Source organism: Perissodus microlepis, chromosome 9, assembly GCF_051167445.1.
Source record: "Perissodus microlepis isolate ML-2025 ecotype Zambia chromosome 9, ASM5116744v1, whole genome shotgun sequence".
Classification (NCBI taxonomy): Eukaryota; Metazoa; Chordata; class Actinopteri; order Cichliformes; family Cichlidae; genus Perissodus; species Perissodus microlepis.
The window spans coordinates 23,205,215-23,328,881 of NC_140469.1; the positions used below are offsets into that span (position 1 = coordinate 23,205,215).

The following is a 123,667-nucleotide window of genomic DNA, read 5'->3' on the forward strand; positions in this document are numbered from 1 at the left end:
ATCATAATGATTGTCTTTTGACTTTCTAAATTGATTGAAGTGGGTTTTATTGTTTTTAAAACTCTAAAATACTTCACTGAAAAACAATGACAACAATGTCAAATTGACCCCTTTACTAACTGACCTTTACTTGTCCCATGTAAACACAAACTGATCTATAAATACAGTCTGATTATTTATGGCAAATATTTTTAGTAATACTCATCTGGCTGTTTGCTTTTCTTCTGCTTTCAAAGAATTAAGAGACCTTAAGTTCAGATATTGAGACCAAAAGTTTTGCAATAACTTTAAACCTCTCTGAGGATTTGAAACACAATTTGTTGACTCACCAGTTAAGATGAACAAGTTCAATATGCTCAATATGCATTGACTTTTTTCTGCCAGGACAAGGTGTGATTGCAGTATGCAATGAGAAGCGCAACACTGTTGCAGGCACCTGTTTATTTGGCGGCAGCTGCAAACTGAAAGCTTGCTTTTGTTTTTGTAAATTGTTCAAAATGTCTCAGTTTGTGTTGTCTTAGTTTATTGTTTTCCTTGCGAGAGTTCGCTGCTGAAACAGTCCAAATTTCTGAAGGACTACAAAACTGAGACGTGTCTGGAGGAGGGTGGAAGGGTTCTGGGCTTCATTTCACAGGCGGAGGAAAGGGATCCCGCTGAAGCCTCTAACAGAGATCTGGGGGAGGAAACAAAGGCAACATTCAAGAGGATCCAGGCTGTAATGTCATGCTGGCACAGCACCCAGACTCCTGTTATGACCTCAAACACATCTTGTTTGGAGTCTGAGCAGCTCTGACTGTTAATAATCACAGACAGAGGGCTGCGTTTCATCTGCTCTGACACTAAAGACCTGCCTGGAAAAGGAGGCCAAAATATTTGTGTTTAAAAAAAGAAAACTACAGGAGAAAAATAGTCTTAGCACATCTTCATGGATTTGTTTGTTTCAATATTTTAACAAATTCATCATTTCAAGATTTTACTTCAGTTTTGGCTTCTTATCTGAGCAGATATTTTTCAGCCCTCTTTGAATTCTTTTAGTTCAGAGCGATCATGAGGCTTTCTGAGCACACTAGGCTTTTGTTTGCACAGAACAATGCTAATAAACAGTGCATTGTTTACCTGCTCTTGTGGTAAAATTCTGGCATTGTAGTGGCTTGTGGTCATTCTTGCTGTACCCAGGTGGTAGTTTGGGGAACCACACAAAGTGCTGCGTGGTCTCATTGTGTGGCAAATGGTAGAAGAGCTGTGAACACTTTGCATGCAATCTCGCTCAAATAGTTTAACTATTTGGCTGTTGTTGTTGTTGTTTTTACCAAAAAGAAGTATGAGGACGCATTAAAAGTATAAGTGATGCAATAAAGTACAAATGTTCTTCTTGGACTGAAGTAACTAACTTTTTAATCATCAGTGAGGTTTCAACTTTTCACCATTTCTTTGTGTTGTCTCCTCTTCTCTACCTGCTTATTGATGTCTTCCTAGTACCAATTTTTGCTCTGCTATGGACACATTTAAAATAAGTATCTAGAGAAAGTGTGGTAGGGCTTGACTTAAGCGGTCAAAGAAGTGCAGGAGACTGATGCTGTCCAGTGTAGCAAGTGATTTATTCACCATTTTGTGACCCAAACAATATTTACAAAGAAAAAAATAAGAAACTCAACTCCAAATTAACTCAGTTCAAATAAACATAACTGAACTTAAATCAACAGAAATTAAGGTCAAACTGCACACAGCTACACTGACCTGAACCTCTCTCTCGAAACACCTGAGTTCTTCTGCTTAAATAGTCCACTTAACCAAACAATTTCTCCTCTGGACTATTCCATTCAGTAGGTAGGTAAGATGAACATGATTATATTCAAACCTCTACTACTCCTCTTTACTGGCAACATAAACTCTGTGGTGTAATCAATACATATTACAACAATAAATCCATTTCTTCGCAAACCCTCTAAAATCAACTTTATTAAATTATAAGAGTTCTTCCCCTTCTGCACTTGGTCTCTTCCTGTGACCTCAGATGAACCCAGAAGGTATAAAGCAGGAAGTAAAACTACATTTCCTCCTTTTGTTTCTGGAAGACAGGTAGGTAAGGTAAGTTCTAAACAATACAAATTAACAGTTGAAATAAAGAACATGTTAACTTAACAAACTTGTAGGGATTGATTTAAACCAAGATGTTATATTATATAATATGTAAAAGTGCAAAACATAAACAAACCCAGGATAGTAGATGTTTGCCTACTGCAGATTATATGTGAAATATGGTTAAATCAAAACAAGAATGTTAACTAAGAATATAGACAAATGGTCTTCTCACCCACTTTGTCACAGAAAGGTTATGCAAAAGATGAAGATGATGTAGATGAGATGACGTTTAACCTCTCTGCTGATACTGGATGCCTTAAAGTTCATTGTGGACTCTTTGGTGCTACTGGTGTCCTGCAGAAGATCTGACAGCGACACCTTTCCCTGGAAGAAACTCGTTGCTCTGCATAAACCTGTCGTGACATTCCTTAAAGTGGATCAACACCACCACCTAGTGGTCACAGTACTAAGTACAGTTGAAATGTGATTTCCGACTTTTCTCCTTAGTGCTTTCCCTCAGTTTTCAGATGTAATGTGTAGAAAGAGCATTTTTCTTTTTTGATTTGTTTTCAATGCAAATGTTTTAGGACACTGGGCCAAAGTGCCAAAGATATGTCTAGTGTCAGCAAAAACTACTCTTATGTGACGTTAAAATGATTAAATTCCACAAGGTATTACATGCAGAAATATTCCATCGAATTGTCAAAATCTGTAAAGCCCACTGACTCTGCCAGCAGTCCTGTGAAAAACTAAGCCCTTCCTTACAACTTCCATAGGAATTAAGAGGGTAAGTAGCAGCCAGGTGCTGCTAACTATATGCACGTGATTAACTGATCATCAGCAAGTGCACGCACTTCTTTAAAAGCAAAGGTTTTGGCAGTTTCCTGGTCTGGAGCAGTCAGGTGTGTGTTAACACAATGCCACAATCTTACCAGCAGTTTATGACCCTGCAAATCCACTCCAAAGTCTGACCTAAGAGCTACATTTCTACAGGCCTCAGTTAGCACGTTCAATGTTTAAGTTGATGACAATACAATTAGAAAAAGTTGGACCTGGGCTACAAGTATTCCAGAGTTAAATGTGACATCATTTATCTGATAGCTAAAAGGTTGGCTGAAATTGGATCATGTAACAAGGTGAAGGTCCCAAGCACAGAAGCAAATGTACAACAGAACGGGTGAAAAAGACACGCAGCAAGGCATTGCAATGTCCCCGTCAAAGTCCAGACCTCAACCTTATTGAAATGCTGTCACAGGAACTCACATGAATGTCCACAATCTCAATGAACTGAAGCAATGTCATATAGAAGAGTGAGCTAAAATTCAACAATAACAAAGCAACAGACTGATAATGTCAGACAAAAAATATTAATTCAATTCATTTGTGCTCCTTTAAGCAGTTCTTTAAGTTACTGATACATGAACTATCCCAAATAAATGCCATTTCCATTTCAGTCTGCATCAGATTTAGGGGGGTTTAGTTATTTATTGTTTTGAAACTGAATCTGTATATTCTGTATTTGTTCCCTTGGGAGCAGCGCTCCGGTTCTGAAGCTGGGGAAAAGTCATTGTTGTTCTTCATATAACATTTGTTGTAAATAAAATTGATGTGAAATAGTACTATGTTTATCCTTTAGGGGAACTAAAAATATGCCCCTAATCTGACACATCAGCTGTGAAACTTATAGCAAGTGCTGCTTGAAATGAAGCAGTTCCTTTAGATGTTGTTTCTCAAAGTTACAGTTCCTTCCAGGGTGAGTACTGGCAACAGGGCTGGGGGATAAAAGAGATAGGGATGAAGCAGTTTATGTTATAGGCTGTGATCTGAACGTGAAGGTGTTTGCAAGCATCTACTCTTGTGAATGCATGACAACTAGAGCTGAAAGAATTTGCTGTCAGCTTTCACAAAAAATCTCTTATGTGTATATAGACAACTTGTTTTAGCTTCTTTTTCTTTACTTTTCTCCTGCTAATGGGCATAAATATAAGGAAATATAAGATGCAAACATGCCACATTCATTCACTGTTTCCGGACAGGTCAAATAAAACTTTACAATAAACAAAAAAAACAACAGAAACAACTATAAATAGTAACTTGATAAATACAAGAACAACGAGTCTGCTCCTTTATTGCCACTGCTAAGCTACGCCAATATTTAGTACCTTTACTGGTAGCACAGTTTGTCCAAATGTAGGGAACCCATAAGACACTGGTGGCACTGGTATCAATCTCCCTGTCAGTTTTGTGTTTAATTAATTTAAAGGTGGTGGGTCAAGTCCATGTAAAAGCTCTAAAACCACATGGCTGCACTTTAAATGATCATAACCCAAAATATTGTGTTTCTCATTATAAAATGAGAATGACTTGCTACTCAAAAAATTTAAAATAGTTCTCTTTGAAGGTGATCCTACTGAATTGGTGTTTCTTCTGTTAATGACCAGGCAGTGAAAAACAAATAACTATCCATCCACCTGCTTATCCTTTTCAGGATTGCGGGGGGCGCTGGAGCCTATCCCAGCTGTCATAGGGCGAGAGGCGGGGTACACCCTGGACAAGTTGCCCGTTTGTCGCAGGGCTAACACATAGAGCTAACACATAGAGACACAGACAACCATTCGCACTCACATTCACTCCCAACATTTTGGTTTAAATTATTGTCATTTTGTATAACAGTGTGTCAGAGTTTGGGGTAGGCTGGCGGGTGGGTTGCTTTATTTTCCTCGTAGGTGGCACTGGGATGTTCTGCCCTGGCTCCACCCATGCATAGGTCAATTACCCAGGCTTGTCCTCTCACACCTGTGCTTCCTGGATGTTTTCCATCCAGGAAGCACATTTAGGAGCTAGTGTGGCAATAGATCTCTGCCTGACCATACTATCCTCATGCGAGTAATTTTCTTGCCTTCTGTCTGCATGTTATCCTTGAGTAAAGAGAAGTAACCTATGTCTTTGTTCTCTAGCTTCGACCTGCACTCCAGTCTGAAAAGACCTGTTTGGCTTGGGAGGCCTGCACCTCAGAACATTAATGAAGCAGTGTGGGATCATACTGACAGAGAACAAAACAGAAGGTGCCAACATCCATAAAAGAGCTTTGAATGTGCTTCAAGAAGTCTGGAGAACTAGTACTTAATACTGCTTAAAGAAATACCAAGAAAGCTTTCCTAAGAGAGTTCAGACTATGTTGAAGAACAAAGGAGATCATACCAATATTGACTTGTTAGGTTGTTAGAAGAAACTCTGTTTTTACCTTATATACTGTATTTCTATGAGTTTTCAAATACTTCACTAAATTGTTGCACCTCTTTCTAGAAGAAATCTATAAAAAAGAAGAGTAGCTTAAGACAATGTTACTGCACATTATAGCACAAAGGAGATCATTAATACAAAGTACAAATAAAAGGGGCCCAAATAAGGAGCCTTGCGGGATTCCTGCAGAACATTTAAGGTAAGGAGGCTTGAGATTGCTAGTACATATACATTGCTTCCTATGGGCCAAATCTGATTTACATCACATTCTTCATAAAAATTGAAAAGTATTGTTGCATCACTTGAAATCACTTCGCTTCACATTTAAACCAAACAGGTAGTTAATGATGAGGGACATTTGTTGGCGTTTTAATGGGAAAATATTGACCGTAAGACAATACCACTCAAAACCTCATAAAGGCCCATTTCAGCTGGTTTACTTCAAATGTGAATCAATTGGTGGAAACGCACTCAATGGCACAAACCAGCAAGAAACTTTGCCAGTATGCTCATACTGACCCCAATTGCTCACACTCTTCTCTTTATGTTACTATGAACTGAACAGTGTTTACAATTTACATAAATGAATACTAAAAAGCAATAATATTGAGATATTTGGTGTTTGGTACTGATCATTTCCTACTGTTTTTGTCTATGACCTTTACCAGTGAGTGAATACAACATTACATCTGAACTGTGGACTGCCAGTTACACATCATATCACATGTCGCTTTCTCCATTTTTGTTAAAGTCACGATATCTGAACTTTTATCGGTTTTAAATGCACAATCTGAATCTAAATTCCTGTACCCTGAAGCACACATCATTTCGTGCTCTACCTTCTGCAAGGGACTCGATTTTACTCCCAGATAATAAATCAATAAACCTGTTTTGTAACCCAGACTGTCTCCTCCGCTGACGGGGGAAAAAGCCTTTTGTGAGAGCTGGAGTTATCCATTTAGCTCCCACTGTAGCAAAGCCCACTCAAAAAATAAGTTGTACTATCAGGCTGACTCACATCGCCTTTCAGGCCGTGACTGCAAATGTGCTCTTTGTCTCCTCGTGCAGAATTCCCCTAGGCTTCCCGTGAGTGGAGGTGTGCAATGTGGAGTGGCTGTATTGTCATGGATGCAGTGATTAAGTAGTCTCAGCGTGATTATGTAACTAATTCAGTACTACAGTAGTGTGGATTAAATCCCCTGACTGCTCTCATTTAGTCTGAAACATCTTTTGATTAAACACAGAGGAAATACAGCAGAAATAATAATTAAATGCTTCTGACTTTATTTTCTTTTCCTTGTTTTATTCATTGTTGATCCACAGCTGTAGCAGCAGCTATGTTAACTCTGTTTTTGTTGTTATGTGGGTCTTACAGAGCTTTAGAGCATCACAAGACCTGCCTTTATATGTGCAACAATGGCTACTGAACATTTTGTATTTCTACAGTCATATGGACTGTGGCTACAAGAGCCTCCACACCATTGGTAACACTTTATGTAACTTTATCCAAAAGTAGCTGAAGAGGTTGAGGTAAGCAGCAGTTTGTGGTATACATAGAGAAAAGCAATCACATAGCAATCACATAGCTTTTGAAAACCATGTTTTTAATTCCAACACATCTTGTGCCTCATAATCACACACAATTTTAATACCTTAAATCACGTCTCAAACTCAAGCCTTGAGGGCCAAATCTTTCCCTTTTCAGATTTCAGCCTGGCCTTTAGGTTCTCAATTAATTTTTGCCCATCCTGCTGTGGCTGTGGTTGAATTAAACAGAGGGAGTCCTCTCCACTGCAGCTGCAAGCTAACAAGCTAGCTAACATGAAATGGATCCAAAAAGAAAAGTTGATGGTTAAAGCCTCGATTATACTTTCCACATATGCGAGGTCTACTACGGTCCGCTCAGGTCCGTGCAGATGTCCTCATACCTGCCTGGTTTTTCTGACCACGTGGACTTGCTTGCAGACAACTTACATTGCATGTCATTGGTACAATAACTAACGCGTGTGTCCTAGGTGACAGACGTCCAGGTGCCTTTAAAGAAATATAACAGGACTGGCGAGATGTCTGTGTCCATGTCATCAATGCAATATATCAAGGTCTAAAGCCAGATTTCTTCAAGACAGAGCTTTAAACAAGGCCTAAGTATCTGCTTGCAATAATGTTTTGTGAAGATAATTATTTTAAAAGAGCTGGGAATTGAATCAATGTGTAGGGAAAGGAAGCTTTAGAAAGTGGCTAAACTATAAAAAGGTATGAAGTTACCACTGAATGTCCTGTTTGGAGTCGAATTTCAAAGTGATGAAGCCGTAAAGGCAAATTTCACCATAGCAGAGGAAATGATATGATGAGAGAGGGGAGGAACAGAAAAACTACCAAGCTTACTTGCAGTTTTTATGTATTTATTTGAGTGATTGTGAATTCTACGTTATTTATGTAAAAAGGGCCCTCTAAAATGGGTCTGCTGCTCCTGGTGACCCATGAAGATTCTGCAATCCTGAACATGTCTTTTATCCCATCAATAGTAGGAAATAACAAAAATAGCGCAGTGGTTGTCAGGTACACCTGTCAATGGAAAATCAGCCTTGATGAGCAAATCATAAGGAGGTCAAAAGATATCAAAGAATGGTAAACTCACTGGCTCTTCTAAGCTCCTGGAGCACTCGAAGCACTTCATTCATACAAGCACCTTTTTTTCCTCTATGTTCAAGTGCTGTTTTCTATCCAACATCCACACTCCGATGAACAGAGGTGAGTATCTTGCCCAAGGATACTTTGGCATGTAGACTGAAGCAGGCAGGGGTCAAATCACCAACCATCTGATTAGTAGATGCCCTGCTCTACCTCCTGAGCCACAGCCAGGAATCATTTTAGGCTCATGTGATGATCCGAGTTGTGATAAAAGGTTTGACATTTTCAGATTTCCAAGTTTACTACAGCAGTCTTAAGTTAAAGGATGGCTGGTGACAGCTGTAATTGTGACAAATTTAGGTGCAAGGTTAATTTGGTGTCCAGGACTCTGTGTTCCCTGCTAATCAATGGAGGAGTCTTAATCACGTAAATTTGCCTGTATAGTCAAAGAAAGGTTTAGTGGGAAGCATCTGCTGATGGAGAAGTCGCCTCAGGCACCATAGCATTCTGGTTCACAACTGGTTGAGGTCAAGGATATTCACACCAAACGGTGGTCTTATCTCACTACCTCAGGGTTCACATAATAAGTCAAATATCACACTTGTTTTGGTGATTTCTGACAGTGGTGCCAGCAGCTGTAATCCTGCATTCACCGTGCTTACTTTTAAGAGTTTTTAACTATTGGCCTGCATTCTTTACTCGTTCTTTAAAGTGTTTGATATTCACTTTGGCTACAACCTCCCACTGATGTTATGATTAGTGCTGTCAGCGTTAATCTCGTTAAAATGATGTTAACGCCATAACCGCATTAACGTGGCAAATCTCCGTTAGCGAGTTAGCACGGATCGCCCCGTGCATGGGGCTGCACGGGGTCTGCGTTAGCGCGGTTAGCTCTATCTAACGGAGATTTGGCGCGTTAATGCAGTTATGGCGTTAATGTCATTTTAACGAGATTAACACTGACAGCACTAGTTATGATACAAATCCATTTGAAGGCTGATGATTGGGGGTTGACGTCACTTTATCACGTAACCTATGTGGTGTCTAATTATATTTCATTTTGTTTTTTGGGGGGTTTATTTTGTGTCTTAGCAACATTTTACAAAAAAATACTATGAATTGCACTTTTTAAAATGATGATTTAATTTACTGAAGAAAAAAAAAATCTATCTGGCCCTGTGTGAAAAAATATTTTATGATGGCGTTGTACCAGCAAAGTAAAAGCAACTTTCGAAAAGGAAAAATAAGGGGAATAAATCTCTTTGTCTTGACCAATGTGGGCGGTGGTGGTAAAGCTACGTTTTGTTATATGTGCGTTTTTCTTTGTCTTACTATAGCCAATCATTGCAGAATGGCGCACATAGTCACATATTTCCTGCACGCATGAGTAAGAGTGAGTGACTAACAGTGTGTGAATGAGCTCACATTGGTCCCTGAGAGAGGCCGCCTCGTTCCCATCAATCAGTTGCCTGCATTCTACCTGGAGGCAGAAAACAGTGAAGACAAAGCGCACTTACCTTCTGGAAATTGCTGTAATTGAGTGATTAAGACTGATGACGTCAAATGAAAGCCTGAATGAGCGCTCATTCACAAACAAACGGTATGTGGGTGACTCACCAGCATCCTGGCCTTGGGCTTTGTGCATGGCATCTGCATTCGTGCGGCAGCAGCTCCTGGTGAAAGACAGCGCCATGATTTAGAGTCAAACAGGCAGCGTTTGCACCTTTTGTACAATCAGAACAGAATATTGGATGAGTGGACCCGTGTTTGTCCTTTCCACACCAAGGGCATGTTTCTGTTGCCTACACTTATGCATAAACCATGCCGGCGTTGTGATCGCTGCCATCATCGTGCTCATAATCACTGTGGGGATGAGCCGTGTAATAATAAAAAGCAATTTTACTGAGATGATTATCACGTAGCTCTTTAACTTTCATTACTGTACATCACTTACATCCAGGGTTCACTGTCATACAAACACAGGAAGAAGACTTTTTTGTTTTTATCCCTGCTGTCCACTCACCCCTCTGGCTGCTGGACTCTGTTTAACGTGCAGATTTCTCCTGACCTTTATAAATCAGATCACAACATCGCATCAACTTACAACTTAATATAATCACTACACTGGAATCAGATAACAGTATACTTAAGGGACAAAGGCAAAATGTAATTTTATTAATATTTTATAATTCCTGCTAACAGAGATTTTTTTTCCATAGAATTCAATAATTTCTTTTAAAAAAATGCCACAAAATCTTTTGTTTCTCTGCCAGATTTAAGAAGTTAAAGCTTAATATACTGCAATGTACTATAACAGGTTAAGATACATATTAAATCTATAAGATGGAACATTTCTTTGTTACAGCAATGAAAAATGTATTTAAACATAAGCCATTACAAACTATGTTAAATAAGAAGAATAGTGTATAGTTAATAAAATAAACCCATAACAACATAACAATATGAGTGCTTTTAGTGGCGATATCATCTGAATTTCAGGAGCGGGACCGCTCCTCCTTCACGCCCCCTCCGGCATCAGGCTATAAAAACCCTCCTTCTCCAATACCTGCTGTTCTCATTTTCATGCCCCCCCCTGCCCCCCCCTTTTTCTTTCCTCTCTTCTCCTGTCCTCTCCTCTCTTCCTTTCCTCCCTTTATTTCTCGTTAGTACATGGGGTCCTCCTGGCCCAAGAGCCGTCGCCAGTCGCCTTCAAGGCCTTCCCCAAACCGCAGCACTTTTCACACTCCTCATCCCTCATCGCCCATCGTTACCAAGGATGTAGTCCCTGCTAGTGAAATCAGATTTTTTGATAACTTTATTTGACAAATCAAGATGTTTGTGTGGACATATACTTTAACAATAGTTAGCTAGCTAACTAAAATTATTATTACACATTTATGCAAAGGTAGGACTTGATAAGGTAAGAATTTGATATATTTTTTTAATAATAGTTAACTTTTTTCCTTGAGTATTTCTTTTTTTTTACCCTGTTCATAAAGTCCATTCATTTGTGTGTGGTTCCCTGTTTAGCTATGGTTTCTTACTTCCTGTTTTATTTTGCTACTTACTTGTCTGTACTAATGATTGTCACTGTACTGCAGGGGTGTCGAACTCCAGGCCTCGAGGGCCGGTGTCCTGCAGGTTTGAGATCTCACCCTGGGTCACCACACATGAATCAAATGATTAGTTCATTACCAGGCCTCTGGAGAACTTCAATACATGTTGAAGAGGTGATTTAGCCATTTAAATCGGCTGTGATGGATCAACAACACATCTAAAACCTGCAGGACACCGGCCCTCGAGGCCTGGAGTTCGACACCTGTGCTGTACTGCCCGTATTGGCTTGTGCTGTGTTTGATTTGACTTCCCCTTCTCACATCATCTGATTAAAAACTCGAACTAATCATGTGATCAGTTTAATCTGTACCCAGGTGTTTCTACTTTCCTCATTACCTTGTCTGTCTTTTCAAGCGTCTGGTACCCCAGGTGCTGACAATCACGCATCTGGCCTGATTGATGCTTGATTAACAGCACCTGTGAGCATGGCCCTTGCTACAGCAGTTGTTGTGTGCTCCTGGCATGCCACATTTGACTTATGTGGATTGGGGACTTAGCACAGGGCAACTTCAAGCTGGTGTGCTGCAAATTCAAGTTGCAGCATTTTTTGGACCTATACTAGAGTCCTAGTATATAGAAGTAGTACAGTATAGATATTTATTTGCGCCTTTGAAGCTCAGGAACAGTTCAAACTGTTCTATGAATTTTGTTTCATAGAACATGGACGTCAGTTCACCTAAATATATTTTTTTTATTGTTCTGCCTCGAGACTGCCACATTTGAGCCCTTCTGGTACAAGTATAACAGTCCATACCTTTCCTATACCAGTAAGACAGCGGTTAATGAGGTTCGTTTGCCAAAGAGCTTTACGGGTTACGATTATACCGGCAACGTGATTTGTGGCCACACTGGCCACTCATGAACCAAAATACCTGCCTTCAGAGAAGAGTGCCCGGTTGTTTCAGGTGAAATTAAATACATCCAATCAACAAACAGAGTGAAAAGTGGGAAATGAATAACACACACATGAGCACACACACACACATAGGCCTACAGGACTCCAGCATAAAAATACAAACACTGTGTTCGCAGCTGGAGTGTGTCTGTCCAAATAACAGGAGCAAGAAGGGGAATTTCTCAGAGAAACAGCCTCCTCGGGGCTGAAGGCCTTCCCTAATTGGGAGAGAGGTGTCATCGACCCCCAGCAGTTAATCATGGCACTGTGAGGAGAGAACTGCAGACACGGAGGACTCATCGTTCCCCCCCCTCTGCAAGACATTGTGAGTGCTTGCACATTGTGCTGGGGAAACTCACAGCTCCTTGTTACGTCTGCCAGGACGATAGCTTACACAGGTTCAAATAATTGTCTCGAGTATGTGGGATAATTACTGTAAAGCTATTTTCTGCTGGGCCATGTCTCTCTACTTTCACTCAACTTGGATAAGCAGATATAATTTGGCTCATAAATGTCTAATAAACTCTAGATGTTGGGGAGGACTCCAGAGATTGACAGCATCTTGGGTTTCAGTAATAATAGCATTGATTGGCAATATTTATATTTATACTGTATATCATCCTGAACCAAAGCCATTATGTTAGGTTAGTCATCCGATTTCAGAGATGAGCCAGAACTGGTCTCATCCTGTCAGCTGGGAGAGATAAATTGCCTATTAGCCCTCTGGGTTTATGATAATTTTGTACAATCAATCATAGTGTATGAATAGGTGTCAAATAGAGGCTCATCTAACTGGAATAATAAAAGGTTGTATTCATACAGAGTGTCTATTTGTTTTCCCCTGAAATGTGTGCTTATGAGTTGTTCGCTTATACTTTTTTTTTTTTTTTTTTTAATCAGGGCAGCAAATCTTTCATTGGTTATTAGTGTGTAAAATTAGTACCTGGCCTTTTAAGTGTTTTTGGAGTGCGACTGGACGTTTTAGACTCCTCTCTCCTGTCATTTTTTTCTCTCTTAGACTGGTGACTGGTAGCAACACGTCACAACAAAAGAGGAAAATGTGACACGTAATTTGTGCTTTGCTAGCATGGTCGCAGTAGAGGTAATGAGATGAGTAAGCTATTTTGGAAGCTATTTTGACGAGTGAACAGACATACTGAGCCGGGACTTTCTGCTTTCAGGATTATCTGCAACTGAATTCATCCAGAAAGCAATCGTTCTCTGCTAGGGTGAATTGAGATGCTCTGCCAGCCATAAAACACACAAATAAAGATACAAACTTTGCTTAATTCACTGTAAATATGTCCAGCATGAGGTGATCCAGAGCTACACAGCTTTATGAAATTGATCACTTATTGCAAAATACTGTATAAGTTGTTTATATGGTGTAATTATAGAGTCATTATTCTTGGCATGCATGACAGACTACATGCTGTAGCATCCTGCTACCAGTCAGTCAGTGCTTGATGGCTTTATATTCAGAAAAAGGTGGCAGGCACTGTAAAAACGAAAACAAACAAACAAACAAAAAAAACAGTGTTTGCAGCAATTAAAATCCACTCCCTGTATATAAAAGATGTAAACATTTATGGGCCTGAAAGGTGAGGCGAATGTGAAAGTTAGACCTGCATTCGTTCTAGTGGCCAGCAGAGGGGTGTCTCATCTGGTTGAATATGAAAGTGTGATTGCTTTGATGACTACTTGAAAAGATCCATTTCCTCACTTGATTTATAAACTCAGGTTTTATGCCTGTCATATTTTATGCCTCTCTAATATTATTTTATGTTTATTTTGTAAATGATGGTCATTATTGGAAAATAATAGATGATAAATCAGAGTTTACTGTAGGAAAGGAGTAGACAATTCATTTTTCCAAGGTATCCCATTAAAAAACTGGTAGGCTTAATATTAACTTGAACAGTCCCAGTTTTTCCATGTGGCCCTTTGGGGAAATCAATCGCCCATACCCCTGCTTTGGGTCATGGCTAACTCGTGATTGATCATTTGCTATTGCATGGCAGTGTGGTGTCTTTTTATTTTAATTTCTCTGTTCTAATATCAGATATTTACTCTGTCACAATCTGCACTGGCACATTTTCAGCCCTAACAACCTACATGTAGGGAGTATTATGATGTAGTAGATTTCCTGTCAGTAGCAATCCCAGGCCAGCCTCTGTAACTTGTATCTACAATGGCAATTTTTAGTCTGGTTTGCCTCCGCTGACTGCCTACCTGTTGCCTATCATGCCTACTGAATGAATAAAGTCTGCTTTTATCCTTCAGCTCCCCATCTGCTGAGCCCACTTAGTAAAGAATTATTTCGCAAAGTGTCCAACCCACAGTCTGACATCCCTCCTCCACCTCCTTGTTGGTGTTTGTGTGGTTGGTTTGATTCTCTGGCTCAGGAGAGAACAAGCAGATTAGAAGATATCACGAGCTGCTCAGACCTCTGGCTTCTGTATTTTCTAACCTTTCCATGTCTCTCTTCTTCCTTTCAGGCACCTATAAGTTGATTTCAGGTGACGTGTGTCCACTCAGCCACTCACTGTATTCATTATTGACCTTAATGACTGATCTAACCCCTTAACATTCACCCTTCTTTTTACCCAAAAAGACTAAAAGCTTGGCGGCTTTTTGTTCGTTGGACTCTCACAGTAAAAATAATGTGCATCAGTGATTCAAAAAGTAACTTGTGTGGTCCTCAACACAGAAAATCTATAAAACTACAGAAATGGGCTCTAGTTAGCTGTGGTTGTGGTATCTTTGAAAAAGTTTGCACCATTTAAATGTTATAGTCTTGTGTACCAAAATCATTGGATTTTAAATCTGCTGATACTTTTCAAAACATAGCCACAGAATTTTCAATCACTGTAAATTTAAGGGTCACTTTGAATAAATTTTAGGTTCAATTTATCATTTTAGTTCAGTACTGAATAATAGGTGACTCCCTTATTTGTTATTTACTTCAGGTTGGTGAGCCCTATTAAAAAACAAACAAACCAAAGGACAACTTTGTGTCCACAGACGAATGGGGAAACACACAAAGAAACACAGGAACACGAACACTGGTACAAATACTGAGGGAAGACAGCATTTTTCATACATAATAATATAGAGGTTTTGGTAGATTTAGTTTGACACTATTAAAAACACATGGCTGGTTCACAAGTTGATTTTAAGGTGTGTTTTTTTTTTCTTTTTGGCTCAGTATAAATGCAAACACAGAGTATTCAGGAGTATTTCTCCATAAGTTTAACACATCATGCCAGGAATGAAACATGACAGAACTTAACTGATGAAGAAAATGAAAGAATCTGGTTACAGGACACAGTGTTACCCTCAAATCCAAAGTCTAAGAATTGTGTCACTGGTTTTATAATCATAAGCTATTTTGATGAGTGTAAAATAAAGCATTTTCAGAGGTACTGCCAACCTGCTCAGACATAATCTTTAAGAAAAGGTTTTACAAAAAAAAATTCTCCGTGTGTCAAATAAATGAACAATAAAAGAAAAATCAAGTTAAAAGGTCCTTTTCGGGTACATGTTTTTGGATGTATGCAGATGACATCAGTCCTCCAGAGATGTGTCATCATGTGTAAAGAGCTGATCTGTGAGCGTAATAGAGCAGAGTTACATTAGCTTCAGGGTTTTAATGCTCTTTGTTTCCACTTGTTTGCCTCAGCAGCAGTCACATCAGGGCATTTTTTTAAATAACTGAATGACCCATTCATTACATACACAAGTAATTCAATCGTGATTGTGCACCTGAATGCTGAATTGTCTGTTAAAGCGTCGATTATTTCCCAGTCCTCCTCCCTCTGGGTTTGGAGGTGGTAGTAGTGGTGTTGGCGGCAGCAGCAGAGGAGCGTAACAGGAACGCTCTGTGAGTCATGAGTGCTTACATGAACCAGGGCCTCCTCCAGTGATGAAACCACCATTGAAGCTTGTAACGCTGTGTGGGAGTCCAGACCAGAGGACAGAGGCTTGTGGGTGTGTACTACTGGCTGGGGTCTCCAGCTTATCAAACATCCAGCTGACTGCTGAAATAAATCAGACTCCACGTTAAATAAAACAAAACCAAAGTGTCAGAAAATCCAAAAAGCTCAGAGGTACATTTACCCACTGAAACTCAATAACAAGATTCAAATCCTATCTCAATTCAAAGGTCACTGACCACTCTTGTTAAGGACAATAATGGGGTTTTTTTTGCTCACTTTTGGTTCCATATTTGTATTCTTGGAGTTTATAGAGAAGCACTGCAAGATTTATGGCTGTAAATAATCTTTATTTATCTTATACTGGGTCTTGTTGCCGCCCTTAGTTCCTCTCCCTTAAGCCATCTTTATCCTAATTGGGTGCTCCACACAAACAGACGGTTTAAACAGCATGTGCTCACAGGATATCATCATACATACATGTCCAACAGTAAAAAAATGATTTAGAGCTGTATGAAGTATTATGGAGCGGTATTTCACTCATCTGCCTTCACACAGATGAACTCGAGTATCCTAATTTAGCCCTTAATCCACAGGGTTTAATTTCATGTTGGCCCACACTCAGAAGCTATAACAGCCTCAACTCTTCTAGGAAGGCTTTTACAAGATTTAGAAGTGTGTTCATAGGAATTTTCAACCATTTTTCCAGAAGTGCACTTGTGAGGTCAGACACTGATGTTGGATGAGGAGGCCTGGCTCACAATTTCCACCCTGATTCATTCCAAAGGTGTTCTGTTGGGTTGAGGTCAGGTCTTTGTGCAGGCCAATCAAGTTCTTCTAGACCCAACTCACAAATCCATTTCTATGTCCTGCTTTATGTACTGATCCACTGTACTCATCCCCAAACTGTTCCCACAAAGTTGGGAAACATGAAATTGTCTAAGATTTCTTGGTACGCTGAAGCATTAACAGTTCCTTTCACTTGAACTGAGGAGCCAAGCCCAACGCCTGAACCCACACCATAATCCGGCACCACAGTACCACGCTGGAATTCACTGGGCCCCTGAGACCAACCCAATCTGCCACAAATAATTGTAGAAGCAGTCTGCATGCCTAGGCTCTTGTTTGTCTGTTTTTTAAACCTGTGGCAATGGAAGTGATTGGAACACCTGGATTTGATGATTTGGATAGGTGAGTCAATACTTTTGGCAATACAGTGTATGTTGTCCTGATTATTTGAAACACAACAGTATATACATAACAGAAAATACCATATGATAATAGGTCCACTTGGGGTTACCACAATGGAGCACCTTTCTCCATTTCACCCTATACCTAGTATCCTCCTCTGTCACACCAACCCTCCTAATGTCCTCCTTCACTACATCCACAAATCTTCTTCTTTTCCTTCTCCCCGGCACTTCCATATTCAACATCCTTCATCCAATACATCAACTATCCTTCCTTGCACAAACCACATCAAGCTTGCCTCTTTAACTTTGTCACAAAACTGCCCAACCTGAGCTGTCCCTCTGATCTACTCATTCCCAATTCTGTCCACTCTGGTCATAAATGCTTTTAAATTCCTCCTTTTTGTTAGGACAGGGAGAACACAGGAGGGTCTTGCCCACGTTCAGATGCAGGCACCCCTTGTTGAGCCAACCACTCAGCCTTTGTGCATTTAAATGACAAAATATATCCTTTATCCTTCACATCTGAATATTGTCTCATTTCTGAAAGCAGTTTGTCTGGGCAGCAGTGAGACAAAGTCATTAATTTACCAGTGAAAAATAAATGGTGAAGTCAAACTCTCCTCTTAAATTGTGTCTGTACTACATGAAGTTCAGTGTCGTTTCAAACTTTTTAATAGGTAACAGTTTTTGTGATTATATACAGGAATAATGATCACAAAGTCAAGCTCCAAGTCTGGTTTAAGCTTAGACAGGTTTAAAGTCGACAAATTCTTAACTGGACTTACATTTTTTTTAGATTTCAGAATATATAAAAGTTTTAAATTAACCTCCTAGGACCTGGTGTCCACATATGTGGACATCACATTTTAGGTTATTTAGACCAAAATACCCAATTTTGCTCTTCAAGGGCCTAATATCCATTTACGAGGACATTATACTGCTACTGTTCTATCAAAATTTTAAACGAATATCCTCATATGTGGCTCTGATTTTTCATAAAAACAAAAATAAGGTAAAAAAACAATCTGGTAATTCTTTGTTTTTACATTTATCGGGCCCCAATATGCCCAAATATCAAAGAGAAATTAAAAATGCATGCCGTGGAAGAGTTTGGGTCTTAGGAGGTTAATCCAAAATGACGTCCTTCTGTGGTCATGAGCTACAGTAGAGAAAAACCAGATGCTTGCAGCTGTAATTATGTTGTACACATTTTGTGTTTCCACACGCATCTCCCACATTGCTCTCCCCCCACGCATGCATCCCCCTCTTTGTGAGTCACGAGTGCACCACAACACACGATATGTCCTCAGTGTCTTTCCCCCTCCCACTACCCACCACCCCCACCCTCCCTCCGACCCTCCCTCAGCTGTTCCTGCGTCTGAAAGATGGATGAGTCAGCAGCAGAGTATACTTTGGCTTGTGCCAAGCCATCATCTTCCGCTCATCTCCCGTCTCGCCTCCTCTCAGCCGCCGTCCATCTCTACACACATGCCCCTACCACGAAAGGCTGTGATTCATGTGCTGTTCACTGTCTATACATAACAGACAACTTAGCAAAGAACCAGTTTTAAGTTATGTTTTCAGATGCTTTGTTAAAGAAATTATAAAAAATAATACATTATAATCTTCTTGTGACAAGCTGCTAGTAACAGAGTCTATGAAAAATGCCAAAGGTAACAGTTTGGCAGGCATTAAATAGTATTGTTGCAATAACATCAGCAATGTGATTCCCAAAGAACTACTAGCTTTAAAACTCATGTCCTTAAAATATTTGAGGAAACTGAAAATAAGTGGCAACAGGTCCTATGGAGGGATAAATCCAAATGTGAGAATTGAATTGGTTCATGCTGTTCTGAGGCACTGTGCAGGGCAACTAGGAAGTGTGTTTCGGACTCTATTTCAACACTCAATTGACAGTCACACTGTCCCCCAGCTGTGGAAACACTCGACAGTCATCCCCATATCCAAAAGAAACAACCCAAAGTCTCTGAATGATCTTCGTCCTGTGGCCCTCACCTCCCTGGTGATGAAGGCCATGGAGAAGATCATAAAACAGCACATTGTAAGAACAACTGACCCCCTGATGGACCCATTCCAGTTTGCTTACCGTGCACGCAGAGGTGTCGATGATGCAAAAATCTTCATCTTGGACTCCATCCACAAAGATCTGGAGCTCCCTGACTCCTCCGACAGACTTCTGTTTGCTGATTTCTCATCAGCGTTCAACACTCTGCAGCCTCATATCCTGGCCGCTAAGCTTTCCACCCAATTTCACCTGGATGATGAGCTAATACTGTGGATATTGGACTTTTTGACCAACAGGACTCAGAAAGTTCGGGTGAACAACTCTCTTTCCGGTCTCCGTTCCACCTCCACTGGCTCCCCCCAGGGCTGTGTGCTCTCCGCCCTGCTCTTCATCCTCTCCACTGATGACTGCAGATCCACACAGCCCAACTGTCACCTGGTTAAATATGCTGACAACACAGTTCTCCTGTCACTGCTGTCAGGCCCCTCACAACACCACGCTCTGCAGGAGTTTGTAGAGTGGCGTGACAGCTCTAAACTTGAACTGAACGTGAGCAAAACCAAAGAGATGGTGGTGACCTTCTCCAGTAGGCAGAGGGATCTGGCTGCTTCAGTCACCACCACCATCCACGGGAAGCCAGTGGATGTAGTTGAGGAGTACAAATACCTGGGTACCATCTTTGACAACCTCCTGAAATTTTCTGCCAACACAAAGGAGATTCTCAGGAGGTGCCACCAACCGCTATACCTCCTTAGGAAACTCAACTCCTTTGGAGTCAGCACACCCATCATGATGACTTTTTACTATGCCTTCCTGGAAAGCATCATGACCTTCTCCATCACCTGCTGGCTCCACTCCCTCAGCGTTCAGAACAGGAACAGACTGTAGCACACTTCATCAGTGTGCTCTAAAATCATTGGCCTGCCTGTCAGAACTCTGGCACAGGTTTTCAGCCAACAGGCCCAAAGACAGGCAGCCAAAATCATCAATGACAACTCTCACTTTCTTCACCCCGCATTTCAATGGCTCCCCTCTGGACGATGCCTCCGCTGCATTTCCTTCAGGACTGAGAGGAGGAGAGCCACCTTTGTCCCCAAAGCCACCCTGCTTTTTAACTCCAGCCGATAAGAACATCTCCCACACCAGAAACATAAACTACTCTACACTCTTTTTATACTACCGACACTTTATTCACTTTTAGTCACTGTTATATGTTAATTTCCCCTTGGGGATAAATAAAGTCTTTCTGATTCTGATTCTGGAAGAAGTCAGGAGAGAGGGTAATGAGGGAAATGGAAACACCTAGGGAGACACAGCTGACACAAATGAACACGACGCCACCCAGGAAGTAAAACAAAACACCTTGAATGCAAGAGTTTCAAAATAAAACAGGAAACATGGAGAGACGTAGACATGATAACACATGCTTGACAACATGAAACACAAAGACAAGAAATACATGATAGACTAACACAGACGACAGGAAAAGACTCACAAACACGGAGACATAGGTGCAACATAACCTAGACTAAAACTCAACTAAACTCTAACTAATAATAACACAAGAACCTGTTATCACAACTTAACATAATTCCAATGAAATACGAGGAATCAAAAATACAAAATAAACTCAAAATGCTGGGTCACACACTCAGCCCCTGACAATAGCTTTCTACTGTTGCTAACAATAAGAATAAACAAACAGGAAAGAAAGAAAATATGAGTACCTGAAACCACGATGAAAAAAATATAATAACACTCTGGGTAAAAGTGTTAAGAAAAGAATCTAGATATAGAAAAGCTCATTATCTCAACATGTGCATTCAATATTGTTTATGTTATCCTCAGATGACTCAAACTGCTTTCTAACCATAATTAATATTAAATGGAGCATCAAGTTCCATTTATCCAGTATCAGCACATCACAGGTTATTTATCATAGTTAGTTCTTTTCTGCTCTAATGTTTCTCAATGTTAGTTCCCTGTAGCAGCCTGTATTGATCTTGTATTTATTAGAAAGGCTCTGCAAATGCTCTTTAAAGAGCAGTCAATGCTTAGCCTTCTTCACTGATATCTGACTGCATCTCTTCTTATGTATAAAGGGATGTACAAAACTGTTGTAGTCTAGAGTCAGCCCTCATTTCTTCATATTTTTCTTCCATACAGCCAGAGTTCTCCATCCTTTGTGAACATAAAAGTTTCTATGCACATTGGCTTTCACTCACTTTTAGTCCAGTGCTTGCAACGGACCATTTCAGAGGATTTTTGTTTTGTTTACTAAGCCACTTAACCTTGACCTATGAATCATTCAAGCATAATAAATGCACCGAACTAAAGAGATGAACCAGTGTCATGTCTACACATAACAGTCAACTTAGCAAAGAACTTTTAATGGTATCTTAAGACACTTTGTTACCAGCAGCCTGTCACAAAGACACGTGATTTAGTCCCATTTCTTCAGTCGAATCTATGAAAAATGCCTAAGATAACACAATTGGAAAGGCAGTATTTTTGCACGAGGTGATAAAGAGTTACTAGCTGAAAACCTTGTGCATTTTTGCATGGTGCACAGCACATCCCTAAAAACTGTAAAATAAATAAATAAATAAGTAAATTGGACAGTTTAGTTTAGTTTAGGACAAAAGAAGAAGTGGGAGGCCTAAAAAATATCTACAGCAGATCTGAAAGTATCAGAAAGTCATGTCCTTAAGAAATCCACTAAAGATTTCAAAGGGCCCGATTGTTGCATCTGGCCTTTCAGCTGATCCATCTGCTGTTTACTGAAGACTCATCAGAAATAGTCTCAGTAGTAGGTTGGCCCAAGAGTTAAGAAGCCATTCTTAAGGAAGAAAAGCTCGAGATATATAAAATTACAAAAGAACTGGATTGAAAATATTATGTTGTTATGGACCTTATTGTGAGATTTTTGGTTCAGATCATTGTCAGTGTGCACAAAGGAAGTCAGGAGAGACGTACCATCAGTAACCATGAGTGTGTACATCCTATAAAACACGGTGGAGACTCTGTCCTGGTTTGGGGCTGTATTTTAATAAGTGGTGTTGGGGGATTTTGTCAAAACTGAATTTTAAACACACCAAAGCACTGCCAAATGTTGATTCCCCATGTAATATCATCTGGAAAGCATTTAACTGCAATGGCTTCATTTTCCTGCAAGACAATGATCCCAAACAAACTGCCACTGCAGTAAAAGCAGAGCTTGGTGGAAAAAACAGACAATAGAACACTATTAGTCATTGACTGACCTCCCCAGAGGCCAAACCTCAAAATTAAAGCAGTATAGGATCATCTTGACAGAGAACAGAACAGAAGGCAGTGGACATCCAAGAAAAAGGCCTTCAAGAGACCTAAAGAACCATTCCTGAAGACTCATTACAATTGTACATAATCTGTTTAGCCTTAGATACTGTATTTGCATGTGCATGTGCATATACACACTTGATATTTCATTGAATGCTATGATTTTATGTTGCTTTAAACAGTATTAACAGAGCAGGTTTTCCCTTTGGCTTGGGTATGAAATAATTTCACCTTGGCGGATAATTATCTCAGAATAGGAAAATAACAGCACTCGGTTTTTCTTCAGGGGTCTGGAGTCAGCATTTGATATAATCTTCTGTGTCCTGCTTCGTGTAGAGAATGTCCATTGATCTTCATCCAAAAAGACCACAATGAGCCATAAAAGCATTTCAGGGCAGTCGCCAAGAAGCACATACTCTAAAGTGGTTATGATGCACAAGGTCGTTAAAGGCTGGACTTTCTCCAACTGTATGTCTGCACAAAGAATAAGCAAATCAATCTGAGACAGGCATGATTATAAGCAGAAATGCATCACGGGACTGTCTTCCTGTAGGATCTGAAGCATTGTAGTGGAAACAGAGGAGAACGCACAGTTAATTTTCATATAAATATTTATTGCAGAGGAGGTATCTTTTATGTACATGCTATCACAATATAACACAATATAAATCTACCAAATATTCCCATATATTGATGCTATAAGCTTGTCATAGAGCAATAGTTATAACAAGCACAATACAGTGGGTTAGAGACAGTATCACTCACTATACAACTTGTAACAGTCCATAAAAGATCAATTTTTTCTTTTCTTTTCTTTATTTTTTTTTTGTTCTATCAAGGGCAGTGAAACATCGGTCCTACTAATTTCTTGAATTCATGCAGAAGCCACAAGAGCAAGATTTACGACGTTACAGCGTTGAGTAGTAGTAGTAGTAGCGATAGTAGTAGTTGTATTTGCCTTCGTGTGACTTTGTTTGGTCACAAGAGAATAGAAGTCAGGTTTAAATGAAAGCAGCTAACCAACAAAAATGCACCATGGTAGAGACGACCCAGTTGGAGGACAAAGAAGCTACGGGACACGGCGTGGTACAAGAACAATGGTCTTGGATTTTCACACCCGAGTAAATGGCTGAGGTTCAAATACTCACAGACTCATTGATGAATTCCAGAGAGACGGACAGTAACAAACACTTGGTTATGTATCACACTGTTTAATACACATACAGCTATGGACTGGCAGAACTGAGAATTCCTGCAGCAAGCACGCTATTGTAAATTAAAAAAGTAGACTCAAAGTTACATAAAACAGTGACTTCATTTAGTGCTGGGATGTTGCACTGTCATTTTTTGGGGTTTAGTTTTAAAATCAACATAAATGACACCATAAAAATTCCCTCTGTTGTTAAAAATGCTAACATATTGCTTGTTTTTGGTTCTTTTTCTTTTTGGGATTAAATTCAACCAAAATCGTGGAGCCTCTATTCGCTCCATTTCACTTTCAGATATGAAACAAACACATCTTTCCATTTTGAAATAACTTTCCTACAGTGACAGTAAAAGAGGCAGCAGGTTATTCTTTGAGTTCAGTGAAAATGGCAGTGACTCCAAAGTTAGGTTTAAATAAAGAAGGGGCTTTTCAAATGTCGCTGTACTCATGCAATAAAATCCTGACTCAGATGATAGATGACGCTTAACATCTGGTTCATAAAGATCACAAGGATCCATCAAAGGATTGCAATCAATCAGTGCTCTCTGACACCTCCCACAGGCTGGAGGTGGAGGTAATTCTCAGAAAATCATATCAGTTGCTGGATTGTTTTCATTTGAGTCGTGCCAAAGAAATTTAGTAATTCAAGAAAACTCACCGATGGGTACTGGCCTGAATCATAGTCGTTACCAACCCCTAATGGGTTCTGGGGAAATTGACATGAACACAGACAATTACAATCAGTAATTCTCACAAGATACCATAATGCACTGTGGATGCTTTACTGATACACAACTGCAAATATAAATGGGGGTATTTTTTTCACTTTGATAGTTTATGGTGACTATTTAGACATTTTGATACAAAACACAGCACATCTCAAAACCTTTAAAAGATTTAGTCAGATTATTATTTGATAACTACCATGCTAAGTTTAATTATGAACTTATTAGGTTGATAAACAAATGGGGGTTCAGTCTGATTTGTATTTAAGTTGAAATGACGCCTAATATGGAGATGCAAAGAAAAACTGCAGCAGTGCTTAACCTTTAAATATAAAAGGTCACACTATTGTCAGTATTTCACATCATTCAATGACAGTTCCATTATCCAGTTAATAAAAACTTAGATTTTATTTTGGAAGTTATGGCCACTGTTTCTATCATTTAGATAGGATCATACTTGATGAACCTTCATTCATCTCTGTCTGTGTCCAGAGTTTCCTATATTGCAGATTTCAGACTTGATGCACGCAAGTATGCTTAATCTTCACTAGACCATAGACTTTGAAACACTAAAGATGGATGTGAACAACATGACATCACTGATGAAGAGTTGAGTTTGGCATTTCGGCTGCTGTTGGGATTTCTTTTTTTTTTTGGAGCCAGAAAGAACCACATGTGGAAGTGAGGATGAAGGTATAAGTCATCAACTTACCTTAACTAACCCAACCTGGTACTAGCGAGCAAAGTCCTGGAAATATTCCTCAGAGACTTTGGTTCATAGTGGCATGATCACACAGTTGCTGTAGATTTGTCAGCTGCGCATCCATAATGTGAATCTCACCACTGGAAGGTGCGCTATTGGATTAAGGTTTGGTGGAGGCCATTTGAGTACAGTGAACTTAATGTAATGGTCAAGAAACCATTTGAGATGATTTGAGGTTTGCGTTAGCCTACGGGGAGCAGCTATCTTTGATCATAAAAGGATCAGCAACAATACTGGGGTAGGCTGTTTCATTTAAACGGTGATGAATTTGTATTAGAGGCCTACATCCCCCAAGCTATTACATCACCACCAGCATCACCCTGAACCACTGATACAGAATTGAACCATGCTTTTGTGTTGTTAACTCCAACTTCTAACCCTACCATGCAAATGTTGGAGTAGAAATTGAGGCTTTTTAGACCAGAGGCAATATTTTTCCAGTCTTCTATTGTCCAGTTCTGGTGAGTCAATGTGAAATAGGCTCAGTTTCTTGTTCTTAGCTGACAGAAATAGCATCTAGGACAGGCTTCTCCTGCTATAGTTCATTGGCTTCAAGGTTCAGAGATGCTCTTCTGCATACCTTGCTTGTAACAAGTGGTTATAAGTATTTTTCTTTCTTTCCTATCAGTTCCAAGTAGTTTGGCCATTCTCCTCCGACTTCTCACATCAGAAATGTCATTTTTGCCCAGAGAACTGCCATTCACTGGATATTTTTCTCTTTTTTTGGACCATTCTCTGTAAACTCTAGAGCGGGAATGTGAGAAAATATTAACAAACCAACAGTTTCTGAAATATTCATCCCAGCTCATCCGACAACCACAATCATACTATGTTCAGTCACTTAAATCACAGATTTTCCCCATTCTAAACAAAAACATACCAGCATTTTACTCATTACAACTGTTGTACAGACCTCTTGCATAGACTCTTTACATTGAAATGCATCATAATCTATAATATTTGTCAGATCACTCGCACACTGTAAAGTTGGGCATTTTCAATATTCTCAAGGGATTGACTGACTTAAACATAGTGGGCTCAAGTGCAGTGTAGCACACAAGTGTAGCTAACAAAGTCATCTATCGCTGCAAGATCCAGAAAAAGTAGCTATGTCCATGAAAAACGAGGTCCCAGAGGCACAGCAGCATTTCAGGCAGCTCATTTCTTTGACTAAAAGTTACTTTCTGTTGCTACAGCATGGATCTCCACGTTTTCGATCTTTATGCTAGCTGCCCTTCCTGACATGACCCAAAAGCGATTAGTGTCTCCTTCATTTTCAAACAGGGTATCTTTTGCTTTTGTCATGGTCCCTGAGCCCCGCTGGTCGACCCTCTATTGGGCAATATGTTTGTGGTTTGTTTGCTCTCTCTCGCTCTCTCTCTTGCCGCGGCGACGTTCATTGCGGGCTCCCGCTGCTGGCCCACACACCTGCTCATCACCGCACCGGCCGCTGATCCCAGCTGATTACTGCACTACTTAGATGGCGAGTCTGCACTAGTCTTCGCTGGATCGTTGAGCTATCAGCGTCAGTTAAACTTGTGTATCTGCCAACCTGTATATTGAAAGCCTTTTGTTATTATCCCGCTAACCCGACCTTTTGTGTTTAGATCGTTTTTGGAACCGGATTCTGAGAGGAGTGACTGAGGAGGAACTTTTGTGCAGAAAGTGTGGAGCACCCTTCCCCCTAACCCTGTTTCCCACGGACCCTGGCGACCCGGACCCGTTTCCCCTGCACGTTGTATATAGCCACTTGGTGATTGTGTTCACTGTGAATAAACGCACTGTTCTTCGCTTAAAGGAATACCCTGGCCTGCGCCTGAGTCTCTTTCGGAAACCATATCAGCTTTTAGGCCATTACATTAGACTATAAGATGCATAGCATGTTAATTTGTTTAATTTTGATGGATGATTATCCAGACTAAGTAATAACTTCCGGACAGTTTTAGCTAAGCCAGAAGTCTCCTTAAAAACCTGTGGGACTATCTGGCAAATTTTAGTGGCCACAACTATTATACAGAACCCAAGTTTTAATTACCCAGAATGCTTCTGTTATTGTGTAATAGAAGTTGCTTTCCTTTTTTTACGTTGAGGCAGTAGGACGGTAAACACAAAGGCAAGAACAGATCTTCTGCAAATTTTTCTGCATCTCATTTGTCCTTTAAATATTGCATCCTCAGGCACACACTTACTCACATTTGGTGCAAGACAAAGATCCAAGCTGGATTCATACACAAAGCTGGTGCAAATAACTTTTCCTTCACTACTTTTGACATATGTGAACATATCTGACACATTCATGTTAACGCTGCTCTCAAATATCACCCTTTAGCTTTTGAAACTATAAAACAGGGTCTCAAAAAAGTGAACTGAAAACAACATTATAGATTTGCCAACACATTAACTGTTTTAGTAGACAAACCGGTAGGCTTCATCTACTCTCGATACCTGGCTGTGCATGCTGTTTATATAATTCACCATCACAAAATGCTGAAGAAGAAGACACTCGCTTCTCTTCAGACTGATACAAGACAATGCTAGTTAGATAGGCACATACAGTACATCTCCGCAGACTTGGAAGCATTTTAATCTGCCGAGAACTACAATTAAATAGATCTAAACAAAAAACAAACAAACAAACAAACAAACAAAACATGTCTGAGTTTGGTCAGTGTGTTATATTGTGTGTGATATCATGCCATGTGGTTGAAAATAAGAAGACAAAATGTACAAGTCGGACATAACCTGTCCTCAGTTCTTAATTTGTGAAATTGGCTAAAGTGCTATAGACTGATTTCTTTCCTACGCCAAGGACAAAAACTAATAAATTAACTTTAGAGCTTCGAGACCTGCATCCCTCTTTGCAACTGTTCACTTGTTCTTTGGCTTTCACTTTCCCTGTTATGCAATTCAACCTTAATTTTATACTTTCTTGTTTATACACATCAATATTTGTCTCTACAGTCTCGTCCAAGAACTAATCATAGCAAAAGAAATGTAAGAACAGCTGACATGGTGAACATGGATGTTTAACATTGCTTATGAAGTGAAAAGACTGAATTAAAAGTTGCATAATTAGTCTACAATTTCTCTTCAGGAGTCTCCTGTAATAATCTGGAATGCTCATCATGACTTTTTTTTTTTGTAGATTTCACTTTTTTCCAAAATAGATAAAACAGGAACAAAAACTTGGAAAGGAAGGCAACTTGTGGATCAACTTTGCTTCCAAGTCACCGTACTAATAGTAAAAGGTGATATTTAACGATTTCAAAGTGGAAAAAAAGTATACATCGATAATTATAATATATCAGTGGTCCATTAAGGTTGAGTGTCATGCTTTCTTGCTCGACGTACTATCCTCAAAGTCCCAGGGACAAACATCTGCCTTTTTAGCAGCACCTACAGGCCCCCCTTTAGGAGTTGGTTTGCTCTGTTTCACTGCAGAAGCACTTTTGTCTGTACCTGTTTTTTCCTCAAAATCCCACGGACAGACTTCCACCTGCTTTTCTTTGGCTGCTCCAACATTAGCGCTTTTCCTTTTTTCTACCAGCAGCATTTCCTGGTGACTCTCTACATCCCACGGGCAGACCTCGGCCATTTTTTGCTGGCCGACATGTTTCTCTGAAGATTTACTCTTGTCCTTCACCTTTGTTCTGCTTTTCTCATCATCAGTGTCTTTTGATTTTTCTTGGTCAACTGTTCTTGTGAAAGGGGGCCCTTTCTTTTTAGAAGGGGACTCCTTGGTTTTGGGTGCTTGTGAGGGGCTGGGTATCCTCTCTGAATTTGGAGCAGCTGCACTGTTGTCGAATTCCCATGGACAGACGTCGACTTTTGATATTAGTGGCTGTAGTGATCCTTTAGGTGGATCTCTCACATCCATTGGAGAGGTTCCCTTTTTCTGCTTTGTCACGTCTGGTGAGTGAGCTGACTCTGTTGGTTTTTTCAGCTCATCGAAGTCCCAGGGACAAACATCTGCCCGATGTGTTCTGGAGCTTTCAACTGAAGAGGGAGGCTGCTGGGCTTTAGACTGAGACACCGATTGCTTCGATGCTTCCACTTGACTGGCTTGACTCTCACCTCTGTCTTCCCATGGGCACACCTCTGCTCGAATAGCCGATGACCTCTGAATCTCCTTTGGGTGCCTGCCGCTGGATGGAGAATGATCAGAAACTTTCTGCTTCTGAGACTTGGCTCCTTTCGTGCTACCTCCATGAACAGTTGTGGTTTCCTTTGGTGCAATAGATACATGCTTTTGAACCTTATTTTCAGATGGAGTTGGGAGATCTTCCACCTCCCAGGGGCATACTTCTGAGAGATCATAGAGGTCTTTTCCCTTAATGGGGTCGGAGCAGATTGTCGGTTGGCTGCCACTAACTGGCTGTTTCATGATGATGCCTTTTGTGGTGCTTTGTTTGTACTCGACTGACTGGCTGATAATCATCTTGGGCTGGCATTCATTTTCTGGCTCTACATTTGCCTTTGTGTCTTTGCTCTTTGGCTGACTCTTCTTATTGCTTTCCTCTGTACCCTGGGTCTTTCCAGTCAAGCCCAAAGTCTTCTCTTTGGCACTAGCAATGACACTGAGGGACTTCTGCAGCATGGAGGCTCTAGGATGAATTGGTTTCTTGTCTGCAGAGAGATTATGGGCGCTGGCTGACTTGCATACCAAGGGAACTGATTCTGTAGATTCACTGGGGGCGTTTATGTTCTCACTGGATGTCTTCTTGACCAGCTTCTTGCCCATAAGTGTATCCAGGAGGGACCCTTCAGCTGTGTTCTCATCAATCTTATCATTTACAGTGCTGCTGGAGTCCTCATTTTGGTCCCGGACGTGATCATAGCTACTGTGTGACTTCTTCAGGGAGAACACCTTGTTCTTCAGTGTCTCTTCCTTCGCTGGTTTTGCTGGGTGAGTCGTATCCAAGGGGGTTTTCTTCAGCATGGAGATGCTGTTACGATTGCTGCCATGCTCTCCCACCTCCTTCTCTTCACGGCTGCACTGGCGATGCACGGACTCGGGAATCTCTGTGATGCGCCTCATCAGCGAGCGACCTAGCCCTTTCTTAGAGCTTCGCTTTTTCTGGAGATGAGGGTTGTTTGCTAGCATCTTCTTCCTTTTGTAAATCTCCAACTGGGAGTACAGTTTCTTCAGCTCTTCCTACACATCAATGATAAGACAGATACAAAGTTATAAGTCTTTTTTTAAAGACAATAACCTGGCTAAATAAAAAAAACAAACAAACAAAGGTCGCGCTCAAACACTGCTACAGAAAAGCACACAATCTGCTGCACAGAAAACATGCAGTACTACCTAATGACACGTGACTACAAACAGTTTTTAAATAATGCATTACAGAGTATCACATGCTGAAAAAAAGCAAAGACGGGACAGTTTAGGACAGCATCAAATAAGAAAACGGAGTGTTTTTTAGTGTTAGGTCTGAAACAGCCTCTAAGCTCAGATCCTGAATCAGTTGGATTTCAATCTGCATTTCTCTCCGTGACAGTGAATGCTCTCAAACACCTGGATGTCACCATAAAACCCCCTCCTCTACATTATAGGCTTAAGGTACCCAAATATTTTGGTAGAGAGACTTCTTCAGCTCTAACAGACAAACAGATATCTCTGCTCACGTTGGCACGTTTTTCCCAAAGGCTGTCGCAAGACCTTATGCCACAGCCATTAATAGAATTGAGATGGCCCATTTCGTCTGGTGTCTGCAATAAAAAACTGCCATGGCTCAGTATTTTTGGAGGATTCAAAAGGTACACAATGGAAATGTAAAAGTTGGTGGAAACACCCCTCACCCTGATGTCCTCAGGGTCCAGGCTGTGCTCACTCCATGCTGACGTTATGCTGCTGTTGAGGTACGATCCAGAGCGACCCATGTCCAACTCGTCCTCATAGGCCTCAGACGCGATATCATCTCTCATGTGGGTGCCAGCAAACAGGAACTGATGGAGGGCGGTAAAATTGGTCAACACTGATTGTTTCCATAACATTTCTTAAGCAAGGAAAGGCAAATAATGCAGAAATCACAATATACATATATAGCTTACTTACTTAACCTAACATTATTTAAGAAGATGGAAACAGTTCTTTAGTGCATTACTATGTATTTACGTGTCTATATAGCAAATATAAAACATTATATTTTACTGATGAAAATAAAGACCACCATGAAAGATAATTAATAAAATAAAAAGTAAGAATAAAAACAACAATATTAACAATATCTTAAATTGGAAATGCCTAAATCCTGGACAGCATCTAATACCAAAGGAGCTAAATTACAAGTAAAGCAGCATATAAGCACAGGCTACATATGAAAGGTGAAGCCAATGGAGAAGTGCTTTAAATCTGGGCCAGTGGGGGCAAGTTGAATGGCCAAGTTAAGGCAATTTACTCATATACAGTAGAACATTTAAATGATACTTAAGTGCTGCACAGATTCTTCTCCTTCTTCTTCTTTCCTTCCCTTAGGGGTGTCCACAGGGAATTGTCTTCCTCCATTTCACCCTATTTCTAGTGTCCTCCTCTATCACATCACCCCTCTGCATTTCCTGCCTGCCAGATCCATGTTCACCATCCAATAATCCACTATTTCTCCTCTGCACAAACCAGTCTTGCCCCTCTAACTTTGTCTCCAAACTGCTCAACTTGAGCTGTCTGTCTGATGTAGTCATTTCTAATTATGTCCCAATGAAAGTCTTAACATCTCCAGCTCTGCCTCCTGTTTTTGTCAGTGCCAATGTCAATGCCATGAAACATACATCATAGCATTCTCACTACTGTTTTGTAAACCTTCCCTGTCACTCTTGCTGCTATCCCTCAGACATAAATCACCCCCAACACTCATCTCCAACCACCCCACCCTGCCTGCACTCTCTTCTTCACCTCTCTTGCATACTGTCAAAGTGCTGCACAGCAAGCAATTATAAAATAAGACAACAATTAAAAGTCTGAGTAAAAGAAAGCTAGAAGCTACTTAAAAACAATTTAGAAAATTAAATTATACATACTATAAATAAAATAAAATAAAATAAGGGCAAATAGTCTTCAAAAAAGGCGCAGTTGGAAAATGATCCAATATTGAAAAAGTCAACGAGAAAAGGTATCTTTTTATACAAAACTGGTAGGTAGATGTTTTCAACTGGAGAGGAACGCTACTGTAAAGTTTTGGAGCTTAAACTTGAACTAATAAGAACTTTAAGGCTAGCTGACCTAGGGAGCATGACATCTAAAACTGGAAATAAGCCCAACAGATACTCAGAGTGCTTACTGCTGATTTGTTCTATGAGTACACACTATTTTAGGCCCCAGTCACATAAGTCAAGAGACCAGTCAGCGACTCCATAGCAACCTTTGGAAAAATGCATATACCCCAGCTGGTTGCCGAGCGGTTGCTGCACCAAAAACCTTGCGATTTCATTGATCGCTAGCAGTTTGCCAAAATTGACCATAGTTTGCATGCAAGACACTGACTCATCTATGGCAATCTGTTAGCGACCAAAGCAATCACAAGCAGGTTTTTATTACAACACAAAGTAACAAGTAAAGTAACCTCCAGTAACTACTCACTACCTGGTTGGTGAATATACTTTTTCACCCTAGCGACTTTTTTAGGGCAACCTCATAGACTAAATCTATACAAGTTGCTACTCTGTGAGCATGGAGGGGTGCTTGTGATTCAGAGCTGCTGAAACTGAGGTCTCACAGTGATCGTTCACAAACTACAATTATTATTGTAGGGTCTTTACTTTGCAATATAAAGCGTCATAAGGCGACTGTTGTTGGGATTTGACGTTATATAAATAAACTTAAATTCAATTAGATACTACACCCATCTTTTCCATACATTTGTGAATGTATTGCATACATTGAAATGGTTACCTTAGGAATGAGTAGAAGACCCAGGGTGACAGTGACAGTTAGGTGAGTGTGGGTGAAGAACAGGAGCAGCATCCAGTCTGGATGCAGCTCAGGAGCAAGAGTGAACCTGTAAAAATAAAGACAGACATCCAGATGTGAAGCTGATGTTAGTCAATTTCATTGACTGCCGATAGGATTTCAGTTTCTTATATTCTGATATATCTATAAAGCTGTTCAGCATCACTATTCAACCTGCTAAATCTCATCACATAAACCAGGAAAGTATTTGGACACAAAGACACGTCTTTATTATAGTTCATCAACTTTAAAGTGTTCATTCACTAACTGAAGTGAAACCTGCATCAAAGCTCTTGGATACAGATGGATGCGGGAGAGAAAGCTACCACCAGCGCAGCAGATTTAGCAGCAGTGTCTGTCTAGTCGTCAAATGCACTCCTGCAGTGTTCCACTTGGGTGATCCTCATGCCAGCAAGGACACAATATTTTCCTCATCCGCTCAATTGGATTCACAATAAAAAGGAGTGACCTTCATCTGGTCAAAAGATTCAGTCTATGTGTACATCAGACGGGAACACACTAGGCTAGCTGTGCTGCAGCAGTTGGAGGAAAATAAGATAATTACCATCTGAAACAACAGTGGTGAGAGGAGTAGCTCCAGCCTGTTATTTAGAACGAACTAACAGGCTTTCAGCACAGTGAGACCTCATGTGCACTAAGGATATGAAGGCATGTCTTGTTAGATGCTAATTCCACCACTGGAGAGCCTCTAACCAAGCAAATGTCATGTAGCAGGCTCATTACGCTGCTGAGGTTGGCAAATGGCTAATTAACAAACAGTTACTGTGGTAATAGCTGTGAGGCATGAATGAAGGCAAACGTCCAGCATATGAAATGTCTCGAAGCTTTGAAGTCTTCTCTCCTTCTTGTTTTGTGATGAGTTTGTGTGCAGATGAGGATTTAATAACTCTGGCATGCTGTCTCCTCTCAGCCTGCAGCATTTCACTGAGCGATCCCCACCACTCCTACGACTCCAGCGGTTTCATTCCAGCATCCCATTTACTTGGACATGGCTTATACCTGAAGATGACCACAGCCAACACGGAAGCCTGAGCTTTAACTGGTCACTATGGGATCAAATAGCAGGTTCTTCATGCAACATAAATGGATGGCGGATGCCTTTAACTAGCCCCGGTGCACACTGGAGCCCCAGGTGGCAACTAGATGGAATTAACCCACCACACCAGGCAGTTCTCCAGTTTATTAAGGACCTCATCTGGCCATTTTCTGCAGAGGAAAGCCTCACAACAATGCTCGAGAGGCTCGTTAAAAGAACTGGCCAAGCAATCACAAGAGCCAGATGTTCAAAAAGACATCAGAACACTTAAAAACTCACATTTCTTCCAGTAAACTATCGATCATGCACAATTTATTGGTAATGAACGATAATAAAGCTGCCAATAGTTCAAGTAATTGATGCTGCCTTAGAAAAAAAAATCATCCTGACATGGTTCATTAGTGAATAATGTGATGGAGCTGAGCTCTCAATTAGGGCGGCTCGAGCTAGGAGCGGCTGTGGCAGTGTCAGCTGAAACATCTCATTTATTAAAACTGCACATTGCAGCTACTTGACGTGTAGACTGGAGGGAGAGGGCTGATTTCACTATGATCAAAATTAACTACGAGCTGAACAGAACAGTTGAGCTAGCGTACACGGAAATCAGGCGATCTACTGGAGGATATAAACATCAAAATGACAACCTAAACACAGACTATGATATTAAATATGGAGCCACTACGTACAGGGAATTTTGCAAATTTAAGTGACAACATTTGCATGCTGAACACAATGTATCTATTAGTAACTATGCTTAGAGCGCTATGTGGGTGGATTCGAGCCTTACTGTTATTCCAGTGTTAAGGTTCTGATTTTTGTGTTTGTTAAACTTCGCTTTTGCTTCCTTTATTATTTCATGAGATTTACATCCATTTATGTGTGCACACAGAAAGGTCCTGAGCTGGATTTGAACCCAACACCTTTTAGCTGTCAGGCAAAAGTGACACAGACTGCCATCCAAATAAAACAAACAAACAAAAAAAAAAAACCCACTTCTTCATCTTAAATATCTTAAATAAAAGTGTCTCTTTTTCTTCCAACGGATCCTGTCAGTTATGTTACTGTCAGTTATCATCAGTGTTAGTCATAAAATAAAAGTTGGAGCGTATTTCAAGACAGAGGAGTATTACCCAAAGAAGCTCCAAATTCAGTATTGTATGGTGTATAACAGAATATAATTTGTGATGCTCAAAGTGTTTTGGTAAAAATTCTAGACAAATTTATTATATAAATAAATAGAAATCAGTTTAAAAAGTTGTCAGTTTGGATATAGCATTATAACAGATGATGTAAGCTGTAGGCTTCTTACAGTATAGCACGGGTGGGGGAGTTTACTGCAAAAAATTGTCTGTGCTGAGTCAGAAAACACAGCCTGACTGTACAAACAGCACAGGTTTACCTGCGTATCTGCTGATACTTAAATGTCCACCTTTAACAAGTCTCACTGGACCCCAGAGTAGAGCCTTCCCAGTTTCACTTCAAGACACCTCACAGATTTTTCTATCACACCACTGTATTCTTGGTTTGCATTTTGGGTTATTTTTGTTAAATAAATTGATTTTGCTCGGTTTCAGCCCTCTTCTCTTCAACTCTCTGTAGCTTTAAATTATTTGAGCTGCTGCTGCCCATTTCCAGAAGAGGGCAGTACCTTTCCTGCCATTACCACAAACAACCTGAACCAAAAATGCAGCAGAATAATTCAATTATGTGCCGTAACCTCAAAATGTCTGAGAAGAGCTGCTGGTTTGTACCAGGTCTGTACATATGTACCAAGAATCTGAACAGACTGACTACTTTACACAAACCAAAAATGTTCTTATGCAGTACTGATAACATATAAGAAACTTCTAGCTGATTAAACAACCTTTCCCTCACTAGTCTGCACCACAAATACCAGCTGGTTGAATAAATAATTACTATTTTACTCATGTGCAATAGTTAACTGTTCTCAGATGCTACACAGCAGTATGTGATTTAGAAAATGAACAGTTGTATGCAGGCTGTGAGAGAACAAGCTAGTGTATAATCACTGGAGTAATGTGCCATGAAGTACAGCACAAGCGTGTGGATGCTAACCTGCAAAGAAAGGAACACTTGGCAAACTAATCTGACATCATGAGTAAAATGATTTGCAGTACAAATGCCGCACTGTTGAGTGACATTTAAAATATGATTTGATTATTAAAGAATGTAATTAACAGTTTCAAGTGGTTTCTAAATATAAGCACTGTTTACACAGCCTGTTTTTATCCTCATCCATTAGATTAGGCTACATGTTTAATGTTTTTCGTACTATTGCTGGTCTGCTGGCTACCAAATGCAAAGAAAACTTTCCCCCTGAGCTAAGGGTGGTCCACACACGGAGCAATGTGGTGATCAGAGAACATAAAATGTCAAAGATGTTCAGCAACTTCAAGCGATAATAGGAGAAGTGAGTGGGCATGAGCAAATGCAGCAAATACCAACAATGGCGACCCCCACATATGTTGATCGACATATGAGAGGGTGGCAAATAAATTAGAAGGTTACCTAGGCAACCGAGGGCTGAATTGTCCAAAAGCAACCAACCATTGAATGACCAACAGGATGAGGAGGCATGTAACTGATAGCTGGAAAATTTGCCATTTTGCACACCTTCAAGGCTTCATCTATTTTTCCTGTCTCTGCATAAAAGTGAGCTCTAGAGCTCCGTTTCTAATTGTCATCATGGGTTTTTGCTTTGCAACATGATGCAAATTTGAGTTGAAAAATTTTAACCTGTGCAAATGCGGCTTCGCCTCTGCATTGCCCAGTGTGAATTTGCATCAAATCACCTCATGGGATTGAAAACGTGTTCGCGGTTTGAAGGTTTTCAGACTTTCTGATTTCTGTCATGACATTTCCTTAAGATTCATTCTAGCTTACTCGATGTGCTATAACCAAGAGACTATGTTGGCAGTTCACTGACCTTATAACCAAATTATTTATCTCATATAACTTTTACTAATTTTCTGGTATGATGCAATAATACAATAGAATATATTTGCATTTTTTTTTAAATTCAACAAAAAAAAACAACTCATGGTGCCAAATCACTGGGAGGAGGAGCTCTTACCTGATGATGTAGAATATAGCTGACAGCACAAGCTCATTGTGAACAGCAATGGCCATGTAGCGAGGCTCGTGGAAGGCCGACGGCACAGTCCTCACAGCGTAACACAGATAGACCGCCCACAGCAGGAAGAGGAACTCGGCTGGGAAGCGAAAAAACAAAAAAGAAGCTGTAAACACAGCGAATGCTCTGGCCAAGAAATCATTTCAATGCGGCACACACTCCTTACATGGGCACCAACCAACCAGCCACTTCACACTCCAGCGCACACATGGAGCTGCCACAGATGGTTGTAAAACACACATATACAGGAAAGTGGCCTGCTCGACAGACTCATTTGCAACAGCTGTGGTTGTATTCTCAGGGCATTAAATGAGTCCCCGTGCACCTCCGCGGCAGCCTCACGTAAGGTTTCCAAGGTATCCAGCTCCGCAACTGTAAACACGCCAGGTTGCTGCCTGTGAGGGCAAGTGAATCATGTTTCCTTACAATAGGAACAACAATCACTGCAAAGTGACTCATTACTGTAAACGCCTCCCTGTCCGTTGGACTTCTTTTTTTAAATAATTAGATCTCAAACTTTTATTTTTGTAAGTAAAACTATTTACTCGAGACAACAATAGAAATAAATTTGTTTTCTCCGTTTCCTGAAATAAAATAGCGAGTGAGAGCAACGAGGGAAATCTAACTCTTTTTTAATGGTTTATTCAGAGCATTTGTAAATTATTTATCAGTAGTTCCAGCATATTAATCCTTCAAAATGGGCAGATTTTTTAATTTTTTTGTACGTGATTATTTTTTTTACAGCGTTAAACAAAAAATGTTTCTGGTACGTTAGCAACTAAAAGACTTCATTCACAAGTTTAGCTACCTCAAAGCCTTTTTTTTTCTTTTTTTTTTTTTTTTTTTTACCATATATTCTGTTATAGACTATAACTTCTATAGAATAACTTCTATAGAATATAACTCAGTCTTTCACTGTTACCAGTAACTTTCTTTTTTTGTAATCTATCATGAACCTCCATACAGTTTAGAGTGGGCTTTGTGAAACCGATTATACAGAGGATTTGCAGACAAAGAACTGCTAACCCAATGACATTAACTCATCCCTGTGTATGAACACTTCTAGTGAAACTGGGACCAAAAATCCTTCAATTCCTTCAAAATAAAAGCTGCACCTTTTAAACTTCTACTTTGATGGGGAGCCTTCTCCATTTCCAGTTTGCGTTGCACTTTTGCTAACTACAATCACTTGGGTAGTAGTTAGCAAGTATTTGCAGCCAAGGTGTTCATTGCAAATTACAGGTGACCAAGGCAACCTACTAGCAACCAAAGCAATCATAATGAGCTTCTTAGTGCAGCATATCATATTCAATATGTTGAATAACGTGCACGCATGATATCACATGAAGAAAAAGAAACCTCTCTAGGTTGTATGGTGCAATATTTTTAAAAAATACTTACTACTCACTACTCACTTACTAATTTCTATAATGTAATTAGTGTTTCTGTGTTCTATGATATTTAACCTTGCCATGGGTGTCACAAGAAACTAACTCGCACCAGCATGTGATTTGCACAAGAGGCCGTGTGAGGGATGAGGAAGAGGAGTGTGCAAAAGAAGTGTGTTCTCTTACCATGACTGCTGATAACTGCTTTTCACTGTTTTTATGTTTATAAAGTTAGACTGCACAAGATTAATACAAGAATCCCAGTGTGCCTGTACTGTCCTCTACCCCTGCACATGTGAGCACATGATAACAACTACTGAAAGTGCAGTTTTGCTGCATGCTTGGGTCTTAAAAATTTGTCTTTATTCGATAGGAGCTCATTTTTTATGGGATTGTTTCTGCGCAGAAACACAGCAAAGCAGAAAATACTACAATTATATCTCTTGCTGCGAGCAAATGCAGGTGTGGATTTCTAAATCTGAAAGATTTATTGCATCTCTGTGGGTGTAAATTATAAGCTGCATTCAGGTGGCATCAGAGTTGCCCCGCACATCCATATTGCCAACCTATTTTTACCTCCTAATAAACAGAATGAAAATGTGTCCTCAGTATACAGTAGCGCAGCATGGCGGCCCGGCTGGGGGTCCATCTGTTTTCCCAGAACTCTAAAACGACCACAGCGCTCTCTCATGAAGCCTGAGTCAGCAGACATACACCAGCATGCAGACTTGCTCAAAGTGAGATGCTGCTCTCAAAGCATCTTTGATTTCTCATCTGTCTTCATCTGCTGCTGGTTGCCCTTCCCCTCCTGTGTACAACACAGGAAAGCATCCAAAAGCGTAGCACCAGTAGAGAGGATTAATGTCTTCTTTTGGGAAACATTTCCAAATGTACATGGAAGGGAGTTGTCTTAATCATCCAGCTTCACCCCATCACTCATTCTTCCCTCATCTCACTTTCAACTCCCATCACTATCATGCCTAACAAATCACTTCTTAATTTCACGTGTCCATCAAGTAACCCACGTTTCCTCACCACACTACGCACATGCAGAGTGCGGCACACTTAAATCTACTCACAGCGCCCTGCAGAGGCAGAGGGCAGTAATGGTACATACCAACAGCCATCATATAGTCCCAGCGATCCAGGAGGCACATGCTGAACTGCAGCCCATTGGGCGTGTAGCCCACCTCGATGAGAGCCAACTTCCTGTCCGGGTTTTGACAGACAGCAGATGTCCAAGCCACCAGGAACCAGCAGACGATGAGCAGAATGATGCCCAGCAGACGTAGCACTCGCCAGCTGGTCATATAGGGGATCCTCTGGGCTGTACGGGACAGGAACACCTTCAGCACCCTGTGGAGGGAGAAGCTCACATTGAGACTGTTTCACAAAGTTTCATGTAAGCCTGTCGTCATTTCAAGTAAACAGAGTATCCATGAGAGGGAAATACCTCTACACTCAGTGTGCCTTGAGTGTATTTATCTTTTTATTTCCCATATCTGCTAGAATTTGAAACCTTCTACATGCAAAAGCTTTAAGCAAAAAATACATCACAGCTGCTTTACACACTGGTTTATTAGTCTATGGCATCGGAAAAATATTGCTTCCACAATATGAGATTATTTTGCTTTAATTTTAAGTGTTTGACATAAATACTGAACAGAAAACTAGTATTTCCATTTTCATAGACTCTTATTAAGCTTTATAGCAGCCATTCCCAAAGTCAAGAGTGCTGCGGCCCACTTAAAAACCAGAAAATCCCAAGGGGCCCACTCATTCTTAAATCTTCACTTCAATCAAAATGCAAGAGAAAGTGATGTATTTCCTTGAAAAGTTTCATTCCAAAAAACATAAACAACGCAGGCTGTTAAGGCTATAAATTGTTGATGCTACTTGGGTGTATGCAAAGTGTTTAGGTCAGTGTGTGACCCATCTTCCTCCTTGGACACGAACTTCACTCACCTGTGCCAATAGGAGTCACTGAACTGAAACTCTCTGCTGTGCTATTGCAGCCTTTCAAAGGATTTTTATTATGTGCTGCTGTGTCCAAACAAACACGGTGAAAACGCCGACGTCAACTCTGTGATCAAAAGTGAGCCTGGCAAAAAATTAACCTTGATGGTGGATGCTGAAGTAAAATATTAGTATAGTCATGCTGTCTCTTGCGAAATGAGAAGTATACGTCATATTACTGCAATGAAGGACTTGAATGTACATGTGTAATCAAATGACCTTTGGCCAAAGTGGAAAGAAAAAACTCCCTTTTAACAGGAAGAAACCTCCGGCAGAACCAGACTCAGGGAGGGGCGGTTGGGGAGAGAGAAGGAAGACAGGATTAAAGAACTAGTATTATGTGGAGAGCAGTGAAGCTTCAAAAGCACTGGATCACATCATGATGGCTGTGTCCATCTTTTATGCTATCTATTGTAACCACTGCTTCAAACCTGCACATCTCACTGTGTGAGGCTAACTGTGATCCAGAATCTCTATCTAAGGGAATGGTTCTCAGTCACTAGTAACCTCTTGCTTACTTATCCTGCATAAATCATAGTTTTATTAGATGGTTGAGCCATTTGAAAACACTGGTACAAGGTAACCCTAGAGTAGAAAGTTATAGCAAGATTTCTTTTTTTATATGGATGAATTTACCTTTATTAGCACCATTTCCTGTGAACTGGCTCCAACATGCTCAGAATCGATGATTTTCTCGACCATATTGGTTCATGAAATTTAACCAAGACAGTTTATCTGCCTTAAACTTACTACACATTACAAAAAGAGCTGAGTAGGGTTGAGCGATTGGACGAATATATCAACTATCGACGATAGGCTGAGCCCATCGGTGATCGTTTTTACAAGGTCGATTTATTTATTTATTTGCCCATGAGTAAGTTTGCTAATAATGATGGCACTAATAGAAGCAGTCAACAGAAAAAAAAATAACAGCGCTGTTTTAACAGCACCCTTTTTCATCTGCGAGCAAATGCACGCTCTTAAATTCTGCGCCCAAATGCGTGTTGATGGAGCTGCAGAAGTTGGTGATAGCCTTGGATACTCAGCCACATGGTGGACACGTACACGCTCATGCAAGTTAGTCGTGTTTGAGTACTTTGTTCACACTATACGTCTGCACAAGCGGCACACCGCTTTGGTTACATCCTTAGGTTTACCTCTTTCATCCAAAATTGCCAACTTTATACTTTTTTTAGTGCTGTCAGCATTAACGCGCCGTAATCACGACTAACGCGATTAACAATTAACTCATCTGGAGCACAGACTGAGTCAAAGTCCCTGAAATGTCTCTGTCAACACATTTCAGGCAGTTTGTCCAAAGTTTGTTCATTCTGCACTCCAGATGGGTTGAGCGCGTTAAAATTTTTAATCGTGATGACCACATTAACGCTGACAGCCCTAATTCTTTGGGGAAATTAGTTCATCCATGTTTGGCCTTCTGTGTTGTAAACAGCAAATCAGTCCGTGCATGATTACATTGCTCCGCCCATCAAAAAGTCTGCGCATACGCGAATATATCGCCGATCGTCGATTATTGGACTGATGATTGTTGGTTGGAAAATTTTTACATATCACCCAACCCTAGAGCTGAGTGATCAGAAAAGAAAAAAACAAAGCAAACTTATTGTTTGTCACCTCACTAAATGGGTGAAATTTTACACTATTTATTAAAAAATGCTAATATGTTGCAAACTTATTTAAGGACTTTGGTTTAAAAGAAAGTTTGCCTTGAGGTATGATTAAATGACATGTCAAGACTTTTTCCTGACTTCCTGCAAAGCAGCGCAGCAGAAAAAAACTGCTAGCCATCACATTTGCAGCACTTATTCCACCTGCCACATCCACAGACTGTGGAGTTAAACTCTGCTCAAACACATCACCGGCATAGCTATTCTTAGGCTCTGCCCTTCACGCACATTGATGAAGTGTCCACTGCTCTCTCCACTAATGAGCCCCCCATCAAAAATTGATCTGTGCAATATGTTAACTTGCACCTCTAAGGGTGAACTGGGCCCCGGCTCGTGTTAGCCACATCCTCTTAATCAGTATCTCCATTAGCGCATTTTGACAGATTCACCTGACAAAAAAAGGCCCACAGATGAAGAATTTCATCACTGTCACTTTAAATACAGTGGACCACCCTGTTTCATTAACAGCTATTCACAGCTGGAGAACTCCCCCCCCAACACCACTCCACTGCATCCTCTGGCGATGCTTTCTGTTCCTGAGTTCTGTTTTTGTCTTTTTCTCAGCAACTGTCATTCAGAACTTTGTTAAATATGGAGCTCATTTGGGGCCAATGCGCTCCGTGTTTTCTTAATTACTTTACCACTTAATGAGGCAGTATAGCCTGGTGATGAAGTAGCTGAAAAACACGCTGCCTTGACACATCACAGGACTCTTTATCAAAGGATTAAGAGGTCAGATGCAATGTAATCTGATAAGTGCTTCCAGGGATGGATAACAGTGTCGAACTGTGGGTGAAGTACCTGTACAACTTAAGAGTCAGCATCCCGTAGACGGTAGCGAAACCCAGCAGTCGAACCCAACGCAGAAGGATGCAGCGGAAAACACTGGGCTGGAAGTAGAGAATCCCAACCTGGAAGAGGACAGAAGCAGCGTTAAACAACAAAGGTCGTGAAAAGAAACTGAAAAATAAATAAATAAATAAATAAAAGAGCCACCCAACTGTGAGTGTTTTTTCTATCTAAATGATAATGGGCCCTCTTTCCCTGGGAAATTACATTTAAATTCGTGGGAAGCTGCTGCCTCATTGTGCTCTCAGTGGACGTCTCTATAAACAGTAAAGTAATCTTATTTAAATGTTGGTTTTCTCCAACTGTTCTCCTTTGGTGTCGCACAAGTGAATGAGTGGGTTTATGCAGTTTAGTTTACTGTACATCCTATCGCACATTAAATCCCTCTATAATCAGTTACTTGCTTTGTTTCACCACAGAATCTACTCATGAAGCTATTTTGCTTGTGTTCTCTAAACCTTTTCTACTTCCTCTGCCACCTTTCATCCATCAAAGGGAATTTAAAATACAGCAAAAGTGACCATCAGTGTGTATCGCCGATGCTGCAGATGAACTCAGTGTGTTTTGGGGCTGTGAACTTTTTTTTAATAGTGGTTTTTGTCAGCAGATGGTGTTTCCAGGGATGTCATGAATGTGTTGACATAAAAGATCAAATGCTGCTTGAATTCTAGGACCTTTTTGCTCATGTCGGCCAAAAAAAAAAAAAAAGAGCACCAAATATTTATTTTTTCTCATATGCTACAAAGAGCAGCTCCATCTGCTGATGAAGATCATGTGCTATGATCAAAAGGTCTGGGCATCAGTTGAGCGCATACACTTGGACTTACTTCTAGGACTCTCAAGGATCAAAAGTTTTGACCGTACTAAAATTACTATGGCTAAACAGCTGCTGAGCTTGCTTCTCAATAATGAAAAAGTAGCATTTGTTGAGCACTTTTCTAGTCTGATTGAGCACTAAAAAGTACCTAACAGATACAATATGTACGACACCTGCAGAAACAACAAAAGGTTTGCTCCACTAAAAGGTATAAGATTGCTTTCTTAGAACAATACTTTAAAAAGCTTGTTGGTGTACGGCAAAACTATGTGCCAATGATCAGGTTCCCTTGATGAAAAAATAACTAAATAAAAACTTCAGAAAGTTTATGGTCCAGGTATGTTGATATACAACCTATTCAAGAAGGGGCAGTGTCAAACAGAACAATAAGTGGACACGACCACCAAAAATGAAATCCAGAGGAAATGATGTGCTCACAGTTGCTATGAGACAGTAAAGCATAGTAACTAACTAAACAAATATATAACAAAGATATAAAATATAACAAAATAACTACAAATAGCTGAAATTATAAATATTCTAGTATTATTAAATATGCACGCAGTGTTACTGTATATGCATATCGTAAAATTAAATATGCATACTTGACGTTGGGGTGCCCATCTTACCATATTGTCAGCACCCTGTGAAGCCCAGTAAGTAAAGGAGCTTAAGCTCACGGTTACATCCAGTAACTACTATTTTATTATTATTTTCACTGTATATTTTTCCCTTTGACACATTTTAAGGGTATAACCACTCATTTGTAATTATCTTACAAGCTTTATTAACAACCATAACAAGAACAATGTTGATACTGCATATCAAGGCTGAAAATTCCCTCCACATTGTACATGGATTGACCCCCTAAATCTAGAAGGGTATCTGGATGAGATAATGAGGACATTAAGATAATACCTCCAAAACTTCCTGTTACAAGTGACATTCATTTATCACATATGTTTGTGAAAGGACATAAAATGTCAAATTTTCCAAATCCTCAGATCTAGATCCAGGTCTACATATAAAGTTAAAGCTCCATTTCTGCTAAAATCTGAATGCAAATCCAACCATAACCTTTTGAGAAATGTCACTAAAAGATAAAAAAAAAATCAAACCAAACCAAACACATATCGCAAAGGAACCAAGCTAATAAATTAATAATGCTAATAATTTAATAACTCAATAGAAGATTACTTAAAACACTGATTATATTTGAATCTCGTGATTTGTCAGTCATCATTTTATGAGCAAGATAAAGCAGTGTGTGTGTGTGTGTGTGTGTGTGTGTGTTATATGTGCATTCAGCGCTCTATCTCATTTATAAATAATTGTTTCAGCTTGGCCAACCTTTGGTAAAAGTTTGAGCTAAACTTTGACCAGGCTGGAATTGGTTGTCACTACTTTTTAGTGTGATTTTTAATTTTCAATTGAAAAAAAAAAGAAAGAGACTATATATAGAGGGCCGGTATGAATATCACAGTGTTGTTGGTGATTTGATGAATTTAATGTCTAGCTCTTCCAGTCTGGCAGAATGAAACTCATCCAGGAATAGTCTCCCAATCTTTAGGGATTTAAATCCGCATTCATCTCTTTAGTGCATTGTTTGAACTCCAACACACAGCGACTCAGCTCAGATAATCTTTGAAAGAAACCTTCTGTTAACAGGATAACATCATAATGAGTGACTGACGCTTACCGCTTCGCTCCTAAAATGCCTCACACACATCGTCAGGGTTCAGCCAGTGCTTTGATATTGTTACGAGCATACAAGTAAACAACCCTTACACTACAATGATTGCATAATAGAGCAATTAGGAATGAAAAACAACTGACATGTTCTGCACATAGTGTCTCAGATATAACACTCAATGGATAAATGTCTAAGAAAGAAACAGGTAGAGAAATTTCTATTAATTAGCATTATTTTTCCAATAATTATAATTACTATAGTACAACTAATAGTAGTACTACTGCTGCTGCCACTATTACGGGAGGTGAAACCATTTTGGTAGAGTCATTTTCATGAGAAATTTACCTTTTATACATCAAAGAGAAAATCCATGAACTGAATTAGTCATAACAGTAAAGTGCAGTGAAAGCTTGCCCTTGAGACACAGAGGGCATCCTCCTATGTTACATCTTCACGAGTAGATTCTTCTACAAAGACCTGAGCATGCTAAACAGTGCCCATCCATGCTGGTAAAAAAACGCTGATGGTCTTCCAAAGACATAAAAAGAGCCAGAACAAACAGAGAGAAAAAAGAAACAAACATCTGAGGCGACGTAATTATCTGTCCGTTGCAGATGTGCAGAGATTTCCCCTGTGGGATTGTTAATGTTAATCGGATTAGCTGAGGCATTAATACGTTCCCTCAGGCAGCGGCGAAGACGCAGGCATGTGGATATTTTTGCTCACTAGGTTCGAGTCAGTTAAGGGACACAGAGGACCCCACGGGAGGAACGGTGGCCCACATCTTCATCTGCTCACAGAGTCTGGAAGACCAACTGGAGAAACTTCTGATTCAAACAAAGCATGAACAGTTTGACTCGATTTTGCAAAAGGAACATTGTGCTGAGGAAATAAAGACTTAAAGAGTGCTGAGCTGTTCATTTTCAATACATACAAGGTGCTTAATACTATATCTACTGTCAATATGTTTTTAAAAAGCCTTTTTTTTAACAGGTGGGATTAACATAAATATCTAAATAACGATGTGTGACTGCTCCTCAGTGTATTACCTTTTTCACAAAATAAAGAGCAGAGGAACAGGAGCTGATAAAAAGATAGCCAGGCTGCCGCCGAGCAACTTGCTGACGCACGTTTGGCTCCACGGGGACAGGAGAGGGCACAGGAAGAGGAGTAAAAATGCACAATGGGAAAACACAGCTCAGGACTCCCTTTTAGATAAACTACCAAATAGCATCTGAATCTCCATCACGCGCCAGTTTTAAGACTGGTGTTGTTTGTGATGAGACAGAAACGAGGAGGTGTTATCTGCCACATTCTTCCCTTGAGGGCTGGCTTTAAATGATCTGAATAAGCTGTCATAAAAAACTTTTTTACACATTTAGCAGTCTGAGCTTCTCTTTTAATGGTGCGATCTCACCTCTGGTTATTTTAATGGCTCACAACAAGAAACAAAAAGTGATGGATATGTACAAACATGTAAGACATCCTTTTCATCCTTCTCTCCCTGCAGTTGTGAATTGGATAATGGATGGATGGTGTGTCGTGGTCTTACTACAGTTCGAATGACAGATGATGAAGACATTAAAAGGTAATACCAAATAATTTTGATGATCGCTGCTGATACAAACATGGTGGAGAGGTCTAGTTCAATGACTTCAATGACTGGCTTCATCGTACTTCCTTTGACTAACTTTCAAAGTGGTCACACCCATTACTAAAGTATCTTTTTGGATGATTTATCTAATTAAAAATAAGAAAACAAACAAAAAAACTACTCGTAGTGGTTGATGCTGTTTAATGCTGTCTAGCTCAACATTTTGAGGACTTCCTTTTGGAGCCACCCTCATGTGGCCATTCAAGGAACTGCACTTTTTGATGCTTCTCACTTGGCTTCATTTTTCAGCCTCAGAGGTGGTCACTTCCTTGTGACCCCACCACACGTGTCTTCAAAAATTCTCAGACCAAAAGGCAAAGGCAAAAATAAGTCGCTATTGTCAGACATTACTATGACCCTCAGGTTTCATGATGATCTGCAGAAATTACACAATCAATTTGTGCTGGCACAGTACTTCCCATCAGTAAGGTTTCTGGGAAGTTACTGGCCCCAATCCTCAGACAGGTTTCTCTTAATGTTAGTGGGTATAAAGAGTAAGATCAGTTTCTGCCCTCCTTCTCTTTTGAAACCTTCCATTAATAATCAATGTTAAGTGCTGGGAATACTGGATTCAGCGTTGTGGGGAGGGGAAGGAAAAGGATCAAATGTTATTGGTGAATATGTGTGTGTGTGTATGGTGTATATGCATGCAAGTAAGGTACTGTATACCTATCTAATGGACATCAATATCAAGGAGACAATTATGAACTAATATCAAGCCTCTATCCCAGCCCCATTTGCCTTGTTGTTTGCCTACAACATAGCAAAGGCTTCAGCTGAGCTGAGCAGTCCACTTTCCAGTTTTACTTTTTTCATTTCTTGAATCTCATCCTATTGCTATTTGTGATTTTAAAAAGTGCTAGTTCTTCTGTCAGTTTGCATGCAACAGATTTTGCAACTAGTAGTGAAGACATTTAGATAACATAGTTTTTTTTTGTTTTGCTTTCAGGCAGGCAGGTGAATATGTCCCAGCTGGATAAACGCCTAGATCAAGGGTCAGCAACCTTTCACATCCAAAGAGCCATTTGGACCCGGTTTCCACGCAAACGAAAACACTGGGAGCCGCAAATACTTTTTGACATCTAAAATAAAGATAACACTGTATATATTGTTTTTTACCTTTATGCTTTGTGTGAACAACTAAGGTGTGTTGTTTATGAAATCCATGAAGTGCTAGAGAGAAAATTACATTTTATTTATGTAATTAACACATTTTTAACTCTTAAAGAAATATAACAAAAGGAAAGACGCCCAGCTGAACTAAAATGATCCATGTAGCAAACAAAAACTGTTGTGAGCCGCCACCCTTATATCACCTTTGGGCTTTTGGAGCCTTGACCTGACTTTTAAAAAATAATTGGAAAAAAAGCACTATGCTGCTAAAAGATGAAAAATAGATATTTGCAAAATTCTGCCTAAGTATGTATTTTACCTGGTTAATGTGTGTGGCGGGGCGTGGTCTGCAGCGCTGCTGCAGGGGAGGCGGACGCACCTGAGCGGCACCCGCAATCACGCCTCGCCGCCTTAACGTCTGTGCTATCTATGCTGTTGTTGGTGTGTGTCGGGCTGTGAGCTGAAAAGCTACAGCCGGCTGTATGCGTACAGCAACCGTGTGTGAAAAGTGGTCAATAAAGAGATTCTGAAAAGCGTGTTCATGCAAACAGCGTCGGGTCTGCCGTGATATGTTTACAATGGGACTTCTGCTCCTGAACCTCTGCGCACAGCGTCTGCAAATCGGGGCTGTACGAAGTCACTTTCATCTTTACGCAGGACTGTAAGCTGTCATCTGTGAGGCGTGAGCGGTGTTTGTTTTTAGCATAGTTCACGGAGGAGAACAGCTGCTGACATAATGTGGATCCGAAGGTCCATAATTGACCTACCTGGGGTTGAAAGTCTCGATAAATACATGGCGTTTTGGCGGGTACACCGGCTCCCGCGAGTGTGACGCTTATTTTGAGCGATGAAAAAATAATAGAATATATTTGTATTTTTATATTTCAATATCACAATAATCTTCCAATTTAGAACTACAAGTTAAAAAAGAACTAACATAAATAAAATAAACTTCAGCTAAATACTTCTAATTTATTTTCCCAAACTACGCGGAGCCGCAGTATAAGGACTAAAGAGCTGCAGGTTGCCGACCCCTGGCCTACATGATGAAGTTTTATCTGCTGGCCTGGTCTCCAGGCTCTGCAGACACCTGACTTATCACAACCTGGTTCTGCACCTGCTCTCTAAAACAAAGTCTTATCATGTGGAAGCTACAACACAACACAAAGTGTTATACAGACATATACCTGAGATGAGCTTTCATATGCAAATATAAATATTTGAAGTTGTAAAAATGCACAACTGAATATTTTTAAGAGTTCTGGAATCTTCTATGTCCTATTTTACCACTGAATTTTGACTTAAATTACAAAAATCGAAAATAATTTGCTGCTACCTTTTTTATACCACAAATATTCTTGTTATGTGTTATTATCCTGTTAACCAATTAATAATAACCTTTAAAAAGGAGCAGTTGGATATTATGGGACATATACATATGTTTGCTTACTAGTTTGGTCACATAAGTAGTATGTAAAAAAAATCAATAACAAAAAAAAAAACAATGGTAGTCTCAACAGCTAATGCACTGAGCTGCTGCCACTGGAATGGCTGATTGAATAGTTGAATTACTGAGCAGTTCAACAGGTTTACTTTTCTGTGCATTTGTACCAGTGGGTCAAGCATCTCAAGCATTGCACTAAGTGAGGATGTAAAGCTATTAACAAAATAATCAACTTCTGTCGGAGTAAAGTTTAAGTAGCTGATTCCCACTCTGCTGGTACATGACATGAAAGAAAACAACCATGGAGGTATCGCTTCCATAGTTCAGTTATAGCATTTGCAGAAACAAAGGCATCTACTGTATTGAAATTTATTTGCTAGTGTTTTGTAATATAAAACATTGTAAATCTGAATGTTATCAAAATACTCAGACAAAAGAGAGTTTTTAGGGATTAATGTTAAATGTTAAGTTTCTATGCTATATGTCAGGACAAGTTATTGCAATTTTATTGCAGTGTTGAGGCTGTCATATTCTTCATAAAGATGGGTGTTAATATTACCTAGAATAATTACTTAATCTAAACTGAACAAGTAAAGCACATTAAAAAAAAAAGTCTGAGAAATTGAAAAGTCTTAGGCTACGTCCACACCTACACGGTATTTTTGAAAACACCGCTTTTTCTATCCGTTTGGGCCTTTTGTCCACACGTAAACGGCGTTTTGGATTACTGAAAATGGAGATTTTTAAAAACTCCTGCCAGGGTGGAGATTTTCGAAAAACTCAGTTTATGCGTTTACACGTGGACGAGGAAAACTGAGATTTAGTCAAAGCTGTGCGCCTTTTTTGACGCTGTCCTTCGTCACGTTATTGTTTACCTGAGATAAATTTCTACAATGGCGGATATAGACAAAATACTGTTGCTGATAATCTTAGAGATATTTTTTCAGAAATGGGATTTGGGATTTTTTTTTTAAACGAAAAGGAAAAAAATCTCAGTTTTCCAAAATACTTGTGTATGTTTGAACGTAGCCTTAGTAAGGGCAAGGCAGATGATTCATAACAACTACTAAAACAGTTTTTTGAGTTTTTCAGTTATGGTGGACAAGGCTATGGGTCTGCTTTTGAAATGAATTGGAAGAGAGCAACCTTATGGTCAATGCACTGTGTTTATTTGGATTACCTTTTGGTGCAGTTGAGGATATCTAGATTTTATTCTTTCTTTTCCACTTAAATGTTGATGGCATGACATTTAGCACATTTCTCCTAAAAGCCTATTTAGAAAATTATAATGATTAAATAGAAAAATGATAAGAACTGACAATAGAAACAGGCATGGGACAAAATATATGATATATTAGTATATATTATATCTATGTTGAACTAAGAAGATCTATGTTGAACAGTAAGGAGCAATGGGAGACTGAAAGCGCAGACAAACATGACACAAGCAAGATTCACTCACTCACCCACTTAGTGATTCAATCAACACTCAGTCACTTAATTTGCGGTTATCTCTCATTCCTAATCATCTCTCATTTCAGCACCCACCAGCTGGCTTCCACACTGAGATTCACTGGGTTGGTTACCCACCAGAAAGTGTCCCTGTTGATAGGACGGTGACGCAAGCCGGCCAGCTGTGGTGTGAGCATCAGCTTTCCAGGGAGCTATTGTGATGTTGGCTACTTTAACATTCTTTGAAGTTTTGTTATGTGTCACCGCTCAAAAGCTGCGGATAGTCTGTGTGATATTTGTTCTTCAATAAAATCCAAAGAATTTAACAAAGGAGTCTGAACTCACGTGTGAGGTTAACTTTTGCAAAAGGGGCTATAATTTGGGGAATGTCTTGTTATTTCGAGTAGAAAAAAACACAATAGGAGAAAATGAATCTGCAGGTTAGAAACTGCTTGAGAAGTCTTGTTAAAATGAGACAAAAACAACATTATTATGTAATATGTCATTACTACCATTTGTACAGGTTACTGTACAATAGGTTTTGTGGTACTCAGGTTTTGGTTTTGGATATTCAGACCTTAATGTGACCTTAACTGAAGAAGTCAGTTTTATCCTGTAACTGTAAACAGAACCTGTCATAGCAAACTTTTAACACAAACTTTAGCACTTTTCATTCCCCGAAGGCTTCATGTAAGAATGGCTGTACACCCACAACAAAAATATGACACCCAAACTAGATGCGCCACAGAGTGTAGCAAAAATCATTTAGTGCTAGGACGCTTTGGATAATTAGCTCTCGCTGCAGGGCAAAAAAGAGATATTCAGCAAATAACACTTAAAAAAAGGAAGTGGGTGGATTCTTTTATCAGACTAATGCAGTTAGAAGAAGCACTCCGAGAAGCAGCAGTGTGTAATTAAGTTGTTATGTGCAGACAATAAAAATGCAAATGCATAGGTGCAGGGTGTTTGGTGCAAAAGGTGAAAGCTTTAGGGATAGATCCACCTTCTTGTGAAGGTCAGGATGACACAGGATATTGATCACAGGGGACGACAGACCTCTCCCTTTGTGCCATTAAATCAGTATACTGCTTTCACTAAAGAGCAGAGAGCAAAAATTAACTGTGGTCTGTATTCTTATGTTTTTAAAATCCTCTGTCTTCACAAAATAATGGCTGCTTAAATGCAGAGACAAAATTATTACTGAGCTGAGTTCTTATAAAGCATTTAGAGGAAGTTTTCAGGTTATAGGGCAGCAACCGTGCCAAACACTGACACATTCACATTATTCGGTCGTGCTCTGAGAAGATAAAGAAAGCACCAGTGACACTAATCACCTTTGAATCTAAAGTCATTTTTCGACATGTGAAGTTACCCTTTCTGTGTTATAACATGCATTATAACATGATTTATGTTATAACAATATAACATGATTATTTTTGTCCATTTCAAGACAGAGAAAAAAAAGCTGTAAACTCCACATTTGCATAACGTGACCTTGTAAAGAGGATATTTCTAGCATGTTAGCAAGTAATTTATTTACACATTCAGCAAACATGACACAACATTAGCATGCACTGCGAGTCCCATCTGATCATTGTAAGTCCGGCATTGACTCGGCTGGGTTGCCCATATGTTCACCAGCATTTTGCTAGCATTTCCCACCACTAAGCGGGTCAGGAACCATAAACGGGTTTATGATAGCAGTTTGTATAAAAACTGCTGATTGTTGGATTCTGGTTAAATCAGTGAGACTATAAAAACCAAAACAATGAGCGAAAAGACACTAAGGTGCTCTGTAGCTCACAGTAACTCACACAGTCAACCAACTAAATGATCACCATTTTTTCCTGTTGTAAATGAATGTCTTTTGTCCTTTCTTCCTCCCTTCACCCCCAACTGCTCACGGCAGATGGCTGCCCCTCCTTGAGCCTGGTTCTGCCAGTGGTTTCTTCCTGTTTAAAGGAAGTTTTTCCTTCCCACTGTCGCTAAAGCGCTTGCTCATAAGGGGCCATCTGATTGTTGGCGTTTTCTCTGTAGTATTGTAGCGACTTTACATTACACACCCTCTATAAAGCACCTTGAGGCAACTGAAGCTGCCCAAAAAAGTGATAGAACTCAAAATTTTAATGAGTTAGTATCTCTTTAGTTATTACTGTAAGTCAAAGTTTCAACATACTAACCTGACATTTTGACTTACAGATGGAAAAAACTATTAAATTCAAGTAGTGGAAAAAAGCTTCCATATGTGCTGGGCTCAGACTGCACAATATTTTGTCTGTTACTGTTATGGTCTGTGGGACTCGTGGGCTTTGTTGAGGGTTGTTTCACGTTTAAGTGCTCCTAGTTTGTGTTTCATATTCTTAAACTCTAGATTTGTAATTGTTATTATTAAGCTGAGTGGGTCCTTACTTCAGTTCTAGTTTAGTATTTATGGAGTGTGCTATTTAAATTTAGTTTTTGTTGTGTTTTCCTGTTAATTCCTGTTTGTCATTTAACCTGTGATAGACTGGTGACCTCTTTATGGTGCTCCACAGTCTGCATACGAACCTGAATTGGATGAGCATTTAAGAAAAAGGATGAATGGATAGACATTTTGCCCGAGTGAGACCTGTGAGGACTGCGACTAAAGCAGATATATAACCTGTTCTCCATAGTTATTACATTAAATAAAATTCAGATATTTGTATAAGAGCTATGGCTCCATTCTCAGACCTCCTGTCTCTCCAGGAAATACCTCAGCACAAACTTGAGCAGATATCAATCACAACAGACGCCATCGGATGCAGAATGAAATATGCGCTGGGAACATGGTATGTTGCAAACCAGCTTGCAGAGCACAGCAACTTTGCATAGCTGAAGCAGTTTAATTAAAACGCTATACATGACTGTGTGTAAAGGTATCAAGAGATAAGAGCCAACCCATCAGTTGATGTTAATCTCACATGAAGATTAACCTCCTAAGACCCAAACTCTTCCACGGCATGCATTTTTAATTTCTCTTTGATAAATGGGCTGATTGGGACCTGATGGATGTAAAAACAAAGAATTACCAGATTTTTTTTTTAACCTAATTTTTGTTTCCCCATATGAGGATATTTGTTTAAAATTTCGATAGAACAGTAGCAGTATAATGTCCTCGTAAGTGGATATCAGGCCCTTGTAGAGTAACATTGAGTATTTTGGTCTAAATAACCCAAAATGTGATGTCCACATATGTGGACGCCAGGTCCTAGGAGGTTAATGTTAGTTTTTGAGCAGTTTTACTGTAGTCACAGCAGTGTTTGCTGAATCATTGTTAGATAGCTTCATACTGTAAAGGTCTTACTATTTATTAACAGATTTTAAAAAAATAGCCTGCAACAAACTTTGCATAATACAAAATTACAGTTTGAATTATTTTCAGGGTTGCCAGCGATGACGGGTATAAGAGCAACATCATCCTAATGGAGCACTTACCAAAATGAAAGTGCAGAAATACAACATCATATATTAGTCATCTGTCAATTATGGAGTATAAACACATCACAATTTAGGTTCAAAAACGACTAACACCAAGAGCTAAAAACATTAGCCAGTTCCAGTCAAAAGAACAGACAGTGCCGAATTTCAGCCTTTTGTTATCACAGTTTCTTTGGAAACTGCTACCAGCTAAAAGGGAGAAAAATGACTTTCAGCCATTTAGTGTGTCTGTCTCCATCTGAGTAGAGAATGGGATTGTGCAGCCTCGGGAATCATTCTGTCACAACAAAGCTCTCACGCTACTCTTAATGTTTTGACATGAAATGGTGACAGCCATGCGGTCCGCCCATGTCCCACTTTGTCCGGTCATCATCTCCTGCTCATTCCCAGACCCTTCTATTTCTAATCTACGAAACACCTTCAGTATGAGAGAGTGGGAGGGAGCTGCGGTGGGAGGTGGAAGCAGAAGAGAGGTGGGGTGTTGTAATAGCAATGGATCCATTTTTATATGAAAGCTGACACTGCCACATGGGAAGGGCAGCTTTCTGGAGGGAGGTAATGGTTTCTTCTCCTCCCGCCGCTCCCTGAGGTGGGCTGAGTGTAAATTACATCCAGCTCAGCCTCTGCTCAGTCAAGACTGGAGCTGACTTGCACCCACCTCCCACATTCCCTTCCCTTCTCATCACCAGTTACAACCTCAGAGAGAGATATTTCCATCTTGCTAGGACACAATGAGACATATCAGAGGAAATAGCCTGCCTGCATGTCATACAACTCTCTTTTTTCCCCCACTCTCTCATAGTTCTTGTCTCTCTGCTCAAGCAAGTAGGAGCACTTGAGCTACAGCAACGCATCCTCAGCTTAGTCTCTGTATGCTCTGGGAGACTCTGGATTTTTCAGAAGGAGGAAAGGAAGTAGAGTATGAAGGGAAGGCTGCACATGCACAAAACAACTCTCCAGATCCACTCAAGTCAGATTGAAAGTGTCAGAGCAGCTTGGATGGCAGGCAGAGCAGAGAAAGGCAGACTAACGGGTGGCAGACTGTGTTTCATGGCCTGTCAGGTCAGGATCCATTATCCTCTGGCCATACTGTTTCTCATTAGCCCCCTGATGCGCTGTGAAGGCATGGCTTCGTCCTGCCATGCATGGCAAAACCCCTAAGTTGGAATGAGGCAGCACCTTGGCCCTCCTTGGCACAAAGACAATGCTGAGATTGGACAGGTGGAAAGACAGGGATGGGGAAAAGGGAGTAATACCCAAAAGACCAGTGGTGGAAAACATGGGGACTCTATAGATTCTCTACTTTGCCCCCAACAAAACAACTGAGCAGAAGGTAGAGGACTATAATCTCTTCTATTATGGTTAAACGCATTTTTCTTTTTCTTCTTTTTTCTTTTAATATTTATTTAGTCAGGAAGTGAAACTCTTGAGACACTCTTTTACAACTGGATTGTGAAAAGCGTTTGGAACTTTCACAGTGAGGATTTGGCAGTTTTTTTTAAGTAACACCCCAGTCACATAGGTCAGGAGACCAGTCAGCAACCACCAGTTGTTGAAAAAAAAGTGTTTTCCCTACAACGGCTTGGCAAGTTGTTGTTGGCTGTCACTAGATGAAATTGGTTGCAAGAAGGTATACAGTGCTACACCAAAAACCCTTCTTGGATTTGATTGGTTCTCTAGCAGATTGCTAAAGTTGTCTATAGTTTGCATTCGAGATGCCAACTTGTCTGCAAATACTAACTGAGCAGTATTGAAACTGAAAAGTGCAGAAGTGCAGTGCAAACACTAAACAAAGACCCTTTGTCTTTGCTAAAGTAAATGTTGCACCTTTTGAAATATGTTGATAAGGCACAACTTTCATTCTGAAGATAAACATTCTCAACCAGCATGGCAGTTTCACTTCTGCTTGTTAGTGAAACTTGTAGTTTTAGTTGGGTAGTGTTTGCAGATAAGTCATCCCCTTCCTGTTCCAACATGACTGTGTGTCAGTGCACAAAGCCAGGTCCATAAAGACCTATATGAGCGACTTTGGTGTGGAACAACTCGTCTGGCCTGCACCTGATTGTCCTGACCTCAACCTGATAGAACACTTTTGGGATGAACTAGAATGGAGACTGCGAGGCAGGCCTTCTCATCCAACATCAGTCTCTGGCCTCACAAATATACTTTTAGGATAAGTCCAAAATTGCTATAAACCCACTCGTAAACCTTGTGGAAAGCCTTCCTGGAAGAGGTGAAGCTGTTATAGCTACAAAGGTGAGCTGACATCATATTAACTTCTATAGATTAAGAATTGGATGTCAAGTTATCCATGAAGGCAGACAAGCGATGACTTTTGGCAATATAAATAAATATGAAGAAGAAGAAGATTTTGGTGGGCAGTGAAATTAAAGTAAAGTGGTAAACACAGAATAGAAAACAACAGAAACTCATCAGCTGCCTGGTTATTTAGAGGGGAAAAAAAGAGGAAAATCTAATTAAGACGTGATCTCTGGGAAGTGAACTGACCTAAATCAAAAACAGTAAATTCGATATTATCGCTTTATTACCACTTTTACATATGTGTTAACATTTATGAATGCATGAGCAGCAGCGCAGGGGGTGTGGGAGGAAGAGAGCAACAACGAGGGCTGTCTCTGGGGCAGACTGCAGTGGAGTGCACACAAGAAGGGCTGGGAAGCCTCATATGATGCATTTACATGGATGTTACTGGTTATCTGCAGTGCTTTGTTATTTTTTTCCTCCAATGGGAGACTTGGGTTTCCTTGCATTGAGTGGGTAAAGGAATCAAGCATGTGATTTCTGCGGGGGAAACCTTATTTTTGGCAAAGGTGATTTCTAATGTGTGCATATGCATGTGCATTTTTTCCATAACTGACTACAGAGATGTGGAAGAATTAAAGGAAGTAGATTTAATTCAACCCAAGTAAATAACCTGAATTTGATCATGAAGATATGTTTGTTTCTTTGGATCAGTAGTAGCTATTAGAAGAGCTTTAGTGTCCCTTGGCCTTAATTTTTCACATCTATAGAGCTCAGTAGGGGTTGCCCACTTTTTCAGCATCCCCAGTCCTAAAAGTGAATTTCCCATGAATTCGGTCATAGGAAAATAACGGGCCAAAAATAATGTCTAAAATCTCCTAAACTGTTAATTTGACGTCCTTTAAGTTATTAGGTAATTAAACATACTAAAAACATAAGCCAGGAAAAGAGTAGGCAAATACTGAATATTTGACATCACAAGTACTGAGGTGCATTGCTAAGAGCAACAGAAGCTAGAAGGTAGATAGAAAATAACAACAAGTGAAGGAACATCAACAAGGATTAAAGTGACACACACAAAACATGAGTAAATGGAGCACAAGTGAGGCAAATGTGGAAGAGTCTCTCTCTTCTGGAAGCTGTAGAAAACTAAAATAAGTAAAGTCATGTTCAATAAAGCAGCTTTCTGTATTTCCATGTCTATCTCCCTTACAAGTCAAGTTTCCTATCTGGATGTGTTCCTGGCTCCACCTGAAAGGAAAACGTGCCGATCCAAACAGTCACTTTGCTCCAATCTAAGCCTCACCAACAGCGTCAATAAGAAGCCACAAAGACGCAAACTGGCGAGCTCATCCAAGGATCACATTGTGATTCACAAATGCGTGTCCATCTCTCCATCTCCACAGCCAGACAGAAATAGCCAGTTTTGGCACTGCCATAGTTTTGCCTCTTTCCCTCTGCGCTGTCTGTCCCTCCCTCCTCCCCTTTCATCTCAAAGCAGGAGGGAGTGGGGGGAAAAACTGAAGTTATTGCATGTGACACACCCAGGAGAGAAAAAAGGGGGGGGGAAATTGCATTACTTCACAAAGCTGAATGCCACAGGAGCAGAAAGAGATGTAGCTTTTCTGCTGCTTAATAACAGTGGAAATATTTAAAATAGGAGCAGCAGCAGCAACGGTGGAATATTTCTGAATCTATATTTAGATTGGGAGTGATGTGCCTCGCCCTCGCAGCCATGGCTCATGTGGGATTCACAGGGGAGACATGGAAATGCATCAGGGTGGAGATCAATCTAGCATGCTGCAGAGTAAAATGCAGAAAGATGTCTTTCCCCTTGCACGAACACACACACACACACACAATCGGGCCAATATATCATATATTATCAAAACAAGTTCAGTCGTGTTCAGGCTGACGGCGGACGATCAAACTGAATCCTCCTGCATTTATTCCACAAGAACATTTCAAAGCATTGTAATCTCTAAATGAGGTAGGATTTACAGAGTGAGCTACAAAGTCAAATTCCTTTGTACAGCCTCTTCACAAGCCATCTATTTTTAGCTTCCGCTCCCATCACTACTCCAGCTGGATGCAAGAATATCATCTGCTATTCATTCATTCACTAACCAATAACCTGACTCCCGGGCTTGCTTTCACTCCGCAGATTTCAAACATTATTACTTTCCAGGATCTTGTCACAGCAAATTGCATTGATTATTCGGCTCTACATCAGTTGGCTTTAATTACATTTACTTTGCATTGCTTCGCTAAGCATATATCTCCACGTGATTGCGACTAAATTACAATTAGCCAATGCCCCGTGCTCCTGGGAGAAAGACATAATGGTGGTTTCATGTAAATCAATGGCATGTGGGTGTTCATCTGCAAAAAATAATGAGGTACTGCAGAACCTGGCTGAACAGTGTCACTGATAAACCTGAATTGATTTTCACTGGTATAGATTGCATAACACTGTTAGACATTATTTTTTTGGTAAGTAAAATAAAGAAAGAGCCTTAATCTGTCGCACAGCTTACAGCTTCAGTGGATATTTTACATGGGTGGAATTACATTTATTCTTATTTAGCACTATTCAAAACTTATACCACAAGTGACAATCCAATATGTTTCTTATTTTCTACTTCAATTTCTTCCTGAATTATAAGAAATCCATTTCCAAAGCCCATTAACACACTGAAGCTTTAAATCTTAAAATAGGACCATTATGTTTATTTATATCCCTTAGTTGCTGTCACATTGATACCCTTTTACAGTCTAAGTTGTTCATTTTAAAAATGGACACCATTTCAAACAATCAGGTCAAGAGAATTCCAGTGAGCCAAAAACTTCTAAAACCAACATGCTTAAAATATGCAACGGGGGTTAGAGACCATCTCAATCTGACTCTGAGTCCTAAAACTAAAAACCCCTCCAATCAAAAACCAATAAAAGCCACACTTTCAACAGAGTGTTTATGTCTGTGTTTGTGGGTGACACATATTTCTTAAATAAATCATACAAAATATACTTTGTAACAGAATCAGTTGTCTCTCCACTGAGCTTCTAATTACTTGGAAATACTCAAATGTTTGAAAAAAACAAAAACATACCAGGTACACACACTGAAAATCAAAAAATCAGACAATGTCCAAAAAAGCCCTTTAAAGGCCTCTGGAAAGCCTGAAAAATTACTGCTCTAGACTACTTTAAAAAATGAAGAAAAAAAAGTGACTCCTTGGAAACAAAACATAAAGAAGAGGAGACTTTTGCACAATACTGTAGGTATGGGCGAATCAGTATTGACACCAGCATTGGTAATCCAATTGGACTGAGGGGACCAACATTGTTATTTCAGCTTAGACATATCTGAAGTGAACATCTGAAGCCTCAGTAAACTACCAGCATAAAACAGTTTTCAGCCAGCTGCACGTTCTGGTTAGAGTGTCAGACCAGATCATGGAATACCAGCAGCTGCAGTCCGAGACTGTGGAGTTAGATCCTGCCACAGTAGAAAACTGATGAGTTCACCAGTGCTAAAATACAAGTGTGGGGATTGCCCAATTGTATATTGATCCCATCAGTGTCTCATATGGAAGTAAATCTATATCTAATAATAATAAAATAATAATATTAATTTAAATACTTGGTGTCTAGTAATATATTTAGGAAACCGGCCCAAATAAATGTTAAATATGTATATACTAAATTTTGCTTATTTAGTTGTTTTTTCCGTCAGTGATACAGCTAAACAATTTAATTCATATTCATGAATATGACCATGTATCTGTTCGGTTTGTATCTGTGAATTTTTATGTTATATTCATTCTCTGATGCAGGTATATATTATAATATATAAATGAACATATTTCAGCTGCTTACTTATCATTCTTTTGTTTGGGTGCGCAGTGCAGTGGGTTTTTTTTTTTACTTTATCAAAATCAGTGAGGTCGCGTGAGGAAAAATATCAAGCCACCCTTGGTCTAAATGGTCAGTTTCGTTTTATTTTATTCCTATATCGCTCTGAGATTAGCACGTTTCCTTATATGGGCATTTCTGAGAAGTGAAGGCGTGGCTTACAAGCACTGCGTTTTGTTTGGAGAAGCCAGGCGAGGGGCTGCCAATTAGAAGATACTTTCAGGAGGTGAAGATTAAAGAGACAGGAGCCTGGTTTTGTTCAGACAGAGAATGAACTGCAGGACTGTATATACTAAAGATACAACAAATTATAACTGTTAATTATGCAATGATGCTGCAGTAGATTCCAAGATTAGAAATATGGAGGTGGAGAAGAACACAGTGGGTCTTCTTTGAAAGTATCTACTCAATTATTTGATTCCTTGTGTCTTTAAAGCAAAGCGATTAAATGTATGTGTGAAGCAAAGAAAAAAGAAAGAAAGAATTGATCTGTAGATTGATGGATTAATAGATCAATGAATCGGTTAAAGGGAGAGTGCAGCAGGGGTTGGGTGTGGCTGACGTAGCAGAAGCTCAAGTACTAAATAATGAATTTAAAAATAAAAATAAATCTTGAATTCAAGACACTATTAATGATAAGTTTAGTTCAAAACTAAAGAAACTGGATTAAATGATGGTAGTTTGTGTTAAGAATAAATATAAATAATAAAGTCTTTAAAAGGTTACAGTAAAAATAAATTCTGTGTGCTGGTTTTAAATTAACACAATGCGTATGAAGCAGCGTGAGTGGCTGGTCAACAGATGGTAGTGTTGACAGGCTGCTGGGTTCATTGGCCAGCTCTGTGTACAGTTAGCAGGGGGTCACCAACAAGCCCTGGGATGTTAGTCTCTGCCAGTCCCGTTTTATCACATGCACACTTCGTCTGTGAAATCCCTGCTTATCACAGCTCCATTCAGCTGCCACCAAAAAACACCTGAACAGTGTGATTTATGAACTGGGGTTTGCACTGTCTGACAAGGCAAACAATCCCACTTTGTGCCGCTGCTGCAGATATGAAACTTTGTTCTCAGATATGTGATTTTGCTTTAGATGAATGAGCGACGGTGTGAAGTGAAGGTCGAGCTGAATGCCAGCCTTCAGTCAAGGAGAACATTTTTATTTTGAGCTCAAAGGAGCATGGCATGTAGATTATCAGCTAACACTTCAAAAAATGATTGCATGAAGAGATCCAAGGCTGCACGGCGACACATGCACAAGCTCACAAGAGTCTCAGGCTTACCGGAAAGTAGAGAAGCAGAGCCCCACACAGGATGGCCTCCAGCAGGACAAGACCTGATGCTCTGATACTCTGTGGAAACACAAACACACAACAATTATTAAACTTCTGATTTATCGACCATTTAATATATAAGAAATCTGAGCACAAAATATGAATAATATGTTTAGCCAACTGGTATCAATGACATTGTATTCACAAGCTCAAGTTGTTCATCTTTTACTAGTACAGGGTGGTGGGACTAGTGGTGTTGTTGTAGCCCCAGGGAGATCAGTCAACACATCAAGCTATGATTATTTAACTTGAAATCTGTATAAAGCAGAGATGCAGAGAACCACAACAGCAGCCAAGTCCCGATTCTTTCAGTACCTGTGCCAAATACTCTCAGTCTGGTGACCAGAAAATATAGCAATTGCAAAATCAACTTGTAGCAGTGGACAGAGCAATATTAAACCATTAAACCAACCATTAAAGGATAAGGCAGCTCAGGAGAGACTGCTGGTGGAAAATTGTCGTTGGCCGATCCTCCAGGAAGGACCAAAGGCTTAACTAACTATTACTGAGGTTTTATTGGGGCCTTTTCACTGAAGAAAAATCCACCAAACAACCAAATTTCAAAGCCATGCAATGGCCATAATACCAAAACAGTGATGTCAAAGAGACTCAAATGCTTCATAAAGAGCAATTGTAGTGTTGGGTGGTTCGTCACTATGACCAACTTCAATTACATTACAAACAGATTGCAGAAGAAAGTTTTTCAGTTTTTAATATAAAAACATAAATGGACAGCTTTAATTTTGATGTATGTGTATCGTAAACAGAAATAAACCAAATAACATGGACATAACTGCCCACTTTTTAAAAGATATCAGAAACAGGGTATCATTTAGGCGATTCTGTAAGCCAAAAAAAAAAATCCAAAATGTCAAAATAAAAATGTTTTTTCTTTTGTGTACAGAATACTGTAGTATATATTCACATTAAAAATGTATCGCACAGCATGTCATAATACTCAAGGCTGATTTAAAGAGGATGGAGGTTTGTTCCTTGTTGCTTGAAAGAGGAGAAGAGCAAAGCAAAAGCTCCTCCCTTAAGCACTTTTTATAGAAGCATCCACCATTTGCAGGTGCTTTGTGTGCACCTCTTGTGTAAGATATTTAGCAGCATATCGTCCTCTAATTGACAAGGCGCTTGAGGGGGGCTTTCAGAGAGCAGAGGACAGCTGTGCCACCCATTTAAAAATACATGCAAAAGAAAGCAAAAGGGCTCTCTTTGTGCACCAGATAAACTTATTTAATTAAATTGCATGAATGTAATTGAAAAGTCTGCAAAGAACTTTGAAACAAAATCTTAAACTTAGTTTAATGACATTAATTGGAATTATATAAGTAGCCTTTAAATTATGACAAAGCCCTGGAGTACCTGAAACATCCATCTGCTTTAATAATGGGAATGATCCTTTGATGAACTCTAGCCGTTGTAATGGCAGAGTCCTCGGGTGTGGAAGACAGAGCAGCTAGAAGTTCCTTTGTCAGGAATGTGGAGCATCTTCAGGCTAATCCTCAGATGTTTGATGCTCAATTCAAAGCTAGTAATTAAGACACTTAACTGACAGAAACAACGGGAGCAATGGGAGGCTGAAAAGTTCAGAGATTTAATTAGGTAGACGTTAAACTAAAGAAAAAATGTTTGAAATATTAACCATACAAAATCAAGTTTTGTGTCTTGGCATGAATATATATTTATTTTTTTGTTCCAAAACACGAGACATTGTACGGTGTATTCAGGTAACACTGAACAGTGGGAGCAGTCGCAGTTTTCCCCATATGGTATCTCACTTTTTCTTATCCTGGAAAAGTACACAATACACACCCTGTCTCCTTCTGCTTTTTCTGAGAGTTTTTTCTTCCCACTGTCGCAGAAGGGTTACTTGATTGGGTTGTCTGACTGTTGAAGCTTTCTCTCTAACAATGTAGGGTCTCACACCTGAGTTGGCTCCTGTAGTGAAATGAAACTGAATCTCCTGTTTGTCTGCTACGGTTTGCAGATCCCAGCGAGTGTAGCATCCTGAGTGTGTGTTGAGGTAGTTCTGTGTTTTGAGTCGCAAAGCTTTTGAATATTAGTTTTAATATATAAACACTGTTTCTAATGCATGTTTCATTTTCCGGCATATTAGAGCAGCGATGCTCAGACACCATCAACACATTGAGTTGCTAGACTGATGAGGAATCTGTGTCATCAAAGTGCTGCTTAGTAAATGACTAAAATATAGTCTTGCTGATAACTAACAAATGTAACTCAATGCCCTCCACAGCATTCTGACGCTAGTCTAATTCTGGTACATGAAAACTCCAGGACTGATTCCTGGAGGATCAATCTCTGGCTCTCTTCCACAGCATGTCTTTTATCCTGTTGTCCTTCTCTCACCCCAACTGGTCGCGGCAGTTGGCCGACCCTCGCTGATCCTGGTTCTGCCGGAGGTTTCTTCCTGTTACAAGGGAGTTTTTCCTCCCCACTGTCGCCAAAGTGCTTGCCCATAGGGAGTCACATGATTGTTGAGTTTTCTCTGTATGCATTATTGTAGGGTCTACCTTACAACATGAAGCGTCTTGAGGCGACTGTTGTTGTGATTTGGCGCTGGATAAATAAAATTGAATTGAATTGAGTTGAAAAGCCAAATCCCACTTTTAAAAAAGTAGTTACGTAGATCCAAGAAACAAAAGAATCACCAAAGAGATGCTATGAATTAGACTGAATTTGTAATTCGTGTAAGTAGTATGTACTACTTCATGTAAGGAAAGTATAGACTTAGAGAGGGTTAGAGTCAGAGGTTACGGTTACATCACAATAACATGAAAAAATGAATGAGCTCTTTTGATCAACCACAAAATTTGTATCGGTATCCTCACCCAGGCAAAAAAAAAGGACAACCGTTCTATTTGAACCCAAACCACAATCTTTTTCTAAACTTAACAGAATAGTTTTTAAGCATTTAAGTCCATTTAAAATCTCAAACCTGACTAAGTCTCTAAATTCCTCCACTACCAGCACATCCAGCCTGCTTTCTTTTTTTTTTACTTTTTAAATAGAAATTGAGATCTAGATAGGCGATACAGTAGATACAATGAGATGGAACTAGGAGGAGGATGATCCACTGCGGCGACCCCTAAAGGGAGCAGCTGAAAGTAGGTATGGGGCTTGTCAAATGAAAAAGCTCATTCAGGCAAAGAAAAACCAGACAAACACAAAAACAAAAATAAACGTGACTAATTCGCAAACTCATGCCATACTCGAGTAAGAAACGAGTAAAATACAGTATTCTCCACGTTTGCTGATCATTCACTCTCTGTGACTGATTATAGGACCCCACCGTACCACAGGCAGCACTCTTGCATGAGCTAAATCGCAATCTTTACTTTGCATCACATCTTATATTCATTCTCTTCTTTTTAAAGGTGCATGGTCTCAAGGTCATGTAAATAATGTAAAACTTAGTGAAGTTACTAAATTAAGCAGGAGATTTCAACCAGGTGTCATCATTCAAATATACATATAAACCACGCATCATAAGTAAAAGATTAAACAGATTGAATGGTGAGTGGTCTGATGTATGAATCAAAGTAAATGTGCTTTTGTGTTTGCAAACTTTGGTCGTGATCCAAGGTGGTGATTTTGACTTGATCTGAAGTGTTCGATTCATTTGAAATCATTTCAAAGCTTTATTGTGACCACCCACATTTGGAACTACTGTTTATTAGTTCCAGCAGCCTTTGATGACCATATGGCCTATAAAACATCAAACATGTTGATGTGATGTTGCAATTGTGAATTAAATTAGTGTAGATCTCTCTTATCCACTGTTGAGTCACAAAACTTTAACTCTTCATGGCATTAATGACTACATTCTTGGTTTAAAACACATAAATATAATTATATTAAAGAAGAAGATGCCCTTTAATACCAATTCAAGATGACGTATCTGGAAAATCATTGTTTTATTATAACACCTACCTTATTCCTACGAAAGTGGTATATAAGGACCATGCTAATGAAGACGATCAGCATGCAGAGGCACTGGAAAGAGACCACAGCCATGCGAAGAGCGCCATCCTCTTGTACCACACAGGGGGTGTCATCTTTACAGTAGGCACAACCCTGCTGGCAAGGCAGGCAGTCACTGGAAGATCCCTCCTCTGTGTTGGGACTGCTGTCTGCAGGTTTTCCCTTCCTCCCCATTCCTGTCAAAGAAAACATTGAAAAGAAGAAGTCCCAAAATCTTAAATACTCAAAGAAACAAACACTAAATAAAAACTCTCACAGGCTGATTTCATATTTTTTGTGTGTTCCAGGACAATTACAGCTACATTTTTAATAATAATAAAAAATAAATAAACGGCCCGAAATACTGACACAATAACCCCGCCAACAATTTTCTGCAAGTGAAGTTCATTTAGGCTAAAGTAGCACATAAATTAGTGCATTTAATAAAAATTAAAAATACTAAAAAATAGCTGAATTCAAGAGCATAATGTGCTGAATAAATACATTTCTGAAATATTAAATGCAATTCCAACAGCTAAAAGTCACGGATAAATATTTAATGGATAAAATGACAAATAATTTTAGCTTATTCAGTTGGCTAACAATAGAAATGAATTATGAAATATATTGAAGTAAACGTTGTACTCTTAGTTTATAAAGCAAAACAAAAGAAAGATCAACAGTTGAAAAATGCTAGAATTAATGGTGGGACTGATAAGTTGTTAACTTAAAATAAATGAGCTAGATGATAAACTGTCATGCGAAAAAGAAAGTACGCACTCAAGTTTTAAGTTTTTATGTATCAGGACATAAAAAGAGATCATCTGGTCCTTAAGAGGTTCAAAAACTGGTTAAATATAACCTCAGATAAACAACAGGGCAACATATTACACAATGTTACAGCATATTTAACAAAAAAAAAAACTAAGTCAAAATGCAGAAATGTGTGAAAAAACTATGTACACCCTTCCTCCATCCATAGGAATCAAGAGGGTAAATAGCATTTCTGCTAATCAGATGCAGATCATCGTAAACAAGTCTGAGCAGCTCTATAAAAGTAAAGAAGGCCATCATTGTACACTAAGAAAGATTATTCACAAGTGAAAAACATTCAAGACAGTTGCCATTTCTTACCAGGAGTGGACATTCAAGCAAATTCACCCCTAGATCAGACTGTGCAATGCTCAGAGAAACTCCAAAAACCCAAGAACTACAAAGCTTTGCCCAAATTTGTTCATGCAACATGACAATGATGAGCAAATCTACAACAGAATAGCTGGGAAAGAAATCAAGGTAATGCCGTGGCCTTAAGAGAGCTGTGCATAAACAAATGCCTTTAATAGAAATTATTTAATAGAAAACACATAACAAATAGAATACCCATGTGCTATAAAATAAATCAGAATATAAAAAAGTAAATTTATTAATATGGTAACACATAATCTGACAGAGTTAGTTAGCTAGAAACAGAACTAGAAAATCAGTTTGCCAGTTGGTTGAAATTTTTTGCTAAAATTAATGAATTTTGAAACTATAACCAACAAAGATCAATAGTGTAGTAAAAATATTGGTTGAATGTTTGATCACTTTGTTATAGGTAAATATAAAGACAAAAGACTGTAACATCTACTTTCACTGAATTAGGTTTTACACAACTTTAAACAACCACTTTACAGTGTTTTGCTCTTGACCTGTAAATCTGTTTGATTTGTATATGTGGTTTTTTTTTGTTTTTTTACTCAATAATTTGACATTCGACATCATATTTTAGGATTATAAAGAAGATAGGAACAGATGGTACAGCAACTGTCATTTAAATTTTTCTTGTTATTGAATTTTCCTCCAGATCTGTCCAGATGACGTGCGTCAGTGGCAGAGTGAATCCCGACTGTATATATACTCTTCTTCGTCTCTGACCTTACAAGAAGTCATCAACACTGTGTCAACAAAAGGGAGATGGATCTCTGTGTGTGAACATGGAAAGTCAACACTGCTCAACCCTGTTCAGTCACGGGCATATCATACAAGGCTGATGACTTCGGCTCCCTAATAAAAAACACACAAAGACTTTTTTTTAACTTTTTTGGTTTATTCTACCAGGACCAGAGAAGCTGTGAAATGTTTTTGAATGAAGCGTAGTATAAACTAACTATAACCACTTCAAAAGTAGCTGTTTTTTTATTTGCTCAAATAAATTGGTCACATTGGGAAGCAGCAAAAACTTACGCAAACTTAAGAAAAAGACTCTCTCTCAGGGTAAAGTAAGATAAAAAAAAACAAAAAAAAAACTAAACAAACCCAGGGGGACAACAAGGAGGAAGTGGACTTGTTATTGGCTTGTATAGAAATCCCCTGAGAGATGCCCATGTGGTTGGATAGATAACACATTTTGGACTTATAGAGCTTTTATAGAGGCTTTATTGGAAGCAGGCATTGTCTCAGAGATTTGCAGGGATTTTGCCTTTAAAAAGAAACTGGCCTATTTTTCAAAGCTATGACTCGGCACATCATTGATCCCTTCAAAAGGAGTACTTATCTCGGTAGCACTGAGTCATTTCCTTTAGCTCATTCTCAGTGGTTTGTTGCTGCTACGTTTGAGTGACAGTCAAAGGAAACGCAGCTACAGTAACCTCTCTTCCATATTTATATGCAAGATACACAATGTAAGATCACTGTGAGACAAAGGGAAGAGAGTTGCACAGGCTTCCTCTGCAGGAGTGTCAGTGATGTCCCCTTGTGGATTAACAGGCTTGTTATTGGCCCCATGGTGGGCCAAACTGCAGCACAACGCCTCGCTAACAGGCTTGCTTTTCCTCTCTATTGCTGGGTTCTCAAAGATGCACACACACTGAGCTTTCATGCAGATTTGAACACTTGCACATGCAAGTTTGTGTGCCTTCGCAGCACAGCAAACAACACAAATTGGCTAAAACAGACAGAACATATATTTAGTTCTCTGTGCACGAAGTGTGACGTTTTAGAGTAAAAAATGGATGCAATAAGATGGTGGAAAAATCTGAGTGAAGGAAGGTAAGGGGGAGGGAAATGGATGAGAATGGGGGTAAAATTGAAACAGACGCACGAGAACACGCTGTATGAGGTTTGAGTGGGATGAGGCAGGAGGGAAAGTGGATTGAAATGAAAGTATGGCACAGAAAGTGATGGAGGGCAGGTGAAAACCACTGGGGTTCTGTGTCTGCAAAAGCCTTTTTTAATTAACTCACAGCAGACAGAATAAACTGGAGAAAGTCGCTACCATTAAAAAGATATTTCCCTTCTCGAACCAGATTAGCCTCCCCAGGTACTGGGGCTACTTCAATTTTCAGACAGGGCGGATACGGTTATCGCAAATAGCTGACGGTCCTCGTCATAAAGTGCAGCTTTTAGCAGAGTCAGAATTAATAAAATGAACTTATTGTTAATTCATCTGCTCTATTTTAGTGAGAGAAAAAAGGATGATTATGTGGAAACATTTTCAAACATTTGCTGCCAAACTGCTTGCAAAATCTGAAGCTAAATAATAATTTTTTACCTTTGTGTCTCCTGTGCTTTTTACTTCCTGTTCCGCTAATTACCCGCTTGAATTACCCCACCTTAGCTGTTTCCACCTGTGCTCTGTTCTCACCTGCCTCTCATTGTGCAATCAGTCCTGTGTGTCTACATATAATCCTCCCTTCACCTTCATCAAGACGTCAGTTTTTCCCCCATGTTTTACTGGTTCTTAGTGTCTGGATGCGCCCTGTTTAGTCCAGTGACCGCAGTGGACATTGTTTTGTTTTTTTCAGATTTTTGCCAATTAAGGCACTTCTTTTTCATTGTTATTCCACCAAACTCTACATTCTGCACTCAGCTCTTCTCTTCACCTCAGTCCAGGACAATAAAGGTTTTAACTGTGAACGTTGCAAATCAAAAAGTATGATAAACACAACTTACCAATCCTTCAGTTGTCAGATCTTTCAGCCACGTTTCATGGACTGCTGTGGCATTTAGTCAGTAAGAAACTTTCCAGACAATTTCCAGAAAATATTAAATGCCATCAAACATTTTGATATGCACAGAAGTAATTAATATATTTAACAAAGGTGAATTAAAGCCAGGGTATAATTGGGCACATACTGGCTATAATGTACGCACTTCCACCTGTGATTTCCCTGCTTTAAGTCGTAGGGCTGTTCATTGTTAGCATGTTTAGCAACACTTAAATGCAGCCACGTGAATAAAGTCTGCATACAAGGAACAATCATCTTACAGTGACTGATTTGCCATTACTTACTTGTAAAACCATTGACAGCTACTCTGTTGGGATGATAGAAACCTTTCCTGCAGTGGCACTTGTACTTGTCCAAGACAAATCCGTGACCACGGATCGGCAAACACTGAGAAGAGAAGACCAGAGACAAAAATGAGTGCAGTTTAAGCTAGAATACGTTTTACAATCAACAGCGTTTAATCGTGACATCTTGTAATGCAGACACAGACGTGAAAACTATTAAAATATGTCAATACCAAAGCAAAAAGTAAAGCCCGCAAATCAAATTCAGCAAACAGACTGAGATCAAGTGCCTTGCGGGAGGGACACGGGTCTAATTATTTAAGTTGTGAGATTCCTCTTTCTGTCTAACTGTGCCTCCTCATCTCTCCATATTAAATTAGTAAAGCCTCTTCCATTTGATTGAACGTGTGATAGGAAGTAGACTGAGAAGAGCAGAGAAAAACACGAGGGGCGTCAGGGGGCACCCTTGGCAGACTTTGTGTGCTGTTTGCCAAATTACAAGACATAATTAATAGCTAAATTAAGAACAGACTTATTTGCCTGATTAGAGAATCGCCATTAATTCTATTTCTTGTGGGAATGAGATTTCATCATCTCCCCAGTACAAACACATTTTCCCCTCTCATTCTTGCTCTCCTTCAAAAACTCCTTTACTGTTTTTTTATTTTTTTCTCCACACAACATGAACATGTTTTTCTAAGCCAAGACGATAATGATTTATGAATCCAAAGAAACGACAAGGGGCCCAGAATAGCAACGGTACTTTAGCTGACACTTGACACGCTATGAAGTGTTTGTGACCTGACTGAGAGATCTAGAGGAAAGGCCGGTGGCAACGTCAAAATGAAGCACCAGTCACTGTGATGCTCTTCACAGCGGACTGGACTCGGCATGTCTTGAGAGGCTGCTATTTCTGACTGTCTCTCAAGGTCCTTGGTGAGGGCTGAATGCATTTTTCAGTCCGAGAGTGTGCGCTTCTCAGTCGAAGCCTTGAGAGGCCAGCCAGGACTCAAAAGCCCAAGGTAATTACCAGGTTACTATTCAGTGGACAACTTCCTCAAGTAAATTCCACTGAAGAGGCCAAAGTATATGAAGTGACTCTTCACTAATCTGTCGAAGACGACTTGTCGTTTTAGTGGTGAGACCCTCGAAAGACCCTCAATCTGACACCTGTGAATCTGTGTAGAGTGATTTTCCTCACCGCTGTACTCAAACACTATATAATACCCACACGGCTCGTAACGAAGTAGATGCTTATTTCAAGACATACCCTCTATGTCACGTATCTGTCAAGTATTGGCGGAGAGACGACCCAAATGCAGGTAAAAATCATTAGAGAGCATGTCTTTATCGGCTGTTAGAAAAACACACGATCCGAAAGAGAAAACAAAACAGGAATCACTGGGTGCTGTCTAGTATTTATAAAATGTCCTCCCACTTCCTTTACCCTAATCAATTTACCTGGAAAATGTCAAGAAATGTATAAAGAGGTTATATGCACATAGCATTATATTTTAGTATATTATAGTATATTTATATTTTAGAATCCTTAACAACATGGCGACAAATCTCATCTGTGTTGCAGCATCAACATACAGAAAATGCACACCCTGTGTGATCTCACTTTGTTGTTTGAGCCAGGCCATATAAACAAGAACCACCAGTGAAAAACGTCAATTTATCCCAACAGCTGGAATTTTAAAGGAAAAGGAAGACGTGCTTGGATGAGGAAATCAATTAAAGGCAATCCCAAAGACTAAAACTACAATGACAACCTGAATCTTCAAAGATGACAACAATCTGTTTTGATAAGAAGCAGAGTTATTCACAGGAGCCTAATGTTCATAGTTCAGCTGTGGGCTTAACATAGCGACTTGTTGAAGGTTTATTATGGCTGCCAAACAGTTAGGAACCTTTCTGAGCACATTTGACTGTTTGAAACAAAAATGAAACATAAGCAAAAGCAGACAATCAGAAAGGAGGGAAAAGAACAAAAGCAGGAAATAAAAGAGCTGAGAAACCAAACCTTCAAAGTAAAACAGGAAGTAACCAAAAAATAACAAATTAACCACGAGGCATCACGACAGATAAAGGGGAATGCAGAAAGCAGAAAATAACACTAGAGACAACCGAACACTAACAGAACCGCTGACATTTTGTTATATATTTTATGCTATTAGTGTCACATGCTTTGAATATATTCCCCCATCATGCTTTTTTAAGCGCTCTTCCACCAGTCATGTTCATGGGGAATAAAAAAGCGTAAAAGAGTTTTTCTTTAAAATAAGTTTTACAGTAGCTTCTGTTCATTTTTGTTTACGCACAGACTGTGTATTGAAGGGTGTAGCCACAGTGATATGATTCACTGGTTTGTGAAGCCCCATCTGGAAGCCTTAAACAAAGTATTAAACACTCTGTTTTGAAAACAGACATATGAAGCTAGAGCTGACTGTCAAACTACAGTTTGACACAGCATGCTCATACTGTAGCAACTTCTCATTCAGAAAGTAGCCATGCCCGAAAGCATTCCCTGCTGCTGTCATCTGGTTTTCTCTGAAGAGCAACATTAGTTACCCAATAAACATCATGTTATATTTAGTAAGATTTGAAACTAGTGACCACAAAGAAAATAGACCAAATGTTCATTAGCAAAGTGTTTAGTGTGGCTATAGAAAAAGTGACCATCAGTCTTTGTGTAGCCAGAGGAGTTGCCCCCAGCTGGTCAGCAACAACAGAGGTGCGACTCCTCAGCCATCCTTTATATACAGTCTGTGGGTTTGTTGTTATACTGTTGACTAAAGGATATTTTAAACCTCACTAGAAATAAATTATTTTATAGTGAAAGGCAGGTATATTTTGTAAAATTTAGTTACAGTGAAGATCACACAGAATTATCACCCAACCTGCACAGCATTTTAGCATCTTTAGCTCAGTGTGGTCTTGTAGCTTTACTGCACTAAGCAGCTGTTTAGTGAGAAGTTCTAGAGGTCCATCTGTGCAGCTCTAAAGAGTGTATGAACAGAGTTAGTGACTAGTTGTGTTTCACGTAAAGAGTGCTGCAGGAGCTTGTGAATCAGTTTTGGAGTTAAGTACATCAGGTCTGACTCAGAGAAGTGACTCCAAATAAAGGCTTATGCTGCTAAAAGCATAGGTGAGTAATAACACACTTGAATGGTGATGATGTATGAGTAATTATCTTAATATGCCACTCCATTATCTTGCAAACTTGTTAACTTGTAATAACATATGCAAACAAGAGCACAGATACTCTAGAGAACAATGAGGGAGAAGAATATAGTTCATTATTATAAAAGTCTTACAGAGGCAGAATTTGATTACTTTCTTTTGTAAAACTGCATTTTACTGATACCTTGTTTTGTACTTAATAAAATGGAGGCTTATGCAGCTTATGGACCTGATTTTTCTTTGCTTATTATTGGCTTGAAATGACAGCCAGAGGTAACTGCAAACTGCCAAGTCACTCAAAACCAGAGACTCAGATTGGACATTGATGAGTGAAATGAATGAGCGCATAAATAAGGTGCTTAGGAAGCTGTTTGGATTTCACTGGATAGTTTTAGCTCCGCACTGTCTAGAGACCAAATAAATCACAGGATTGAATCTGTAAAGCAGATGATTCACCATATTAGCGAGTTGTCCATCTTTCATCTGAATCCACCTGCTCTTGCTTTAAATGAGGACTGTGGAACAACAAAAAGTCTGGTAACTGATTTCCCCACTGATTCTCCAAAAGTCACCACCTCAGGACAGGTTCATCGTGCTACAGCTACTGCCTGTCACTGTTAATATTCCCACCTGATGGAGACACTAGGAGAAACTGTCAGAGACAGGTGTGTGTGTGTGTGCCAGCATGCATATTTTTAGTGTGTGTGACACGGGGAGCCAGGAATAGCCCTGGCAGTACATCCCATTCCTGCCTGCTGTGGTGACTGATGCAGGGGCTCAGATGTGGAGTTTGTTGAAGGGAGAAGCAGTCCACCTCTGAGCTACCTGCCATCAATCACATGTGATCTCAGGCAGAAGACTGGTACATTTCAAAGGACTGTAAAATGCAAAGCCACAAGAAATCTTTCATCTTAAAAAAACAAGATAATGTTCTTAGAAAATTAGTCATAAAACAGTAATTGTATCTTTTACATTGTTTTTTTGAACCATATTGACAATAGGTACAACTGTTCCTCTGCTCGTTAATCCAAATATCTAATCAGCCGATAGCACGGCAGCAAGTCAGTGCAATTAGGCATGTAGACATAGTCAGGATGTCTTACTGAATGTCAAACTGAGCATCAGGATGCAGCAGAAAGGTAATTTAAATGACTTTTAAACAGCATTTCAGAAACTGCTTATTTGCCGGGATTTTCCAACACAACCACCTTCAGGGTTTAAAGAGAAAATATCCAGTGAGCAGCAGGTCTCTGAGCTAAAATGTGTTATCAGTAAAGGTCAGAGTAGAATAGCTAGACTTCATCAAGCTGAAATAACCACTCGTTGCAAACCAAGGTTTGCAGAAGAGCATCTCTGAATACACAACCCATTTAAAGCTGAAGCAGATGGACCACAAGCAGCAGAAGACCACACTGGGTGTCACTCTCTGCACAACCTAAGCCCAAAACTGGACTCGCTGATGAGCTGATGACCATGCCATACATGTCACACTGTACTCAAATGGCCTTCACGGTCACCAGATCTGAATCCAGTAGAGGATTTTTGGGATGTGGTGGAACAGGAGATTCGCATTATCACGTGCAGCCAAAAAATCTGCAGCTACTGTGTGAAGCTTTGATCTCAATATTTACCTAAATCTCTGAGGAATGTTTCCAGCACCTTGTTGAATCTATCCAATGAAGAATCAAGACTGGAGGGGTTCAATCTGGTACCAACAAAGCAGCTGTGCAGCAAGATGCAGTAAACACTTTAAGTTTGTAAATAATGATGAATATTGTTTAACATGGGGCTATCATTCTTTCCCTTATATACACTGTTACAATGGCGGATGCTCAAAGTAAAGTCATCCTTATGAGTAAAACTGAAAATGAGTGAAAATGAACACATCTTTCAAAATGTTTTATGGAGATGTGCACAATTCTAAGTTATCAAGAATATGACTTTTAGCAAGAAAAAGTTACCTGAGCCTATCACTGACAGAATATTGTCTAAGATCAACGGAGTATATTTGAAATTTAAGTCTTGGAACAATTAGTCAAATCGAAGATCATCTAGTTAAAATACCAAGCATTATGTACATGCATCTTTTCGAGTTTCAAGGGTTTTTTTGTGATGTAGAACGTTTTATGATGTAACTGACTAAACAACTGATTGCTGGAGGAAAGTATTTGCAGTTAAATCAATAAAAGAAGGCTTTCAAATATAAATATATCACTGCCATTGTCTATTCTGCATTCTGTTATGTAGGCTAAATCTTCTCTGCTTATAAAACAACACAGTGTTATGGTATTTCAAAGGAAGCACACACAGGCAGTGACCTACTTCTATATGCATGACATCTTCTATTAATTATGGTCCAGGCAGGGAAGCTGCAGGAACCCTATTGCAATTGTTCTGATTTTTCTTCTGTTGCTTCTTCTCATTTTAATTTATATTTCCCTGCTAAACGTGCAGCTTCAGACCGGAAGGCACGAAATATAAAGATAGTATTGCAAATTCCAGCCATGTAAATAATCAAATTTCTATTTCTGAAATGATCCCAGAATAAGATGTAAGTAAATACGACAGTCACGTGTATAAGAGACGTGCAGCGCTTGTATTGTAGTGAGTGCCTCAGACACTCCAGGTTTACCCATCAGCGTTGCTCATTGTTGTTTACCTCCCAGCTGTGGCAGCTGTCAGTCACGCACACTCTGACACGCTAATTGTCATGGTGACTTGGTGCCTTTGTATTAGAGTGCATTGTGCTCTCAGACCAACATGGCCTGCCTACAACAGGTACGTACGCACAACTGGCGGCATGCTTCACATCCACACTCAGACTCCCTCTCTCTGCGCTGCCTCTAACAGACCACATTTTAATCATTAATGTCTGATTTTTTTGTGATAATTTTAATTCAAATTTGACCTGAAAAAGCACCAAACAGAAATCCATTTAAGCTCAGCTCAAGCTTTATTTAACTTGAATAATATACCTTGGAATATTACTCTTGACTTGGACACAGAGAATTTGTGGTTTGTTTCTTATTAAGGACTATTTTCAATAGTTTGGATAAACAGCATCGCTTCTGATTTCTTATGTGGCTTTATGTGGGATGATGTTTTAGACAAAAGAACGCCTCCAGCAGTTTTTGTCCTTTCCTGTTTCAGCACGACAATAATGCTCTCTTGCAATAAATAAATAAATAAATACGATTTTGTGTCAGAACCTCTGTCCTGATACGTCCTTATCAACCGACACCCAGCCTCTCTAATGCTTTTGTGACTCATGGGATCAAATTCCTGCAGCCAGGATCCAAAAATGTGGAGGAGAGCCCAAAACCGGAGGAACCAGAAAAGCAGAGGTTTACACACTGGTGGATGTTTCCGTGGTAACTTAGTGTATTAAAATCAATAGAATCTAAGCGTCTGCTCTGTGGTAGGGGTCTTTTGTCAAAGATAGTTACAGTTTATTTCTAAAATTAATCTTTTTGCCGCCATGTTTCAGATTCATAGCAGTGCACAGCTGCACCTGAATCCATGTTGATCTTTTTTTAATGACCCTGAAAGGCCTGACATTGTATCTCACCTTTGACCTGTGCATTAACAGTGAATAGAGAGCATTTTTGAACTCGAGACTAATTCATTTGGGCAAAGCAGGGCCAGATAACAACACCACTTCAATTGTATTCATTTCAGATCAGGCCACTTCAGGTTTTAAAATGGTTTTTACAAGTAAGTTATTATCATTATTGTGGCTATTACTGTCAGTGGATTTATAGCATTAGAACCATCATTTTCCATACCCATGGGCAATAATAAATTATTACTCTTGTGACCCCATAAGTAGTCTCTTTGGTAGTTGTAAAAAAAAACAATGAGTGGCCTCTGTTTGGCATAAACAAATCCTTATGGTCCAAAACTTTTTTAAATTATTGGCACAAAAAAAAATCATACAGTATCGTTTGTTGATACTAGATTCTTCTTTGGTAATGCAATTTTTCTGACTTATTTACATTTCATGGGGTTTCTGCAATACCAAAATCAATCAACATAATTTTATTTCAGGGTTTTGAGTTGCTTTAGGATGTTTGGACTTGTGTTGATGATTAGTTGTTTAGTCTGTTTGGTTTCTCTCTTTTTGTTGCTCAAAGTAATCTTGCATTTTGACCACCAGTCAGTGTTCACAGAGTCTGAATAATTGTAAGATCATAGAGTGGTGGTCCTGAGACCAGGAGGAGACCCTGGGTGGGTCATGTCAAGAATCTGCAGATCCATCTCTTGCATTTAAGGTTATACTAAAAGAAGCTTTAAGCTTTTACTCTTCTACTGTTAGTTTTTTGTTTTATCTTTGGGTTACTTTGAGTTTGTTATCATGTCTGTGTTTAGTTCTCTGAGTATCCCCCCTTGAATACTCATTGATGCTACAGCATCTCCCTGTTCCAGTTATGGTAAATGGACTGGTTCTTATATAGCGCTTTTCTACTCATCTGAGCACTCAAAGCGCTTTACACAACTTGTGCATTCACCCAATTCACACCCATTCGCACAAGCACATTTTTCTAAGTGCTTTATAGCTAACATTCACACACATTCATACTCCGATGGATGCATCGGAGAGCAATTTGGGGTTAGTATCTTGCCCAAGGATATTTGGCATGTAGACTAGTGGAAGCCAGGAATCGAACCACCAACCTTCCGATCAGTTAGTAGACTACCTGCTCTACCACCTGAGCTACAGCCACCCCTTATGGTTGTTATTCATTTCCTGCCTTGTTCTGTTAAGTAGTTCACTCTTTTATCTTGTTTTTGGCTTTACTTCCTGTTAGTTGATTGCCTTTATTATATTCAGCTGTGCCTTGTTCACCACTTCCCTAATCAGCCCTCTGTGTATATACAGTCCAGTCTTCTCTGTGGTGTTTGTTACATTCTCTGCTTTGTCTTCATGTTTTCATTGTTCCTTGTATTCTTTGAACTGTGGTTAGCTGAAACTTTTCATTATCTCTTAAGCAGCTTATATCCAAATAATGATGTTTGGTTGATTTTTATTCTGTAAAGTTGCATTTTTAACACTATCACACAGTGTGGACTTCATTGACGGTGACAAACGTTAGAGCACTTACATCGTCTGCACATCCAAATCTTGACAAATCCATTGTAAACTTCTTTTTTTTTTTACTATTTAGTAGGTACCAAATAAGAAGAGGATAGGTTTGAGAAGAAATAGGGTTAGCTGTAACTATGAAGTAACTAGAGTAATTATAACAGTATAATATTGTGTACACTTTCAACATCTATTTTGTCCAGGCAAAGTCTTCCTCCCTCACCTCTGTACGGCATAAAGCATGAAAGTAAAAAAAACAAAAAACAAATCTAAAATCAAGTTTATCTTCTCTAATTGATGCAGAGGCCAGGAGTCTTCTACCTGAATGGGAAACCAGAACTACCTTAATTTTGTTAGCTAATTAGAGCCTGCCAAGGACTCTTCCTCATTTTGAAATAGCCCACGCTCTTCCAGTCCAGCATAGCGCCTAATCAAGCACTAATTAGCCTCTGTAGATATTTGTAATGATCCTGCAGTTCAGCAAAAACCCAGAGGAAAATTTTTTTATCCAATCATTGCACACTGAACTATAGAATACACAGAAAGCAGGTTAGGCGGAGAAGGACGAGGGGGAGGGCAATTTATCCTGTTTGCATGTGTGTGCAGAGCAGGCAGTAAATTATCAGCTCGAGATGTGTATGCAGGCACGAGGGAAATTAGACGATGCATGTTTGTTTTTATTTTGAAGGAAGTTATACGCGGTGTGCTGAACACTCAGGCATCCTGTTGCATTTCTCACCCTTCAGTGAGAGCTCCGAAAAAAAATGCATGCAAGTGACTTCCCATCCAGTCTCTTGTGTGGGTTGCTTTCCACATGCTCTTTAAACCTTCTGTTTGCATGGGGCAGCTAGTTAGAAGAAAGTTGGCTTGAAGGAGTCTAAGGAGGTTGGACTTCTTTGAGTTTTGTGAAGACATTTCTCATCTGAGAAGCTTCGTCAGTTCTAAAGGTTTGAAAAAAAGTCATGGGTTAATTTTGGCTTATGTGATGAAGCACATAATCAACAGTGGGTCAACAACCCTTTTAAGGGACAGCCCTAAGTAGGGTTTAATACCTGGGACTCGCCACCATTTGGCTTTAGAGCTGAAACTCTTGGATGAGAGGAGAAACCTTGTCATGAAACTTAAAGAAGTCCAGTCGCTTTCTTTCCAAGCTCCTTAGATTACCATAACCTGGATGACTGAGAACCTGCACAAACATTTTGGCATCAAGAGAGGAGAAAGCTATATGAGATGGCTTGTTTTCAAGCAGCAGATGAAGTGAAGAGCAGCAACGTGGCCCATTTTAAGATAAATAAGGATTATTTTGAGCGCTAAAGATCATGCAAAGTTACTTATAGAGCTAGAAATGAGCATAAACAGTCCACTTTAATGATGAGAAGATAAATTAAATTAGAGTAGCAAGAATATAGTTCACAGATTTTGTAGCTGTCTGTTTTTTGTGAGAGAGAATAACAGAGGGGTCAAAAGAAGAGAGTGTCTGACGTCAATTTTTATTTTTGCTTCGGGCTAGTATTGTACCTTCTTCTTCTTCTTCTTTTTTTTAGCTTTTAGGGCAAAGATGGGGCAATGCATCTTGGCACTGGTTATGGCTATGAAATTTAAGGCTTGTGCAGACTCACCAGCAAACAGAGGCAACACACACCAAGTCTACACAGTGGCAATGACACTGCAGACTGCTGGATGACTGTGGCTCCCTGCTCAGAGGGACAGCTAGACAGGCAGCCAGGCCTTTAAACGAGGTCAACTAGCAGGAGTTTAACCGGAGCGGAGCTGCACTGACAGCAAGGCCTCGCTTTGGGTACAGTCCAAAGACCAAAGCCTAAACACCAGCAAGATAAACAGTCTGGCCTACAGGGAGCTTAACACTGCCATCAGAATGAGACGAGTAAACACATAGAGCTTCTTAGTGCACACAACAGACACTGCATGGATATTGCTTTCATAATCACATTTGCAGCTTATGTATGTGTCAAAACAAACTAGCCAGGCAAATTTATCCACACTGTACAATGCAAGTGATTCTTGCAACTTGCAGCAGACCGTCCACCACATGAACACACACATAAGCACTGAAAAAAGCACTGTAAGCATCGTCAGTGGGCACAGGGACAGAGGTCATGAATGCCTGGGATGTCTGCTGCTTTTGTTCATTGATATATTTCAGAGGCTGTTCTGTACCTGCCTTAGCTTGTTAGCTGAGCATCTCTAGTTCATCAGGCCTTCATTTGAACTATTATAATTGAGTGAAATGTAATTTTTCTGTGTTGTGATTTTTCCGATATTCTCTTAATACAAGGCTGACAGGCAGCAACTGAAGGAATGTGAATAAAAGCAGTGAGAATCCTCAGGCACCCTTTGGCAGACCTAGATGAGGAATTACATTTCATCGATATATTAGGATCTTTCAGGAGTAAAAGACGTGGGTGAAAAGAAGCCTGCTGCCAAGTCATTGTCACTGCTACTACCTTATCTTTTTGCCCATGCACCCTCACTGTTCTTTTCCCAATTTTTTTGTTTGTAGCCACACAGCTGCACTCATTTTACATCCAATCTCATGGGTCCCTAGACAAATGTTTTACCTTTACTTTCAACCCGTCTCTTATCCTCTCTGGGCCGACTGTTTGCTTTCTGCATCAGCTGACACCGTGCTGCTACAGCTGGGTAGAGCGGATGCAAGACTTTGCCCGGGGGCAACTGTATTCAAGCCTTCAAAGTGTTTCCACGTAAATTCAGAGTTCCAGGATTATTCAAATAGCCAATTAGTGCGACAGCATTTAAAGACGCCTGCACTGCTGGGGGCAGGGAGCCACAGTAACACCAGAAGTATCTTGTGATCTCTCCTCCCTGTGCATTATGGCCAACAGCTCTCTACCTTGATGTTGTCATCTTGAACACCACTGAAGCGAAAACACTGTGGCCCACAGAGCATCTTATTTGTGTCCAGTGGGTAGATTAATTTTGTTCATCAGCGGTTTTATTTATCCTGAGTTAACAGGATATCAGAATAACAAACAGAATCCTCAATATTTAGGATATGGGTTATTTTTAGATGAAATGACAGAACAGAAAACAAAAGCAGTGCACAGCAAACACCGGAGCCCAAGAAAACAGCCCAAACACAGTGCAGTTCAGGGGGCCGACCACGCGGACGGCAACGGCGGCGACGTGGAAACAGTTCAGGGTGCCAGCCGTGCGGAAGGCGGCGACTCAGGCGATGGCGATCCGGGGGCCGGCCGTGCGGAAGGCAGCGGCGGCGACTCAGGCGATGGCGATCCGGGGGCCGGCCGTGCGGAAGGCAGCGGCGGCGACTCAGGCGAAGGGGGTCTGGGGGCCGCCCACGACGGCGATAACGCCCGACCAGTAGCCTGGAAGGTGGCCGATAAACCGCAGGCCGAAGCGGAGGCAGGACCAGACGAGGAGGAAGCCGGAGCTGGACCAGGCGACGGCGAGGGTGAAGCCGGAGCTGGACCAGGCGACGGCGAGGGTGAAGCTGATGAGGAGGCTGGACCAAGCGACGGCGAGGGTGAAGCTGATGAGGAGGCTGGACCAAGCGGGGATGAAGACTCGGACGAGGCTGGACCAGACGAGACGGAAGCAGAAGCTGATGCTGATGCTGCAGGCAGCGTGGATGTTGAGGTTGCAGGCGGTGGAGCCGGTGGTGGCTGAACGGTCTTGCCAGAACCGTCAGCAGACATTGGGATGTGCTGGCTGGGTCCTCCCGGACCCCCAGCTGACGAGGCAAGAGGCTGAACGGGCCCCTCGGACCATCCAGCGGAGACAGGAGGCTGAACGGGCCCCTCGGACCCTCCAGCGGAGACAGGAGGCTGAACGGGCCCCTCGGACCCTCCAGCGGAGACAGGAGGCTGAACGGGCCCCTCGGACCCTCCAGCGGAGACAGGAGGCTGAACGGGCCCCTCGGACCCTCCAGCGGAGACAGGAGGCAAAGGCCGGAGCGGTCCCTCGGACCCTCCAGCGGAGGCCAAAACAAAGCCAACAGGCATGAAGTCCTTTGGCTGACATGAGGACAACTGGCGCTGCACCGAGCACTGACTCTGCCCAGGCAATGCTAACATGGTGCAGTTCTTAGGGGGCTGCTTAAACTTCAGGGGTCCAGAATCAGCTGGGGACTGAGACCTAGCCTCTGGGGAAGCCCTGGAGTGGCAAACTGTGCCAACGGCGGCTAAACCATGAAAAGTACCCTGAGTAGAAATTAAGTTACCTCCCTGCATGGAGTGAATGTGCAAAACTGGCGACACAGGAGACTGAGCAGAGAGTGGCTGCTGGGCAGCTAGCTGAGCAGAGAGTGGGAGCTGGGCAGCTAGCTGAGCTACTGGAGACACAGGTGAGAGTGGGAGCTGGGCAGCTAGCTGAGCTACTGGAGACACAGGTGAGAGTGGGAGCTGGGCAGCTAGCTGAGCTACTGGAGACACAGGTGAGAGTGGGAGCTGGGCAGCTAGCTGAGCTACTGGAGACACAGGTGAGAGTGGGAGCTGGGCAGCTAGCTGAGCTACTGGTGGTGGTGAAGTAGATGACTGCACGGGAGACTGAACTGAGAGCGTCTGCACTGGCACAGGGAACTGAACGGATGTCTGTAGTAACGGTGGTGGTGAGAGTGGAGTTGGTGGTGGAGTGAATGACTGTGCTAAGGGAGGCTGCACTGGGGACACTGGAGACTGCACTGGGGACACTGGAGACTGCACTGGAGACTGCAGTGACGGTTGTGGTGGTGTAACGGGTGGAGGAGCGGCTAAATCGGCTGCGGGTCGGGTGGCTAATGGCTCAGCTACAGAGTGCCTTAATGGCAGGGCTATAGGTTGAATGACTGACTGAGTAGCAGCCTGAATGGCTGAGTGTAGTGATGGTTGTGGTGGAAGAGAAACAGGTGGTAGTGTGGATGATGGAGCTAAGGGCGACTGAGTGACAGACCGAACTGATGACTGAAGCGATGGTAGAGGTGAAAATGGAGCTTGTGGTGGAGTTAATGACAGTGCTAGTGGGGACACAGGAGACGCAGCTCGTAGCCGGGCAGCAAAGAGAGCTTCAGGAGGCTGGGCAGCAAAGAGAGCTTCAGGAGGCTGAGCAGATGATAAGCTGTTCACATTACTATCCGTAGCACAAAACACAACCCCCGAACGAATAGTCCCACAGTTCGACACAGAAAAAGAGTCCTTACTCACCACAGCCGGCGATGTACAAGTCCGTACGTCCGGCTGTGGGGTGGCGCGCTGGCGGCGCTATCGTCGTTTCTTCCCCGCAGATGGCTCCGACGGGCCGGGCAAAACCACATCCGGCCGGCAAGGCTGACGCGGCTGCTCTAGGGTGGCTGTTGTCTGTTGCTGCTGGGCCAAGTCCGATATTTCCCGAGCTCGCGCCGCCTCCCGGGCTTCATTCAAATTGGCCAATAAGTCCACACATCCTCTGACCTGGCGGAGATGGGAATTTCCTTTGAGGATTGCTTCGATAGCATTTATCCCCACAATCTTTGCCCTTGTATTAGAAGTGTGGGTTATCCACTCGACTAGGCGTTGGACACGTATCAGATCGCTCTCCCCGGGTAAGTCTGCTGGGTCCATGTTGTGGTCGCATCGTTCTGTCATGAATCGCTGTGCGGCAGGCAGGAGTTGGACCCAAAATGCAGGACTCACAGACTCAGGGGATGAACTCAAAATCACAGCTTTATTTGCTGGCAGGGGAAAAAACATACAAACTAAACTAATCTAAACTGGGAACAACAAACTAAAACTCACAGGGAGATCCACACAGCATGAGGGACGACACGACACTGACTCAGAGAAACACAGGGTTAAAATACACTGGGAAGTAACGAGGGGAATGAGACACAGAAGGAGAGCACAGCTGGGGGAAATAAGAACTGACGAGACAAGGAAGCGTAAACTGAACACATTCACATAAGACACGGACCTTCAACGTAAAACAGGAAGTATGACACAGAGACGCGAACTAGACTAGGGGAGACAGAGCAACTAAGAAACACAGACAACACCAACAACAAAGAGACACAGAGGGCAGCTACTAAATACTCAGAGAACTAAACAGAATACAAGAAAACCAAACTAAGACACTACATTAAAGAATAAGCTGGGACAACAAAGAGAACTAAGAACATAATACAAAAAACTCAGAGGCACAAGAAACTCAAAACACTGGGTCACTGACCCAGGACCGTGACAGTTTTTCAATATATAGTGTAGAATATATTTTTTAAAAAGTGCTTCCAGAAGGAGCTTTGTAAATATCTGAGGAATTATGAATCATTTGAGTGAGTCTGTTTGTTCTGAGGCCCAGTTCAGTTATATTAGTTATGTTAGGTCCTTCTGTTAAAGTTTATGTAGCAAAGGAATTCTTTTTACAGAATATGGGTGCTAACCTTATGCCCACCCTCCAACAGTCTTTTGCTTGGCCTATACCCTTCAACTTTGCCAGTATGATCCTACCTGGTATAACTCTAAGGATCACTGAGGCATGCAAGCTCCTTGACCAAAACAAGGTGGTAACCTTACAGGGGTTAGGAGGAAGGGCCTTCAACATCTTGGAGGCACATGATACTGTGTAGTGAAAGAGTTCTTGGAAGCCAAAGGAGAAAACATCCAAGCAAATACTTCTTGAGGTAAATAGTTAGGAAGAACAGGATATTAGTCCTTAGATGGATGAACAACCTATCGCGGGATATTAGCTATTTTTTGAGCAGTTATCCAATTCAGGGTCCCAAGGGTTAGAGCCTACCCCAACAAACCCAAACATGCATGTCTTTGGTTTGTAGTAGGGAGACAGAGTACTTGGAGAAAACCTATACAGATACAAGCACAGGGAGAATAAGGCAATCACAGAAACTGAAAAGTCCTATAACTGAACAGTTATATCAGTGGCTTGTTTCTACCACCTGAAAAGCAGCATATACATGTTCCTAAAACAGTCTGGATTAGGTGGCACACCAACCCCTAAACTTCAGGCAGGAGTTTGAGTCATAGTTTTAGGTTTTGCTGTTTGGGTATTTGGGAGAAAATTGTAATTTGGCTTGAAATACCCTTTATGCAACATTAAGCATGTATTTAAAATCTAAAGTCTATGTTACCCATTTTGACAACAGTGCCCATTTTACATTGCACTTTTTCAATGTGACAATAGGTCATACCGGTTTCCAAATACAGCTATCAGTCTCATGAAACTACTTTTCTAGCACAAAACTATGTAACACTCCATCTGCAGAGCTGCAGATGGATCTAAATCGCTGTTCATCCTTAAGAAACTCCTTAATCTTTCTTTCAACAGTGGAAAGAGAGTTGAATTATCTTTCACCTTTTAAAGTTCTTCCTCCTTTGCTACAATGATGCATACCTCACCAGCACAAAAGGATTTCCAGACTTCCTTTCTCTGAAGCATAATCACAGCTTTTGCTGAGATCACTGTAGATAATTATCAATTACCCTGTAAATCGCGTCCAACATACTCTTTCAACAGGCAACAAAGAAAGGAGTGTAATTAATTAAAACTTGCTCCTCTTCACAGAGAATGCACAGGTTGAAAGGACCATGGCCCGGTGTGACAGCATTCCTGACATGTGCGTGTTGAGGGAATCTCTGCCCCACAACGATGCCGAGTCTCTAACACCAGGGGAATTCCCAAGGTGCTAAAACAACTGCTTTTTTTTTTTATCTTACAATACGCGGGAGGGCCTGCAGATGAAGAGGGAAGCGTTTTTGCTGAATGAGTGCAGAGGGAACACTTGGATGGGAAAGCTGTCAGAGAAACAAGCAGATAAATGTTGCTCAGCTAATGTGGATCACGTTCCCATGGGGGACTCTGGGATTTTCCTGAGTGTATGCCATGTCGAGTGAAATATGAAGATCCAGGGGAGAAAAAAAGGACATGTTTGGATGTAACTCAAAAGTAGGCCATGTAAAGCGCCTTTATTGACCACAAAAATACACCAATTCTTTGCACAGCATTAAATATCCATGTCTTTATATATTTTTAGAGTGTCAAAAAATGGATAAATGGAATATTTGGATATATTACCAGTTATGACCAGCAATAATGTACTTAACCCGCCAAAAAACACTTAAAGTACATGTTTTTTTTCTGTGCTCCCAAGCCCCTTGTCAGGCTTAAATGAGCAACAAAACTATTAAATTACACAAATTGAATATAAACTAAGATTTAATTGCATGCTTAATTGCTCTCAGTGTTGGGCTGAACAGGCATTTTAGCAGGAGAAAAGTAGCAACACTAGTTTTTCAATTAAGGTGTATTTTAGGGAGAAAAAAATGGCAATTTTGCATATTCGAATGATTGCAAGCACAAAAGACAAGTCATTATGGGACAGAATGAGGTCTAAAACATTTGCATGCAAATACAACTCAAATCAATCTTATTTGTGACACACTGACTAATGAATGTCAGTGTTTTAAAATGAGCCCCATCAGTTTAACCCGTCATATGTCATTTTTAAACGTTAAATGAATAGATGAGCCAAATTAAGGGACTGTATCTCATGTTTTCAAGTAAACTCTCCCAGTAGATTTGCATGTTCTTTTGCATCCACTGCCATGCAAATAAAGGGCACGTTATCATAGCTGCCAGTACAATATGCAGCCTTTTTCTTGCCTGATCTTGGTAAGTTATAGTCCGGCTGCAAGGAAAGATTGCTGGCCAATGAGATGTAAATCAGGGAAACAATGCGTGACATGGATGGCTTGTGTTGTACTGTAGGTCCCCAGTGGGGCTGTTGGGGCCAATCAGCTGTTTTCCTTTCAAGCTTGTTGGGACTGCAGGATGTGTTTGCATTAATCGTAATGTTAGGATAGAAATCTGTTCATGCTGAAGGGACCAAATATAGTATGCTTGTAAAACCACTGCAGGGCCGAAAACCTTCCGAGTCTAATGGCCCATTTATGCTCACAACATCAGTCGCTTCACACGCAAACAGTGATGTCGCCACAGTTATGTACCATTTTTACCAGCACTAGCTGCACTATTCTCATAAATGATAGGTTTCACCGCCTAAACAAAAACTCCACATCAGCGCTGGTATTACTGAAAAACAGAACCAGAAAGCTTAGTCTTTGAAACTCTTGCAACATCTCCCTCTGTATAATCTATGAATCATCTTTGATTGTGTACTGAGATCATTAAAATCGCAGGAAAAACCAACACGATCTTAAACGTCTGTCATCAATACACACAAGGTTGCAAAAAAAGTGCAACTTGTGCCAGCGATGTGATCCGGCACTATTTGCAAGAATGATGAGCACAAATGGGACAATTGTTCTCTCTCCAAAGTCTTGACAACAAGGACACAGAAAATTATCATTCAAACGGACAAAACTCAAAAACTACTTTTAAACTTTCCTATTAAGGTTAAGGTTAGGGTGATGACTCAGGGTGTTTTCATCCCTGCTCTGTTTAGTCCATCTGAATCAGACTCTGGTCTGTTTTCCTCCTTGGTGCAGTTCATTTGTGCACAGTAATCACACCAAGCTAACCATACTTGAACTCTGTTTGGAACCAGACACAAGCCTCCTCCTCAAAAAACTCCAGAGCAGTTTGTTTATGGTGAGAATGTGATTGGGCATCGATCCAAACCAACTATCAGCTGCAAGTGGGAACCACTGGTGTATTGTAGCCATGACGTTAAATATTTATTTTGGGCTATACTAGGAAAAAAATGTTGTGGAAGAAACCAATTAAATCTGGTCTTTGCATGGTTAATTATTCATTGTTGGACTAAAACATGTTGGTTAGTTTTTAATTTATATTGTGGTAAGTTTCGGAGATTGAGAGAGACAACACGGTCATAGTGGATGAGCCCCCAGGAAATAAATGGAAGCCACTGTAATGTCCTAATGTGAGGACAACATATGTGTAGGACAGGGGGAGGGACAGAAGGTGAGATAAGACGGAGCAGGAGGCTGCAGCAGTTGTTTAACACTGATGCCATTATTAATTCAGCAGCGCTGAGTGCACGGCGGAGGAATCAGCATGTGATTGAGATGATAACAGGCTGGGCCAGGACAACCTTGTGATCCAAGGTCAAGATGTAACAGTGATTCAACAGACAGAGCACAAATAACCATTTCAGCTTTTCAACAGCAGACAGAGCACCACAGTGAGGCAAAAATAAACCACACATGCTGCTGAGTGCATAAAACGCCATGAAACGTCACCCTGAAACGTCACCCTGCAACGTCACCGAGGCAGCGGTTTGGTTTTCTGAGTGCTTTCATGGATGTGCTATGTATGTTTTGAACAGGATGGTTGATGCAGCTCGTCCAAATGGAAAGCTTTTTTATTTATTTATTTATTTGATATAATAAAAAGTTTTGTTGAAAATCCTGTTCCATTTAAATTTCTTGTCAAAACAAGCACATACAGAAACTTGAATTTCTACTTCAGTGTCTGGAGTGAGATATCTTTAACAAAAAAAAAAAAAAAAGGAATCAAGGAAAAGAAAGTTAAGATAGGAAAAAGCAGAGTTAGCCTTTTAAACTGGCTGACTAATTTAGTTTAGTTTAAATAAATGTAATTAAGGAATATATATTTCACATAATAGCTTTAATTTTAAATTAAAAATCATGAAACCCAGATACAAAAATATTATAATACACCAACATAAACCTTTGAGTTGCTGTCATTATCTTTGCCAAGGAGGTTATGTTTTTGGTAGTGTTTGCATGTCATGCTCAAGAACTAAATAAATTCTGATAAAACCTTGTAGTGGTGTAGAGCAGAGTCATGGTAACGATCCAATACAATTTGGCTTACATCCACCGCAGTCTTCAAGATGAACTTGGTGACTAATTGGTTGAAAATTGACAAAAACCCTTGTAGACTGGATGACCCTTGAAAGTATGGTGTATTGTTAACATATAGAAAATACCATATAAAGATTTTCAATATCATGTCACATTTGACCTCTGACCTCTCCTACAAGGTTGATAGATTGATCTGAAGGTCAGAGTGCTATATAGAGCTATTTATAATGTTAATAATAATGTTTAAATACATTTTACAAAACAATAAAATAAATACTTCATTATAAAAGTAAATCAGGTGTGCTGAAATCGGTTTCAACAAAGCAAATAACAAAACTCTGCATTTTATATTTTAGTCAAGTGCAAATTTAACCTCCTAAGACCCGAACTCTTTGATGGCATGCATTTTTAATTTTTCTTTGCTATTTGGGCTGATTGGGACCTGATGAATGTAAAAACAAAGAATTACCAGATTTTTTTTTTTTTTACCTAATTTTTGTTTCTGAGAAAAATGAGAGCCACATATGAGGACATTCGTTTAAAATTTTGATAGAACAGTGGCAGTATAATGTCCTCGTAAATGGATATCAGGCCCTTGTAGAGCAAAATTAGGTATCTTGGTCTAGGCATCCCAAAATGTGATGTCCACAAATGTGGACGCCAGGTCCTAGGAGGTTAAAATGCATTTAAAAAGAACAACAACAACAAACAAATATGTACAAAATGCAATACTATTCCTTTAAAAGGAAATACTGCCCAGAGACTGAAATGCCTTGGTGGAGGTTTACGCCCTTGGAGTGTTTTTTGTGGAGTTTTTGTGTGTGTTTGTATTTTAGGTCTTTTTTTTTACTATTTCCAGTTAATAAAACTGAGTGAGAGGTTACTCATCTTACTCAGCATCCCTCAAAAAGAAACGGCACAGAACAGAGTCAGGGTTTCTTGTTACGGCGGGTGGCGTAATCATTCAGGTAATGTGTCACTGCCTTTCACAGGCTACGATCCCCCTGGGCCCCACCACTTGTTCCCAGCAATAAGCTAATTGATTGAAACATTCATCATCATCCACAGCCACATTCTCTTATGAAAGCTGACCCCGGGGCAGCAAAGTCCTAGACTTTTGGAGAACATTGAAACGCACTAATGGAAGTGCCATTAGTGAGAGATGAGAGGAGGAGAGACGAGAACCCCAACAAGAGTGTGTACACTTTTTCCACAGGAAATGAAGGTGAGATTGGGGTTGATCATCCGTGGGCTTCGCGCTCGTCTCTGTTCATTCGTGTAGTTTCATCATGATTGGTTTAAGTCAGACCTGCATCCCTAATCAAAGGAACTGCAGTGTTTGCTCCTAGCTAAATAAATGCAGTCTATAATTAAATTGATTGCTATACTACTTTTTGACAGCAGCACAGTGATAAGCCTGCTCCTGCAAACTGATGGTGATGTATGTGTAATGCCTAGCATATAATCTTCTGCATAGAAAACCCTGAGCTCATTGGCAATATAAGGAAACATCACTTGTGCTATTTTCCTGCACCAGTAAATGCATCATTGCACGTGATTAAAATATGACCGATCAATGATAAATAAATACAAAGATGTATTTTTATGATAAATAAAATGAAATATTAAAATATTAATACGTAAAAATACTTCATTATGTCGAGTACTGTTTCCTTTCCTCTTTTATGTCTATTTTTCGCATTATGGTTTTAAGTGCTTGAGTACTGATATTTCCTGAGGCAATGTGTATATAGTAATGTACTATGCAGTGCAAAAGCCATCCATCCTTCTTTAGTTGGCACTATTACAAAATGCCCAAGATAGCATAGCTTGAAAAGGCATAGTGCAGCATATTTGTACCAGGTGATTTCCAAAAGGCTATTAGCACTGAACCTGGTATAGTTCAGCATGGTGTGCAATGTGTCCTTAAAAAATTTGAAGAAACTGGCCAAAAGAGATGACAAAATAAGAAGTGGCAGGCTTAAAAAAAAATCTGTCTACAGCAGATGAACGGTATCTGAAAGTCATGACTTAACCCTTTAAGACCTACCATAGAACCAAGTCTGCCAGAGTTATCTTTATATTTTTACATGCTGTAGTGCCATTTTTGGGAGCATTTCAAGTTGCTATACATCAATCAATCAATCAACCGTTATAGCCCAAACTTTAATAATATGTATGCATTAAGTGCATAATAACTACACAAACTACAAAAAAGTGCAATAATCATTTTTGTGGGTTTTTTTACACATATTTCTAGTTAGAGAAATTTAAGAGGTTTATCCCTCAAAACTGTAAATATAAAAACGTTGCACAAAATAGTTTCCAACCACAGGAAATTTATTTTGAGTGTCTTCATAGTTTTATTTTTGAGATACACCAATTTTTATATACTGCAGGAAAAACGAAGAAAAAATATTATAATGAAAATTTACAAAAAAACAGCATGTGCATCAAAATAAAATTTCCAGCAGTGCAATTTTAGTTCTAAGCATCCCAGAAACTATTCAGGAAAGCATAAAGCCAAACATGACTTTAAAAAACACCAGCATAGGTTTATAAGGCCCCGAAGGTAAACTACATTTTCTGCAAAAATCTTCCGTCACTTCCGGTTTCGGGCAAGTAATGGCGGACATAGTTCGCGCTGACGTCTCTTCCAACGTAGGAAGTGTTATGAACAGCTGATCGGATCAGCAAAGAGTGTTTCTGGAATATTATGTTTTTGTTGCTGCAAGTGCTTTTTATGCAGTTTTTGCAAAGCTATAAGTGGAAGGAAACCGTGACCTAGGGCAAGCTGATGGCATAACATGTAAGTACAACTCCTCCGGTTTCATATGCAAAAAAAAATGATTGTGCTAGCTTACGTGGTTGCAGTTCTACAGGGATTTAAAAATGGTTACGCAAAACGGAGCGTGCCCGCTCCGACCGGTTTTAAAGGGTTAACAGACCTGACAAAGGACCTGAGAGATGCATCTGACCTTTTTAGTTGATCCATTTAAACTAAATGAGATTATCCTAATGGAAGAGTAGCTGTCAAGAAGCCATTCTTATGGAAGGGAAACAGGGGAATAATGGTCGAACCCAAAACTGGATTGAAAATCAGCAGCAAGAGGTCTTTTTCTAGGAAAATACAGAGAAGGTGTGACTTCAGCCTTTTTCACAATCTCTATGTAGGAATCCTGTGTATTAACAGGTTGAGCAGGTTGCTATTTTGTGAGTCTTCCATATCACTCAGTTGCTTCCCCAGAGATTATGTCATACACAGTTCAACTTCAGCTTGCACAGCAGCTGGTGACATCTTGCTATTCATTTGTCAAATAATATTTTTTTTCAACAAAATGGTATTGTTTAATGATTTCACACACAGTTTGGAAATCTGTAAGAAATGGTGAAATGAAAATGAAGTTGTTCCGTTGGGCAGGCCAGTGCATTTGTGGCATGGACCCAAAAGCAGACACGGAAGAGACAAAAACTAAGGTGTAACAAAACGTGAGCTGTTTATTTGGCCAAAAAACGTGAAAACAAATCAATGCAGAGCAAACCGGGGCGAAAACTAAAACTAAAACCTAGACTGGGAAAAACTAAACTATGACAATTATGACAATAAGACATGATCATGATTCTGAGCAGGTAAATATGAAAAACTATGAGAAAAACATGAACATAACCTAAACAGAATCATGAGATTCCTGAAGACATGACATGACATGAAGAAAAGAAAACAGACACACCAACAATGAACAGAGGAAGACAGAGGACTTAAATACACAGAAGGGCAATGAGGGAAGTGGAAACACCTGGGGAGACACAGCTGACACAAATGAGCAAGATGCCACGGTGAAGCAAAACTAAACACACTGAACATGTAAACACAATACTTTCAAAATAAAACAGGAACATGTAGACACATGAACTGGGACATGCAAGCCTGACACAAGAGACAGAGAGAGGGAAAGGGACACAGAGGAGAGAGACACAGGGGGAACCTATATAGACAAGGAGATAACACATGACAAACAGAAAAAGACTCATAAACAAGGAGACATAGGTGAAACACAAACTAGACTAAAACTCAACAAAATCCTAGCTAATAATAACAATACAAGAGCTTAACATATTTCAAATATAACATAAGAAATCAAAAATACAAACTAAAGAATCAAAGACAAATATTGACAGATTTTAAAACAGCATTGCCCTCAAATAACCACAGGGTTTGGATGCTGTTGGGGTTGTTGTATTTTTCCTGTCAATAATCTGAGCTTCATTGTGCTTTGCCTTAGTGTGCGCGCCTGTTGGATCAGTCATCCATGTCATCTGCCTCCATCTGAGTTTGGGCTGCCTGTACGCTCGGCTGGACAAACAGCAGCTTGAGAGGAAAGAGAGGCCTGGAAATCCGGCAGGGCGGCTGGAAGCGACTGCATTTTGTCAAATTCAATTGCTGGAATGGCGCCACTTAAGCAGCTCCTAAGATGCAAATGAAAAACAGCGGATGCGCGACGCATGGAAGTCGTAGTTGTTATGCGAATAATGATGGCGAGATGCATGCATAAAGGACACTAAGTAGTAGTGACGGGTTTGCTGTAAATGCTGCTATAAAGAGCATCTGAGGGTGGAAAAGAAATGCGAATGCTGCACATAAATAAACAACCCCAACACCATCATAACAAAGTGCTTTGTTTCCAATAAAACAAAGAAAGTACGCCTTACATGGATCTTAAAATGGTCCCAAAGAAACCCATTACACATCAAATTGCTGCACATAAAGAGGGAATACCTATACAGCTTAAAAAACAGTCAATAAAACTAAATGAACGCCTATTTGCAAATACAGGGGAACCCTTTTAGTGTTTTTTACAGCATTACCACACAAAAAATCCTAAAACACTTGATTACACTTCAGTCATGCTTTCTATGCCTCCTCTATCAGCCCCAAATTGCCTGGTCATGCACTTTAAGACCAGAAAGAGGCTCTAACAGATACAAAGATTTTGCTTTTTTGTTTCTTGCAAAACATATGAATTACAACCCCTGCATTCCACATCAAAGACTAATAATGAGGTGGCTGTAGCTGCTCTTGCTCTTGGTCAGCGTACGTCCACATATACAGTTGCTCTCCCTGTCCACATAGTTTATCTAGCAGGCATGACGATAATGAGCACCTCCGCACGATAAAGCTGTCAAGCAACACAGGACACATCCTGTAGTGTGCCACAACCACAACAGCTTTCATCATTCAGCTCTGAGCAAGCACACTCCTGACATGCTCCCGCGGTGTGAGCACACATTATTCCGCAAACCCGGCTAAAATCCATGCCATTAACCAAGCATTTCTCTCCTCGCAGTCACCCGACACAGAGGCACTATGTCAAATGTCTCTGGCATTGACTGTCCACAGAGAGGTGCAAGTGCTCAGACAAAGAGAGTGATTAATTATTCAAAGAGGCTCACTGCAATCCATTACATCACATGCATTATGAAGCAGCCTGATCTACGGCACCTCTTCAAAATCTATCAGTCTTAAGGATGAGGCTGAAACGGACAGGACACTAGCTGCTAGGTAGACAGCAGGACAGGTAAATAAAGGGCTGCAATTAACAGCAGGAATAAAAATGTAATGACCTGTACATAACATGGCATTATTAATTATTTAATTAGTGAAACTGTAAATCTTTACTTTTGCACTTTCTGTAGAGTTTTATTTTCATACTTTTCTCATTTTAAACTGGTCATCCACTAGGTTATTGAACCATTTTTACCAGCAATAACGTAAGTTTAAATAGGTAATCAATGTTCTGTTGCATGACCCACTTTCAGCTGTTGGACGGATGGTCTCATATTTGACTCCAGAATAAGTGCCCAGTTCACATGTCTGCAAAACCAGCCCATCCCTCCACCACCACGCTTGACTAGCATAAGATGTTTGGTTTTCTCTAAACACGGCATTGTGCTTTTATAAAGGTGCTCACACTGATGCAGAGCTAATCAAGCTAACTTGAAGAACATGGTGCAATTAGAAACTACAGATCAAAAAGTTGTCCAAAACAAGCCAAGTAATATGACTATCTGACCCAAAACCTAACTTCAGTGTTTAATGATAATAGTTTTCAAAATGGTGAATGTGGATGTCTGACATTCTCTTAAAAATAACAGTACTGAGAATTTTATCATCTTTTCCAAGTGGACCTTGAGACAAGACGTTTTTCATTTTAAAAATGACCAGAGCTACTCTGCCAATGCTGAACATGAGTATAACCCTCCGTCTCAATTCCAGGCACTTATACTTAGAGTTAAATATATTTCTTGACCCTGGAAGGAAACCCTCAAGATTTGAACCAATAGGGTCTGTGTACTTTATCAGTTGGCTAATGACTACAAAATGACTTGGCTCATCTCTGTCTACCTAGTTTCACACAAAGCTGTGCATTCAGTGTCAGACAAACACATCATATTTCATGACAACGCAACCTTGACAGAGGTAATAGCTGAGACGAGCTGCAGCTGCCTTTGACAAAGCTTCATGTGTGACAAAAACATAAATCTTCCCTGCAGCCTTGGCACGCTGTGGGATATATTCGCATAGATAAACATCAAGTGATGCTTTGTATCCACTGTACACTTTAGTTTAGTGGTTATATTGTTAGCAGTATCATTAAAGGTGAATCGGATCCCCACATTTGTCACAAGACATACAGATTTACTGGTTTTCCATTTGGAGCCTTGTGTAGATGTGACAAAGTAGGTGTGGATTACAGTTCAGTTTAACTGAGCAAATCAATCTAGCCCCTATGCTTGGCACACTCACCTCCATAGTGGTCAGGTTGCATCGATGGGTTCCAGCAAACCAGCCATCAGTGGAGCACTGGTCGATATCAACATCCTGTAGATTAATGTCCACTCGAACCACTCCCCTGCAAGATGGAAGGACATTAAAAGAGATCTATTAGGGTCATTTCTACCTCCATGTTTTTATTCTTGGACTCAACTAGAGCTTTACATGATTTTCTAACATTTTGCGATTTGATTGTTATGGTGAACAGCTGTGGAATTGAAGCACTTTGAAATTGTATCATTCTTTCTTAAGCATATTGTATATCAGAAAAGTTGAGAGTGTGGAGGTTTGAATGCAAAACAAGGCCATTAGTTCAGGCGGAAAAAGTTCACGACATAAATGTGAAAACCAACACATATGAAAAAAGATCAAGTGCAAAAAAGGAAGCACAACAGACGCTTCCCTGTGACGACGGGACTATTTATACACACGGGTCTGATTGGACAGTAGAACACACGTGGTATAACTAACAAAGGACATGACAGAAAACTCATCTTCAAACTAGAAAAATTTGCATTTCCTACGAAAATGCAGTGTGGATGCTTTAAAGCTGAAGCTGTATGCAAAAACTAGCTGAAAAAGCTGAAAAGTTGCAGAAATTGTAAAAACTTTGCAGAAGCAAAGGAACTTTGCTAAAATGGAATAACTTAGCAGAACTGCAATATCTTAGAGGAAACATAATACTTGGCAGAAATACAATAGCATAGCAGAACCTAGCAGAAATATTGTAACTTACCAGAAACATGATAACTTCTCAAAAATACAAGAATTTAGGAGAAATAGTATAAGATAACAGAAAGAATATATTTAGCCAAAAATACTTAAGCATTACAGAAACACTATGATTTAGAAAAATAGTACAACAGAGCAGAAATACTGTGATTTACCAGAGACACTGTGATGAACTATGAATATTGTAATTTTAAATCAATACTATGTTTTAGCACAAATACTATAATTTGACAGAAATACTATCATTTGGCAGAAATACTATGTTTCAGCACAAATACTCTGGTTTAGCACAAATATTATAACATAGCAGAAATACAATTATATAGCAGAAATGCTATATTTAGAAAGAAAAATATAATATAGTAGAAATAGTATGATTTAGCAGAAATACTACAATATAGCATAATAACAATGATTTAGAACAAATACTATGATTGAGCAGAATAGCAATAACTTAAGTAAAAATACTGGAAAAGCAAGATGACAAGCTGAAAAAAAAAAACAGAACATGGTTAAGTTCCCTCAAAACTAATTGTTGTTCACCTGTGAAAAAAAAATAAAGAAATAAAAATAAATTTAAAAAACAAGAAGGAACAGCCAACAGATACACACAAAATCAAATATGTATACACAAATGCACAGAGAGAGAGACACACGGAGGGTCTATGCCAGTCAACCAGTCTGAATATATTATATTTTTTTCCAACAATGAGATGCTGCCCTAAAGAGGGTCTCTCTCTCTCTCTCTCTCTCTCTCTCTCTCTCTCATGCACACACACACACACACACACACACACACACGGAGAGAGAAGCATGTTTTCAGTCAAGCAGCCTGGGAGCTGCTAAATTTGAATCCACAGAGGCTGTGTACTTTTCCCCGCCAAAACAGGTGCACACACGCAGCACAGAGACAGGATTTTTGTAGTCTATTTCTCATAGTGAGGATTCCCCTCAAACAAATGACCATAATTTCCTAACTGTATTGGCCAGAACGGTCATTCTTACACCGTTTTGTTCAGAAGAGATGGGGGAATCGTCAAGTGTTGACAATTTATCATTAAAATATGAATTTTTAGAGATATATGACATCGATGACTTGTTGGCTTAGAAGCCACAAAGGCCCCAATATGAAAATTTGAATGCCTCAGCCCACATATATGATTGGCTGGCTGGGAAGCCGTCCAGGCCCTGATTTGTAAATTTGAATGTCTCATCCCTAAGATATGATTGGCTGGCTGGGAAGCCGTGCAGGCCCTGATATGTAAATTTGAATGCCTCAGTCCTCACAGAGGATTGGCTGCCTGGGGACCTGGCAGAAATATATAGAAATACTATGATTAAGCATAAATACTACATTTAGCAGAAATACTATATTAAGCACAAATCCTATAAAAAGCAGAAATACTATATTAAGCAATATAAATATCCTATAAAAATCCTATAAAAAGCAAAAATACTGTACTATGATTTGGTAGAAAAACTATAATTAATCAGAAATACTATATTTAGCACAAATCTTATAAAACAGCAGAAATGCTATGATTTAGCACAACAGTAATAACTTAAACAGAAAAATTGGAAAAGCAAAATGGACAGCTGAAAAAATGCTGAACATGCTAAGGGTCCCTCAAATATACTTGTTAAATGAAAAAAATCGGCAAAAAAAAATATAACAGCCACACAATCACAAATATGGACACATATGGAAACACACATGCACAGAGAGACACACACACAAGATCCAATTCAGTCAACCAGTCTAAATATATTGAATTTGAATCTTACAATGAGATCATCCCATAAAAAGGCTTTCTCTCTCTCTCTCTCTCTCTCTCTCTCTCTCTCTCTCTCTCTGTCACACACACACACACACACACACACACACACACACACAAGATCCAATTCAGTCAACCAGTCTAAATATATTGAATTTAAATCTTACAATGAGATCATCCCATAAAAAGGCTTTCTCTCTCTCTCTCTCTCTCTCTCTCTCTGTCACACACACACACACACACACACACACACACACACAGGGAGAGAGAAGTAAGTTTCTAGCTCAGTCAAGCAGCCTGGGAGCTGCTGAATTTGAATTCACCAATCAGAGAGCCTGTGCACTTTTTCCCGCCAAAACAGACAGGTGCACGCAGCACAGAGAGACACAGGATTTTTGCAGTCTATTTCTCATAATGACGGCTCCCCTCAAACAAATGACCATAATTTCCTAACCGTAGGGGCTAGAACGGTCATTCTTACACCGTTTTGTTCAGAAGAGATGGGGGAATCTTAAAGTGTTGACAATTTATCATTAAAATATGAATTATTAAAGATATTTGACTTCTAATGCACCATAACTGAGTAGAGCAAAGCAAAAACTGCCTTGACTTGCCCTCAAACAACGTTTTCTAACTCTAAATCTATTTGGAGTATCAATATCATTCTTTCACCGTAAGAGACAGCAGGCTTTGGTGAACAATCATGGAAATTTTCAGGTCTCTGTGGAAATCCATTAAAAAGATATGACGAGAGAAAAAAGTGGTTCATTTCCAGAGTTTGAAATCTGAAGAAATCTGAGCGAAGGACGAATTTCCTACCCTCAAACAAGTCTAACTCATTTCAGAACGGTAATAGGTGAGAAAATAATTCTTGAATTGTGAGCGTCAGGAGTGTCTGAAGATATACTGGGACAAGCCTTATGTCTTAACTTTGCTTCGTTAAGGAGATATGACGATTCGAATATGCCTCTCATTACAGAAATCAAGCGGTGATTTTGAACAAGCTCTCCATTGACTTTCTATGGAGAGTTTTGCGACTTTGTGTTGGTCTGAGGAGATTTGCCAAAATTCTATAAATCCCACAACAATGATAGTGACATTTTCGGAAAGCCAGCAAAAATACCTACGTTTTGATGTATAATTTGTGGAAGTTGAGTGAAAATTGAGCAAGTAGCAAGAAGTTGTTCGGACATGAAGAGAAGACTGCAAAACCTTCAGTGGCACACTGGAAGCCAAGTGCATAGCAACCATAACAACGCATGTATTTTGTGAAAAATCACAATTTTGCAACTGAAAACTTTAAGAGACATAAAAGTAAAACGGTAAAAGATTTGAAAAAGCTGATTTATACCTGAATAGCCCAATAATTTGAGAACATTTTAAAGTTTGAATGGTTGTTCTACGTGAAAATATGAGGAAGTAGTTAAGTTTCAAAAACAAGCAAATTTTAGCAGAATTGCAGAAGTTTCCCATTCATTTCAATGGGACAAATTAAGCTTAATATTTTAAAAAGTATAATAGTGAAAAATACCAAAAGACATAGCACACATTAGCAGAAATAGCAGAATAGTTTAAAATTTGAACGGTGAAAATCGGCTGAAAATTGTGGAAGTAGTTAAGTGCCAAAAAGTGTACGGAAGTCCCAAGAGGAACTCAATAGTGTGGATGCTTAAAGCATCCACACAATAAATCAGAAAGTGACAGAAAGAAAACAAAGAATCACTGAGGGAACTACTAAAAGAAACAATGAAATGAACCAAAACACAGGATGTAAAACTGAAACTTGGCATTACAAAAAACCACAAGAAACAACAGGAAGCAAATACTCAAAAATGGACACAAAAAAATAAAGCTTGTAATCTGCTAGAATAAAGAAATCAAAACAAGAACCGAAACATTCAACAAACACAAAAATCAAAACTTGAAACATTTGGAACAACAATAAAACCTCAACTGAAGTCTAAACTCAACTAGAAAAATTTGCATTTCCTGCGAAAATGCAGTGTGGATGCTTTAAAGCTGAAGCTGTCTGCAAAAAGTAGCTGAAAAAGCTGAAAAGTTGCAGAAATTGTAAAAACTTTGCAGAAGCAAAGGAACTTTGCTAAAATGGAATAACTTAGCAGAACTGCAATATCTTAGAGGAAACATAATACTTGGCAGAAATACAATAGCACAGCAGAACTTAGCAGAAATATTGTAACTTACCAGAAACATGATAACTTCTCAAAAATACAAGAATTTAGGAGAAATAGTATAAGATAACAGAAACAATATATTTAGCCAAAAATACTTAAACATTACGGAAACACTATGATTTAGAAAAATAGTACAACATAGCAGAAATACTGTGATTTACCAGAGACACTGTGATGAACTATGAATATTGTAATTTTAAATTAAGACTATGTTTTAGCACAAATACTATAATTTAGCAGAAATACTATCATTTGGCAGAAATACTATGTTTCAGCACAAATACTCTGGTTTAGCACAAATATTATAACATAGCAGAAATACAATTATACAGCAGAAGTGCTATATTTAGAGAGAAAAATATAATATAGTAGAAATACTATGATTTAGCAGAAATACTGTAATCAGGACATATACTGTAACATGACAGAAATTCCTCCACTTAGTAGTAATACTATAACATAAGACAAATGTTATGATTTGGCACAAAAACAAAGATTTGGCAAAATGCTATGATTTAGCAGAAATACTATGATTGAGCAGAAGTACTAAGATTTAGTAAAAGTACTTTGATTTAACAGAAATACAATTATGGAGGAGTAATACTTTAAAATGGGAGAAATATTGATACACACACACATACACAGAGCCTAAAGGGAAGAGTATTTGTGCCATGGAGTGTTAACAAGAATCTGAGGTCCATATTAGAAAAGCTGGTAAAATCATAAAAGTTTGCAGAATACTGTAAAAGGCTTTCTCTCTCTCTCTCTCTCTCTGTGGTTGTCTCGCACACACACACACACACACACACACACACACACACACACACACACACACACACACAAGATCCAATTCAGTCAACCAGTCTAAATATATTGAATTTAAATCTTACAATGAGATCATCCCATAAAAAGGCTTTCTCTCTCTCTCGCTCGCTCTCTGTCACACACACACACACACACACACACACACACACACACACACACACACACAGGGAGAGAGAAGTAAGTTTCTAGGTCAAAGCCTGGGAGCTGATGAATTTGAATCCACCAATCAGAGAGCCTGTGCACTTTTTCCCGCCAAAACAGGTGCACGCAGCACAGAGAGACACAGGATTTTTGCAGTCTATTTCTCATAATGACGACTCCCCTCAAACAAATGACCATAATTTCCTAACCGTAGGGGCTAGAACGGTCATTTTTACACCGTTTTGTTCAGAAGAGATGGGGGAATCTTAAAGTGTTGACAATTTATCATTAAAATATGAATTATTAAAGATATTTGACTTCTAATGCACCATAACTGAGTAGAGCAAAGCAAAAACTGCCTTGACTTGCCCTCAAACAACGCTTTCTAACTCTAAATCTATTTGGAGTATCAATATCATTCTTTCACCGTAAGAGACAGCAGGCTTTGGTGAACAATCATGGAAATTTTCAGGTCTCTGTGGAAATCCATTAAAAAGATATAACGAGAGAAAAAAGTGGTTCATTTCCAGAGTTTGAAATCTGAAGAAATCTGAGCGAAGGACGAATTTCCTACCCTCAAACAAGTCTAACTCATTTCAGAACGGTAATAGGTGAGAAAATAATTCTTGAATTGTGAGCGTCAGGAGTGTCTGAAGATATACTGGGACAAGCCTTATGTCTTAACTTTGCTTCGTTAAGGAGATATGACGATTCGAATATGCCTCTCATTACAGAAATCAAGCGGTGATTTTGAACAAGCGCTCCATTGACTTTCTATGGAGAGTTTTGCGATTCTGTGTTTGGTCTGAGGAGATTTGCCAAAATTCTATAAATCCCACAACAATGATAGTGACATTTTCGGAAAGCCAGCAAAAATACCTACGTTTTGATGTATAATTTGTGGAAGTTGAGTGAAAATTGAGCAAGTAGCAAGAAGTTGTTCGGACATGAAGAGAAGACTGCAAAACCTTCAGTGGCACACTGGAAGCCAAGTGCATAGCAACCATAACAACGCATGTATTTTGTGAAAAATCACAATTTTGCAACTGAAAACTTTAAGAGGCATAAAACTAAAACGGTAAAAGATTTGAAAAAGCTGATTTATACCTGAATAACCCAATAATTTGAGAACATTTTAAAGTTTGAATGGTTGTTCTACGTGAAAATATGAGGAAGTAGTTAAGTTTCAAAAACAAGCAGATTTTAGCAGAATTGCAGAAGTTTCCCATTCATTTCAATGGGACAAATTAAGCTTAATATTTTAAAAAGTATAATAGTGAAAAATACCAAAAGACATAGCACACATTAGCAGAAATAGCAGAATAGTTTAAAATTTGAACGGTGAAAATCGGCTGAAAATTGTGGAAGTAGTTAAGTGCCAAAAAGTGTACGGAAGTCCCAAGAGGAACTCAATAGTGTGGATGCTTAAAGCATCCACACAATTATATTTGCAAGGAAATCAAAACCCGAAAACAACAAAAAGACCACGGAGTAAACAAAGTGTAGTAAGGCCAACTGAAACCCGCTGTTGAAGAAAGTCATTTACCCTTTTGTTGATTTATTGATTGAGTGATTGATTGATTTGTGTCAGACGGGATTTTTTTGGGTGGTTTTCTAAATAGAAGCTTTTCAAATTAAAAGAGTTGATCTGAGGAAGGTAGATAAAGCAAGTACATTATGAGCTGTATGTTATTGTCTGATCTACTAATTTCACTTAAAAGTACAGTAAAGTTACACCAGCGGTCCCGACCTTTTTAGCGCCACGGACCAGTTTATGTCCGACAATATTTTCATGGACCAGCTTTTAAGGTGTTGATATTGATAGATACAACAAAATAAAACCAGTACCGGTACCAAAAAAAAGGAAGATTTATCCATAACACACGGGAAAAGACCCAGGGAAACTGAGTTAACGATAAGAATTCTAAAAAATAAAGCTAAATTCAATTCAATTCAATTCAATTTTATTTATATAGCGCCAAAACCGAATTTCACACCCGAGGATTAACTCTCGCGGCCACTGAGCCGGTCCGTGGCCCATGGGTTGGGGACCGCTGAGTTACACTACCATAAAATCCTCAACATGTAATTGCACAAACCTGTACTTGGAATCTTAACTGAAATTTTAATGGGTTCTAACATGTTATAAAGCAAAAACAGACATTTGTTTGCCTCATGTCTCATCTCTTCTTCCTAAGAAAGAAATCAGTCTGACAGAGATGCAATTAGCCGTGCACTACATCACAACAAGACACTCTGCAAGAGGCTGGACTCTTTGTTCCGTTTCGACCAGCTGAGCCAGGCAGGACCTTCTAATGGAGCTGTTGAGGATTTAGACTTACTTAGCTTTCTGAAGCTCTGTGAAGAGAAGGTCACTGTGTGTGATTTTGAAGGTCAGCCCCTTTGATTCTGACAAATCTTTTCACTGGTGTGGCATATGTCCCTTTCACAAGTGCAGCTCACAGGACAAACCAACAGACAGTTACATAATGCTCTATACTATATGCGTAACTATACAAGGAAAAAAATCTAAACAAGCTTGACAAAATACTTCAAATCCACAAGAAACTCTAAACTGTCTCTCAGCGACCTCAGCCCACTTACAGGCTTTCTCTCTTGGTAGACTTAAAAATGGAGCACAGCCCGAGGCAAGTGTTGTTAGAAAATCTATACCGACTTTAAACTTTATGGAAGACATGCTCTGGAGAGTTATAGCTCAGTAGGACGAGTGTCATGACACCAAGATAATGTGCACATATGAAAAAAGGTATTTCTCTGATCCAGCATTCAGCGCCTTTAAGTTTCTCACACACAACATTTTACATAAACACCAGCCGACACGAGAGGAAAGAAAACCAAGCGTTGCCGTGTAGCTTTCGAACAAAATCACCAAATATACACTTTGTTATTTGATCAGGATGAATATAAACACAAACCCTGCTCTGAAGTGAGCGGGCGAATCAGCGCTGTTATCTATTTAATCAGGCAAAACCTGCAGCTGCTTCCCTGCAAATAAATCAGCGGCTGACTTTGCACTGACCTTTAACTCCTTTGATGCCCGTTTGAACACTGACATTCACACTGGGTTTATTTTGTTATAGGATTAACAGGAAACTTTGGTCTCCCAGTTTCCAGGATTTGTGTTTTGCGTTTAAAGGAAAACAAAAAAAACCCGCTGGTGTAGATTTTAAACTCTTGACCCTGACCCTGAACTAGTATGGATATACATCATATACCACCGCATTAATCACCTAAGTCTAAGTTCTCATTGTCATCGAAATACTAACCCTAACCCGTAATCTGACTTTAGGCAATTAAAATATGTATCTTTTTTATACTGACACAACATCATATGCAACATTTTTTTTTCCAAAAAAGTCTGTTTTGCCTTTCTCCTGAAACGATGGGATGGTTTGATCAAGTGCTCGAATGATGTAGAAAAGTGCTACAAAAGTGTCAAAGTGGTTTCTTAATACAAGCCTCATTTGTCTATTAATACACATTCATACTCAAGTCTCTTTTTTATGCCAAACCACTTTTAGTATTTAGTATCTTGCCTAAACAGGGTCCCGTTATACCTGCGGGCCATTATTATAACATTATACTACGGGCTTTGTACACTAAAGGTGACATCATCACACCATGAACTCCAGTTTTACTTTACCTACAGCAAAACGTCAGAGGTTACAAAAATTGAGTGGTGCACAATCAGCCAAAACTTGGCTCATTTGCAAGATCAAGAACATCCACATTAGAGGAGCCAATGTTCAACCACTAACTTTCTGATTAGTAAATGCCTCATTCTTCCTCCTGAGCCACAGTCAAGCCCAGAGTTCATCAGAGAATTAAGACAACTTGCCTAATAGAAATCCCCCTAATTCTGCCAAAATAACTATGACACCATCAATGAAATCTACAACACCTCTGAATTTCTTCTGTAGTATCAGGCACCTAACCTTCACAGTAGATGTTTTTAAGCCCTGAAAGTTGTATGGTGTGGTGGTCTGAGAAGTTAACCTCTTCAAATCTTTGTCATGGTCTTCTAACCATTCCTGAAGAATATTTGAAGTGCGGCAGTACGCCTCTTCCATCGGGAAAATGCACGCAGTCTGCGTTAATGCTTAAGGAGTTAATATTAGTCAGTAAAATCTACATAAACGTTGGGAACCAAGCTTAGCCAGATGAATTGTGACAACCGCAGTTTCAGCCATTGCGTCTTTGTTTTGATATATATTGTGCATGCATAAAAACACATAACAACAAATTATATCTGATTTCATATAAACACTGATTTATTTATCATTTGCTGTAGAGTGCACATGTAGTTCATGTTTGTATCTTTAACATTTTAAAATGTCATTATCTTATTTTACAAGCTTATTTCTGATGTGTATCAGCGCAACACCAATGCTGTGTCTGGTTCCACTTGGTAAATGGACTGGTTCTTATATAGGGGTTTTCTACTCTACAAACCTTATCCAATCCTATCCATATTCACCCATTCATACAAGCACTGTTTTCTACGTTGTTGTTGTTTTTTTTCCTATCTAACATGCAGACTGGAGCAGCTCGGGGTCGAGCCACAAACCTTTCAGTTAGTGTATGACCTGCTCTACCTCCTAAGCTACAATCACTTTATAGCAAAGATATCCCACAAGACCTTTTGGGTATGCTCTAAACCTCAGCTGTCTACACGTCAGAATTTGGCTTTAAATTTTAACTGGCAGGAGCTATGCTAGCAAAGCTATTCACCTCATCTATTTTAGTGTTGTGGCTGATTGGTGATTCATGACTGAGATCTGTTTCAGGGTGTAGATGATGAAAGTTTCAGCTAATGATCATTGGCTATTAAGGCTTTAATTAGTGCCCAATGATTTGTTAATGTATTTTGCCCCTGGTGCCACTTTGTTAAAGTGTCATGGTCTGGAGAACACTGTTATCTGCAGCCTGTTTTTAAATGAACAACCCTCTTCACATCTTATTCAACTTGTTTTTGTAATTTAACGTTAATAATAAGGCATTTTGACTGATGACAAACCTGTATGTAAAAGAGTACTTGATTAGATATTTGGTACGATTCTGTGGTTTCCATCATATCATACAGTAGAGTTGCACCAACTACTAATGATCAGAATCAGAATACTTTAATAATCTTTAAGGAAAATATGTGGGTTACAGTTGCTCCAACACAGTAAGAGTAACAGACTAAACTAATTAAATAATACAATATATTATAAAGGTTACAGATCTCTATGTAGTTTAGATTGATGACTAATGTAAAATTAGTTATGGCTTCATACATTAGCAACCTAGTCCTAGATGGCAGTTAGCATACTCTGTGCTCACATGAGCTGGAACTCATACAAACACCTTGTCCCATACTGCTCAGTTTTGAGACCAGGCAAAAGTGTGGTTTCCATAGTAACACCTTGGTTGAACCATGTCTTGCTGTAACTAAACAATACACAACAGCAGGTGGCAGAAGATGCTGTCAATGTTGACATATCACTTTTTTGGGGAGAATAAAAGACAGAGTTCACGGTTTATGTAATTTAACAAAAAAAAACAAAAAACAAATGACAGAATGCAATAAAAAAAAAACTGCACCTGTGACAAACTGAAAGTGGGAGAAGCAGCAGGTACCAAAGGAAAGGCAAAATTTACTGATACATAAGCGTTAAAAAAAACTGTGGATATTTCAGAATGTCATAGCAGAAGAAAACACAGGCAGAACTAGCAGCTTTATCACAGGACTGTAACCGGCTTACAGTCTTATTATTTTCATCTGCGTGTTTAAACTGTCCACCTGTTCACCATATAGTGCCCTTTATCATGCCCACACCATTTTATAGTGGTGCTCAAAATCTCATCTGTAAACTTCCACTGTAGTGCACTACAAAATCATCACACGTACCACGCAGGTTCTATTATGCTTTTGTGAGCAGATACATTTCTTATCATTTTTATTTAAATGCTGTGGGGAGATAAGTTTCAATTGCACTGTGCAATCATTCAGACATAGCAATGCTGAGTTATCCCTGGCCCCAAGTATGATGCAGATGTTCTGCTATTGTTTTGGTGACAGATATCTGGAGCAAATGTATCATCAGCTGTCTGCACTTGTTCCCTAGTTAGTCCAAACGCCATATGAGTGAAAAACTGGACAATTCAAACAGAGCCAGGCAATTCTTAATTTTTGGTTGGCTGACTTTGAGTGGATAGAAACCCAGTATGTACAACATTAGCTACCCTTCAGTTCCCCCTTTCTCATGTTAAATCTCTTCCTCATGTATGACCTTTGCTTGTTTCTGGACTTTTGTTAGTCCCTTGCTGGAAATAGTCGCTTCACTGACTTCTTCACTGTGAGAGCACTGCCCGTTTTGGATGAAAGATTCCCATTGTGTCCCAGTTTCCTGCATCTGAGTCCTCGAACACAAGAGTTCTTCAGCGCACACACACACACACACACACACACACACATTTAGTTGAAACAATACAACATGAAATGAAAAAAAAAATCAAAGAAATATCAAAAATAAACAGGAGGGAATATACTACACATTAATAAAGCAACCCTTAGAATAAGTTACTGTTCCAAACATGGTATCTAAAATCTTTTTTTAGCCTAATATTAAGAAATTAACTTACTATGCTAAATAAGAAATTAACTTACTTACTTACTTACTATTAAGAAATTAACTATCCCTCCCTCCATTTTCTTCCACTAAACAGATTCAGGGTACTCGGGGACAAAAGGTTACCCCACCTGTCATAAAGTAAGACAGGTGCATATCCTTGTAGTTAGTGGGGTAAGCTAAACTAAGTCAAACTAAAGTCCATCATGTAGATAATTCAAATTTATTTAGGGAATTATCTATTTGTTGTTATCTATTTATTTGGCCACGTAAACTGTCATTGGTAAACATGACAAGTGATAATGCTAAGGCCATCTTCAAGCCTTGATGGTTTCATTTAATGCCGGGATTCCAAACAAATCAAATTACCACAACTGACACACAGCATGAGACATTGTGGAGGCTCTGCAGGCCTACAGCAGTCTTTGTCCATCTGGTAATCCATGCTAGAGTGTTATCACTTATTTAGCATAGTAAGTAAAAGCTCCAGGGTCAAAACAAGCAGCTAAAACTTGGGGATGTGTTGCACTGGTGTTTCCCTGTGCATGAAGAGACTAGTTGTTTGTCCCAAAAAAAACAAAATAAAAAAATATATACATGTTATCAAAATAGCAATAAAAAATAATAATGTACACGCATACACAAATACTGCTGCTCTGGCATGTTCTCCAGGTGTATAAGAGGCGGTTTACTATTCCCGGTTCCCAGTGGACACCAGGTGAGTGCAATGCTCTCTTTGCCTGTACCTCTGTTATTAATAACTGCTGCTCTGGTCCTGCCTTGGGGCAAACTGACCTCGCTGCTTTCTCCTGCACTGCTGGTTGTTTCGTGTGAGAAATTACATGCAATTCTCTGTTATGTAATAAGGATTGGAAATGTCGCACTGAAACACAGCAGACGCACAAGAATACGGCGATTTGTTAGTGATGGAGGATTCATGAAACCGTTAGTTTCAGTGGCAGCTGAAGTATTAACATTTGCTTAGGTTTTGCATTTGAAAAGTGAGTCTGCACAAAGAGGAAAATAGTCTGCAGTCGGCTTCTCTTTTTTTCCCCTTCTGCTCCCAACTCCCCAGGCAACCTTTACCTTCCCAGTCAAAGAGGACATATGGTGTATAAAATGGCTTTTGGGGGGAAAAAAGAAAGAAGAAAATGCTGGAAACGGTGGTGTTGACTGGGTATGTGCTGCACAAAGACTGGGTCGTAATTGAGAGCAGCAGCGAGGAGCATGTGGCAGAGCCATCATGGTGGCCATCAAGGCCCTCGGGCATAAAGACAGGATTATCACAGAGAGCAAGAGATAGAGGTGCCCAAGGAAACAGAGTGCTTTCTCCTTTCATCCTCCATTCTTTGTGGGTCTAAAGGCCAGGCCAGCAAAGAGAGGAGCATCCCACCAGCAGGAGTCTTTCTGACTGACTCTTTCTGAGCTAATGTTAGCTGCACAAACATTAAGAAGCTGACTGTAGATATATCTGCATAATAGCTTATATTCACAAAAGGATATTCATCAAAAGATGCTTGCATTGAAGGCCTGCCTGTGTCCTCTTTGTTACAAGTCAGTCTTAGATGTATTCATCAGTGAACACTGAATTTCATACGCTTTGAGCTATAGGTCTCAAAGAAGAAAATAGACTGAAACTGATTAGCCTGTTTAGTCACAGGACAGGATGCTGCAATATATAAAAACTTTAGCTAGTTTAGGGCCTTACATAGACCTAAAACAAACCTACTTTAAAAAATGTTTAGTTATGTTAAAACAATGGGAAATTGATAGACTACCAAATGTGAAATGTTACTTATACTTAACAGCTGTCTGGTGTAAGTGTTCATTGCATATAAGCACTGCGATACCTAAAATCACAGGTGTCGAACTCCAGGCCTCGAGGGCCGGTGTCCTGCAGGTTTTAGATGTAACCTTGATACAATACAGCTGATTTAAAGGCTAAATGACCTCCTCAACATGTCTTGAAGTTCTCCAGAGTCCTGGTAATGAACTAATCGTTTGATTCAGGTGTGCTGACCCAGGGTGAGATCCAAAAACTGCAGGACACCCGCCCTCGAGGCCTGGAGTTTGACATCCCTGCTTAAGTCTTCAGTTTACAGTTACAGCTAATTTCTCAGTTTCCTACATGCTCTTACAGGGAGTGCAGAATTATTAGGCAAATGAGTATTTTGTCCACACCATCCTCTGCATGCATGTTGTCTTACTCCAAGCTGTATAGGCTCGAAAGCCTACTACCAATTAAGCATATTAGGTGATGTGCATCTCTGTAATGAGAAGGGGTGTGGTCTAATGACATCAACACCGTATATCAGGTGTGCATAATTATTAGGCAACGTCCTTTCCTTTGGCAAAATGGGTCAAAAGAAGGACTTGACAGGCTCAGAAAAGTCAAAAATAGTGAGATATCTTGCAGAGGGATGCAGCAATCTCAAAATTGCAAAGCTTCTGAAGCGTGATCATCGAACAAGCAAGCGTTTCATTCAAAATAGTCAACAGGGTCGCAAGAAGCGTGTGGAAAAACCAAGGCGCAAAATAACTGCCCATGAACTGAGAAAAGTCAAGCGTGCAGCTGCCAAGATGCCACTTGCCACCAGTTTGGCCATATTTCAGAGCTGCAACATCACTGGAGTGCCCAAAAGCACAAGGTGTGCAATACTCAGAGACATGGCCAAGGTAAGAAAGGCTGAAAGACGACCACCACTGAACAAGACACACAAGCTGAAACGTCAAGACTGGGCCAAGAAATATCTCAAGACTGGTTTTTCTAAGGTTTTATGGACTGATGAAATGAGAGTCAGTCTTGATGGGCCAGATGGATGGGCCCGTGGCTGGATTGGTAAAGGGCAGAGAGCTCCAGTCCGACTCAGACGCCAGCAAGGTGGAGTACTGGTTTGGGCTGGTATCATCAAAGATGAGCTTGTGGGGCCTTTTCGGGTTGAGGATGGAGTCAAGCTCAACTCCCAGTCCTACTGCCAGTTTCTGGAAGACACCTTCTTCAAGCTGTGGTACAGGAAGAAGTCTGCATCCTTCAAGAAAAACATGATTTTCATGCAGGACAATGCTCCATCACACGCGTCCAAGTACTCCACAGCGTGGCTGGCAAGAAAGGGTATAAAAGAAGAAAAACTAATGACATGGCCACCTTGTTCACCTGATCTGAACCCCATTGAGAACCTGTGGTCCATCATCAAATGTGAGATTTACAAGGAGGGAAAACAGTACACCTCTCTGAACAGTGTCTGGGAGGCTGTGGTTGCTGCTGCACGCAATGTTGATGGTGAACAGATCAAAACACTGACAGAATCCATGGATGGCAGGCTTTTGAGTGTCCTTGCAAAGAAAGGTGGCTATATTGGTCGCTGATTTGTTTTTGTTTTGTTTTTGAATGTCAGAAATGTATATTTGTGAATGTGGAGATGTTATATTTGTTTCATAGGTAAAAATAAATCATTGAAATGGGTATATATTTGTTTTTTGTTAAGTTGCCTAATAATTATGCACAGTAATAGTCACCTGCACACACAGATATCCCCCTAAAATAGCTAAAACTAAAAACTACTTCCAAAAACATTCAGCTTTGATATTAATGAGTTTTGTGGGTTCATTGAGAACATGGTTGTTGTTCAATAATAAAATTATTCCTCAAAAATACAACTTGCCTAATAATTCTGCACTCCCTGTATTTTTTCACTCCTATTCTCTCAAATACTAAATTTTCTTTGTTTGAACATTTTTAATTGCTAGCTAACATTTTTTAACTAAATGTGTAAAGAATAAAAAAACATATTTAATATATTTAAGTCTCTTCTTTTCATTGTGCAGGGTTAAAATTTTAAATGTTTACTACAAGCTCCTCCTACACAATCAGAAGCTGAGCAATTACATTTGGCACATGGGTATGATGTCATCACATTGCCTATCAACCACTTACTAAAATGCTAAAATGACCCATTAAGCTTTGTACACACTGTTCACGATTTACTTATCACACGCTGCTTTGAAGTTGATGGCGCCATTCCAGGCTGTGGTTGCCTATGTGATCCTCTCACATTTGTTCTACCAAGTAATATGTCAATGAACATTATTGTTCTCTCGCACTGGCATTTGCTTCAGTTACTCACCTTAAAGTTGTGAAAAGTTTATCTTAGGTACTGCCCACTTCTCATCATCAGCAGTTATTTGCCCGTAGTGAGTTGAAGTTGCAGAACGTTATTCACTTTCTATTCACGTTCTAGAAGATCTCATTTATGCTCTTCACTGCTTAATGCCTCTGTAGAGAGACTTATCCATGATTTGATAGCTTAGCACAGCTAACTGTTGCCAAAAAATTCAAGGTCAAACTCAAGACACAAGAATTTGGGTTCCAATATCTACCCTTCTCATGGTAAATACAAGCCAATTGGAAGGTACCATAAATTCATAAAGCACCTTGTAGACACTATCCCTTCACTATTTAGATCACTAGCTTCTTAGCTAAGAAGCTATCAATCACTATCAATAGTGATCAATAGTTTAAAAGTTTACTGATTGTTTTAAAACTGCTTTATAGACAGTTATCCGGACAGTTATTGTACAGTTGCAAGGTTTATTGATAAAGCACTGGTAATGGTTAATAAATACTGTACATCACAACTATACGCATTGTCCGATGCTTGTTATGAAGCTGAAACTGGTTCTTGTAAATTAAGTGATATTTAACCTCCCAGTTCCCTAGCAAAAAAAAAAAAAATCAGTGTTTGATTATTCTGTGGAGGTTAAAGTCCAATGACTTAATCGGTGGGCATGCTGTACACTGCCTTCTGCATGCTCTATCCACGTGGCACCCTCACCTAATGTAGGTAAATATTTTGAGTATTTTTACAAAACACATCTTGAGCAGACCTGTGCTACATGTAACAAAGTGCAACTTTGAACGATGGAAGTATTCACATACTGTCTGGAACTGAAGCAAAACATTCCCTTAAACCAAAGTTAATGCAAAAGAGATGAAAACACAAAAGCTTAAAAGTCATCCTTTAGCAGTGTAGCCAAAGGAGTTGCAAGCCTGCATGAACTTGCATGCACATATCTCCTACTCCGGGTCTCGACAAGAACACGGTGCTGTCCTTTTAGGAGGGCACAATTTGTGCATTATGCCGTGGAACCATCACAATGCAGGAACCCGTGCAGCTTTCTCAAGGAAAATGTCCCTTACGTGATGGAAATGCATTAAGCTGACAGGACACGTAGAAAATGTGAGTCGAGCCGCCGGGCACGATGCTGCTTGTCTACCATCATTTCAGTGCAACCTGGGTTATTTTATTGAGTCCTGTCTCTGGTCATCAAAAAAGACACAGCGCCTGTGGGGAAGTGGCTGTGACAGAAAGTGAATAAAGACTGCTTCTTCTTCAGATTGCTGGCACTTTCTCTTATAGTCGGTACGCTCGTGTCATTAAAGGAAAAGTTCACCCCAAAATCCAATTTCTGTGTATTTTTTTTCTCCCTCTGGCTTGTAGCGCTTACATAGTTATTAGCAAAAAAAAATCCTACCAAACAGCACTCTTTAATACCTGAGTAGCTCGATTTTCCTTAATGTTGACATTTACTGGCTGAAGGCTTTGACAGGCCACCTTACTGAGCAGCGGAGTCCCACTGACGTCAGCAGTAAGAGAAGCAGCGCCTCGGGGATATTTAACCCCTGCTTCCTCCAGGTCGCACTCAATGGAAAATCTACAAGGTCGGACTCGTTTTTGCTCATCGGGTTTAAAAGCTTCCTTCTGTGTGTACAGTTTAGTTTTCTCCTTGCTGGTATGCTTAGCTGCAAATCTAATTTACCTCTTGGATGCATTTTTTTTTTACTCCTACCACCTTTCATCTCAGTTTATCATCAAACATTATTGCATTTAGCCTCGGGAATTGTGGGATTTTCTTCCTATTTGTTTCTGGATGGAGTCCATGGAAGCAGATGCTGCTGGCTCCTCCTGGAGCTCCAGGCCTCCCACTCTGTTACATGCTGGGTATCACAAAGCACTCGGGCTGTCCAGACAGAGTTGCGTGAATAGTAAAATGAGAGGCAAAGCAAAAACGTAGAGGATCCTGCATATAGTTAGAACTTATTTGGCCTTTTTGAGAGATAAGCTGAAAATGCATACTTTTCACCATTTAGTTTTGCTTTTAAGCTTCATTTAATCTTGCTTATTCCTGCTGCTGCCGGTGAAACTGCCTGAGCTCCAGCCTCAAAGCAATTAAGGTCTGTGTTGTGAAAGGTGAGCTTGAAGTAATGCGCCTGCCTCACTTTCCTTCCCTTACTTTCTTTTGTTTGTTCTAACACTTTTTTCTTTATTTGTGCCTCTGCTGTCATGAGTTTCTATCTGAAGTTAGAGTGATCTGCCAATTAGGACTACAAAGTGTCATCCTGAAGAATGTCTGAACCTCCACCAATGGCATTCACACGCTCACACACACACACACACACACACACACAGATACACACTGCACACTTGGAAACAGCCAATCCTCTCTGTGCGGGTTAAGCTGTCTCCCCTGTGCCTTGAGCGCAGCTGAAGAGACAGACTGGAAAGGAAAGAGATGAAGTGCGAGAGGTGCGATTTCTTGCACCTTCGCAGAAACAACAGGTCGATCTATCGCAAACGAACGTCCGCACACTTCTGCTTCGACAAGTCACATAAGTTGTTTAGCACCTGCACGTTCAACAAGCAAAAGGGGCGACGTGGGGGGGTAGTCTCGGTTTGTGTTAATTTCCATATGCCAGAGGCACGAAAAAGTCCAAACGAGTCACCTTGCTGCTTGCAACATCATCACCCTAAAGAGGAAGTGACTGAGGCTGGAAATAAAGACAGCCCGTGCAGGGTTGTTGTTCTACATCTTTCATTATTAATTCATTGTTGTATTGATTGTGTATTCATCTGGAGGGGAAGCGGAGGAGAACTGATGTCTGAGGCAGCTATATTAGCCAGCACTTCCCTTCCTCTCCTGTTTCTTATCTGGCAGGCTGCTGAGGCGCTGGGAGGATGCAGGGTGAGCCGCCTGCTACTCTGATACAAGCGTCAGAAAGACGGCTGTGAGGAAAGATACAAACCTGGAAAAAGGGCACGACAATGTGGAAAAAAAGAAGAGCTTGACCAGAGATGGGCAGTAACGCGTTACGCGTTACTGCCCATCTCGCGTTACTTGTAACGAGTTACTGTAATCCGATTACTTTTTGAGTAACGAGTAAAGTAAGGGATTACTATTGCAAAAAGGGTAATTAGATTACTGTTACTTTCCCGTAAGCACGCTGCGTTACTGCGTTACTAAAACCGTGATTTTCTTGCGAGAGTGTCTCATGATAATGATGTAAGCGAGTGCGACGTTCGTGGCAACAGCTGTGTGCAGATCAACAATGGATAATATATCGAGTGCGGGAGAGAGTATGAGCATGCAGCGTTTAAAGCGTGGAAGTACTGACCTTACTTTGAGTTTGATTCCGTAAAAAGTGACAAAAACATTAGCGTCCGTTGTTCACTGCGTGGGAAGAAAACCCCTAAACTTCAGAGCAAGCGCCGAGTGCGCTACCACGTAATGTGAAATTCACAGAGAAACTCGGGGATTCTTCAACTGACCGCTGCGGCACACCTGCACCAGGGTAAACCTCCGCCTACCCCACTCCTGCTGTACAGGTGAAAATAGAGCAAAAGGACCGCTAGTCTTTGATTTTATTTATTTTCTTCTGTGTTTCACTTGCATTTATTTGAAAGAGTGAGTGTAAACACAAAAAATATTTTATTTTATGTGCTGGAATGTGCAGAAAATAGGTTTAAATGTTAAACTAATTTCTTCCAGTCACCGAATGTTGCATATAATTAAATTTTTGCTTGATGCATAAAGTTAAAAGGTTAAAACTAATAAAACAAGTTTTAAAAAGAGACTTTTCCATTTGATTACATTTTGTATGATGGATTGTGCAGAAAAAGTAGAATTGGGCTGAAAGATCTATCGCTTTATCACCTATTCATGTTGTAAATCGTGTTTTTAAAAAGTAACTAAGTAACTAAGTAATTAATTACTTTTGAAAATAAGTAATCAGTAAAGTAACGGGATTACTTTTTTGGGGAAGTAATCAGTAATTAGTTACTGATTACTTTTTTCAAGTAACTTGACCAACACTGAGCTTGACTGTGCAAAATATGTATTTCAAAGCCAAGTGGTACACATGAACCAAGCTGACTGTCAAGTTTTTCAAGACCGCACCAGTGATTAATGAGAACAGCATGTCCTTTCTTAACAATTTAAATTTCTTTCTAACATTTGGGTCAACAGGAGAGAGAGACGGAAACCAGACAGAAAGGGTAGTGAGAGGTTTAAAAGTTCTACTGCAATATTTCTCCTAGGACTATTCATCTCATCTCCATGTGTCCTGTTATATTTCAGGTTGAATCAGCACGCATTTGATGCAATCTTTGAGATCCTCTCATGGCAAAAAGATGAGATTTGGTGAGTATTGACTTCATTAGTAATGGGGTAGTTCAACACTTTTACACAGTGTATACAAAGCCACTGCAAGAAGCCAATGAACCGGACTAATCATAAAGGTTGAAACCACTAGCCTGGGTCTGCAAAATTCATCTGAACCTCACTGAATGCAGTTGAAAGTACACAATTGATTAAAACTGCTTATGTGGCTTGATTTAATATGGCTTGGTATCAATCAAAAGCAACATGCATTTTTGAGAGAAGACTATTCTCACATATTTATGTTGAGAGCAGGAGAGGAGAGATGAAAGAACAACAGATCTTATGCAAATGTTAAGGACTAATACTATTCCTCCCCCTTCATCCTGCTTGGTAGCTCAGATCGCAACCTGATTCACCTAACCCTCTACTGTGTCCCTCTAGTCAAGAAGCAGCCTCTGACCACACGGATGGTGAGTATATGGTCATAGGATGCTTTTGTGGCCCTGCCAGGCCGCTCTGAGGTGAATGGTTGGCCAGTCCTCTGTGAGTCGTAGTGAGAGGACATTGATGGGAGCGTAAAATTGATCAGTCTACATAAATTTCTGTACCGACTCCATAATTCCAAAGGAACAACAACAAATCATGTGTAACAAAGGACATCAAAGCACTCCTTAAAAAGAAAACGAGGACCTTCAGAGCTGGCAGTATGGAGGAGAGAGATGCTTAAAGTATCCTAAAGAAATCCATCAAGGAGGACATGGACAACTACAGGAGAAAACTGGAGTGGAAAATCCAGCAGACCAACATGAGGGCAGTCTGGAGTGGCATGAAGTCCGTCATTGGTTTAAGACCAACAAACAGCGCTGCAGTTGAAAACTGTGGAATTAACCAATAGACTAAATCCGTTCTTTAATAGCACAAACCTATGCGCTTTAACTTTGGAATATTTAAAGCTCCTTAGTTTTTCTTATTTTTACTCTTTTTTTTAGGGAGACTTTACGTTTTATTTTAATATTTATATTTAACTTATATTAATGTCTGAAACAAGCCACACACACAAAAGTATTTGTGCTTAATTTTGCATTCTTTTCTTTTCTTTTGATACACTCAGTTACCTAACTAGTGTCAGAACTGATACCTCAGTGGAAAATACGGACACAAAAACTAAAAAGCAGCCTAAGGAGGCCACTTTTGGACTGCAACTGACTGTAGCAATGGGGTTTTGTAAAAAATAAAGAAATAACAATAATAATTAAAATAATAAAAAAAGAAAAATACGATATATTGTTCACTTTCAGTCTCTTTAGCATTAAGTGGTTCTTCGCTGTTTTGCTAGCTGCACTGAAATGGGAAAATCCAGCTACTGGCCATAATTTTAGGGTTTTTAGAGCATTTTCTAAATGAGGACTGCGTGGGGGAGAGCCTGTTTGAGTCTGGTGCACTGATAGTTCACCAGACAGACAAGCTGAAGTCCGACACTCTGATTTTTCCTCGTCAGTTAGGGTGTAGAGAACAAATGGCGTGTAAATTAGCCTTTATACATGTAGTGTTTCATGTCTACTTTAAGAGTATGAGGAGATATTTAGAAGATTTCAATGCTCCAAGAACCAAGAAAAGCACTAAAATGTAAATATTCTGATTGGTAAAACACTTAACTGTAAATTATGGTATAGATTGTACTCTCCTGTTTCTTTACTGTTCTTTACAGACAGCTTTTCAGGGATTTTACACAATACAAATACCTATACATCGCCTGCAGTGGGTTATGGAGAAGGCTTCAGCTGAACTGGTTTAATAAAAATGTCTGTAACTCAGATCCTTTGGGGACAAAAAATCTCCAAACAAAAAGTCTGGTTTCACTAATAAACTAGAGTTGGTTTGTCAGACAGGTTTGACTTCAGGTTGCTTTAGTGGGAGTCTGAGCTTTGCTGTGAAGCTGCTCTGAGAGGATTTAGTGTGGGATAACACCAGGTAGCTGATAGCCTATTACAGTATAATCACTGCAGGTTTTTGCTCATTTGCAATCCGTGCCAGCCTGTGAGCAACTAGAGTGTATCAATGAAAGATTCATTGAAGGCAGTACAAACACAACTAGTGATCTGGATTAAATATTCATTGAGGAGATGTTAGTCGGGATCCTATGGAGCTTTAACACTTGACTCTTTCAGTGCATGTCACTATTGCTGGAATAAAACATGGCTCATTATAGCATCGAGCTACAGCCGAGGAGGTTTTATGGTTTGGAGAAATTCAACCAAATATCCTCATCTGCTGCTGCTGCTGCTGCTGAGCTTCTTTTTCTTACAGAACTCATTGCAGATTTAACAGCCTCCTCTCTTGAAGAAGGTAAAAGAAAGGGCACAAGGCATTTCCTGAGTGCATCCCCTGTGAGTTTGAAAAATGAATTAGGGCTTGCAGCCAGAGGTTTCCACCGCTGTTACATCCAGTAACACCCTGGGTTATTTTTAGCATCCCGCCGTCTTGTCAGACTGGAGGAGAGAAGAAACCCCCCCCCCCCCCCCTCACCCCCCCACCCTCATGTAACAAGAGGAGGCTAGTGGGAAGCTGTAAGGCAGGTATGATCACCTTATAAAGCTTTATCCAGGTTTGGAGATGTAGTGGAGGGTAAGCTCACCTGAGCACACCTTTAGGTTGACAAAAAAAGTCATTGTTACATAAATATATCGTTCTGCTGAAAAAGTGAAGGCGCTGTACATTTGTGTTAGGCTTTGGAAATGTGGTTTTAAAAGGTAATAAAGAAATATACAGTGTATATATATATATATATATATATATATATATATATATGAATCACTTTTAGCTCATAGCTCAGGTTTGGACCCTCTGTGCTTACCTGAATTCAGGAGCCAGGTTGGATTTCAGGCCATAGAAGGCAGCAGATAAGGTCAAAAGCCAACGGGGAACAAAATTCCCATTTTCACACTCCAAGTAGGGCGCAGACCATCTGACGTGCGTCTTGTCCGGAATAAAACTCTCTCCTCTCTTCACTGAATTGTCCACCGATCTGAAATCTTGGCTCAGCGCTCTTTTATGGAAATTGGGGTTCTTCCTGTCTTTTATTTCGTGGTACCACTCTGTCTCTGCCGTGCGGTTGTGCAGATGTCGGTGGGCCATGCTGGAGAGGTCTTGGAGTACTATTTCACCGCCGGCCCTGGTGGCTTGAAGAAGCACCGAGGGCCCCGGGAAGGATGAATCCCCGCTAAAAGTAACAACCGCCCGGTGAATCTTGGCGTCTCCCTCCAGTATACTCCTGACTAACGCGTGGTACCACTCAATGTCTCGCCGGAGGTTGTGCTCCCTGGACCTGTTGGCTTGCAGGATCATGTTGAGGAAGTTTGTGGCGTGCAGCACCGTATCCAGCACGCTGCTCATGGAGTAATGCGGGGTAGCGTGTGACCTTCCCCGCAGAGAGGTGAGCTCGTACTTTCGCGAGCAGTTGGCATGCTTTAAGGTGGTCGAGTCCCCGGTGTGTAAAAAAGCCGTGACGACCCTGGGTAGAAGCTCGTCTGTCTTCTGCGGCAGCTCCGCCGTCTCCCCGGCAGCGTGATGAGGCGCACGGAGATGCGCCAGCTGCCAGCGGTGCGTCTGAGCGCCGTGAATCGCCTCCCGTGCCCCGTTATCCTCCCCGTGCCCTGACCATTCCGCGTATTTATGGTTTGATCCGATCACAAATCCAACTTGCAGCAGCAGCGACAGCCGGAAAACAGCCATCTCCCTCCAGAGAGCGACCACAGATGTTTGGGGGATTGCTGCTCGGAATTAACAGTGTCGTCGGGCGAGTGTGCTGTAGAAAAAACACAGAGAACCTATCAAATTGCCCCGCTAAACCATCGCTTCACCACTTGTAGGATATTCTTCTGAGCTCCACGCCTCTGTTCTTGAAATCACAAAAAGAGGGAAACCCGCCAGGAACCCCTTCCCTCGTCAAATGCCTTCTCCTTCCTCACAGATGCCTCATACAGCTTGTTGATGTTGAGTATCCGCTTGCAGCTGTTTCCCCCCACCTCTCTCTCTCCCTCTCTTTCACACACTGTAGACAAGACTGTGTTGGCTTTGCTGTGCCGCGGACGTTCTCCTTCTGCGTGTAGGCTACACAGACTGAATCAAAACGAGGAGGAGGGAGGGGTAAGGGGCGGTTATTATTATATTTATATGCTTTTTTTAGGAGGCACCGAGTCGAGGAGCTTCTCGCTTGGATGGCAAACGCACTCCGCCCTCTTCCGACCACAGCAAGCATTAAGCAGGCCTATAAAAGCCACGAAGAAGCAACATCAGGATCCGTGCGCTTTCAAAGCCCGTCGTCTTCGTCGTCTCATAGGGGCTCCAGGAGCGCCATTGATCCGCGTGTGGCCGCTTCTTCTGTCAATCTCGGAGCGGTGTTTGGTGGAGCGGTGAAGGAGCTGTCCGGCGCTGAAACCGATGAAGCACTGAAGGAGCTGTCCGACGCTGAAACAGACAAAGTCACCCTCAGCCGATTTATCACAATTAAGCACTTAATTTTAGATCAATTTTCGGAGACTAAGATTTTTTTTCTATCATCAGTGCGGGGAAAAGCTTTATTAAATACGATTTGATTCATGATTGTAAACTTTTGGAGCAAGGTACAGACTGGATTCATCTTTCCTTTCTAAATTGAAAAACATGTCATCTGCTATAGGCTGCTATCTTCAGATCTGAAAGCTGAAATGCTTCTGACTAAGAATTTATCTGCGTTTCTCTGATTTTCACCTGCTTCCACAACAATTCACCTGACCTTCACATTTAAAAATATGCTGGTGTATTGTTGGATAGATGAATAAGTGCACCACCAAATCTGAAGTCATTTGGATGAGAGGTTCTCATGTTTTGGCTAAAGGTTTTTCTACAATAGAAATTAAAGCCAAGCATCCAATCTCAGTTTAACCACAACAACAACGTGCTGCTCACTTAAACCTTGTGATGATGCCTGTGTTGACTTTCTTTTTTTGAGTTGTTTTCATCTAATATATGATTGCGTGTTTTCTGATTGGTTTCATTGTTGTTTATATGCCTGCAGTAATCTTTCCAAGGAGCCCTCTGTGTATAAATAGTCCTGTCTTCCCTTCAGTATGGGGCACAGCATGCATCCGTCATGCTCAGCTGTTAGGTTTCCAACTGTGTGATCTTCAGTTTTTGGATTTCCTTTGTTTCTGAACTTTGTTTATGGTCTAAAAAAGATCCATGCCCTCTTTATCACGCCTTTTGGTCCAAAACTGCACTGTTGTGCAGGGAAGTAAGAGCAGGTAGAAAAGTTCTGACTTTTCCAACATTTTGTCACTCTTTTGTTCTAAGATTCAAACTGGTTCCTCTAAAATACAGCTGGTATGTTTGGGTTTAATTTACATAAAAAGTCAGTCTGTGTCACTCACTGTTAATATTTAGACAGGCACGCACAGACACACACACACACACAGTGAATCTATCCTTATCGCACTTTTAAAACAATAACTTTGTGTTTACCTACATTTGATGAGTTTAGGAGATACGACTGAATTGTAGGTACAAAAACTGACCACAAGATAACTGTGTTTAACTTTTGGGGGGGCAATAAAATGTCCCCAAGCTCTAAAAACTCTATATTTGGACAATTTCCTCTGTGTGTTCCTCAGTCTGTTCCTCTCAGTCTTTTCCTGACCTAAAATGTAAAACAAACAAAAAAATGTAAAAACAGAAAGAAATTAGAAAAAATACACATTTTGGTTATGTAAGTTGAATGAAAAGCATTTAATATTTTCTGCAGTATTTCTGTCTTTATTTCTGTGACACAGTGGTGCAGAAGGTAACAGCAAAAAGATTCTGGAGTTGAACTTTCATGAGATCTTCAGTCTCCCTGCGAACCTAACATGCATGTCCAAAGCCTTGCATGGTATGCTGAATGCACACATTAATAAGGCATGTAGACACACCTATCATTCGCATTGGCATGCAGTAAAATCAAATGTTAGATCAGAAAACCTTTGAAGCTTTGGTTAAAATTAAAGAAGTGCTATGCAAATACCAGTTCACATCTGCATAAATAACAAATATATGTAATATATAAATTAATGTGTCCCCCTGCCTCTAATTTTCCCCACTTTTTAAGAGCCTTGAATAACATTATGGTACAAAATTTTCACCAGAGGTTCAAGTGCAAATAAGCATCCTACAATAGTAGTGCTTTAGCATGTAACACCTCAGTTGCATCTCTAAATATATAATTAGGTGCTTTATTTTATGAGAGAATAAGTTATCTTTTTTTGCAACATATTGGTTTTTTTCTATAAATTCTAATAAAAACTAGTGTTAGACATGTAAAAGTGCACTAACAGATGTGGGATTTTACTACACAGGAAAAAGAGGAACATGATGAGTTTCTTTATGTTATCTCCAATCCCTCTTCTT

At 40.0% G+C, this 123,667-nt stretch overlaps 1 protein-coding gene and 2 pseudogenes across 2 annotated transcripts; 1 reads left to right on the top strand and 2 right to left on the bottom strand.

Annotated features, from left to right (window-relative positions):
* The first annotated feature begins 18,852 nt into the window (after positions 1-18,852).
* On the top strand, positions 18,853-19,639 carry LOC146380548 (uncharacterized; annotated as a pseudogene).
* Positions 19,640-23,033: 3,394 nt separating this feature from the next.
* On the bottom strand, positions 23,034-121,684 carry gpr158a (G protein-coupled receptor 158a). 2 transcript variants are annotated; one of them, XM_084939713.1, is made up of 12 exons: positions 120,102-121,684; positions 96,482-96,587; positions 70,636-70,738; positions 66,333-66,559; positions 62,325-62,393; positions 43,188-43,297; positions 39,800-40,038; positions 37,235-37,373; positions 33,027-33,132; positions 30,941-31,087; positions 30,767-30,850; positions 23,034-30,290 (listed from the first exon to the last, which is right to left on the bottom strand). In XM_084939713.1, the coding sequence occupies exons 1-12, from the start codon at positions 120,977-120,979 to the stop codon at positions 28,464-28,466; spliced, it is 4,035 nt and encodes a 1,344-aa protein (XP_084795839.1). In that variant the 5' UTR covers positions 120,980-121,684; the 3' UTR covers positions 23,034-28,463. The 2 variants fall into 2 exon arrangements, with proteins under 2 accessions (XP_084795839.1, XP_084795840.1); XM_084939714.1 differs by lacking the exon at positions 30,767-30,850.
* On the bottom strand, positions 82,589-85,453 carry LOC146380550 (uncharacterized; annotated as a pseudogene).
* Positions 121,685-123,667: the final 1,983 nt, after the last annotated feature.

What these genes read in the sequence shown, in the direction of transcription:
- gpr158a (XM_084939713.1), bottom strand. Translation starts at nt 120,979, where the DNA reads ATGGCTGTTTTCCGGCTGTCGCTGCTGCTGCAAGTTGGATTTGTGATC. An exon ending in GGACTATATGATGGCTGTTG is followed by an intron (nt 37,374 to 39,799) that starts GTATGTACCATT and finishes TTCGCTTCCCAG; the next exon opens with CCGAGTTCCTCTTCCTGCTG. An exon ending in GTCTTCTACTCATTCCTAAG is followed by an intron (nt 31,088 to 33,026) that starts GTAACCATTTCA and finishes GCCCTCCATCAG; the next exon opens with TTCCTGTTTGCTGGCACCCA.